Genomic DNA, 124,834 nt, shown 5'->3' with positions numbered 1-124,834 from the left:
CACGAACCGTGAGATCATGCCCTGAGTGGGACACTCAGCTGACTGAGCCACCCAGGTGCCCCAGCACCTTTATCTTTTAAAAAGATGACCATCCATCCCTTAGACATAAGTCTTTGAGAAGGTGGCCCGTGTCAGAGGAGACAGGTACGTACCTCAAGAGCTGGGGAAGCACGCGGACAGACATCCGTGGGTCTCAGGGAGCAGGCACTTTCGGGGAGGCAGGGGGGGTGGTGGGGGGCACTGATTTCCTTCCCTATCCATGGGTGCCTGAGTGGCGGTTTCCCTTCCTTGTCTCAGTGGAGAGCCAGTCCGTGTCCCATCACCCTGGTCGTCCACACCCTGCCTCACCTGTGGGGCCACGCCCCGGCTGCCCCCCAAACCTGCCTGCAGTGCGGGGGTCCCCGTGCATCCTGGGAGCTTCCTCTGCCCGCTCTCTGCTCCTGCTTACTCCTGGTTTCTCTGCTTATTCCTCAGCGGCTCTTCCTTTTCCTGTATAGAAGACCAGCAGGTGGCGCACTATTCAGTAAGCCACGAAGACTAATTGGCTAAGACCGCTTTTCCAATGATGGGATACTTTTCAATAAAGGTTCCCCACCGTCCCCGGGTGAGGACCCGAACCCCGGGGTGGGTTCTGTTGCAAAAGCAGTGCAAACTTCTGACGAGGCGGCGTCAGACATTCCCTGAGCGATTCAGTGTGCTCCTAGGGGCCGGGGAGCTGTCCCCGTCCACGCGTGGGTGGGCTGGCCGTGGAGGACTCGTCTGCTGTCAGGCTGGCCGTGGCAGGTCCTTGCTGGTTCTAGACGTCGGTTCCCTGGAGCTGGGCTCCCACGGGATCCATTCACGGGCCCAGCCTGGGCCGCACTGAGGCATTGTATCCTCAGTACAAGGGGTTCACAGGGGCTCCCACCTGGCCACGGCTCAGGTCCCAGGAGGGCTGGTCACAAGATGCTGGGCTCCCGGCCCAGGTAATTTATAAATTAGGCACAGTGATGATCACAACAACATGCTGTGGGAGGAGTCACGGGAGTGTCGTCTTTCTCAAAACACCCCCACTGTGCTGTGCTGACCCTTTTTTCTGTGACGACCAGACAGGGCAGTCGCAGTGAGGGCAGTGACGCGGCCTCAGGCCACTAATGGCCATCTGGTTGGGAGAACACAGGAGTGAAACTGTCATTTCTTTGCTCCTGGGAGTGTGACCGCAGGGCCGGCTTGGATACCGACTTCCATCGAGGGTCCTTTTAGTAACTGCCGTCAGGTGCCTGTGCCATCGGAGCCCCTCGGTGGGTGTCGGGAGCGCCTGGGCATCCCGGTGTCCCTCTACAGGGCACTTGGCAGGCCCTCCTAAACCCTCAGAGCTCCCCTACCTCCTCACCTCGTGCTGGCAGCTCCACTGTGCTTTGGTCGCACCAGGCTGGCCCTGGGAGCACAGGCTCTGGTTCCAGCACTGTGGTGGCGTCAGCAGCAGCAACGCCTTCCTCCGGCACGTTGTGTCCAGATCAGGGTCTGCACCGCGTGCGGGTGGAACAAAGTCACTGTGCGCACAAGTGGCTGTGACCAGCCAGCTGCCCAGGCCCAGGGGTTGAAGCAGTGACGTTGTGTGCGCTTGTATCTAGAGGTGAAAATATAGGCTCGTCAGGTGCGTCATCTGCCAGTAAGACTTTCAGTTCAAACCCTTTCTCTTCCGAGTATTCTTTGACTTTCTCAATAAAGCATTGGTGGCACCTTTCCGTAAGACGGTTGTCACCCACACGGCCTGGTTATGTCCTTGGTTTTGAAGGCCTGCCCTACACCATCCGCCCCGCTGTGAACGCAATTCCATGCACATCTCCTTCCGGGGGAGCCGGGCTCCACCACAGCCGAGGACCTGCTGGGACGGAATCCGTTCTCCTCAACGGGCACCTTTGGCTCTGCTGCAAGCCTCCCCCACCTCCTGGCCTCTCACCCACGGTCTCTGATTGAACCAGCACCACGTTCCTCCTCCACGGATCGAAGGCCGTTCATGCGGCGATCTCGGGGACTTCCACCCTGGGCTCTTCCCTTTTCATGTAAAAAGGAAGCACTTTCTGTGACAGGCCATCTGACAGCCCAGCCAGCTACCAAGTCACTTTTCAACATTTAGAGAGCGATTCATTTAAGCATTTAGATGTAAACTACAGACATCATGACATTTCAACCCTAAGTGCTATCAGTATACACATCTAAAAATGATATTCCCCTGAACCACCACTGTATCACAGGCACAACTAACAAAATTATTCAAGTAGAGTTTTCCATGTGGCTGAAAAATGTCTTTTTAGCTTCTTTTTCCTCAAAACCAGGATATGGTATATGAATCGTATCTGGCTTGGTAAAAACATAAATGTTAGACATGGTAAGTTAGGGTTAAGTTTCCCCAAGCAGTGGAGGCAGGTCTGCCATGCTGGAGGCTGTGTCCCTTTCCACCATCCTGGGTGGGCACCATCATCAGGACGTACCCACGCAGGGGTCGGACACTCCGAGTCGTTCTCTGGTGTCGGCCAGGCTGCCTCCCACCTGTAGTCTGGTGGCGGGTCTCCAAAGGCTCCGATCATGTCGCCAGGCCCTTATAACCTCCGTCTGTTGGCCCGGATTCTCATGTCCACCTCGGTAGCAGCCGTGCTGTGCAACAAGGATGTCCATTTGGATGGATAAACGTATGCAATTAGAAATGGTCTTAACATGGTTTTCCAGAATTGCAGAGGAGATATTTTCATTTGGTGATAAAGGCTGTGTATAATTTCAGCTTTCCGAACAACTCATTATTACTGATCTCTTTGGGATTACTTCTATTGACTGTGATGTCCTTACTAAGTCAAGATCAGTGTTAGAGTTTTAGGAAAATATTTACAGGATTTTAAAAAGTGCAAAGTTTAACTATTTTCAAGAAAGCTGAACAAGTCTGGAAGTGGAAGGGGAATACCATTCACTCCAATGGAGTTTGGAGAAGTGGGTTCCCCCAACCCCCCAATCACTAGAATTTCAGAATTCTCCTCCCTGGAGACTTCAGAACTGGTCAGTAGGGTACATGGAGAGACACCAAGAATTTCTGTTCTGAAAGAAGTCTCCAAGCTCAACACGTGGAAGCACATGAAGCCAACTTTCCCAGGAACCAGAGGAGAAACCATCCCTCTGGAGACACTCAACTCTGGATGCTCCAGGAGGGCACCACATCCTCCTCTCTCCCTCACTTTATGTTTGGGAGCTTATGTGTCTTCAAAAGTAACATAAAAATATTGGGAAAACGTATCCAAATATGAATAATTACCTCAAGTAGAATTATGGGTAGCATTTAAAATTTTCTGTGGATTGGCTTTTTAAGAAAGCTTTTTACAGTGGACATATACTACTTTTTGAAACACCTGTTACCTGTTTTTTTTATTGCAAAAGTAAAATGGAAAATATCAAACATACTTTTCTATAAGTAATGGGTTGGCAAACTACTGCCTACTAGCTAAATTTGGCCCACCACCTGTTTTTGCATGGCCCACAGGAATTATTTTTACATTTTTAAATGGTGAAAACTCTTAAAAGAATCCTATATCACAACACACGGGAAGTCTATTAAATGCATGTTTCTGTGTCCACAAAGTCTGGCACGTGGCAGAGTCACTCGTGGGGAGGCTGCCTGCATCGCGGTGTCGCAGCCAAGCCCTTGGGGGTAAGGCAGCATGTAGCCCACAAAGCCCAGAATGTCTACACAAGTCTGCTAAGCCTGGGTATAAAGTCATGTGTGTACCCACCCATCTGGCCAGTGATGACCCCATTTTGTTTTATCGAGGTGCCCCTGACTGACCAAAGACATTACAGTCAATCACAGACATCCTATAATTTTATCATCTTCATGTTGTTTAAATAAAGAAAACAGTTGAGAATTCATCAAGAAGATCGATAATCACACCTGCAGCCAACAGTGATAGAAATGAAGGAGGAAATTGGAAACTCCAGGGTACAGTGCAAAAAACATCAATCCCTCCACTTTCAGTAAGGGATAAAATCCACTGAGTGGTAAAACAATTTACCATACACGTTAACAGAGAGAAGGGGAAAACATGATCATTTCAACCAATGGAGAAAAGCCACAAAAAAAAAAAAAAAATACTCAACTAAGATAGGATTCTGCCTGATCTTACAAAGGGACATAAAAAAAGCCCACAACTAACATCCTCCTTATTGACAAAAGACCAAGAGCTTTTCCTCTAAGATCCAGAGTGAGACAAGGACCCTCTCTCACCACTCCTTCTCCACATAGCACTGGAAGTCTTTGCCACAGCACTTAGACAAGAAATAAAAGGCATCCTAATTGGAGGAAGACACAAAATTATGTTTATAGATAACATGATCTTATTTGTAGAAAACCCTAAAGATTCTTCCAAGACAAAAAAAAAAAAAAAAAAAAAGAAGAAGAAGAAAACCAAAAACCACCAAAAAGTGTAATAAACAAGCTCAGGAAAGTTGAAGGATAAAAAATCAGTATCAAAACAACAGATGCATTCATTTATACACGCTAACAATGAGAAATCACAAAAGGCAATTAAGAAAATTTCACTTATAAAAGCAACAAAGAATAAAATACTTAAGAATAAACGCAATGGCAGAGGCTAAGTATTGTACACCGAAAACTACAAAACGTGGCTTAAAGAAACTAGAGGAGACACAGATACATAGACCCCCCGTGCCTGTGGGTGTAAGACTTCATATTAAGACGGTAGCACCACCAGATTGACCTATAGATTAAATGCAATCTCATCAAAATCCCATGGCATTTTTTTGCAGAAACAAAAAAGATGGTAAAATTTACATAGAATCTCAAGGGATCCCAAGTAGCCAAAACAATCCTGAAAAAGAACAAAGTTGGAGGACACACACATCCTGATTTCAAAACGCACTATGAAAGGGCACCTGGGTGGCTCAGTTGGTTGAGTGTCCAACTCCTGATTTCAGCTCAGGTTATGATTCCAGGATCTTGGGTCGTGGGATTGGGCCTCATGTCAGGCTCTGGGCTGAGCACGGAGCCTGCTTGGGATTCTTCCCTCCCTCTTGGGAGGGAGAGAGTGGGAGAGAGAGGGGCTCCCTCTGCCCCTCCCCTACTTGTGTGCACTCTCTCTCTGTAAAATGCTACAGTAATGAAAATAGTTTGGTCCTGGCATAAGAACACATTTAGACCAATAGAGACCAATGAGTAGAACAGAGAGCCTGGGAAGAAACCCTCACACCATGATTTATAGACAAGGGTGCCAACACCATACAGGGACAGAAAGGGCAGTGTTTTCAACAAATCGTGCTCGGAAAACCGGATGTCCACACATGAAAGAATGAAGTCAGGCTCTTACCTTCCACCATACCTTTCACCAAATGCCTAAACATAAAAGCTAAATAAAACTAAAAGCCTTGGACAAAAGCAGGGAGAGAATTTCATGACCTTGGATTTGTCAGTGATCTCTACAGAGATGAAAAGGCCAGCCAACAACAGGAGAAAGAGAGAAATGGGCTCCATTAAATTGCCAGTGTAAGCATCAAAGACATAACCATGAGAAGACAACCCGCACAGTGGGGCAGGATCTTCAAGTCACATACCTGTAAGGAGTATCCAGAATATAGGTAGAACTCCTGCAACTAGACAACGAAAACAACTTCACTAAAACGTGGGCAGAGGACTTGAATAGACCTCTCTCCAAACACAACACACACATGCCAGCGGACACATGGAAAGATGCTCAACGTCACTCTTCATCAGGGACATGCGAATCCAAACCACCAAGACGCCTCATGCCCGTTAGGGTGGTTACTGTACAGGAACGAACAACAACCTCAGAAGGTGACAAGTGTGGGAAGAATATGGAGAAGCCGGACCGCTTTGGCATTGTTGGCAGGGTATGAAATGGTACAGTGTCTGGGGAACACGGTACAGCACTTCCTCAAAACAGGATTAACACAATTAGCAACTGATCCAGCAGTTCTGTTTCTGGGTATTTATCCAAAGGAGTCAAAATAGAATCTTAAACTTTTTTTTAGTATTACATATTTTTGACAGAGACACAGGATGAGCGGGGGAGGGGCAGAGAAAGAGGAAGACACAAAATCCGAAGCAGGAACCAGGCTCTGAGCTGTCAGCACAGAGCCCGACGTGGGGCTTGAACCCACAAACTGTGAGATCATGACCTGAGCAGAAGTCGGACGCTCAACTGAGCCACCCAGGCACCCCGTTCTTTTTCTTTTTTTTTTAATTTACATCCAAATTAGATAGCATATAGTGCAACAATGATTTCAGGAGTAGATTCCTTAGTGCCCCTTACCCATTTAGTCTAGCCCTGCTCCCACAATCCCTCCAGTAACCCTGTTTTCCATATTTAGGAGTCTCTTCTGCTTTGTCCCCCTCCCTGTTTTTATATTATTTTTGTTTCCCTTCCCTTACATTCATCTGTTTTGTCTCTTAAAGTCCTCATATGAGCGAAGTCATATGATTTTTGTCTTTCTCTGACTAATTTCACTTAGCATAATGCCCTCCAGTTCCATCCATGTAGTTGCAAATGGCAAGATTTCATTCTTTTTAATTGCTGAGTAATACTCCACTGTATGTATGTATGTGTGTGTGTGTGTGTGTGTATATATACACACACACACACACACACATACATACACACACATATATATATATCACACATCTTCTTTATCCATTCATCCATCAGTGGATGTTTGGGCTCTTTCCATACTTTGGCTGTTGTTGATAGTGCTGCTATAAACATTAGGGTGAATGTGTCCCTTCGAAACAGCACACCTGTATCCCTTGGATAAATACCTAGTAGTGCAATTGCTGGGTCGTAGGGTAGTTCTATTTTTAGTTTTTTGAGGAACCTCCACACTATATTCCAGAGTGGCTGCACCAGTTTGCATTCCCACCAGCAGTGCAAGAGAGATTCCCTTTCTCCGCATCCTCGCCCATATCTGTTGTGCCTGAGTTGTTCATGTTAGCCATTCTGACAGGTGTCAGATGGTATCTCCTTGTGGTTTTGATTTGTATTTCCCTGATGACGAGTCATGTTGAGCATTTTTTCATGTGTCGGTTGGCCCTCTGGATGTCTTCTTTGGAGAAGTGTCTATTCGTGTCTTTTGCCCATTTCTTCCTTGGATTATTTGTTCTCTGGATGCTGAGTTTGAGAAGTTCTTTGTAGATTTTGGATACTAACCCTTCATCTGATATGCCATTTGCAAATACTCTTCCCATTCTGTCAGTTGCCTTTTAGTTTTGCTGATTGTTTCCTTTGCTGTGCAGAAGCTTTTTATTTTGATGAGGTCCCAGTAGTTCATTTTTGCTTTTGTTTCCCTTGCCTCTGGAGACGTGTTGAGTAAGGAGTTGTTGAGGCCAAGATCAAAGAGGTTTTTGCCTGCTTTCTCCTCGAGGATTTTGATGGCTTCCTGTCAGACATTGAGGTCTTCCATCCACTTTGAGTTTATTCTTGTGTATGGTGTAAGAAAGGGGTCCAGGTTCATTCTTCTGCATGTCGCTGTCCAGTGTTCCCAGCACCACTTGCTGAAGAGACCGTCTTTATTCCATGGAATATTCTTTCCTGCTTTGTCAAAGGTTAGTTGGCCATATGCTTGTGGGTCCATTTCTGGGTTCTCTATTCTGTTCCATTGGTCTGAGTGTCTGTTCTTGTGCCAGTCCCATACTGTCTTGATGATGACGGCTTTGTAGTATAGCTTGAAGTCTGGGATTGTGATGCCTCCTGCTTTGGTTTTCTTTTTCAAGATTGCTTTGGCTAGTCGGGGGCTTTTCTGGTTCCATACAAATTTTAGGATTATTTGTTCTAGCTCTGTGAAGAATGCTGGTGTTACTTTGATGGGATTGCACTGAATATGTAGATTGCTTTGGGTAGTATCGACCCTTTAACAGTATTTGGTCTTCCTATCCAGGAGCATGGAATCTTTTTCCATTTTTTTGCGTCTTCAGTTTCTTTCATAAGCTTTCTATAGTTTTCAGCGTATGGACTTTTCACCTCTTTGGTTGGATTTATTCCTAGGTATTTTATGGTTTTTTGTGCAACTGTAAATGGGATTGATTCCTTGATTTCTCTGTCACTCCATTGTTGGTGTATAGGAATGCAACTGATTTCTGTGCATTGATTTTATATCCTGCAACTTTGCTGAATTCATGAATCAATTTTAGCAGTTTTTTGGTGGAATCTTTTGGGTCTTCCATATACAGTATCATGTCATCTGCAAAGAGTGAAAGTTTGACCTCCTCCTGGCCAATCTGGATGCCCAGGCGCCCCATTCTTGAGGACATATTTACACACCCATGTTCACAGCAGTCAAAAAGTGGAAGCCACCAAGTGTCTGTCCACAGATGAACAAAACAAAACAACAGGATATTATTTAGCCTTAAAGAGTCAGGAAACTCTCACACCTACTACAACACAGATGGACCTTGAGGACATTATTTTAAGTGAAAAAGGCAGTCACAAAGGGACAGATGCTGTGTGAATCCAGGTATTGTATGTATCCAGGGTAGGTCATCCACGGAGACAGTAGATGGCAGTGCCAGGGGCTTGGGACCAGAAGTCAGCGTTTAATGGGGACAGAGTTTCAGTCTGGGAAGGTGGAAAGTTCTGGAAGGGGACAGTGGTGGGGGCTGTTCAATCTGAATGTACTTAATGCCCCTGGACACTTACCAGTGGTTAAGATTATGAATTTTGTGTGTATTTTACCATAATTAAAGTTTTAAAAATGACACTGGAGTTTTCTGCATAAAGAGTAGAAAGGTGGTTGTATTTACGTGCGCAAACTCCTCAAAATGACTACCAAATAAAAGTGATTTTTTTTTATTCCAAAAAAACAAACCACAACGTGACGTGGCAGGGTCGTATCCTAAACAGAAGAGCAGTGTCGGTCGGAGGAGTCCAGGTGCCTGAAGAGCTGCCTCCTGGCTCCTCGCTGGCTGAGGGCCACAAGCCCAGTTTTTGGCTGCAGCACTTGCTGCAGGCCTGACCCTGGGTGAGAGGACAGGACAGCAAGGGACACACGGTGAGTCACCCACCTCTTCCAGCGTGGGTGGTCTGTGGGACAACACCTGCTGCCACGCCACCCTCGGGGCTCCAGAGACACCCACTCAGGTCAGTCACGGGGACACTGGTGTCTACATGCCAGGAACCTGTGCAGGACAACAGACGGGCAAGGCTGCATTGAGAACCGGGTGGAAACGGGGACTGTCAGCCCGGAGGGTGCTGGCAGGCGGGCGCCCAGGGCGGGTAGGTCCTGACGGCCTTCCTCGTGTCTGTGCACACCCTCTGGTGGGTCACTGCGCAGTGTCTGATGGCACGCAAGGTGGGGAGGAGGGAGGAGGACGGGTGGAGCATGATTTGCACACACAGTTCATGAAGGAAGTGATGTGATGTTTCATAAACCATGAGCGCTTTTGTTTTTTTTTTCAAATTTTTAAAATTTATTCATTTTTTGAGAGAGTGCATGAATGGGGAGGGGCAGAAAGAGGAAGACACAGAATCCGAAGGGCTCCAGGCTCCGAGCTGTCAGCACAGAACCCGACGTGGGGCTTGAACTCACGAACTGTAAGATGATGACCTGAGCCGAAGTCAGATGCTCAACCAACTGAGCCACCCAGGCGCCCCGACCTTCTGCCTCTTCAAACTGGTTTTCAGAGGGCAGCACCCGTCACTGGCAGTGACTGTGGAGAAAGCATCCTGGCCGTTGCTGAAGCGCAGGCTCCTCGGGAGAGGAGCTCCAAGCAAACACGCAGAACCGGGCAGCCTTATCCTCTGACAGGGAGCAGGTTTTCCGACAGGGAAGCTTCTCAGTAACCACGACTCACATGGAGTTCTACCCAATGTTTAAAGAAGAATTAACATGAGTCCTCCACACACCCTTCCACCAAAGGGCAGCTGGACCACTTCCAAGGCAAGGTCATTCTCGGAAGCTGTCTTCACCCTGGTGCCCAAACCAGGCAGCATGACGATGCGCAGACTGAGGCCTCTTACAAAAAACCCCACACCTGACGCCGGAAGACCCAAACCCACAACCATGTACTCAGGGCCTCAGCTCACAATGCAAGGGTGGTGCAACCTGCAGAGATCAAGGGATGTGGGCGCCTGGCGGGCTCAGCTGGTGGTTGAGCTGGAGCCCCACATTGAGGGTAGGGATTAAAGATAAAATCTTAAATTAGCCAATGTGATACCCAAATAGGATGAAAGATGAAACCACATGATCTCAACAGATGCAGAAAAAACACTTGACAGAGTCCAATACTCATAATTTAAAAGCTCCCCAAAAAGTAGAACTGGAAGCTTCACCCTCAACCTGACAGAGGCGTCTACAGAAAGCACACAGCTGACCTCGCAGCCGCCCTCACATGAGAGAGACGACAGACGTCTACACCCTGCTGTTAACCTGGCCGTTCCAGTCCGTATTCCCCGCCGCCGAGGATGGGGACTCATGTCGCTGCTCGTAAGGAATCTATACAACTGCTCTGGGCCGAGTCAGGGGTTCAGCAAGGTCAGAGGACACAAGCGAACACATTTTACACAGGTGTCTGCACAGCAAGACAATGGCAGCATTCACGCACGGCACGCGTCAGACGCAGTCAGATCCTCGAATACGGTCTCACAGCAGACCTACTTCTCAGGACCAAGGCCTCAACAGTCAAAAGTGCCACCTGCTGAACTGTGACAGGGACCACCTCGGTCCTCTGGGTCCACACCGGGTGAGAAACATCTTTCTGTGCCTTGAGACGGGCAAAGTGGGGCTGTGTCTGGATGGGCTTCCTGGGCTGGCAGTGCCCACAGGGCTCACCTCATGCACACCCCGTCTCGGGACCAAAGGCACATGAGACTGACCGCAGGGTCTCCAGCTGTCCGTGCCCTCACGTCTCACCGTCCCCTGCTCTGGAAGGCTCTCCACAGACCGGAATTCCCAAGTACCTGCATTCCACGGTGTGGATTTACAACCACTCTGCGTCTCGCCCCATCCTGGAGGATGGATCTGTGCCTCCACGTGGCTGTTGCTGCCTTAGTCCGCGGCCTCAACTCCGTGTCTTCCTGGACACGGCTGAGACTGCCACTAGCTCGGGCCGGGCTCGTGCACGCACCTGGGCCTCGTGCATCCCAGGTCTGGGTCTGACTGCGTCCCCTGTGCAGAGACAGGCTGTGCTCCTGTCCCTGCGACACCATCACCATTGTTTGGGGAAAAGAGCCCAAACTTCAATATCCTCTTAAGAAGAAATTAATACAAAAGGCAACCGGCAAAAGGTACACCTTAGGTAACTGACCAAAAGCAGAAGCGAATGGCCGACAAAGAAAAGGAAATGTCGCCGCGCCTCGTCCTTCCCTTAGGAAAAGCGCCGAGGGAACAGGATGTGGGGGTGGCCGTCCTTAGGGACTCAACACCATTGTCTCCGGTTGTGACAACTTCTGTTCACAGGACAGTCTGAAAACATCCTTCGACACGTTCGTCTTGAGGAGGTACCAGCTGCACAGCCCGCGGGCCCTGACAACAAAGACCGGCCTGGATGGTGCTGAGCAACCAATGAAAACCATGCTTTCAAAATGCTGTTGAGAAAACGGTTGCTCATAAAGTGAAAACGGTAAACGGAGGCTTACGCTCCATGAGAAGCTCTTACACAAGACACAGACGCCCTGGGCTCCACGGCCATTCCGCGGGAAGCGACTGTGCACCGCGTACAAGCTGTGCCCCCAGCATCCGGGCAATACAGGACAGGACACCGAAGGTGCAGAATCTTTACTTACAAGTATGCAAAACTGCAAACCATTCCAATACACTTGGCAGAGACAAACACTAAAGGACAAAGTAGAAATGATTCCACGGGGGGGTGGGCGGGTGGTCCCTGACACTACTAAAAGACCGGAATCCACGATGTGTTTCTCTCCAACAGCGGGTGGGGGTGGCAACATCCTTTCTAGCAAGAGACAGCAGGCCCCTCCAGGGGCAGGATTATGGGGGATTTTTATATTCTTTTTTAACACCTTTATTTTCAAAATTATCTAAAATAGACGTGCATTATTTTAAAAATAAGGCAATCTTTTTTAAAAGTTTAAATAAATGATATCAAAATCACTCACACTTTTCCAGAAAGATGCAAAACAGAAGCTCCATCGGTAGACAGACAAGATTTATTACTCTGTCTGTAAAAGGAGCTCCAGTACAGGGCAGTCGAGGCCAAGGGCTGTCCCTCCTCCTCCTTACCGTGGCGCATGCTCCGTGGCCGGCTGCTGCCCCGTGGTTCACCAGGAGCACCCCACCACCTCTGCCGGCCACCTCTGCAGAGTTCACAGCCCGACCACCGAACACAGAGACACCACACATCTCCCAAGGTTCAATGCGCAGAGGGTTCACTTGGACACAGCCAGTGCAGTTAACACACACGAAGAAAAATAAATACTCTGCACCCGGTATCTACAAGGCTCACTTACTCTGTCCCCTGCCTCTCATGACTACGAAATCAGGAAACTAACACTGGACAGTTAGGAAGAACAGCATTAGCTGTTAGTGTCAGCTCAGCACACAGTGTGGTGCTAAAAATCCAGAATCTGACTGAACCGTACTCATAAATCTGCAAAGTTGCCAATTTTAGTAGACTTGGATGAAAAGGACTTTCTAGAGGAGAGAGTAGAAATGTTTTTGCTTGGGTTCCCTGACCCCCTTTGTAACTGAAACCAGCCCCACAGCCCTGGCCACATGGGGGAGCGTTCTCCACGTCGTCCTCGTCCTCATGTCCCTATCCTCACCGCTGGCTGCTGCCTGGTGTGGGTGCCACCCGGTGTTGACGCCCCTCCCGCAGCGATGGCACCTTCAGAACCGGAACAGGTCGATGAAGTGCTGTGGAGACACAGGCATGAAGCAGCTGTCGGGGTCGGCGGCCGTGCAGGGGTGCCCCGAGTCCTGCAGGGGGAGGGAGAGGCGTCAGCACCCAGCACCTGCCCCGTCACAACACGTGGGAAGTACACGGGCCACGGCAGTTTGTCAGAAGAGATAGGGGCCGGGGGTTTCTGCCTCCCTGGCCTGGCGCCACACACTGTGTTCCCCCACAGCCACTCTGCTCCCACCCTGCCCCGTGGGGTCAGGCCCACGCCCATCAGCTCGCAGGCAGCGTGCAGCTGGGGACCAGGGTCACACCTAACAGGACAGAGGACTAAGGACACAGGCTTTCTGTGGACTGAGAGCCCAGGCCGATGGGAGCCTTCGGCCACGCCAGGGCAGCACCTGCGTGGGAGGTCTAAGGACTAGTCTACGATTTCCCCTCCGGCTGAGCCTGCCGCTCGAGCGCTGGCCTGCAGGGTCTTCCCTGAACCCTGGTGGGGCTGGAGCGAGCAGGAGCCCACCTCTGGCCACAGGCCCCACGCATGCTGGGAGCCCAGGCCAGCCGGTCGGTGGGGAGCATGCATGGGACGCGACACAGGCCTGGTCTAGCACGGAGGTACCTTGAACAACAAAGCAAGGCGGCAGTCCTTCGAGATCGTGGAGAAAGAACCGGGAGGAGTGCGGGCAGGGGCGGGAGAGAAAGGAAAACCAGCATTAGAGTGAGCGAGAGAGTGGGCTGCACTGAACACTGGCTCTGATAGCAGGTGTTTGAGTGTTAACCAGAACCATCGGGTAATTAGACCAGGCCACACACGTGTCATTAAAGCGAGCGTGGGTGGCAGCACCGAGGACCCCTTGACTTGAGGATGGTCCTGTGGCAGCGACAAAGATGCCCGTTTCCACATCCACCTCCACTGACCACTCGGTGCCCAAGCTCTTCGCGACTGTTCACTAGAACACGCAAAGCAGAGCTGGTGTTTCCACATACGTTTTGTACTGAAAGGTTTACAACAGGTTTAGGAAAGCCCTTTGTTCCTTCCCTCACAGCTGAGCGCCTGCTGCTGAATCAAGTGAACTAGATCCCACAGGTGCCAGGAGCCTCGTGGCCACCCGCCCACCACCCACTGGGGTCAAGAGGAAGGAGACCACCACCCGCCCACCACGCGTGGGCCTGGCTGCAGGGACCTGGGGCTGGACACCAGCGTATTGTCACTGCGTCGTGGAGGCAGAGTGCACGAGGCGGCCCGGGAACCTCCTGCACACAGGCATAGCCAGTTGTGATCACTCCCACTCCCACCCAGAGCCCCAGACCTGCAGTGTCATCAACACTGGTCTCTACTCAATCTGATCTCTGGTGGCAGACACCCCAAGACAGGTGACATGTCCCAGGCAGTACCTGGACTCTGTCTGGCTCCCAACACCCCCCCCAACCTGACACCACTCTCCCTGGAGCTGCGGGGGTGGGAGGGGGGGGTCCAGACACTCAGCTGCAGAACAGGCAGGAGGAAGGAGCAGTGCCCCAGTGTAGGCACTGAGCAAGGGACCCTGAGACCAGATCGCATGCGGGGACCCGCTCCAATGGCATCAGGGGACACACCGTGGTGGGTTGGCATCAGTGCTGGGACTGCAGACAGAGGTCAGTCTGGTCCTGTCAGGTGAGGCCCCAACACCTCTCTGTCCACAAGGACCTGCCGTGTGTGAGACGCGGCCCCCATCACACTATCGTCTGTGCCCTTCGACTGGTGACCCAGGCCCCTCTGCCCCCACCTGGGCCCCACTCATCCTCTGACAGACATGAGACCGAGGGAGGGACGAGCCTGCTCACAGACGCTCTGCTCTTGAACTGTGTTCTAGAGAACATGTTCTACAGGACAGCCACTGCAAGACACATGACATGTTCTGTCTTTTCCGTTCTGAGAAGGAAGTCCTGCTAAAGTGCAAGCCAGCGAGTCAGAAACACGATCGCATGTAACTGGCACAAGGAGGCATCAGGAAGGATCCGTGACGCTGCCCACCTTTCACAGAGTAAATAAACCTCCATTAAAATAATACAGCAAACAACATCATTACATTCACTGCCACGGATAACCTGAAATCCCAGAAGTGACACTACTGTAAATATAACGTGAAATGAGAAAAATCTCAAGCAGTCCTCTCTTTTCCGACAACCTAGGGCTTGCTACATGGTCTACCTAACAAATCACAGGTAGAAGTGAACAGATAGGGCTGGATCGGCCAGGTAGACGCGGATGGCGGGAGAGCGCGAGAGGGCCATGCCGCACACGGGACGCGCACCGGGTCACCCTCAGCAGGGTCTGCTCCCCTCTGCCGTGGAAATCTCACAACATAAACACACAGTCCCAGATGCAGAGTATCAGCAGGTGAGGAAGACGAGGCGCTGCCCAGGGCAGGTGTGCACGTGCTCACCTCCGCCTGGAGGGCCAAGGAGAGCCCCGGGTCTGCGTGGCGGGAGGTGACAGGGTGCCGGGCGCCCAGCACACTGGGTACTCGGGTTCAAGTGTGAGTCAGGAAACGCTGGTCCAGTTTCTGTCAGGTAAGTCAGGAAACCCCCTGTGTGTCTGGAAGGCTGTGCCCTCCCTACTGTGGGGGCTGGGCCTGGAGGGGGAGCCTGTGGAGGCACCTCCAAGGGGTCCCAGGACAGCTCCGGACGGGCTCCACCCAGGTGTACAAAGGACAGTTCACCCCTGCCCTCCAGTTGTGGGCTGGTAGGGCATCCAGAACCACAGGCAGGAGATGCGGCAGGAACCCGGCACCAGCCCAGGACCAGGAGCCAGGGCCCCACCAACCCGGGGACACGTCCTGCCCGCGAGTGCCCGGCAAAGGCAGAAACGCGTTCTGACTCAGACTCCAAGTTCTACGTTTTACTTCCGTGACTTGGTCCCCCTGCCGTGACACTGAGGAAACTGCCATCTTCTTACTGTTGGGCCTACAGTGGACAGCCGTGTCCAGGATGCAGCCGCCCAGCTGCCTCACCTTCCAGAAGAGGATGCTGCAGTGCCGGCAGAAGTGCAGGGTGTCGCCGTACTGCTCCCGGGTTGGGTAGTGCTTCTCCAGCACGAAGTACATGAGCTTCCACTCCACGTGGCCCTTCTCCGAAACGATCAGGTGTCTACAAAACTGGACACACACAACTCTGTTCAGCACGTGGCTCTCACAGACGGTATCAGGTGCAGCTTGATTTCACAAGGCAGCAGAGTGCAGGACACAGTTACCTGAAATGCAACTCACCTGGATCAAATCAGATGGGACCAGGACAGGGCAGCATCCCCGCCCAGGAGACCTGTGCCCTCCCGGGGCTCTGCCACCGTCAGAGACAGCGCCCAAGGCAAGTCCCACCTGCCGCCTCCATCCTGGAGAACCTTCTCTGTCCTTCCCTGGCTTCTCCCCCTGCTCCCTCCAAAGAATTCAACACCCCTCATCTATGCTGACCTTAGAGCCCCAGTCTTTCCTCGCAGCTGAAATTCATCCTGACTTCTCTGATTCTCCCACAGCAAATCCACCTTGACCATTTTCTCTGGGGTCACAGAGGCCTCCAACTAAACCCGATGGCCCTTTGCTTAGCTGACGGCCCAGGACCTCCAGCACCAGGTCTGGTGGGTCCCTTACACCCTGGACTCCGTCTGGTCCCCAGGGCAGGTGGCCCGCTCACTTCCCTGTGCCACTCCAGCCCCAGCTCCTCCTCCAGGAGCCGTGCCGCCCTCCTGGCCTCGGAGGCATCCTCACACTCTCCTGAACGTTCTTCCAGAGGACCAACAATCTCACAGAAACTGCACTCTGCTCCCAGTGCTCTCGTGGCTCCTCTCAGCCCGCTGGGGAAACCCCGGGACACGGCGTGGCTGCAGCACCCTCACGCACACCACACCCTGCCCTTTCTCAAGGACACCCGCCGCCCTGTCCTCCGAGAGCGACGGCCTCCCCCGGAGCACACATCCAAGGCTCTGTCTACTGCCCTCATCTGTCCCCACAGCAGCCACACCCTCCTCTGACAGGTGGCCTGGTTCCTGACCGTCCCACCTGCCCCACACGTGTGTGAGACTCCAGCTCTGGTCCCAGAGGCACGACAGCAAACTGGAACGGCCGGCAGGTCGCCGGTTCTCAGAACTGGGTCTGAAGGCACGGGCTGCGGGGAGGGGAGCGCAGAGAGCCGTGTACAGCTGCTGGGCACAGGCTCGGGTTCAGGGGGCACAGCACCTACAGGGCATGCGGCGCGGCGGAGGCCGGCAGGCAAGGAACAGATGCCCTGGTGCCGACCGGGGACCCAAAAGCCCTGCCTCACTCTGCCATCTGTGCTGGGTCACATCTGCTGTCACGGACCCTCCCCAACGTGGAAACTGAACTTCACAAGCTCCCGAGGAGAAATCACGGGGTCCTGCACAAGCTCTGAGGGGCCCCCACACTCACCTGCTTCTCCGCGAAGTGGTACTGACACAGCCGCTTCCATAGCTGCCGGTCCTCACTGAGCGCAGACAGGGTCGGGGTCACCTGGCCCAGCGTCACGATGTCCCAGCCATCGGAGAATCTGTACAGGATGTTGTTGAGCATGTGCAGTGGGAGGTCGCTGAGGGTGAGGCCGTCGTTCACCTGCTGGAAGGGACATGGACGGCGGTTCACTGCGCGCAGAACGAGAGGGCGCCAGGCCATAAGGAAGCCCAGCAGCCGAGCCTGAGCAGAAGCTCCGACCAACGTGCCGCCCAAATGCCACCGTCCCTCCCTCCTGGCAGTGGAGTCCTGTGCTGCCCCAGGCCCCGGGGGGTCACACCCTCCCCCTGCGCAAGATTCACGTCTTCCACGTGGCATGGACGTGGCTGGGGGCCAGGGGGTCCTGAGCAGGGAGGGGGGTGGCGGGGAGTCACTGGCTGATCGCAGAGGCCCCGGTAGCACTGGGTATCCAGTTTCTAATGTAGAAGTTATGCCCTCCCCGCTCCCTCCCGAGGGTGCAGCTCCAGGGGATGGGGTGGAGCCTGTGCACATCCCATGGGGGGAGTGGAGGGGAGGTAGGGGAGGGGACCCGGATGGAGAGAGAGGCGACAGAGGGAGGGAGGCAGGCACCCTGTCACCACCCCCACCTCCCGGCAAGAACCCCTCACTAGCACACGGGGAGCGCAGTGAAGGTTAAACAAGGGTGCAGAGTCCTGTGGGCTCGGGGACGCGTGCACACCCGTGCACACTCCTGATGTGGCTGAGTGGCTGAGAGACTGTCCTCGTCCCTGGCGGTCAGCCCCAGGGACGGCCGGCTCCCTCTGGTTTCTGTTCTCTTGGGCAGCCCAGTTCCCTAGGCACAGTCGGTGCCTGTGGGAGGAGCACTCCTCGAGCTTGGTCCCCAAATCCCCCGGCAGGTGCGGAGAGGGGCCAAGCCGCACACTCTCGGTCCACGCCGTCGCTGTGTCACTGCCCGGCAGCAGTCCCGATACAGGTGCATCGTGGCACTTTGCGGGGGCCGTGAGGAGGATTCCCATGCCTCCGGGCGTGGTGACAGCTCAGGGCACATCTCTGAGGATGTTTCCCCTCGTCGGACCCCTAGCCACCAGCCTGGGAGACGTCACCGGGCAGTGCTGCACAGGCGTGTCCCGTGTTCCTGCCATCGCACTGACAAACGTGTCCCCGCCTCCGCTGGACAGCACGGCGCCCGCAGACACGAGCTGTCAGTGCTGCTGGCACACGGCAGAGGGCGCACGCGCGGGCCCACACACACTTCAGCAGGAATGTGACGGCTCCTGCTGCTCCTGTGCTCCTCCTTCCTCCTCCCCAGAGGAACCTGCGCATCACACCGGAGCTCATGAACACCCGCTGCCCTCACAAGGCGCAGGAAACGCCCTGATTGGCGAGGCCGGACGGTCCAGTGTGACTGAACCAGACGGCACCACAGAAAACACCAGCGTGGTTCATCACGACTTCTGACGGCGCAAACGTGAGGCGGCACAAACCCCGGCTGGACCGTCAGTTGGAAGCCGAAGCTGTGGTGCCTTCCACTCAGCTGCCCCCCCCACCCCCCCCACTGCTGAGCCATTTCCTGTTGAGCTCCACAAGCAGGTCCCCAGGCGGGCAGGAACGTGGCTCCTCCCCTCCTGCCTTGGCCCTCCTGGCACATCGCACGCACCCGTTCCCACTCCTGCGGAAGCACGCCCACCTTCGCTGCAGGCCCTCGAGCTGCCCTGGCTCCCACAGGACCCAGTGAGGACCCGCCTCCGCCCTCGACTTTCTCCCCTCACAGCAGGGCCGCCTGTCGTTGCCCTGGGGGAGTTTCCACCACCTTTCAGCAGCAGCAGCAGCAGCAACAGCAAGGGGTCTGCTCCCCGCAGGCAGGACCCCAGACTCAGGCACCATGACTCTCACACCCACGAGCTGGACTGACCTGCGGTCACGCACTGTCCCCTGCAGTCTCGCCCGGGCTGCCTGGGCTCCCAGCACACAATGACCCCCTGATGCAGATGCCCACAACCTGGCCACACAGTTCTGGGAGGCCAGGAGCCTGCATTTAAGGGTCACCACGCTGACTTCTTTCCTGGAACTTGGAAGAGGAGGCCACCGCTGCCACCAGGGACACGGGACGCGGTGTCCGAGGCCGGCGGGGCTCAGCTCCAGGCGGTGCTCTTGGACCCACACCATCCATGCTCCGGGCGCATGCTCGGCTGCCCTGCTCCACTGGCGTCTACACAAGCATCCTCTGAATAATCGAAGGTGGAGCTCAAGGCTCGCTGGCCTGTGGCCTCAGCCTGACGCCCTGAGGAGCTCCTGCCTCCGAGTTCCTGAAACCTTCCCACCCGTGAGCCTCCCCGCACTGCCCGCTGTGAGGGTACAAAGCCCAGGTCACGCGGGCAGAGAGGGAGTCTATGGCGCGATATATCAGGACCGGTGTGGCCATGACCGTGTCACTTGACACACCAGTCTTTCCGTTTCCTCCCTGGTGCCAGTGACTGCGGGGACCATGCCCCAGGAAAGCCAGCTCCGAGCGCAGAGTGGGGCCCAGGTCAGGAGACAGTCCCCGCCCCTGCCCTCCCTTGGGGCCTCCTCCAAGCTGCTGTAAATGACAGGAGGTCCCACCAGGAGGCGGATGCCTTCTCGGTCCTGCTAGCGGCCAAAGCCTCTGCCTGCCTTCCCCTCGTGATGCAACGTGCGCCAGCCCAACCGTGTGCTTGTCTGCCCTCCCGTGGGGGCTGCTGTCACCGCACGTTTCTCTCTCCATGAGCTCCCTTCATGGGGTCCTGCCCTCAGACCCCTGCTGGCCGCCCACCCCCAGCTCACTAGTTCAGGCGGCACCTCCAGGCTGTCTGGCCACGCACGCGAGAGACAAGTGGGGCACAGGTGTGAGGTCTGGCCACTTGTGCAAGGCTTCCACACGGCATGCGTGTCCCTCTCACAGGCGGACTTTCCAGTCACAGCCCTCAGCCGCAGGGGGGACACCACATCCGCTGCACAGATGATGCTTCTGTCAAGTCTGTTGAGTGCTTACCAACACTGAACGTTAAGAGAATCTGTCGTAACTTCAAGCCATAGTTAGGGAACCTCTACTCTTTCCGTAAATCCCATATTCAGATGGCAAATAAGTGGCCCATAGTTAAGGTTTTCCAGATCACTTCTGAAAGCAGCCGCCTTCGTGTGGAGCCTTAGGCGCACTGACGGGAGGGGACCTCAGCCCCATCAGAAGGGCAATCTGGAGAATCCATCACCTACTGGGCACCGCAGGCCATTCCGTCCACTCTTTCCCTTACAGAATCCTGGACGTGAACAGAATACCACCTGCAACACTGACTTAGTCAACTGGGCGAACACTTTCAGTTCCTGGAATAAGCCCTTTCCGGACAAGGGACGGGATCTGCACCCTCTTCTGCCCAAGCGCGTTCTTGCAGAGCTCCAGGCGGATGCATGTGACAACAGGGACAGCAGGCTCGTGGGGCAAACGCGGACCCTGGAGAAGCAGCACTGTGTGCACAGGAGTCGCTGGCAGTACAAGGCAGATGGACTCACGGGGTGTTATTCTGGCCCCAAACACCTAACTTCCTTTAGAGGCAAGTTAACGCACTGCCTCACGACCCATCCTCTCAGTGATGGCCACCCCCACGGTCTCCTCAAAGGCGATGGAAGCCATCACGGGGCCATCTGGCCCATATCATCTTCAAGCAGTAATTACAAACACACAAAGAAAAAACCCCTCCAAAAGCTGTACCAGCCGCTCAGGCCCTGTGGTCACCGGGAAGCATCCTGTGATGCGGACTCCCCGCACGCGGCTGTCGGGCCCACAAGCCCCTACCTTAGTCATCTGAAGGTTCTGCAGCTGCTGCTGCCAGGCAAGAACGGTCTCCAGACGGCACACCCAGATGTTGCTGTTCCCCACCAGCACGGACTTCCCGACCCCGCGGACAAGGATGCACAGGGTGGAGCTCAGGTCCTGGAGAAGATCCTTGATAAGGCGGGGGTTCTGGTGGTCGTCGAGCACTGGGTAGGACAAAACACAAGACTGCGGATCTGTACAAGTCGACTCCTCGTCCACCGACAGCATTCAGACGCGCCACAGAGCGGAGCACTGCTCTGCCCCAACAGGGGTGAACCCAGGGGGTGGTGTCCCGTAACGGGGAGGGAGGGGGGCATCGCGAAGGGACAGACCCCATGTGGAGCCCGTTCTGAGACAAGGCGGGGTGGGCGCCAGGGAGGGGTCAGAGTCCACGGAGATGTTCCGGAGGCAGATGGAGGGGTGGTCACACAACCATGTGAATGTGCTTGAAAATGATTATGGTGGTGAATTTAGGTCATGTATATTCAACCAAAACAAAACACGATGACCTAATTTCACCACAACTCCAAACTGGCATCACTTCTGAGATACCAGAAACATGATAAAATTTAGAAAAACATGAAAATATTGCCTAATAGTAGAATTTTGGTTGAGTCTATAATTTCGCCTTTAAAATTGGCAGCCTCTACTTCCTTTATACTCATCATAAAGAGAATTGATATTTAAAAAAGCCTTACACATACAATCCTAAATTTACACGGGAGCATAAACTCATGGTGTGAAATTTAAACTCCATTTATTATTAGCCAGTAATTAATCCAGACAAGCGTTAAATTAAAAATAAAGCTCCAGGCTTGTTTGATGCCTAAACGTCTACAACCTTGGTCATGGAAACATAAAGCAAGCACGACATGCACCTGGTTACCTGTGACAAAATGAACTCTCTCTCTAGAAATTGGGGATTCCCTGTGACAAGGTGAACTCTCTCTCTAGAAATCGGGAATCACCCCTGACAAGGTGAACTCTCTCTCTAGAAATTGGGGATCGCCCCTGACAAGGAGAACTCTCTCTCTCTAGAACTCGGGGATTCCCCCTGACAAGGTGAACTCTCTTTCTAGAAATTGGGGATTCCCCCTGACAAGGTGAACTCTCTTTCTAGAAATTGGGGATTCCCCCTGACAAAGTGAACTCTCTCTCTCTCTAGAACTTGGGGATCCCCCCTGACAAGGTGAACTCTCTAGAAATTGGGGATTCCCTGTGACAAGGTGAACTCTCTAGAAATCGGGAATCACCCCTGACAAGGTGAACTCTCTCTCTAGAAATCGGGGATCGCCCCTGACAAGGTGAACTCTCTCTCTCTAGAACTCGGGGATTCCCCCTGACAAGGTGAACACTCTAGAACTCGGGGATTCCCCCTGACAAGGTGAACTCTCTCTCTAGAAATTGGGGATTCCCCTTAACAAGGTGAACTCTCTAAAACTCAGGGATCCCTCCTGACAAGGTGAACACTCTCTCTAGAAATTGGAGATCCCTCCTGACAAGGTCAACTCTCTAGAACTCGGGGACTCCCCCTGACAAGGTGAACTCTCTCTCTCTCTAGTAATTGGGGATTCCCTGTGACAAGGTGAACTCTCTCTCTAAAACTCGGGGATCCCCGTGACTAGATGACCTCTCTCTCTAGAACTCGGGGATTCCCCGTGACAAGGTGACCTCTCTCTCTAGAACTCACGGATTCCCCATGACTAGATGACCTCTCTCTAGAACTTGGGGATTCCCTGTGACAAGGTGAACTCTGCCTCTAGAACTCGGGGATGCCCCGTGACAAGAGGAATTCTCTTTCTAGAACTCGGGGTAACTATCTTCCATATTATGCTCCTTTGTGTGCACAGCAACCTTGAGGAAAGGAAACCACAGGAACAGAAGGGGAGAACCACAGACTGACCTACACTCGGGTCTAGAAACTACCGCATCATTGGACAGTGCGGTTCCTGACCACACTGGCGAGTAATAAAGAGGAATCCCGTCCCCATCTCCTTATCTAGGTTATTAAACACATTGGTCAGCAGCTCACCCTTCCGGACGATTTTGTCCAAAATGTTGAAGTAATTCTTCTGGGCGACGCCACTCAGCGAGGTCAGCTGGGATTTCGCGATGAGCTGCAGGAGCTGGAACGGGAGAGGATGCATCAGCTGATGGGGAGGCAGGAGCCGCGCTGGCCCCTGGCCTGTCACCGTCCTCAGCGCAGTGATTTCCGAGGGTGGACGCGGGCTCGAGGGGCGGACCCAAGGCGATTTTCACCTCAGGCAAGTCTCCTGAATGCCGTCCTTACAGCGTGCTGGGCCGCACCTTTGGCCGCCACCAGCCCTCTCCCCTTTACGCTCTCTCTCCCTTTCGTTCTTCCTCATTTGCCCGCTCCTGTCCCTCCGTCCATACCCGCGTCTCTCTGGCCCCTGGCCCACCCACTGCCACCTCCCATGACAGCCCCGTCCGATTCCGGCACCGCCACCGGGGTCTGCCAGCACACTCTCACTCCCACCGGCGGGGGCGCCACAGGCTCTCCACGCCCCCCTCCCACTCTGTTCTGAGAGACGCGAGCTCCCTCCTGCAGGGCCTGTTCGGCAGGGCCCCCACTCCTGCAGGCCCACAAACGAGATTCTCTGGGGGCCACAGCCAGGCCTCCCCGGCGCCGGCATGAGTGTCTTCTGGTGGCCCCCACACCTGCCCCCCACCCCCGGTCGGAACACGTCTGTTCCCGGCTTCCTGCGCCATCTCTGCCCAATCTCGGCTGCTTTCCGCAAGCGTGAACCCGCCTCAGAGTGCGTGAACACCCGCCTCCTGTCTCCCGGAACGTGGATTTTCCACCCTCCCTCCAGTTCACCGTGCCGGTGTCCAGAGGGAGAAAAGGAATCCAGGGAGGCCGCTAAAGTCCAAACCAGGCGTTACAAGGACGACAAGCACGTGATCATCTTCGGGGGCAAATCATCCTCCCATCGCTAACATGCTTACACACGTGTGCTCCGCTGCCATGATCACAGACACACACACACACACACACACACACACACACACACACACACACGTCAGGGCAGGGCCTACAGGTCCTAGCCGATCAAACCAGACGTGTCTGAGACGATCCAGCCCCTCGGCTCCTGCTCCTGATCTGCTCACTGCGGAGCATCTTCCTAGTTTGAAAGTCCTCACAGCCAGCACCGTGGGGCTGAACAACACCCGCTTTCTCCTGAGTTTAGAACCACATTAGACAGAATTCAGGCCAACTGGGAGGAAGGGATGGGCTCTGTTCCAGGAAGTGCTGCACCAGTGACAGGTCTCCACCCACCGCGGCCTCCCAGACCTCGCGCCATGGCCCTGCAGACAACCTGCCCGCGTGGCATCGCTACTAAACACAGGTTCCCGCTGCCACAACACGGGGCCTCGGAGACACAGACCAGCCATGCAGACACACGTCTCTTCTGCTCCCCAGAGCACAGAGGGAGGAGGAGGGGAGCGCCCCAGCCCAGCAGTCCGTCCATGTCCCCAAATGCCACTGTGAGGTTTCCAAGTCAGCCAGACTCCCGGGGTGCGTGATGAAGGGCTCCAGGGGCAGTTGGATGGGGTGCGGCCACAGACACGAAGGAGGCTCGCAAAGGGAGTGCCGCCCACTCTTCACTTTTACACAGAGAAGTAACAGTTATTTTTATCTCTACACAGTATCAACTGAGACAGCTCCTGTAAGTGAAGTGTCTCCGGGGTCCTCAGCAACCTCAGAGCAGAGAACACGCTGAGGCCAAGCTGGAGGCCTCCTGCCCTCACGAGCGCTCCTTCCCCGTGGGGACCAGGGTCCATGGGGCTGCGTCTTCCCAAGCACCCCCCCCACCACGGTTTTCCACTATCGTGTAAAATATCCACATGAGACAGACCGGGCCATCACTCACAGGGGCTGGAGGATGGACGGACACCTGCCAGAGACCAGCACATGGGCCTGTGCAAACCCAAGGAAAACCAGAGCAGCCCTGGTAACGGGTGACAAGCGACACTTCAGGCTGGAACGGTAATTAGGGGTGTCCGGGGGGCTCAGTCAGTTAAGCGTCCGACCCTTAGTTTGGGCTCAGGTCACGATCTCACGGTGAGTTCGAGCCCCTCGTCACGCTCTACGCTGGCAGGGTGAAGCCTTCTTGGGATTCTCTCTCTCTCTCTGCACTTCTGCTCATGTTCTGCCTCTCAAAATAAAACTTAAAATGGTAATTAAGATAAAGGGGCAAAAGACACAATTTAGAAAGAAAATACAATGAAACATTAGCCTTTATTTAGTTGGATATACGAAGAAAATCTGTTGCAAATTTAATGAAAGTTTGGTGTTTTTCTTTTTAAATGTTTATTATTTTTGAGAGAGAGACAGAGAGACAGACAGCAAGCAGGGGAGGGGCAGAGAGAGAGGGAGACACAGAATCCGAAGCAGGCTCCAGGCTCTGAGCTGTCAGCACAGACCACAACCCACAGACCACAAGATCATGACCTGAGCTGAAGTCGGCCGTCCAACCGACTGAGCCACCCATGAAAGTTTGTTGTTTTTATGTATCTCTTCAAATTTGAAAATTCAAAATGAGAAAGATCTGGAAGGATTAACATAACCACCAAATCTTGTTTAAATACAAGCAGAGAAAAATTACATCCTTCAAACAGAGAATGTGGGTTTTTCTCATGGGTCAAGAGAACCCTTACAAAAATCAATTATGAAAATGGCCACAAAGGAAAATGTAACACATTTCAAAGCCACAGAGCACTTAGGGGTCCAACTCTGTCAGAATGTAACAAAACTAGAACTGAATTCAGCTAAATAAAGCGCCAGGGTGCACTCCTGATTAACCATGGCTCCAAGAGAAAGCTCAAGGCTCCACACATACAGGTATTTCTGAATGATCACACGAGCACAGGGAGGTGCAGAAAGACCAACAAAAAGGGCCAATAAGTTTCCTGTTTAAACGAAGTCTATTACAGACTTTTACATGGGACACTCTTCACGGGCACAGCCACGCCACTGCTCCACCAGCACGTTCACAATCACTGGAAAGCAGAGTGATGACCACAGATACTGTCTGTGGGGCCTGACGTCACTGGCCTCTTACCGCACCCTGGGGCGGGAGGGCATGACTGGGACCGTCCACAGAGCTCAGGAAAGGGACATCACAGCGAGCAGAGCCAGGACCTGTGCACAGGCATCTTTCAAACCCAGGCCGTTGCCCCCAACTGCCAGGTTCAAACAGCCCTCAGTGACTTAGAATTTCATGATCTGATTTTTAGAAGTCTTCTCAATTTCACAGCATTTAACAATATAGGAGCACGGCCGAAACTCTGTGAGAGCAGAGAGTTCTAACCAGATGTCACAGGCAGGAGCAGAACCATTACCCTAACCCTGGATGCGACAGGGCAGTCTGTGCAGAATCCCAGGGAGGGCGTCTGGCAGATGCGGCCAAGGCCTGGGACCCCGTCCCTCTGCTCAAGGGCCAATGGGCATCACAGTTGACACAGGCTGCATTAAAACCAAGCCTCCCATTTGGGAACCGGCTTGAGCAGATGGTTTGTGAGTCAGGATTTCTACTGCTCGCATTATCCCTTTTCTCCACTTTCCTTGGACTAATAGCCCATGGACTCGCATCTTATTCACAGATTTCTCGAACCGGCAGAAAGAAAGACTGCTATTTCATCTATGTTATACTGTTACACAATTTATAATCTTCCTCATTAAAGGGAGCCTTGGCAGCTCTGATTCTCACACAGGTCATCTCACTGACAGGATCAGCGTGTGGACAGTTGAAGATTAAAGCCGAGGCCGCAGCCCATAGACCCAGGAGAACAACATTGTGGATTTCTAGGTGACGTGCATTCACTGGGAGGACTCACTGTCTAAAGAACCAAAGCCTACGTTCCCAGTGCACTACCATGACCATCAGTTTATGCTATATTGCTTTAAAATGTCAGAGCTACAAGGTCGAATTTAATTTTACTGAGAACAAAATGTCAAGCGAGTTGAAGAGCGCTTCCTTCGACTGAAAGCAGGTGTCTCACAGGTGAAAGCAGGTGTCTCACAGAATACCGATATAAAACAGGAGTTTCTCAAAGTTATAGGCTTTCCGATACTGTTTTAGTAATATACAATTTTAAACAAAAGACACAAACAATAAAACTACTTGCCAACAGTAAGAGAAGGATAAACAGGAAGGGCGTTGGGGACACAGCAGTGAGCAAAGCAGACCAAGTCCCCACGCTCCTGGGGCTCCAGATGGGGACCTGGGCGGTGATGACTGAGGCTCAGAGGCTCTGAAGCAATGACCAAACGGGCACACACAGGCTGCCCACGCAGGAGCCAGACGCTGACTGGGGGGCAAGGACCAGCCACACTGAACTGGCCTGGAAATGTGGCTTCACCACCAGAGAGCACAAGTGTTTACCGCACAGTGTGAATGGAATCTGCTTTACAAGAGTCTCTGAAATGCTGGTTTGGTGGGTTTCCAAATGTGTGCTTAACTTTCTTAAGTAGAATTCTCAAAATCCCACTAAATCTAAGTCTTTATCTTAAAGAAGGTAAGCTCATAAAACTGACCAGAAATGCATCTACTTGTACATGATTTACAAATGGGGTAAATGGAAACTGAGCTGGATTATGGACCAGGTATTAAGAACCGTTCACTCACCAGGGGTCACATGTAAGCTGCATCTTGACTTGTCTTTATTTCTTCATCAATAAGGAAACTTCTCAGGCCATATTATGAAATAATAGCTGTGGACAGTCACTTAATGAGAGGAAAATTACTAGTAAGTGAAAACATTTCAGTTTGCATTGATTTTCTGGGAGTGAAGAAATTTAATAGCTCAATAAATTATGGTGAGGCTCTTTAGTAACAGGCCAGGACAATTTTCACAAACTATTAAAACAAGAAGAAGGTGTTTGTGGATTAGAGCCAGGATTTAAGAGCAGTCTGCCATCACCGATAACCAATCAGCCTGACACTGACATACGGCAGCACCCTCATGACGAGAGAGCAGACAGTGGTGACGAAGGACCATGGTTTCTCAAGTATGCAAACAGCTGGGCAGTGCGGGAGGCGTGAGTGCTGGTGCACACGGGTGTCAGCCCAGAGCAGGAAGTGCTGTCCTGCTCCCGAGCTGCGTGGACAGGAAAGTCAAGACCTGCCCTGGTGCAGGAGGAGGGGGCCGACCCCGTCCCGCACTTGGAGCTCTACAATACGCAGCCCATACCCGCTCCCAGGTCTCCCTGGGGGCCCCACCAGCACGCGGGTGCAGAAGTGATGCTCAGCTCAGCCTCTGTTCCACGTCAGCCACAGGTATTGGACACACACGGCACCTAAAGTTAATTTTCCTTCTCCTTCATAAAGTTGAGTGAATGCAGCTCAGATAAACAACATTTACTCCTCAAAATCAGACTGAAATTTTGAAAAATTATTAAAGTAATCTAGATATGAAAACATTTCAATTTTTTAAAAATTTTTTTAATGTTTATTTATTATCGAGAGACAGAGAGAGACAGAGCATGAGCATGGGAGGGGCACAGAGAGGAGGAGACATGGAATCTGAAGCAGGCTCCAGGCTCTGAGCTGTTAGCACAGAGCCCGACGCTGGGCTCAAACTCACAGACCACAAGGTCATGACCTGAGCCGAAGTCGGACGTTTAACCAACTGAACCACCCAGGCACCCCTACATTTCAAATATTTCTTCACAGATAATCCCAAGAATGGCTTACCCCCATTACCTACAGGACTGGAGAGGACAACTTAGTCTGAATTTGTTTTTCAGAGGATACTGAATTTTCATTCCTTCCAAGGTGAGAATGAAGGCTATACCCCCCCTCCAACTGCTTACTTTCACTTTGGCAACAAGAAACAGTCCATAATTGAACACAAAACTTTTATTCAGAAGACGTGTAATAATTATCCATTAGTCTCAGTTTAAATTTGCTAATTTTAGGGAAACAAAGGGATCTCATGGAATATCGAGAAGTACAAACTCTGAATGTCTTTTACAAATTTTCAAGGAAACATCACTGAATGCCACTGGAAACCTAAGGAAACAATGAAGCATTTCACATCTGGTTTATTTTAACAACACTGACGAGGGCGGACTGCTCAGCATCAACTACGGGAGATCACCTGACTGACAACTCCAAGACAATCCTATTAGCTGCCGATGTAGGAAGCATTGCTACAAACATTTAAAGCAGCACAGAAACATCAAGCAGTGGCTCCTGCGGGCAAAGCTGGCTGTTATCAGTGCAGGTCATGAAGCCCCACGAACCCCTCTCTGGGGCACACACACCCCATGAACCCCTTGGGGCACATGCACTCCTTGAGCCCCTCTCTGGGGCGAACACACGCACCCCGCGAGCCCCTCCCTGGGGCGCACGCACCCGCTGGGCAACAAGGAAAGGGCCTCCCGGCCAAGCGTGTGGAGGCCCTGCATCTCCACGGAGAAGGTGGCAGCTAGCGGAATGGAGCTGGTGGTGTTGGTGGGAGCGGGGGGGGGGGGGTCCCAGACCGCAACCGGGAGAGGGCAGGAGAGCTGGCGTGGGCAGAAAAGGTGCCCGAGGGCCAGTTCTGTGCCTTTGCGTTTAGTGGAAGGTGGGCATAAGCGAGGGGTCTTTGGAGGGGGATGTGAAGGGCAGGGGTCAGGTGAGAAGGCAAGGATTCTCGCTGGGCAGTGATGGAGCCGGGAGGCCCTGCGGGCAGGAGGAGTCACTGAGGCTGGGAGCACTGCCCCTGGGGGCCTCCCCCACCACCTCCCCAGGTCACCAGGTCCCTATGACACTGCCCCCAGGGGGCAACAAGGACACGCCCAGTACTGCCAACTGCACAAAACCACGGCAGTTGGCAGTGGACAGTACGTTTTAATTTTATACGTATGCATTTTTTTTATGTGTTAGGGAGAAAATTCGGTTTCACAGGTTTACTGTTTAGGATGAAGCTAAAGTAGGTATTTTCATTTTCAGAAAGATGAAGGACGTGTGAAGAAAGGTTCTTGAGCAGATAAGAGTGCAGCATACAGAGAAAAAAGTTCATGAGGGGTTTGAGCAACGGAAATGCAGGCGTCTGACCGCAGTCCACGGACCCTCCCCCGTCACAGCACCTGGCCCAGTTCTGGAAATGTCTGAGCCTGACCACACAGAGCCCTTTTCCCCCCACCACTCCCCGTCTCTGCCTGGCTGCCAATTTCCAGTACCCCAGCACACGTGAACTCTCTGGTCGGGGGCGGGGGGGGGGGGTGTTAAGAATGCCCAGGACGAAACAACACAGCAGGATCCGAACTTTGGGAGACCACCATGAGGGGATGCCTGGGAGGCTCAGTCGGTTAAGCGTCCGACTTCAGCTCAGGTCATGATCTCGCAGTTTGTGGGTTCGATCCCCACATCTATCTGGCTCTGTGCTGACAGCTCAGAGCCTGGAGTCTGCTTCAGATTCTGTGTCTCCCTCTCTCTGCCCTTCTTCCGCTCATACTCTCTCAAAAATAAATAAATATTAAAAAAAAAAAAAAGGGTGAGAGAGAGAGAGACAAAGAGCACCATGCGGAAATACCTACAGGAAAACAGACCCTTGTGCAGACGTATGGTTTTCCTGGACCCTGGATTCTTGCCACCGTGACGGGGCTGGGTCACATGCCAGCACCTCACCTGGAGAAGAGGTGAGCAGTAGCCACGCCCCGATGGCCAGTGTGTACACCTGGGTGACAACTCAGAACACACTCTGGCCCTGGTGCTGGAACCTCCCGGCCATGGGGCCCCACGGGCTGGTCACTCTCGATGCCCTGGCCAACTGTGACCACGGCCAAACCAAGCAGGTACCATTACCTCAGGTGTCAAGTTATTTAACCCCCAATATTCTTGTCCTTCCGCTCACGCTTTTGACTTCCTAAAAGCTGTTACTAGGGAAATACTTCCAATGTGTCACAGCCCTATTTAAAAACCCAAAATTAACAGCATCGCAAACCATCACTTACACTTTGCCTACAACATTACAGGTGACACGTGCTCCTTTTGAGCCAAGACAGAAACTCCTTCTCCGAGGAGACAATCCACACACTCAAGGCCTCTGTGGAGATCTACTCTGATGAACCCCTTTCTCCTACCAGCTTGCTGCCTGTTGTCACGCTTACGACAAACACCAAGTACAAAACGCATGTGACATCATCAGGTCAGAGTCTCACGGAAGACCTGCTCTTCCCTCTGTCCCTCTGACTGTGATGACCCCAACAGACCAGACCGCCCGGTGCGTGTGGCCGGTGAACCCTCAGTGCAGGGCGGCCCAGAAGAAAGCACGTGGGACACGGGGCACCCAAAACCCCCGTTATTTCTGTTTTCTCCTCAATGTCTCCCCGTGCTCTCTGCTGCCATCTGCACCACTGCCAGACGTGCTCAGACACCTGTACACCCGTCACCTCAAAACCAGGCAATAAAGTGTCATCAAAATGGCTTTTGAAACAGAAGACTTACCTTGACCACGTAATTGAACCTCCGAATATCCTGAATTGCACTGGAGAAGTCTAAGCGATTAAAAGCCTCTCCCAAAGTACAATAGCCGTGCCTCTGGAAACAGACACAGAACAGCTGAAATCCATAATTAGTCAATTAGTCAAAATCCAGTCAGTTAATGTGAATGAGTCAGTGCAAATTTTTTTTGAATTTCGGCAAAGGGCATTTGTTTTTATGATTTATTCCATATTCGGATGAACATGGAGTGAAACAGCAATGCTCAGCGGAAGCCATTTATACTCAAGACGTGACAGGCTGCCATTTTATACCACTGTTGACACAAATACTACATATCTTGTTGATTTCTCCTGTTGGAACACGTGGGGGGCTGAAGTCACAATGCAACGTGTATCATGAAGCGCCTACATCTGCCGGGCTGTCGTGAAGACCGGAGGGTTACAGAGGCCCGGGTTGAGGCGCCCAATCCCCCCGCAGCTCCAGAAGGCATTCAGCCACACAGGACAGAGGACAAGGCCCAGGGCTGAGGGCACTACATGCAATTTCCAAGTGGGGGCAGGGGATATTGGGCACCGAAACCCAGGAGCTGATGATCAGACCCACACGGCCCAGAGTACAAGGAAACAGGTGAAATACGGAATCGTTTTCAGTACTGAAAGCAGTGCCATGTAGCTCAGCTGTTTGTCCTTCACGACGCACCTGACACTCTACAGTCTGTAGAGACCCGTACCGTGGGTTTCAGGAGTCAGTTCCACTCGATCTTCTGTGTCTCAAGTACCGAGAGTATAGATTTTTTCAGTTCGCAGTTGTGGGGTTAGATGAGCTGCTGATAACCCTAGAAACACGAGGTAGCACCCTCTCCCTCTCATCCTAACGAGGCAGGAAGGGGCTGGCAGAGCAGCATCTGATGGAAGATGCCCCGCAAAGGAGGATTTGGTTTTGCACCCGAACCCCAAGCCCACTCCTACTGTGTGCAGAACCCCAAGCCCAGTCCTAATGTGTGCAGAACCCCAAGCACACTCCTACTGTGTGCAGAACCCCAAGCACACTCCTACTGTGTGCAGAACCCCAAGCACAGTCCTACTGTGTGCACAACCCCAAGCCCACTCCTACTGTGTGCAGAACCCCAAGCCCAGTCCTAATGTGTGCAGAACCCCAAGCACAGTCCTGTGTGCAGAACCCCAAGCACAGTCCTACTGTGTGCAGAACCCCAAGCACAGTCCTATTATGTTCACACACAATACTCGTTATTAAGGAACACAATACTCGTTATTGAGGAGTATCTGCTACAGGCACAATATTTTCCCGGGAGTTGTGCAGGAAGCAAAGAGTAATTATAGATTATAATCTGAAATCAATCACTGCTGATACTTCCACGTTAATTCCTTTGTCTTCTCAATCAACACAACTCTAAATGCCCACGGCCACAGACGCCTTTCCAGGTAGCCACCATGTCACAACAGCCTCTTCTATTCTGAGGAATTAAATCTGATTCACAGACTGCAGAACACAGTTTGGACCACGTGAGCCCACCCACCCGTGTGGGGGCCCAGAACCACACGTGGAGCCGCAAACAGGCTGTGGGGCAGCCACAGCTGGCGCTAAATGTACAGATGCACGCCGCTGTGCAGGGAGAGGAGCTGGCTGTGAGTCACGACCCCACACCCTCCTGAGACGGCCTGTGTCCCTGCCACACCTCTGCAGCCTCATGACAAACTCCCCCTGTTGTTTACGTATCCCAAACGGATGTGTGTTCTGTAGTCAGTGCAGCAATACAGAGCAAATGAAAAATTAAACAGTCTTTCAGAAGCTCACGCTACTCAGATTCTGCCACAGGCTCTTCTGATGGTGTCTCACTCAGAGTGGCCGTGAGCTGAGCACTGTCTCAGACCACATGTGACAGTATGAACCAGCACCCGACAGGGCCAATGTATCTTCTGTTTCAGAAGCCAACCTGGAAGCCTATCGGGAGCCAGGCTAGTTTCAGAACATCCACTAATATCATTTAACTGGAACGTTTAATAACTAATAACTGGAACGTTTAACTTAAATATATACTAAACATCTGCTCCCTAAATTATTCTCCCGGCAGCGGCAGGATAAGGCAAATGCGGATTCTGAGAATGCAAAAGGAAGGAGGCTTCCCTGGATACTAAACAGAGAAAACGGAAGCAGAGTTGAAGTCAACTGTTTACGGCTCAAGGAAAAGCTGCAGCCAGCTAGAGGACAGGAGGGGCGTGGCTCACCCTGCTCCCGAAGCTCAGACTTGACCACAATGTCCTGCTCGTACTTGATGGGGCGGCGCGCACCAAGGCTCCCACCAGCCACGGCACACAACAACAAGGATACACATCCCACCAGTACCACAGGTTCTCATCAACAGTTTCTGGGGAGTCATGGGGAAAAAAGTCAAACTGTCTGAAGGTCCACACTTGTTCCAAAACAGCCCTTCTGTCGATTCAGATCTGTACTGGTACTAACCACACACCGCATGTGCACAGGTACGAACATGTGTGCACACACACACGCAAATCACCGCTTCAAAGATCCTATGTTTTCACCTACTAGAATGTGAACTGTAGATTCACACTGGAAAAGAAATCGTTTATTTAATAGGACATTATGTATTCAACAGAAACAATACCAAATATACTCTTACTTAAAACAGAATACTTACTTCTCTCGTGCTTTCTTTATGGACATAGATCCATTTCTCACGATAAAAACCTAGAATAAAAATTAACTTTGTTTTTAAAACCTGGCAAATCATTCAAAGTGAAGATTTTTAAGGAACTTCCAACAATTGCACATGCTAACAAAATTATGTGACTCATCACATAGATAAGAGATGCTTTCACCTGGTCAAACGTAAACAGAACTACTTTGTTTCCTAACATCAGTGTAAGAGGTGCTGAAACACCTTTACATGAACAATTATTTAAGACAGCACCACGTCTTAGTAACTTAGAAGAAAATAGCGTCTGAACAACGGCAGTAATACCAAAACATAAGACTATAAAAATGTGATTGTCAATTCTTATGTCTCCTAATAAAAATTCTTCTTTTCTTGCCTTTTTCATATACCTCAAATCCCAGAGCTTCAAGGACCATGATGATGCTGGTATCTGTAAGACCCTATCTTGGTCAGTAGCCTGATTACCCCCAAACTGTTCTCATGCCTCCCTCTGTGCTGCAGAGCAGAGTGGCGCCTGTCAGCCTGTCACGTAGGCGAGGTACTGCCACCAGGCTCCCAGATCCGTCCCCCCTGCCCCCAGCCTACACACTTCTGGGTGTTCCTAATCCACCTCTGCCTGGGGTCTCCTGGACACAAGCCCACACTCAAGACGTCCTGCGGTCCGGCCTCCTTGTGTGGGAGCGAGCTGGTGCACTGAACCACGAACATGCTCAGGCATTCAGACGTATGAGCTGTTCTGTGGGCTTTGTTATCTTTTGTTGTTGCAAAGCTTACTAAAGAAATGGTTAAGCTGTGAACAGTCTGATGACTAAGTGGGCAACACTGGATATAGTGGCCATTCGCATATCACCTCTTATTTCTTAAGACAGCACTGTCAAAACGATGTAGTAGATCAATAATAGTAAACATGTAAAAAGTCATAAAATTATTAATAAAAGTGATCTTACATTGAGTATTTGTATCGTTTCTAAAATGATCCTTTTTCCTCTTTTTGGATGTGTATTCCTGCTCTTCATTACTGAATATTTCTTCATCGTCACTATTTAAGATACTGAAATAAAGACACATTTTATTAGATACTTTTACAGGGATTATCTTCATTTGACTTTTCTTTTATTAAAAAAAAAGATAATATTGGCTTGCAATTTAGGAGACCAAAATAAAGATTGTGTTAAATTCTGAAAGCAACCAGTAACTTTCAAAAGCAGCATATCACAGGTTTGAAATTACAAGGCTAATGCCTCGTGTATTTTTTGATTTGAGAAATCTGAGATTTCTCCTGGTTCTTTTGAAAATGTGCTACCAGGAAGGACCGAATATGTTTCAGACTCTCTCTGGCTCAACCAAGGTGGTTTCAGACTTCAGAGAACTTTACTACAACACAGAGATCATAAACGCTCTGGAGAAATGGTAATGGGGGAACATGATGGCCAGCACTGACGTGATTTGCCATTTCCCTGCTCTAGTGTTGAGGACACACACTCAACATGTCTGTTGGCCTCCCACATGTTCCAAGACTTCCCCAGAACCACTACCACACAGGAGCATATTCTTAGCATCAACCAAATAACGCTGTTAGGGCACCTAACTGAAGCCAGGGGAATGAAAATGTTCCTTTCTCCACTTTAAATACATCTAATTAAGAGCTTCCCAATTTTTCTTTTCTTTTTGGCTAAAACACGGAAACAAAATTTAAAGAGGTAACCTAACAACCTGAACACACTTTCTTTCAAAAGATAATTTATAGTTATAAAAATAACATAAAATAGCTTAAAACGCCTCAAGAGTAAAGACGCAGACAATTTTTATTTTCAACACACTGGCGTTGGGTTGATTTTGGTCTGCAATCAGGGAAAGGCTGGCTGGCGGAGGTCCCGGCCCAATGCCCGAGCTGAGGACTAGCACCGCTGCTTCCCCAGCTCGCTCAACAAGAAGGCTGCATGAGGCTCCTTTCACTAACCAGCTGCATGTGCCAAGGGAATCTATTCATCACAGTCAAAACAGACTTAAACCTCACTGCGGATAGTTGTAAATCATCAAGATGAGCACAAGCGTGTTTACAAAAACATGTAAAAGCTTTCCATTCAGCGCGGGCGTTAAATAACACCAACTCGTCGAAGCTGGTGGGTCCTTGTGTCGCATCTCTGATCTTACACTGGCTGGTTGTCATTGATTCAGATCCTGAACACAGAAGCTTTCAAAGCTGTGCAGCTTGGCTTTTCTAACTACAATCTCGACCACACCAAGGAAAAGCATACAGCTGCTGTTCTCCACAAAGTATGCCCCAGGGACGACAGAGGCAGCACAGGGGGAGCAGAGGAGGCAGGCCTGGGTGGCACCCCAGACTCTGCCCTGGAGGGTGGCCCCCAGATCCTCCTACACCTGTAGGGAGGAACGGTCCCCTTTCATTCGTGGGACACATGGGCAGGACTGGTTGCATGAGCCATGTCCTTCCAGCAGGTGGACCACAGGTGGTGTGGACTGGGGCCCCTGGGCTCCCCACACTGGAGTACGCGGAACATGGAGTCAACCTGCTTGGCTGTGTGGGCAGCAAAGGAGCCCAGCAGACCTCGGTCAGGACCCTGGGATCTGCACCAGACACGGCACCACCCCGCCACGTCTCACACCTAGTAGGACAGCTACTATAAACCACCCAGAAAATAACAAGTGTTGACAAGGACACAGAGAAACCAGAGCCCCCTGTGCTGGTGGGAATGAAAAAGGGCAGCCTCTTTAGAAAACACATATTCGCAGTGATTCCTCAAGAAAGCAAGCACAGATCCACGGGACGGCCCAGCAGTCCCGCTGCACAGCGTGTGCCTGAACGATGTGAGTCTCCAGGACATGTCTGCAAGCCCACACTCACCACGGCTGGAAGATGAAAGCACCTCACGCCTGTGCACAGGCAGATGCACAAGCCAAACGCAACATGGTCCACACACACAGTGCAGCATTATTCGGCTTAAAGCAGAAGGAAATCCTGGCACACCCTAGATGGTGGGTGAGCCCTAAGGACGTCATAGGAGGTGAAGGAGACTGGTCATAAAAGGACAAACCCCGAGTGATTCCAAGTCTCTGAGGGACACAGGGCCATGGAACCCGCAGAGTCAGAAAGCAGAGTGCACCTGCTGGGCTGGGGAGGGGGTGGGGATTCACTTACTAGGAACCCAGCCTCTATCCTTGAGGGTGAGCAGGGAGGGAGTAGGGACAGCTGCAAAGCCGCAGGAACACGAGGCCACCACACATCGACCCTCTCTTCACCTACTGCTCAGCCCCCTCACCCACCTCCGATTAAACAGTGTAAACCCCAGTGGGACATGATCTCAGGAGCAAGCAGGCCAGGATGATAAACCCAGTCCCACTGTGACTGGTGTCCTCACGGAGGAGCTCCGGCCAGCCACCTGGTATGTCCCAGTGTGCACACCGCTGCTGGCGGCCCCTGATGCTCCCGTCGCCTGGACAAGTCATACATCCAACCCAGAATCCCATCTGGAACTGCATCTGCGTCACCAACTCCCTGCCCCTTCTGATTCACCCAGTCTTCCCCCCACCAGCACGCTACAGACCTACAGCGATCGACCGCGCACACCGCCCCCTTCCCCCCCACCCAATGTGCCGCACATCTCCAGTGTGCACCCATTTTCCTCCCTCCAAGGGTGCTGCAGATCTCCGGTGTTCACCCCATCTTCCCTGATCATGCTACAGGTCTCCTGTGTGCACCGTCTTCCCCCCAGAGCACCACAAATCTCCTGTGAGCACCCTGTCTTCCCTCCAGCGCACCACAGATCTCCGGTGCACACCCCATCTCCCCCCCAGCACACCACGGATCTCCTGTGTGCACCCCGTCTTCCCCCCAGCACACCACAGCACCACAGATGTCCAGCGTGTGCCGTTTCCCTTGAGTACAATATGGACTTACAGAATTCAAGGTAACGTGTACCTTTTCTCATTCCTAGGACTTTCCTTAGGAACTGTAGCACCTGCTCTGATCCCACTGCCTGAAATGAGAACCTTATATAAACCAGGTGTGTCCACTATTGCATTGGGTTGATTAGAGGCCCTCCAGAACATGTCCAAGTGCTGACCCCGACATCTGCGGTTGTGACCCTAACTGTCCTCATGAAGGTTTTGTGCCCCTTGCTCCAGCTCTTCTTCTTCTAGTGAGAACATTCGTTTGCTTGATGTTGTTCAAGAGACCCCTTAACCTAACCTCATTTTTGAAAAACACCTGGGTGTTTTCCATTCCCGTCTTCCATGTCACGGTGTTCTTCTGCAACCACGCCCCTGGTGTGGAGTCCCTCCATTCCTGTACTCTTCAGCTCTGACTGGTTCTTTTTTATATTTTTTGCCTCTGCTGAAGGTCTCACCGAGTTCATCCACCCTTCTCTCCAGCTGAGTGAGCACATTTACGGCTGTTACTTTCAACTCTTCATCAGACACACTGCTTACCACTGTTTCATTTAGTCCTTTCACCAAGGTTTTGTCTTGTTCCTTCTTTTGGAACATATTCCTCACTCTCCCCCTTTTGCTTGACTTTGTGTTTTCCTGAATTAGGCTCATTGTCCTAAACTTGAGGGAAAGGTTCTGCGTATGATCATCCCCTGGGTAGACTATGTGTCTGGTGATGCTGGCTGACTGGACGGAACTCTGGCCGGTGTGAGCTAGGGTCACGGGGCCCTCTAAGCAGGGGCTCCCTGGCAGGATGGCCAGAAATGGCAGTGGGCTGTGACAGCCCTGAGGCTCCCCGTGCAGCAGGGACTCTAGCAGGATGGCTGAAGTGGGTGTCAACCAGGGTGCCCCAGGCTGTGTACAGCCGGCAGGGTACCCCGGCAGAGTGGCCAGGGTCGGGGGAGTGCAGATGGAGGGCCCTGGGGACTGCAAGAGCAGAAGTGGGCACTGGCTGGGGTGGTCCCTGGGCTCTCCACACAGAGGGCATCGTGACAAGACAGCTGAAGGTGCTGTGGGTGCAGGCTGGTGCTTGGTGCAGGGGGTGCCCCAGTAGGGGGTCTGGAGCCAAAGCGAGCATCAGCTGGGGGGCCCTGGAGCAGCCCAGCCAGCATCAGAAGCCAAACTGATGCGGGTCTGGAGCCTCCTGGGGCACACTGTGCAGGAGGAGGGCTGCTGGTGTGGGCTAGTGGCCAGTGAGGACTTCTGGACCCAACCCCCACCCACACTCTCCAGGTCGGGGAAACATAAACCATAGGACTCACAGTTCCTCAGACCCAGAGAGTTCCAGCAGCTCGCCACTGTTGGGTAAAATTTGAAGGATGGCTCTTTTATAAACTAGCTCATCTTTTAAACTGCACCTTTTTTCTGAGCTCAAAACAGACAAATGTGCTACAGGTCCCTCAGCACTGTCCCTGCCCACTGCGGCCCACAGCCTGGGGGTGGGGTCCCTTCCCTGTACAGTCTCTATCTTCCATGGTGCAGAAGTTGTTCAGTCAGCCCTCAGCTCTTCCTCAACAGGAATTGCTGGGTTAATAGCAGTGGGTTTGGGGTGTCCTGGAGGAGGTGAAGTCAGGGTCTCCCTATGTCACCATCGTGGCCCAGGACCAATCCCAATCACAACCTAATTTGGAAAAAGGATCCCTGGTGACGTATTCAAGTGAAGGACCCCGAGATAAAAATCATCCTGGATTAACCACGTGGGCCCTAAATCCAATGGCTGGTGCCCTTATAAGAAGAGGAGAGGCCACAGGGAGACAGACAGGGACAAGGCTGTGTGACAGTGGAGACAGCAGCTGGAGTGATGTGGCCACAAGCCAAGGGATGCCGAGATTGCTGGCAAATGCCACAACCCGGAGACCCCCCCCCCCCAAAGCCTGTAGACACCTGCACTTTGGACTCCTGGCTTCCAAAACCATTAAAATCTCTGCTGTCTTGTCTTGGGCTGCTGATTTCACGGTTATGGCAGCCACAGAAAATGAGGGCAGTTACCAATCTTTTAAAATTAGTTCAGGTTGATATTAACCTTGAAAACACATACGTGCTATCAATTCTACTATTGAATACAGAAGACACTGGGAGAGAAAAACTCTGCAGACACTGCCTCATGAGAAACATTTTATAAACCAAAGCAAACATCACATTCAAAATGTGGCCATTTTTACCCAAACAAAACACAGTGAAGCCCTCGTGCACAGTCACTAATACATGGTCCCCAGGTGGGCTTCCTTTGGCATCTCTTTCAGAATCCCAGCAGGAACTGGACGGCATGTCAGCTCCTGTCCCCGATGCACCACACTCTGCTCTAACAGCTGCTAATTACTGTTTTCCCTTACACATCGATTCATCAGTGGTTGCCTATTAAACTCAGCTTTTTATCCACACATTTTCCAAAACAGATCAAGGGTTACAGCATCTTCTCCTGCTAGCCAAACACCCACATTTACTCATCTATCTATTTAAAGTCACTTTATTACATCAGATTATTAGTCTGTCTTACAAAAAGAGATTTTAAAAGAAAAAGTTGAATTTATTTGCTTCTAAGAAATAATGAAAAGCTGGGGCGCCTGGGTGGCTCAGTCGGTTAAGCCTCTGACTCTTGATTTCAGCTCAGGTCATGATCTCACGGTTTGTGAGTTCAAGCCCCACGTCAGGCTCTGCGCTGACAGCTCAGAGCCTGCTTGGGATTCTCACTTTCTCCCTCTCTCTGCCCCTCCTCTGCTCAGGTGCTCTCTTTCTCTCAAAATAAATAAATAAACATTTAAAAAAATAAAAAGAAATGATGAAAAACTGTTTTCAGTTTTTAGCAACAATATTGCTAAATCTTGTACCCAACACCCTCAAGGACCGTGAGGCAGGCGTGTTCCGTGGAGCACACTGGGCAGGCGGGAGCCTTTCAGTCTCACGGTTCGCCCAGCAAGGAGAAGCCCCAGCCTGCACACACCATGTGCTCTTGCAAAGGAAACACGGTCTGTCAGAGGTTCAGAGTGGAGCTCCCTGAGCAGGGCACTCAGGCGGTCCAGCTCCCGCGGCTGCAATGCGGGTGGGGCAGTGCCCTCTGGCCCTGACACCTGCACACAGTGCTGACCATCACCTCCTGCCTGCTGTCCACCTGACAGACAGACTCACCATCACTGGTGGTGATACCCATGCAGCTACGAACCCGATCAATTCCTCTCCACTTAAGTTCAGAACGTGTGTCCATAACGCATGATGCAGAGATGACAGCAGTTCTGTGCCAAGGGAGCACATCCCTGGAACAGGTTCAGGAGACAAACTCAGTGAGCCACACACCTATTATCTAGGTAAACCGACTCTCAGGGTCAAGGCCACAGTGAAATTTATGAACGTTCACCAACACGGGAAATAGTGGGCCCAGAAGCTTAGTGAGGAATCCACTACAGAATCCAGTACAGAGTGGATTGTTAGAGACCAACAGGACCAGAGAGGCAGAGGCAAACAGCTGTTGAGCAAATTAGATGTATTTATGTGCAGAACTACAGCACAGTGTGTATGGTTATCTCAGTGTAGACAGAGAACCACCACGCAAAGTGTGGCAGAGGGGACAGGGAGCGGGGACAGAGGTCAGTAGCTAACTGCAGTTATCAGTTACCGTAGGAGCCAACAGTCAGCATTCAGAACAGAAGGAACCAAGGGTACAATATAAAGGTGTTACTGTAAAGGTGAAAATGAGGGGGAAAAACCTTCCCCAATACTGAAAGAGTAAAAGGCGACACGAGATGACAGGCTCTTTGTTGTGTGTGTAGGGAAGACTGCACACAGGCACCAAGATACACACACAGTTACATCTGAAACACTGAGAACTTAAACCAGACAGCAGGAAGTGTGCAGGGCGCAGCCATCAGAAGGACAAGAGCTCTGGATCGGCCCACAGAACAAAATCAAATGCAAATACTGAATACGAGAAACACATCTACGAAAAGATGGTGAAAAACAGAATTTATGGGTCCCAAGAAAAACAACTGTCAAGGGAAATTATAGCATTAAATACAGATATTGATAAAAAGAACTTAATGAAAGTAAATAATTTGAACGTACAATTCAAAAAGCTAGGAAAAGAATTACTAAAGATAAAAGCAAATACCAATAAGTAGAAAAAATGGTGGCACTAAAAAATAAATCTAAAGCTAGTTCTCTAGAGAAAACAATCAGCAAGATATACCACAAGATAGCTTATCAGAAAAATAAGAGTACAAATACTTAAATTACAGAATGAGAAGAAAATTACAAATGCAAACAGAAAATTTTAAAACCTGTGAAGGACTATTTTATAAAACACTGTAAATTAGTTACAAGAAATAAAACTGTTATTTTTTTAACGGTGTCTTACTAAACTTATATTTTTAAAAAACTATCAGCTTTTTTTCCCTTAGAAGTAGGGCAGGTAATTATAAAGTCTACTTAAGCAGCAGCAGCAAGGAAGAAAAAGAAGACAATTGTGAACAAGAATAGTAACGAGGGAGAGCATCTCATCCTGATACTAAAACCCATCATAAAACCTCATGAAAACTGCCTCTGGTCTAGTTCAAGATGGCAACACAGGAGGACTCTGAACTCAATGCCTCCCTTGGATATATCGAATCTGTGACACAGGGAACAATTTCCCCTGGGGGTGGGGGGGGGGGGAAGGCTGAGTAACTCTCAACACATGGAATGAACGAGAAAAAACCTATATGGAAGCAGGTGGGCGAGGCTGAGATACGTCACTGTAAACCCCACCCCCAGCACAGGGACATACAATCAGGAGGGAACTCACAACCCTAAGCCTGTCCTGAGGAGCAAAGGATTTGAACCTGACATTGGGAACGCCAATTTTTACAGCCTGCACCTGAGAGACAAGCCCTCAAAATGTCTAGCTTTGAATGCCAACAGGGCTCAATCCATGGACACAAGGTTGTAGCTAACAGAGGAATGGCTCTCAAAGAGCTCCAATGTGCAGACTCTCCCACCCTGGGGCCCAGCACAGGCGCAGCTGGCTAGAAAGTGCCCAGACTTTCTGTGAACGAGGCTCATGTGCTTTTTTATAAGGCACTGGCCTGGGGGGGCAGGGACATAACTTAACACACATCTCGAGGCCTACTGATCCACTCTCCAGAGACAGAAGCTGGCGGGCGACATCTCTGTGCTCTCCTGCCTCACGTTAGGTCTGGAAAGGAGCCTGTACACTCATCAGACATGCTATTTGCTGTGCTCCCGCCCCAGAGGCACCCCTAGATCTTCTGGCTCTGGGTAGCCAACATGGCTCGAGCTGGGGGCTCACAGAACCAGATATACTTGCCTACTCTACAAACTGCTGCCCAAGGGGCTGGCCTCCCATCGATCAGAATCAATGTGCTGGTTGAGATCCTCCCCTTTGGAACAATGACTGGTCTTGACGCACTCAACTACTGGGAGCCATTAAGAATAAAGCAGGCTGCCTGCACAATCACAACGATGTGAGAGGTGATCAAGACTGAGGGCAGGGTTGACCGAGAAGCTGCAACTCCTACATAAGACCAACCCTTCCAGCCTGGGAGAGGTGGTGGTTTCCTCTAATGCATAAAACTCACACGGAGAGTCCAGCAAAATGAAGAAACATATTTATATGTTTGAAACAAAAGAACAAGATAAAACCTAAGGAAATCTTAGTACCACAAAGATAAGTAACTTAACTGATACAAGAGTTCAAAATAATGGTCATAAAGATGCTCCCTGAGCTTGGAGGAAAAATGAAGAAAGAATCTCAAGAAAGAAACAGAAATATACAAAAGTACTTAGAAATCCAGAGCTAAAGAACACAATAACTGAATGGAAAAATACAGCAGACTAAAGGAAAGCAGAAGAAAGAATCAGTGAACTCTGAGACAGGGCAATGGAACTCCCCCCATCAGAGAAGCAAAAAAGGTAAAAGAATGAAAAAGAATTAAGAGAGCTTAAGGGAAGTGGACCAACATTCTCATTACAGGGAGAACAGAGAGAAAAAGGGCAAAAAAGTTAAGGAAACAATGGCTAGGGGTACCAGGTAGCTCAGCTGGTTAAATGTCCAACTCGATCTCAGCTCAGGTCTTGATCTCAGGGTCATGAGTTCAAGCCCCACATTGGGATCCGTGCTAGGTGTGGAGCCTACTTAAAAAAAAAGAAAAAGAAACAATGGCTGAAAACCTCCTTACTCTGGGAACAGAAACAGACATCCAGACCCAGGAAGCCCAGAGAGTTCCAGTAAGATGAATTCAAAGAGATCCATACTAAGACACATTGTAATTCAACTGTCAAAACTTAAGGACAGGGCAAGAATTTTAAAAACAGCAAGAGAGGGGCACCTGGGTGGCGCAGTCGGTTAAGCGTCCGACTTCAGCCAGGTCACGATCTCGCGGTCCGTGAGTTTGAGTCCCGCATCAGGCTCTGGGCTGATGGCTCAGAGCCTGGAGCCTGTTTCCGATTCTGTGTCTCCCTCTCTCTCTGCCCCTCCCCTGTTCATGCTCTGTCTCTCTCTGTCCCAAAAATAAATAAAAAACGTTGAAAAAAAATTTTTTTTTAAAAACAGCAAGAGAAAAACAACTGGTTGTGTATAAGAAAACCCTGTAAGACTCCCACAGACTTTTCAGTGGAAACTTTGCAGGCTGGAAGGAGGGGCATGATGTATTCAAAGTGCTGGAAGAAAAAAACGCCAACTGAGATTACTGTACCCTGCACAGCTGTCCTGTAGAACTGAGGCGAGATGGTTTCCTAGGCAAGCAGGACTTACAGGAGCTCATCACACTAGATGAGCCTTACAAGAAGTGCCTGAGGGACTTCTTCAAAATAGGGGGAGGGGGAGGGGGAGAGGGGGAGAGGGGGAGAGGGGGGAGAGGGAGACATGAAGGAATGATTCCAAACTCAGTTTTAGAGGTCAGCAGTGCTTTCATACCAAATTGGACATGAACAGCATGAGAGAAGAAACTTACAGGTTCATATCCCTGATGAATATAGATGCAAAACCCTTAATCAAATATTAGCAAAGCAAATCAACATAACATTAGAAGCATTATACACTATGATCAAATGGGTTTATTCCAGGGATTCAAAGATGGTTCAACATCTGCACATCAATGTGATATACTACATTAACAAAAGGAAGAATAAAAATCATATGATCAACATAACAGATGCACAAAAATCATTTGACAAAATTCGACAAACATTTAGGACAAAAACTCTCAGGAGGGTACAGATGAACCTACCTCAACATAATAAAGGCCATTTATGACAAGCCCACAGCTAACATCATACTCAATGAAGAGCTGAAAGCTTCTCCTCTAAGACCAGGAGCAAGACAAGGATAGCCACCACTTCTGCCACTTTTAGTCAATATTAGACTGGAAGTCCTTTCTAATTTTACAAGAAAAGAAATAGGAAGCATTCAAATTGTAAAGAAAGAAGTAAAACCATCAATATTTCCTGGTAACATGATCTTATACATAGAAAACCCTGAAGACTCCATCAAAAGACTATTAGAATAAATGAGGTCAGAAAAATGTAGGATACAAATATATAAAAATCTATGTTTTCTAACACTAATAAGGAACTCTCAAGAAGATAAATTTAAAAATTCAGTAAACAGCTTCATTTACAATTAGTTGTGCCAAAAAGAATAAAATACCTAGAAATAAATTTAACCTAGGAGAGTAAAGACTTGTACACAGAAAACCACAAGACATTGATGAAATAAGCTGGAGATGACATATAAATGGAAAGATATTCCATGTTCATGGACAGGTACAATTAATATTGTTAAAATGTCCATACCCGAAAGCAATCTACAGAATTAATGTAATCCCTATAGAAATTCCAATGACATTTCTCAAAGAAATAAACAATCCTAACATTTATATATAACCACAAAAGACCCCAAATATCCAAACTAATCTTGAGAAAGAAGTACAAAGCTGGAAGCATCATGCTCCCTGATTTCATACTATGTTATAAAACTATACTAATCAGAACAAAATAGTACAAGTAAATAAAGATGTTCATGGGTCAATGGAACAGAACAGAGTGTAGAAAAAACCCACACATACATGGTCAATAAATCTAAGACAAAGGAGCCAAGAATATCCAATGGGGAAAGGACAGTCCCTTCAGTAAATGGTGCTGGGAAAACTGGACAGCAACATGCAAGGAGGAGGAAGCTGGACCACTTTCTTACCCCATTCACAAAAATTAACCCAAAACGGATTGAAGAATCAAATGTAAGACCTGAAACTATAAAACTTCTAGAAGAAAACAACAGGCAGTAAACCCCTTGACGGTCATCTTGGAAATGATTTTTTTGGGTTTGACACCAAAAAGCAAAAGTAAACCAGTGGGTCATATCAAAACAAAAAGCTTCTGCAAAGAAAACCATCAACAAAATAAAAAGACAACCTTCCAAATGGGAGAAAATATTTGCAAATCGTGTGTCTGATAAGAGGTTAATATAAAAAAGTGTTTTTAAAAACTCATTCAGTAAAAGAAAAGAAAAAAGAAAAAAAAAGAAAAGAAAAGAAAGAAAGAAAAAGAAAAAAAGGCCGAACAATCCAATTTAAAAAGGAGCAGAGAATGGGGATGGACATTCTTCCAAAGAAGACACACAGATGCCAACAGACATATTACAAGGTGCTCAGTATAGCAGTAATCAGGGAAATCCGCTCAAAACCACAATCAGAGACCACCACACACCTGTCAGATTGTCTAGTATCAAAAAGGCAAATAGCAAGTGTTGGCGAGGACCTGGAGAAAAGAGAGCCTGCATGCACTGTTGGTGGAGGTGCGAATTGGCGCAGCCACTGTGGAAAACAGTGTGGACACTTCTCAAAATATTAAAAATAGATACCCTATGATCCAGCAATTCCACTTCTGGTTTTGTTTCCAAGAAAACACCAATTTGAAGAGACGTGTGCACCCGTATAGTCAGTGCAGCATTACTTACAACAGCCAAGACATGGAAGCAGCCTGAGTGTCCACTGACTGAAGATGATGTGTGCACGTGTACACATATACACGTACATACATGCGCATATGCACATACACAATGGAATATCATTCAGCCATAAAAAAGAAATCCGGCCATTTGTGACAACAAAAAAAAAAATAAAAAATAAAGTCCTGCTCCAACAAAACCAAACTCAGGTATTGTGGAGCCTGAAGCTCATAAAAATTTAGGAATCTTAAGAAAAAGAAAATATTTATGTTAAATTTTAAAAACATAATCACGAAATACACATTCTGAAACGGTCACAAATACTACAAAACAAACACAAAAACAAAACACATTCCAACTACATCCGCTAGATTAAATGATAAAAACCAAACTCCAGCTGGCATTCACCAAAGGGGAACCTTCTTACTGTCAGAAGCAGGAAAACGTAGGCCTGATCCTACTGAGGGCTCACACAAGGTCACAAGGACCTGTCTTTCAGCTCCGCTGCCAGCGGGGACAGCTCTGCTCCCCAACTCCACGGGGTCGCCAACTCCTAGCACCTCGGCTCCCATCATCACAATGCTGAGTCTAGCAAGTGGGGGTTGGGACTTCACCAAGAGCTCAAACAGTCCAGAACCCACACCTTCTGGCTGCGCCTGGCTGAAGCCAGTCACTATGCCAGGACACAGTATGTGCTGGCTGCTCAGCCGTGCTCACCTAATCCACAATATACAAACATCTGTCGTGTTTCCATATATTAATAACAAGATACCAAAAGGAAAAATTAAGACAGCAATCCCAATTATAATTGCACCGAAAAGAATATCTAAGAACAAATTTAATCGAGGAGGTCAAAGACACGTATGCTGAAAACTAAAGGACACTAAAAAAAAAAAAAAAAAAAATACAAAAACTGAAGAAGACACAAATAAATGGAAAGACATGCTGTGTTCACAGACTGAAAGAACTAATATTGTTAGCATGTCCACACTACCCAAAACAATCTACCGATTCAACACAATCCCTATCGAAAGTCCAAAGGCACATTTCACAGAAGCAGAACAAATAACCCTAACATATATGGAACCATAAAAGATTGTGAATAGCCAAAGCTATCCTGAGAAAGAAAAACAAAGCTGGGGGCATCATATACCCCGATTTCAAACTATATCACAAAGCTGTAATACTCAATACAGCATTGGCATAAAAGGCATGCAAATGAACAGAGTGTGCAGAAATGAACCCTCATATACGTGGTCAATTAATTCAGAACGATGGAGTCAAGAGTGAGGAAAGAAGAGGCTCCTTAGTAAATGGTGTTGGGGAAGTGGACACCTTCATGCAAAAGAAGGGTACTGGATCACTACCTTACCCCCGCAAGATTAAGTCACAATGGATTAAAGACTTGAACGTAAGACCCGAAACCATAAAACTCCTGGAAGAAAACATAGGGGTGAGCTCCTGGATATTCACCAGTCTGGGTGACGATTTTTAATCTGACACCAAAAGCACGGGCAACAAAAGCAAAAATAAACAAGTGGAACACATCAAACTAAAAAGCTGTACATAGGGGTGCCCAGGAGGCTCAGTCAGTTGAGCATCTGACTCTTGATTTTGGCTCAAGTCATGATCCCTCAGTCATGGGATCGAGTGTGCAACCTGCTTAAGACTCTTTCCCTGGGGCGCCTGGTGGCTCAGTTGGTTAAGTATGACTTCAAGCACCAGAGGATCTCCTGAATTCTCTATCCATCTTCGTGATCAGAGACCCATTTTGCATTCTCGTAGGGGAACCAAAAATACGGCCTCTTTCCTTTTTCCTTGGCGGGGGACCCACAACTGAACTGGTATTTTCAGTAGAGTTGACAATACTTTCTGTGGAGCCCCAAATTTACGATGCCCGCCACTGCTATGTCCACTGAGAAGCAAATGACCAAAATAAACCTTAAATTATTGAAACTGGGATTTGAAACAACGTTCAATGAGATGTCAATAAAAATAATGCAATGAAAAGGTTTAATAAACTAAACGCAAAGGGAGAAGATGCTAGAAATGTCACTGTTAAGGCAGAGCTAAGCCCCACATAGCTGCCCCCCACCACCACCACCACACTTCAGCCTCACAGGAGCACTGCCTTCTCTCAGCAGCCTCCTCAGAGCCTGCAGCTACTAAGCACGGTGCAGTCTGATGGGAAAGGCTACCAATTCTCAAAAACACAGTATCCGGACCCTCCTCTGCAGTACCTTCCTTTGCAAAAATCCTACAAGATCTGTCACCAAATGTCACACTGAGTAGCAACAACACCCTGATGGGGGGACCGAGCCAGATGAGGACTTAGTATGGTTCTCCCCAAGCCAAAGGCTCACGGTGTATCTGGGGGCTGCTCCCTTTTCTCCTCATCCAGTCTGTTGCCTACTATCTTGTTGACCATGTTCCCCACCATCCGACTGCACGGACACTGCCCCTGGGCACATGCGCTTCCTCCCTCCACTAGAATCCCGAACTGGGTATCCCGTCGTCACTGTGTGGCCCAGCCCACCCACCCTCTCTTGTGCATCTACAGGGGAGTGAAGAAACCTCCCCAGGAGGGTGCAAGATGAAGTACCCACGTATCAAACCGTGCTCTGCCGTACAAGACTCTGTACGCTCCACACATCTTTTAAGGGAAGGATGGGGCATGCAAAATAGAGGTGAATGTTCACTCCATCATCAACCTCCACAGTATCACGAATGTTGCTTGAAAAAGCAGCTTAGTCAGGATTCAAAGTATGAACGGATCAGCCCTACCTGAATTAACCCTGTTGAACCATGTAATTTCTTACCTACATGCTCAACTTTTAATCCTAAAATGAGGCAAAAGAAAGCAAGGGGATATTTAAAGGTCTTGTATTCTCATGCCCATTATAAAACATTTGACAAAGCTGGTTAGAATCTTGAGTGTGTAAATTATTTTTACTAGCTTTAGAAAGGCCATCTTCAACCAAAGAATTGGGAATGCTGTTTCTCACAGACATTCAGAGGAAGAGGTAATTTTCCTCAGCAATTTGAAATGGTGGTTACATATGGTTTTATTTTCTGCACATTTTAGTTCGAAGTTAAATTGCTTTTTCTTCCAGGGTAATTAAAATATCAGACACTGGCTACATAGTTCTGGGTCATCTGTGGCCTCTCTCCATAGGTTAGGATATGCATTTTTTGTGGAAATAGGCAAAAGGAGGAGAACAACAAAGAAAAAAGAGTGGGGAAAAGGGCAACCAGAAGGTGTAAAGGACAGACAGTTAACTCATTCCGCCTTCACTTCACCCAACGAATAAAGCCCTGTCTCAATAAGCACGACTGAATAGGTTTCGATGGCACAGAGAAGCATCGGTCAGCAAAGCTTACTATTTCAAAGGATTTTTAAATGAAGTTTGAAAGGGAGTGGGTGAGGGGAGAGTTTACAGGGAAGAGGGTGAGGGAGACAGGTGGAAACAGAGTTTATCATGTAAAGAAAACATAGCTTGAGTGGATTTTCGCTAATTTTGTGTGTATACAGAAAAATGTGTGGGAATGTGTGGGGAAAAATACACAAGGAAGAAAAGACAAACTCATGCAAATTCCTTAGAGTAGAAGTGGCAGTAACATCGTATTTCACACCTGACAGCTTTTTCAGTCTGACATTTCCCAAACTCTTTATCCATCCTCAAATGGTGACTTCTGGAGTCTCCACGTTTAACAGTAGGTCATGAGGAGTCCATGCAGACATCAACCATTTCCACATGTATTCAACCAACCTTGTATTTAAATAATTTGCTACGAAAACTGGAAGACAAAAAATAACTGAAAATTCACAGCTGTGTGACATTATCTAAGACTGATAGCATGCATAATTACCAATCTTATATAAAATTTACATTCATCAATATTAAATAAAATTCAGAATGGAAGAGAAATGCCACAATATATACATGTTATCTTTACTATAATTATAATCTGAAATATATCCTATAATTTGAATATAGTCAAATACTACAAACCAGTCTCTAATCTAAAGCACTACATTTCTGTCAGAAAATCAGACAGGCTGAAGTAAAAAAAAAACTATTGGGACTACATCAAAATAAAAAGCTTCTCTACGGCAAAGGAAACAATCAGCAAAACTAAAAGACAACATACAGAACAAGAAAAGATAATTGCAAATGACATATCCGATAAAGGGTTAGTATCCAAAATACATAAAGAACTTATACAACTCCCCAAAAAACAATTAAAAAATGGGCAGAAAACGTTTCTCCAAAGAAAGCATACAAATGACCCACAGACACATGAAAAGATGCTCAACATCGCTCATCATCAGAAAAATGCAAATCAAAACCACAATGAGCTATCACCTCACACACCTGTCAGAACAGTTAAAATCAACAACACCAGAAAGAACAAGTGCTGGTTAAGGATGCAGAGAAAGGGGAGCCCTCGTGCACTGCTGCTGGGAAGGAAAACTGGTGCAGCCACTCTGGAAAACGCTATGGAGGTTCCTCAAAAAGTTAAAAATAGAACTACCCTACAACCCAGCAATTGCATTACTGGGTATTTACCCAAAAAATATAAAAGCACTAACTCACAGGGATACACGCACCCTTTGTTTACGGTAGCATTAGTTACGAGAGCCAAGATATGGAAGCAGCCCAAGTGTCCACTGACCAATGGATGGATGGAGAAGTGGTGTATACACAACGGAATATCACTCAGCCATAAAAAGAATGAAATCTTGCCATTTTCAATGACGTGGATGGAGCCAGAGTACATTATGCTGAGCGAAATAAGTCAAAGACAAATACCAAATGACTTCATTCGCATGTGGAATTTAAGAAACAAAGATGAGCAAGGGGAAAAAAAAGTGGCAAAGCTAACAAACAGACTCTTAACTATAAAGAACAAACTCATGGTCACCAGAGGGGGAGAGAGGTGGGCAATGGGTGAAATAGGGGATAGGGATTAATGAGTACACGTCTCATGATGAAAAAAATAATAAAATGATTTCTTAAAAATGAAAATCAGATGTCCTCCCTGTTAAAAATACAGAGTTGGTAATTATGCAAATGCAAAATTAAAATATACAGTGAAACTGAGGTGGCTGGGTGACTCGGTTGGTTGAGTGTCCGAATTCAGCTCAGGTCATGATCTTGCGGTTTATGGGTTCGAGCCCGGCATCGGGCTCTGTGCGGACATCTCAGAGCCTGGAGCCTGCTTTGGATTGTGTCTCCCTCTCTCCCTGCCCCTCCCCCACTCACGCTCTGTCTCTGTCTCTCAAAAACAAACATTAAAAACAATTTTTAAAAAATATATACAGTAAAATCAATTACTAGATCCGTAACACCTTGAAGGAAGAAGCCCTGAGATCTTCCTAATCCTTCGGATGTTCAAATAGCATTTGTGGTAGAGACTGCCAGTCACCATCCCCGCTTCCGTGTTCACACCATCTCTGAGGTTTATCTGAACACACAGCTGTGCATCAGAGAGACCACGCCCCCTATTTCCCATGCATCTCATGCTCCAGCCAAGATGTGAGCAAATGTGACACACGTGTCCTGCTCCTCTCCTGCCCTGCTGACTGGACCGTGGGCGATACGCCCCCTTCGACTGTGCAGAAGGGCCAGCAGAACACCAGCACAGAATGTCTTTCCATCCCTGAGCAGAGTCACTACACCAACTCAGGATTTCCAGGGAGAGAAACAGACTTCCTGTCTTGTGCAAGCCACTGTCATCAGGAGTCTCGGATGCATGCTGCCAAGACCGTATCTTCATTTCCTGAGCTCCTCAGCTATAATGTGGGGTCGATGGTAATCCCGTTTCCTCAGATTACTGTAAAGGTTACCTGTTTTACATAGAAGAGAACAGCACCTGTTGGTGGGCACTACACAGTCTACTGTGTGTCTGGGCAAACTCAGCCAGAGTACAAGTTATGGAGCTTTTCTGGGACTTCAAAAATAGAAACCATAAATGTTAGGCAGGCAGATGGCGTGGTTCTGCTATAACTTACATGCTGTGACTCAGGTTGCGCTGGTTATTCTCTCTCTCAAGTTCCCGACTCCAGGATTCACATCTCTTCCATCCATCTTCTGTTTTAATCCAGCTCCATCCAGGAGATCTCCAGTCCTGACCCAAAAATGGCATAGTTCCCCCTGTAAAAGAATTTATGTTAAGAATTTATGTAATTAGCAAGTTTCCTTTCATTCAGAACATTTGTTTTAATGTTTATTTTTGAGAAAGAGAACGTGTGCACACACACGTGTGCACAAGTGGGGGAGGGGCAGAGAGCAAGAGAGACAGAATCAGAGGCAGGATCCAGGCTCTGAGCTGTCAATGCGGGGCTCGAACCCACGAACTGTGAGATCATGACCTGAAGCTGAAGTCAGATGCTCAACCAACTGAGCCACCCAGGTGCCCCTCATTTTAAAAAAATGTTTATTTTGAAAGAGCAGAGGGGAGGGACAGAGAGAGAGAGAAAGAGAGAATCCCAAGCAGGCTTTGTGCTGTGTAACACAGGGCTTGATGTCACAAATCAAAGATCATGACTTGAGTTGATACGAAGAGTCAGGATGCTTGACTAACTTGAGCCACCCAGGCGCCCTGAGAACATTCATTGATTCTAAAGAATAAAGCTCTTAATATTTAAATGTCTGCATGTGCCTTAAATGCTGGCTAGACACGGGCGAGCAAAGAGGACACAGTACCTCAGTTGCACCAAAATGATAAGAAGGGCTACGTACTGGTGGATGCACTAGCCCAACATTGCATCTGTCAGGAAAGGTTTACCTGAGGGGCCATCTCAGCTGGGACCTGGAGAACAAGTAGGAGTCAAGGAGTGAGGAAGAACGGGAGCATTACAGCAAACAGAAAAACTCTGTCCACCAGAATTAGAAGCAACGTAACACGAGACATATTTGTGTTCAGTGCTGTATGTGCGTCAACCTGGTTGCAGCTCACAGTAGGACAGCAAGCATAGGGAGCTGTGAGAAGGGAGACTGGAGCAGTGCCCAAGTCAGAGGACTGGACTTTCCTGCAAGGGCAGCGAGGGGCCAAGAAAGGAACTTCCGCAGGTACACGATTCGATTAGACCCAAGTGTTACAAAAGCCTCAGGGTCCCACTGTGAGGACAGAGCTCGGGGGACACGTGGCGGGAAGAAGAGTTAGGACTGGCAGCTATGGAATACAAGCCTTTACGAGGTGCAAGAGTAGGGCTGCAGAAGACACAGATGCTAGAAGCACTTAGGAGGCAGGGTCACCAGCAATCAAGGCCTTGTTTGTCTTGCTCTCTGACGCTAAGAGACCAGCTACCACACGCTCAGCTATGCCCGGGAGAGGCCCGTGGGGCACGGAGCAACCCCAGGCTGGCTGCACGTGTGAGGGGAAGTCAGAGAGAGATTTGAGTTTGTTGAACCTGCCTCTGAGATAAGGAATAAAGAAAGAAGAGACGTTAATTTCAGTTTTGGACAGGCCTGTCAGATCTACTGAGTCCGTGGCGACAGGACAGCACTCTACTAGAATCCGCGTATAAGGACCCAGGTATAAAAATCATGACCTTCAGGGCACCTCGGTGGCTCAGTCGGTTAAGTGTCCGACTCCTGGTTTCGGCTCAAGTCATGATTCCACAGTTCATAAGTTTGAGTCCCACACTGGGCTCTATGCTGACAGCATGGAGCCTGCTTGGGATTCTCTCTCTTTCTGCCCCTCCCCTGCTGGCTCTCTCAAAATAAATAACTTTATAACTTGGTGACAAAAAGAGCTCAAATACTAGCTCTTCCATTGCCCGGACTTGCCTTCCTGTGGCTCAGTGCTTCTCAACCCTCACTGTGCATTAACCTGACAGTCTTAGAAGCTTTATAGAAAATACAAGTGCTTGGCTTCATTCCAGACAATTAAATACAAGTATTTGTGCGTGACAGGTAAGTGCATTTTTTTTTAACAATGCCAGGCACGCAAGGGAGCTCAACAAACACTGAATGGACGCATATACAGATCCATCGCTCAGAAGAGACAATAAGGCTGGAGAACACAATAGGAAAACCGTCAGCATTCAGGTAGTCATCAAAGCCATAGGAATAATACCTATGGAATGATACCTAGGGATGTTTCCCCCACAGAGAGTAACAGTGGGAAAAAAACAGAGGCAAGGGAAAAACTCTAAGGGACAGTGACATTTAAGAGACAAGCAGATAAAGATGAGCCAAGAAAGGAAATTGAAAAGGAAGAGCCTAAGAGGTAGGCGGTAGGGAGCAGGAAGTCAAGAGAAGAATGTATTTCAAATGACTGGCAGAAAGGAAAACATTATTAACAAGCTAGTATGGTAAATATTCAAAAGTGTATATTGAATTTAGCTACAAAAACATAACTGAGAGATCAACCAAAAATAGTTTCAATAGAATAATGTATTATACTAATCTCAGGTCCAAAGTAGACTTGGAGCATTTCTCTAATGTACAGTATTTCTAACACAGAGTACCTGAGTGATAAAAGTTTTTCAAATATAATCTCCCAACTATATTATAACTAACAAAAAACAGGCTACTAGATAGACTTTGATACTGCCTTAGAAGAGACAAAAAAGGAAAGTCCAAGTCTTCAGCAACATTGCTGGGTCAATTCTACATGCTCATTTCCCTAAATGGCATATGAAATGTTCTTGTATACCAAGAGGATCTCAAAACCCCACTCAACTTGAGTTTCCAGCAAGAACACATCTTTTATAGTCACACATTCATTCACTTAAATTCTTACTTTAGACTTAAATATCCCTATTTAAATACCAGCACTATTTTGGTAAGCATCATCTTGCAGACTTGTTTCAAGCTACCAACTACCCTAAAATGCAAAAGCTACCACCCATGTCTAGTCAATTCAGTTAACTAGAATCATCTCCAATAGTATACAATGATTTTCTAAATTTTCATGAAGCTTCAGATATAGTCCAGAGAACACTCCTAACCCAAGAAGGCAAGATGCTCTGAAACAGTTTAGTCTCATAAGACACACACGAGGGAACAATGTGTACGAGGACCATCTCTGAGATCTCTCGTTATCACAGATTTGGAAAAAATCCGTGTTTAAAAAAACTGGCAACCATACAGAATACTGCTAAACAGACCAAATATAGGGGTGCCTGGGTGGCTCAGTCGGCTCAGGTCATGATCTCACAGTTTGTGAGTTCAAGCCCCACATCAGGCTCTGTGCACAGAGCCTGCTTCAGATCCTCTGTCCCCCACCCCCTCTCTGCCCTTACCCCACTCTTTCTTTCAAAAGTAAACATTTAAAAAAATAAATAAATGGGAGCATCTGGGTCCTGCTTCAGATTCTGGGTCCTGCTTCAGATCCTGTGTCTCCCTCTCTCTTGCCCCTTCCCCACTCACACGCACACGCTCTCTCTCTTAAAAACAAATAAACATTAAAAAATAAATTAAAAAGACAATGCAAGTGAGAAAACACACAATGTATGGAAATATATTTTAAAAACATAAAAAAATGTGTATGTATGTACTGAGTGAGAGAATAACTAAAAGAAATTCAAAGTAAAGAGGTCCATCTAGGACCTCTGAAGAAAAACTAGGACATGATCTTGGCCTAAAGCCCATGGTTAGATCTTAAGTGGAGAGACTAGGGAAAAATACCAATCCCAGAAATGGTGGGCAAAAAGAAACGAAGATGGGAATACAAGTGACACCTTTCAGAATAGTGAACAGAACAGGTCGGCTAGGAGAGAAATCTTCGGGAAGGCTGGTAGGTAGGGTGGAAGGTGTTCAGAAGCCTTGAATATCAAAGGTGTTTAGGCTTTATTCTCCAAATAAAAGTTTTTGGGCAATGTGGTGATGTGAGCAGTGTTGTTCTGAGAATGATCTGCCTGGGTCTGTGGAGAAGACGGAACGGGAGGGTGGAGGCGGAAAGCACAAGTAATCAAGCAAGAGACAGCTCTGCCGACACCTCCACTAACACACTTTCTTAAAAGATGATGACGCACGTTGTACTTGTCTAGTCAGGCACTAGGCCCACTCACCACTTAATACACTTCTATTCAGGCCTCAAAAGCAACTTCTATGACGTTTAACCAAAATTTTCAGTGTAAAGAGTCAGCTTAGTATTTCAAGTAAGATAATCAACTCTTTTGCAACTACCTCTGTGAGCAATGAATGGTTAGCCTGAATATTTCACATGTAGGTGTTTGTACTTACAGGGATTGGAAGGAATGAAATGCAGCTACATAAAAAACAGTACATTTCTGGGGCGCCTGGGTGGCTCAGTCGGTTGAGCGGCAGACTTCGGCTCACATCATGATCTCGTGGTTCATGAGTTCAAGCCCTACATCGGGCTCACTGCTGACAGTGTGGAGCCTGCTTCAGATTCCCTGTCCCTCTCTCTGCCCCTCCTCCACTGGTGCTTTCTCAAAAATAAAACATTTTTAAAAAATAGTACATTTCCAAGGTTTTTATTTTCAACACCGAGGAAAAGATTTGTTCTGCTGTAGACATGAGGATTCCAGAGATTTGACATATTATCTTCTTTGGGTCACAATGAAGCTTCATTTTAAGGTGTAATCCTATACAGTTCATGAACTAAAGCAGACTCTGGAAGAAGACTTATTAGAAACAAAAAGCCATCAGGGAAAAGCAAGAAGCAAAATGGACAAGAAGCAATGTGAAAGGTCTGGTGCCAAATTTTCAAAAATACTCCCAACCTGAGCCATCTAAATTTGCAGATCAGAACTACTACTAAACTTCTGGAATGATGAACCCATCACTTTTGACGGAAATATATTTATCTGTCTTGCTAAAGACCTGAATTGCTACACCTTAATAAATTTTAACTACAATCACATTTGTTTTGAAAAATTTCAAACACAAAAATAAAAGCAAAACTTACTCCTGAAAATTATTAAGCACGTAAGAGCAGCTACTCAGAGGCGGCTACTCTGTCGTGAAGTAGCTGGTACAATTTGAAATTTTATGCACAGGTCATGCTAACGGATGTCAGAGAGCATAGGGGCTGAACCCTCAAAAATCTTCACTTCATCCCTATTGCACACAGCAGGGCGTGCGGGTGGAAACTCCCAACATGGGAGGCAGGTCAAACCCAGAAAGGTCTTCCTCCAAGCATTTTCCTTTTCTTAACTAATGATACAATAGCAATGTGTATTAGATCTTAGTGTGAGTTAGGCATTCCTATGGATCAACTTACCTGTATTATCTCAGCCCTCACACTGCCCTAAAAGATAGAAAATGTTGCCATCCCCCCTTTTACAGGCTTAATTCTCCATTTTACAGATGAAGAAACTGAGGCACAACATCTGGCAGAGCTGGGAGTTACATTCCTACAGTTTCATTCCACGGTCTATGCTCTATGCCTGCATGTTTATAAAAAAGTTTTTTTTAATGTTTATTTTTTTTTTTATTTTTTTTTTCAACGTTTATTTATTTTTGGGACAGAGAGAGACAGAGCATGAACGGGGGAGGGGCAGAGAGAGAGGGAGACACAGAATCGGAAACAGGCTCCAGGCTCTGAGCCATCAGCCCAGAGCCTGACTCGGGGCTCGAACTCACAGACCACGAGATCGTGACCTGGCTGAAGTCGGACGCTTAACCGACTGCGCCACCCAGGCGCCCCTAATGTTTATTTATTTTTGAGAGAGAGAGAGAGAGAGAGAGAGAGAGCGCGCGCGCGCATGCACGCGCGCGAGCAGGGGAGGGGCAGAGAGAGAGGAAGACACAGAATCCAAAGCAGGCTTCAGGCTCTGAGCTGTCAGCACACAGCCCAACGCAGGGCTCAAACTCACAAACCATGAGATCATGACCTGAGCTGAAGCCGGACGCTCAACCGACTGAGCCACCAAGCACCCCATATCCCTGCACATTTGTAACAGCAATTCATGAGCACCCTGTGAAAACAAAGGTCATAAAACTGTGTTTTTTCCTTTGGTTTTTTTTTTTGTTTTTTTTTTTTACTGTTACCTTATATAGATCATATCTGATGCTGTATGCAAAAGTAATGACTGATCTAAATATAAAAACACTCAGGAAAACATACCAGCCTTGTAAAAGGCTACATGTACTTCACTGTTTGCCTTAAGTTAGGTGAAAAGGAACCACAGGAATGGGTACTCACAGCCCTTATTAAGTTCATCCCCCAGACAGTGAAAGCTGTTCTGTGCAGAGCTCAAGGCAATGCTACACATACTATACTCAGATAAGAAAATCACAGATAATAGCAAGGCAGTTCCACAGTCAAGGAAAACAGCTGGCAAACGAGTTTCTTTTCCCCTTATTTCTTATGTCTTAACATAAATTTTGAGTAACTTCCATTGTTCTGCGTCAAGAAAGACTGGTCCTCAACTTCACAAGCACTTTATCTCTTTCACTACTTTCTTATTCTTACAAGATTTCCAAGTAATTTAGAGCCAAACATGAACACAGCTTATAAGCATGGAAGAACTTGATGCCGAAAGAACCTCAAGAGATGGTGAGTGGTGGATTGAGAATCAGATATGGGATTTACTGTAACAAGGCCTGAGTGAGGATCACAGAGGCTTCCAAGAAACAGAGACCAGGAAATAAAGAGGGAAACTAAAAAGGAAGAGGAGTATGAATTCTTAGGAAAGAATGCGAAAATGTGTATTCTGATTAGGGATGGAGGTTACAGATTTGGAAAAGGCAAGAAATGAGGGTTTCCAGAGAAAAGAACAGATTCTTAAGAACATCCGACTAAAGAATGAATGGGTGAACCAAGAAGTTAAAGAGGAAATTAAAAAGCATATGGAAGTCAATGAAACAACACCACAACCCAAAACCTCTGGGACACAGCAAAGGCGGTCATAAGAGGAAAGTATAGAGCAATCCAGGCCTTCCTAAAGAAGGAAGAAAGATCTCAGATACACAAACTAACCTTATGCCTTAAGGAGCTAGAAAAAGAATAGCAAATAAAACCCAAAACCAGCAGAAGACAGGAAATAATAAAGATTAGAGCAAAAATTAATGCTATCAAAGCCAAAAAAAAAAACAAAACAAAACAAAAAAAAAAACCAGTAGAACAGATCAATGAAACCAGAAGCTGGTTCTTTGAAAGAATTAACAAAATTGATAAACCACTAGCCACTTTGATCAAGAAGAAAAAGGAAAGGACCCAAATAAATAAAATCAAGAATGAAAGAGGAGAGATCACAACCAACACAGCAGAAATAAAAACAATAAGAGAATATTATGAGCAATTATATGCCAATAAAATGGGCAATCTGGAAGAAACAAATTCCCAGAAACATATACACTACCAAAACTGAAACAGGAAGAAATAGAAAATTTGAACAGACCCATAACCAGTAAGGAAATCAAATTAGTAAATCAACAATCTGCCAAAAAACAAGAGTCCAGGGCCGGATGGCTTTCCAGGGGAATTCTACCAAACATTTAAGGAAGAGTTAACATCTATTCTCTTGAAGGTGTTCCAAAAAATAGAAATGGAAGGAAAACTTCCAAACTCTTTCTATGAAGCCAACATTACCTTGATTCCAAAACCAGACAGAGACCCCACTAAAAAGACAATAGACCAATTTCCCTGATGAACATGGATGCAAAAATCCTCAACAAGATATTAGCCAACCAGATCCAACAATACATTAAAAAAATTATTCACCACAACCAAGTGGGATTTCTACCTGGGATGCAGGGCTGGTTCAATATCTGCAAAACAACGCAATTCATCACATCAATAAAAGAAAAGACAAGAACCATATGATCCTCTCAATAGATGCAAAGAAAGCATTTGACAAAATACAGCATCCTTTCTTGATAAAAACCCTCAAGAAAGTAGGGATAGAAGGAGCATACCTTCAGATCACAAAAGCCATGAACAACCCAACACTAATATCATCCTCAATGGGGAAAAACAGAGCTTTCCCCCTAAGGTCAGGAACAAGACAGGGATGTCCACTCTCGCCACTGTTATTCAACATAGTATTGGAAGTCTTAGCCTCTGCAATCAGACAACACAAAGAAATAAAAGGCATCCAAATCAGCCAGAAGGAAGTCAAACTTGCACTCTTCACAGGTGACATGGTACTCTATATGGAAGACGTAAAAGATTCCACCAAAAAACTGCTAGAATTGATTCACGAATTCAGCAAAGTTGCAGGATATAAAATCAACACACAGAAATCAGTTGCATTCCTATACACCAACAATGAAACGACAGAAAGAGAAATGAAGGAATGGATCCCATTTACAGTTGCACAAAAAACCATAAAATACCTAGGAATAAATCCAACCAAAGAGGTGAAAAGTCCATATGCTGAGAACTATAGAAAGCATATGAAAGAAATTAAAGAAGACACAAAAAAATGGAAAAAGATTCCATGCTCCTGGATAGAACAAATATTGTTAAAAGGTCGATACTATCCAAGGCAACCTACATATTCAATGCAATCCCTATCAAAATAACACCAGCATTCTTCATAGAGCTAGAACAAATAATCCTAAAATTTGTATGGAACCAGAAAAGCCCCCGAATAGCCAAAGCAATCTTGAAAAAGAAAACCAAAGCAGGAGGCATCACAATCCCAGACTTCAAGCTATACTACAAAGCCGTCATCATCAAGACAGTATGGGACTGGCACAAGAACAGACACTCAGATCAATGGAACAGAATAGAGAACCCAGAAATGGACCCACAAGCATATGGCCAACTAACCTTTGACAAAGCAGGAAAGAATATTCCATGGAATAAAGACGGTCTCTTCAGCAAGTGGTGCTGGGAACACTGGACAGCGACATGCAGAAGAATGAACCTGGACCACTTCCTTACACCACACACAAAAATAAACTCAAAATGGATGAAAGACCTCAATGTCAGACAGGAAGCCATCAAAATCCTCAAGGAGAAAGCAGGCAAAAACCTCTTTGATCTTGGCCACAGCAACTCCTTACTCAACACGTCTCCAGAGGCAAGGGAAACAAAAGCAAAAATGAACTACTGGAACCTCATCAAAATAAAAAGCTTCTGCACAGTGAAGGAAACAATCAGCAAAACTAAAAGGCAACCGACAGAATGGGAAGAGATTTTGCAAATGACATATCAGATAAAGGGTTAGTATCCAAAATCTACAAAGAACTTCTCAAACTCAGCATCCAGAGAACAAACAATCCTGGGAAGAAACGGGCAAAAGACATGAATAGACACTTCTCCAAAGAAGACATCCAGATGGCCAACCGACACATGAAAAAAATGCTCAACATCACTCATCATCAGGGAAATACAAATCAAAACCACAAGGAGATACCAGCTGACACCTGTCAGAATGGCTAACATTAACAACTCAGGCAACAACACATGTTGGTGAGGATGTGGAAAGAGGATCTCTTTTGCATTGCTGGTGGGAATGCAAGCTGGTGCAGCCACTCTGGAAAACAGTATGGAGGTTTCTCAAAAAACTAAAAATAGAACTACCCTACAACCCAGCAATTGCACTACTAGGCATTTATCCAAGGGATCCAGGTGTGCTGTTTCAAAGGGACACATGCACCCCCATGTTCAGAGCAGCACTATCAACAATAGCCAAAGTATGGAAAGAGCCCAGATGTCCATTGATAGATGAATGGATAAAGAAGATGTGGTAGATATATACAATGGAGTATTACCCGACAATCAAAAAGAATGAAATCTTGCCATTTGCAACTATGTGGATGGAACTGGAAGGTATTATGCTAAGTTAGAGAAAGACAAAAATCATATGACTTCACTCATATGGACTTTAAGAGACAAAACAGATGAACACAAGGGAAAGGAAAAAAATAAAACAGGGAAGGGGACAAAACAGAAGAGACTCATAAATATGGAGAACAAATTGAGGGCTGCTGGAAGGTTCGTGGGAGGGGGGATGGGCTAAATGGGTAAGGGGCACTACAGAATCTACTCCTGAAATCATTGTTGCACTATATGCTAACTCATTTAGATGTAGTTTTTAAAAAATAAAAAAATAAAACAATTTAAAAAAAAAAAGGAAAGAACGGATTCTTCAGATGCGTGAGTTTTCAGAGTGAGTCTGAATAGGCCCACAGAGAGCAGTGGAATCCAGCAGGAAGGGTCCAAACGGAGTTCACAGTGAAGAGGAGGACGCAAAGCCCAGGCGTCAGCTGAGAGCGCAGGGGGTCAGGCACTGGGAGGATGCCAGAGCCACGGAAGAGGACAGGGGACCGAGGACCGCGCAGCAGGTGCGGCGCGGTGTAGACGAGGGCAGGGGACCCAAGACCGCGCAGCAGGTGCGGTGCGGATAACGAGAGCAGGGAGCAGGGGGTATCTCTGGGAGGAGAGGCTCGGGGCACTGGGCCACCGGCTCCAAGACACGGAGGAGCCCCGGGAACAGCTGAGAAGGCGGGGACGCGGCAGGGGACGCGCAGACCCCGAGGGAGGCGCCCCCAGCGGGGGAGCGCTGGGCGCGGCGGAATCGCGGGTGTGCGGGGTGGGCGGCGGGCAAGGGAGGCCGCGCCGCGCAACGGAGGACCGCCTCTGTTCCCCACCCGGCGCGCCGAGGGTCCCCAACCCTACCTGGCGCGGGGCGGGCTGGGGGGAGGGGGGGATCGCCGTCCCCACCTGGAGCGCAGACGTCCTCGGTCCCCACCTGACGGCCGAGCGGAGGTTTATTGCCGGAAGTCGTCCACCGCCTACTGGGGAGCGCTGACAAGAAGCCCCGCCCCGGGCCGCGCTGATTGGCAGGTGCGGCTCCGCGTGGCCGTGTTGCTACCCGGCTCCCCGAGGCCGAGCCGCGAGCGTGCGCAGTGGGCACCGCCGCCGCCTTTCTGCGCGTGCTCAGTGGGTGCAGCTGGGCTGCAGACCTCCGCGGGCGTGGCGCGGCGTCCCCGCGTGGGAGGGCGCGCGTGCTTCCTGTGCGCGCTCCTGAGGGTGCAGCGGAGAGGGGTTGGGAGGACCGGCTCGCGGAGGGTACCCGGGACCTACCCGCTGTCTGCTCCAGTTTCCAATCGCTGCTCTCCCGGAAACGCCTCAATGTCAGAAATGCACTTTACATTTGCCCCCAGCCTCTGGCGCGCCAGTTACCTTTTGTACTTAAGCTTAAGGCTCAAGCATTTTCCGTTTATAGACGATTTACGGTATTGAGATCTTTCAGGAAGGGTGGAGACGCCCCGGAGGGTCTTCTTGCACCTGTGGGCTTTTCCAATCACTAAACAAGAACGTTGGTGTTGGTGGAAGGGGAGGAAAGAGAAAGGCCGGCGAGTCAGGTGGCTGAGCTGAGTCCCAGCCAGACTTCGGAGGCTTGCAGGCGGCAATGGCTAGTGATGAGCTGTGGCAATGAGTAAGGCTTCACCACCCTGTGCCTCATTTTCCCAGAAGTAAAACAAGAATTAAATGACTTAATAGAAAACACTTGAAACCATGCCTGGCATACAGTGAGCAATAAATAGGTACTTGATTTTAGTATTTGTCTTTATAAAATGTTTTTATATTTGGAACACATTGCAGCAAGCATATACTAGGTATTCAGATCTTGGAAAAATACTTTTGTAAATTATTTGATGTGCTTGTTACAGTAGCATTCTTTGACTATGCAGTTTTAAAATAATGTAAAAGTGATTATGGCCCTGGGCACCTGGGTGACTCAGTCAGTTAAGCTTTGGACTCTTGGTTTCTACTCAGTTCCTGAGTTCCAGACCCGCATCAGGCTCTGGACCGATAGTGTGGACCCTGCTTGGGATTCTCTCTCCCTCTCTCTCCCCACCCCCCCCCCCCAAAAACAAACTTTAAAAAGTGAGTATGGACCGAAGACAGCAATATTGCCCACATGTCCATGGTTCAGAACTGTCACCCTCCTTCCCGTTTCCCTCTCCTGACCCCTCACTCCCTCCCTTTCACAGCTGCAAGTTATTCCATTACCTGGGTATAGCATAGTTTAAAATCTTCTACATGGATGGGCATTAGGTTCTTTCCAATATTTTGCCATTAGAAATAATACCCAATTAATAACTGTATGGTTTTTCTGTTTAAAACTTGTAGAGGCATATTTGCAAGTAAATTACTGTAATTAGGATTGTTGCATCAGGGATAACTGGATATAAAATTTTGGTAGATATTGCCAGGCCAAAACCCATTACCACCATGGAGGCCATAAGAACAGTATTAAGTTTAGCCTAATTTGCCAACACCCACGTAACTCCTTGTGAAGGAATCCCACTGGTGGGCTGACAGAAGGCAAAGTAACTGGAATCCACGGAGTACAAGGTGGAGTCCCCACACAGTAACAGCAGGAGAGGCCACAGAGAAGTTCAGATTCATTCTGGTCCACAGATATCTCTGACAGCACACTTTGCTCCCATCATTTACTCTATGCTCACAGAAGATAAACGTGCACTGCCCTCTGGAAAGTCCACCAGTGGAGAAGAAAACAGGAGAAGGGCAAGGAATATTGCTTCTAGGAAGTTGAGGTGTGGCTGGGGATCGTGGAAGAGTCACCCAGGGGGTGGAAGCTCAGTGTGGGGAAATCATACCCTGAGAAGAGGTGCCTACTTCCCCAAGACTGCACAGGCATTCAATTTATCCAACAAGTTTATCTATTTGGGTGAGGGAAAACATCAAATTTCTCTTCTTTAAAATAACCCAATTCTGATAACATGTAAGGATTTGGGAACATTTAAGCTCATTGCAGTTTCTCCCCGAAGTTGGGGTCTCTCCTAGCAGAGAGCTGGGGCAGCCACTGGTCACAGGCAGTGCTGGGTGCCTCCATACCTCACTGGGCAGTGGGGTGATGGGCCAACACACTGACGCCCCTGCTTCTGGAAGTACACTACACAGCCATCTCCCTGACCTCCCCAAATGCTGCTCAGAACAGGGTGAGCATCCCTGATCCTCTTGGCACAAGCTTGACTTAGTCCCCGCAAGACTCAGGGAATGGTCTTTCTTCTTGTTCTACCCTCTCGGGAACACTCATTTTGTGGAGTCTTCATGCAACATTTAGAGACTAATTCAGCTTTCTACAGTATACCGAGGGAAGGTACACCAAACCAAATCACCAAAACAAAACCCTCTAACCTTGATAGAGAACCAGTAGGGGAAAATATAAATTAGTGTCTCCAGTGTGTGGTTGTGCAGGCTACATGCTAGGTGCCGTGAGAGATGCTGCGAATACAAATGAACTCAGTTGTCAAGAGTTCACAACTTAATGCAGATATAGGGGTGGCAAATACACAGAAAATGGAGGATGAGGGCTACAAGGAGGTACAAAATGACAAGGACACCCAGGGGCAAGAACAACCCCCTCTGACAGAGATGCCTCCAGGAAGGCACTGGAAGGTCACACGGACTGTGAACTTCAGAAGCCAATGGGCAGCAGCAGTGAGGCGGGAGACAGGGTGGGGCAATCTTTTTGTTTGCGTATTTGTTTCAAATTTCCTCTTGGTGTTGAGTCTCCCTATACTTCAGATAGGGGTTAGAGTAGAATTTTAGGGTTGTAAACTACGTTGGTGGCCAGGAATGCATGGGACAGGTGAGACATCAGAACAGGGAGGCTCATGTGAAGAAAACAGCCGCTCACGGGGGTCTCCTCCACTGACTTCTGAAACTCTACTTGACCAACAAAACGTATCTCCAGCAGGATTCATCCTGGAAGTAGCCAGCTTGCAGCCCCACAACACAGTGTTCAGGTCTGAAAACTTTTCTGTTCAGCCCAGCACAAAGCCACAGCCGGGCTGACCCCACTGCCCAACTGAGCATCATAGCAGAACTGGAACACACACTTTGGAGTTCAACAGACTTGGGACAATCGTGTGGACGCCTAGATATGCAATTTGGGGCAAGCAACTTAACCTCCGGAGCCTTGGTTTCTCACCTGGAAATGAAGGTACTGGTATCTACCTCTCAGGCTATTAGGAATGTTAAATGTATTAATATTCGTCTCCACTCATCCAGCAAACTTTACTTCCCTCTACCTTTCCTGCACGTGTTAGGCAGTGAACCAATCTACATGTAAAAGGTCAGGCTACCAAGACCGTATATTTATCCATATATTTACATTAATACATATGGCCCAGCACATCCTACTCCTAGACATTTATCAAAGATAAAACAGGTTCACAAGAAGCACATGTAGTGTTAGCACCATAGTCATAGCCGTAGTCAGTGGAACATCCTAGAGATCTATCCACAGGAGAGTGTATTAACTGTGGTGTATTCAAACAATGGAATACTACACCCCAATATAAAAAACAATGTAGTACTGATAGATGCAACAAAACAGGTGATTAGCAAGAATATTATCTTAGTGAAAAGAATACAGACACAAAAAAGTATATACTGTATGCTTTACAGGATTCATTCACATGAAATTCTAGAATAGGCAGAAGTAACCTGTGAGGATAGAAACCCCATCAGCAGTGACTTTGGGACTAAGGGAAGTGACAGAGGCAGCTTTCTGGGACTATGGAAATGTTTGGTGTCGTTTGGGGCAAGAATATGAATATGTTAAATCTGATTTCCCATTTCACTCTGGTATACCTCAACAGACCAGTATGTATTTTTTTACTTTGGGAAGAACATTTCTAACATATTCCTAGTCAAATCTTACCCAACATATTGAATAATAAAAAAAAAAAAATCAAACCAACAACTGCATTGAGTGCTTACCCCATACCCAGAATCATATTAAGAGTTGTGGGAAATGCAGAAAATGTGGAGACCTTCCGTGACCTCTGGGAGCTTATGTTCTGTGATTTGTGAGGCAGGAAGTATATTTGAGAACGATTACAGAGCAATACCAAGATGTCAAACCCAAGGAGGGGTCAAAGCAGTTGCACAAATAGGGAAAAATGTTGATAGGGGGTCATATGTACAAAGAAATCCTGGTAACCGAGGAGAGTCCAAAGAGGATACTAAAATTCACTTCGGTAGGTGAGAGATGAAAAACCATTTCATAGCTGAGTAAGGAATCCAACAGGGCAATGTTTTTTGTAACGTCTCTTGGAGACACCCACTTTCCTCTAATGGTAAATCCTGGAGAGCAGTTACTCCAACCTAGAAATAAGAATGCAGATCTCTAAGTACCTCCCAGTTCTGGGAACTTGAAACTTTATCCACAGCTTGAAGGGCACATCTGCACGGGGTCCCACATGGTTCTTGGCTTGTTTACGTGACCCTGTTCCAAGAGACTTGGATGTAGCAACAACACTGATAATGACGCTATTAGTGGTTAACATTTACTTAGCACTCACTACACACCGGGCTCTGTGCCAAATGCTCTGCTTGACGTAGGCTCAAAATAACCTGCAAGGTCAATCCTATTACTATCATGTCTTGGAGAGGAGACTACTGAAGCTCCCAGAAAGCTAAGCACGTTGTCAGGACCCTACAGGGAGGCTGAAGTGGATCCAGGGTTGGATTCTGGCTCGTCTAATCTAGTAACTGCTTTTCCACCATCCCTGGGAAGGACCTTCCTGAGCAGGCCCCGGGTATAGATTATCCTTACCATTCACTAGACAACCATAGTATCTTGTAACTTCCTTCAGTTACTTAAGTCCCAAGCCAGCCCTGCCTCAGACTTAAAAAACAACAAAAAACCTCAGTTCTTCATCAAGACCATAAGCTCTCTGAAGACAAGGACTCAAGTCTCCCACGCTTGTTGGAAGCCTGCAAATCTCACCTTCTGCAGAGAGGGGAGACAGAAGAGTAACAGACTGGCTACCAGTCACAGCTGGAATTCTTCAATCTAAACAAGGCCACCATTGCTGAAACACTAGAACAGTCCAGCCTTCAGAGTCACTCCAAACGTTGTAGTGATGTTCCCTGGTCATCTTTATTTCCACAGCAGCCTGTGCTGGTTTTGGCTCCATATTGCTCTACATGAGATCCAAACGATGAAATAAATGAACAACACATTGCTAAAATGGAGAGACACCTTGGCCAGGGAGCCGAGTCCCTCCTGACAGACAAGGCCCATGTCTTTAGGACTCACATGCAGCTGGTGTAGCGGCTGCAGCCTGCGCACCGGAATCAAGCATCCCACTGCAAAAATGGCTTCTTTCCCCGACACAACAGATGGGTCTCTGTGTCTGTTGTCAGCTGAGCCTGAAATTCCTAGATCCTTCTTCCTATGTCCAAATGCTAGACCACCGTGGGTTGATCTTGGTGGCTGAGGTGCCTGCACCCTTATAACATCATCATATTTGGGCTGGATCCCCAACTGCTACAGATTTCCAGTCTCCTTAGGTCACCTTGTTCTCTTGCCTGTTATTACTCTGTCCCTCCGCCTAATAAGGGGAAGCGATGACTGACCATATCCTCCCGGAATGGCACAGCCCCAGAGTAATGGACAAGCAAACTGTATTAAGGGGAGCCTTCCCTAAGGAGAGAGACAGGAGCAGAGCAACACTGGTGGCCCAGCAGGAAGCTATGGGAAATGGGAGTTCACCTGTCAACAGAGAGGAGCTGAGCACTGCTGGCTATTTGTACAGAGGGTTGGTGAGGGAACTGTGCAACTGGTGAGACACTGGAAGGGGTGGGGGTCAGGGAAGCCAAGAAAAAAAAAAAATCAACCACATGGGATAATGTGAGTGAACTCCTCGGCCCTACGGGAAGAGGAGCTCCAAGGACTATCACAAAAGAATCGGGTGAAGTTGTCACTATGAACAGCACAGACTGTGAAGATTATAGAGTTCTGAAAAATCATGACCCTTGTAGCCGAACGGGAGAGGTCCTCTGGTGTGCGGGCAAACCAGCTTTTCAGAGAAGTGGGGATAGAAGCTCTGGTTGGTAGTGTTTGCTGATTTTTACGGGGTGAACACTCACTCTCACTATGACAAATTTCAAGCTACCAGTGTGAGGTCACTGAATAATGAGGGAAGAGAGGCACTTGGTCAAGTCCGACAAGCAATGTCAGCCAGCTCCAGCACACCTCTCACCTCTGGGTCTATGCCTATTGAAAACTGGTAGCTATTGCTATTTCCCATTTCTTAATGAGACCTCATTCCAGCACATTCTGATAAGAGTGTTTATAAGTGCCAGATTGTCCAGTCATTGCGACTTTTCCAAGTTTCTGGTGAGGGTCACTAGTTGTACCCTCAAATTTCCAAGAAATTTTGTCAGAAGTTTACTGCTCTTTTGATTGAATTAAAAACAATGTTAGGGAAGCAGTATTTTTAATGCACCTGGGCTTTACTAAGTCATTATGATAATGTGTTACATAATTTTGAAAAATTAATTCTAGTGTGATTATAAGCAATAAAATGATGAAGTGATTGATGGCTACATCAATCGTTCTACCAATAATGTCTGGGAGAAAATGAAGTTAAAGCAAATCCAACTAACGTAGAAAAAGAAAGTGGAATTGAATGGGGGAAAGGTCATCCCAAGTGATTCCTGTCTTTCAGGAGAAAATGTCTAGGACACACGGAAAAGAGAAGGGAACGCAGAAATTTAGCTTCTATGTTCTGATAGAGACCTCAGCTTCATCTGAAGTGAGGATGGAAAGACAGGAAGGAAAAAAGATTCATGTCAATAGTGGCTCTGTGTCCTTAGGACCAAGTTGGTGAAAGCCAACGGCGGCCTGGACAGTCGGTCTGTAGAAGGTACAGAATTGGTTTCTGTATACACCAGGACACATGTTTAAAGACAACCAAGTTCAGTGCACCCTGGCTAATTGTAAACAAGGGAGGCACCTCCTGGTGTGGTGACAGCCTTATGTTTTACCTCTGCTCCATGTGCTGACCCAGAGAGCAGAAGTGCCAAACCACCCCCAAGGATAGGTGAAGTAAAACACAGCAAAACATACCAACATTTTTTCCTCAATTTCCCTACAAATGCTCTTTACTTTTACTCCAACATAAAACCTGGGGTGATACAAGTGGTACAAGCCACTGGTGGGTGTAGAACCACTGAAAGCCTAATAGGTTAGGACTATGTTAAGTACAACATGCAACTACTTGTAACCCCATTCTTGAAAACATTCTTCCTAGGAGAAATTCTCTACTACGTCTGGATGGACTAAAGTAAAGAAAGGCAAATGCCGAAACCAGGAACACATTCAGGCAGGGTACCCAGTCCCAATTGTGTATTTTATACAAATCATGAAAAAAGTTTGAGACATATCCAAACTAAAGAGAAGAACTTGGAAAGTTGACTTATACAAAATTAGAGACGCTAACTAGCTCAGTTAAGCAAGTACAAAGGGAATGTGATGATTAACTGCATCTCTGAAGAGTGTTTATACCCCACCCCATTGACGGGGAGATTTGCATGGAGTAATAGAGGGGACAATCTCATATTACTACAAGTGTAGAGAATCCACAGGAGAGTTTTTTTTAAAAGCCAGGTGGCTCAGTCAGTTAAGAATCAGACTTCAGGTCATGATCTCACCGTTCATGGGTTCAAGCCCCAAATCAGGCTCTGTGCAGACAGCTCAGAGCCTGGAGCCTGTTTCAGATTCTGTGTCTCCCTCTCTCTCTCTCTCTCTCTCTCTCTCTCTCTGCCCCTCCCTCACTCGTGTTCTGTCTCCCTCTGTCCCAAAGATAAACGAACTTTAAAAAAATAAAATAGGGGTGCCTGGGTGGCTCAGTCGGTTAAGCGTCCGACTTCAGCTCAGGTCATGATCTCTCAGTCTGTGAGTTCGAGCCCCGCGTCGGGCTCTGTGCTGACAGCTCAGAGCCTGGAGCCTGTTTCCGATTCTGTGTCTCCTTCTCTCTGACCCTCCCCCATTCATGCTGTGTCTCTGTCTCAAAAATAAATAAACTTTAAAAAAAATTTTTTTAAATAAAATAAAATCTTCTAAAGGCCACCTTAAAAGAAGATAAAGGACAATTAAAATGTCAGTGTTTCAACCTGAATCTAAAAGAATTATCTGTGAACTTGCCTGCGAGGATTTTAAAAGGCAGAGAAATTTCAGGCCCAAAATCATGTGTTGTCTTCAACCGAATTCCAGATGGGTATTTTCTAGTCCCACCCAAGCCTGGGGGTTGGGAGCATTTTTCTTCTAAATTAGTGTTACCCACCAGATTGTAAAATGCTTTGCCCTCTCTTATTGGAGACGATACTTCCACATGTCCTAGGCCATGGTAGTTGGAGGTCACAGGTGTGGTCATTTGGTTGGACCTTGGTGAGACTTAAGCATAGGCAGGGTCTTTCTGCTCTATGATCCATGAGTAACATGTAGACAGTTACTCATGGCAATTCCAAAGGATCGGTATGGCCACTCTGCTAAAGTGACTCAATAAAGTTGCTCAAGTGATATGTCAAAGTCTAAAGACCTTCATTTTTGTGTGTTGATTACATGGACTCATGTTGAGTGGCTGCAGCAAAAGAAATTGAACATGTAAACTTTGTTCTGCCTTTCAGTTCTGCATATTTTTAAGGCAATGTGGATATTCTATCCTAGTAGCGCCAAGTCACGTACAAGGAAGTGAGTAAATGCAGGTCAGGAAGATTACTATTTCAAGATACTATCTCTCCGTACCAGGAGAAAAATTGCACAGATAGAAAATATTCTGTTAGCATGATCAGCCAGACAGCCTCAGTGTTTCCATGGAAAATGGCATGTGTTTTAAAGAAAAATCTTGAGAGGAAAAAATTTATTTTGTACAGATGTCTCTTCTTTGACTGAAGGACAATCATGCAAACATATGTCTACACCAATCAAACTCTAAAAGAAGGAAACACAGATTCACAGCAATTTCTGCTTTTACAAGTGAAGTGCCCTCTTGTTTTACTTTTTATGATCCTGGGATGGAAAGAAAATTGCCCTGTAGACCGTGTCCACACCATGTCTTACAAAAACTGCAGCTTAGCGGAAAAGTCCGGAGAACAGGTACTTCGCAGCTGGAGGGCACTGTACCCTGTGAGTGTCCTACATTTACAAATAATGGCTCCCTCCCCTTATCACATCTTAGTTCAAATGTCACCTCCTCATTGGACCTACCCTTAGTATTTCAGTTACAAGCACAACCTCCCCTTACTCAGAACCACCCCCACTGCCCTATTTTTTCACCGTTTAATATACTGTGTGTTCTACTTCCTGACTGCCCCTAAGATAAAAGCTTTACCGGGGCAGAAATGCTGGTCTCTTTTGTTCATGGATGCATCCCAAGCTCTTAGGACAGTGGCTGGTAAGGAGTAGACACCTAAGAGATACTTGTTGAATGAATGAATGAGTGAATAAATGAATGGAACACATTTCTCATATAAACAATGTTAAATATACAGGTTTTCATTCCAGGCCAAAAGATTCTATTGATCTGACAATAGAACTGAAAGAACACATCAGGAGTGTGGATAAAAGAAGATATTTACAGATGCTGTTCCTTATTTACTTGATAAAGTTAGACATCCCTATAGTCTGAATGTCTGTGTCCCCTCAAATTCCGGTGTTGAAGTCCTAATGCTCAATGTAATGGGACTTCCAAAGGTGAGGCCTTTGGAATGTGCTTAAGCCATGAGGGTAGGGCTCTCAGGAACGGACTTAGTGTCTTATAAAATAGGCTCCAGAGATCTCCCTTCTACCATGTGAGGACAGAGAAAGAAGGTGCTGGCCATGGACCAGGAAGAGGGCACCAGATGACCATGCTGGCACTTTGATCTTGGACTGCCCAGCCTCTGGAACTAGAAGAAGTAAATTTCTGTTGTTGATAAGCCACTTAGTCTGTGGCATTTTGTTATAGTAGCCTCCATGGACTAAGACAGTGTTCTCCTGACTTCTTATATAGAACTGTAGAACGTTAATTTCCCAAAGCAATCCTGAGGAAGAGGAACAAAGCTGGAGGCATCATGCTTCCTGATTTCAAACTATATTGCAAAGCTACAGTAATCCTAACGGTAGGATAGGGGTGCCTGGGTGTCACAGTCAGTTGAGCATCCAACTCCTGATCTCAGCTCAGGTCATGATCTCACAGTTCATCAGTTCAAGCCCCACATTGGGTTCTGTGCTGACAGTGTGAAGTCTGCTTGGAATTCTGTCTCTCCCTCTCTTTTCCCCTCCTCGTGTTCTCTCTCTCTTGCTGTCTCCCCCTCTTAAAAAAATAAACTTAAAAAAAATAAATAGTAGGATATTGGCATAAACACAGACATGTAGGTCAGTGGAACAGAAAACCTAGAAATAAAAGCCACATATACAAGGTTGATTAGTTTAAGACAAAGAAGCCAAGAGTACAAAATGGAGAAAGGACAGTCTCTTTAACAAATGGTACTGAAAACTGGACCATTCTCTTACACCATACACAAAAATTAACTTAGTGGATTAAAGAGGTGAACATTGGACCTGAAACCACAAAACCCCTAGATGAAACCATAGGCAGAAAGCCAAATTCAACAAACGGAACTACATCAAACTAAAGAACTTCTGCACAGCAAAGGAAAACATCAATAAAATCAAAAGCGATTTACCAAACAGGAAAAAATGTTCATAAATCATCTAATTGATAAGGGGTTAGGAACCAAAATATATAAAGAACTCACACAACTCAAAAAAAAAAAAGTCTGAGTTAAAAAATATGGGTGAAGGATCTGAATAGACATTTTTCCAAAGAAGACATACAGATAGCCAACAGACACTTGAAAAGATGCTCAACATCACTCATCAGGGAAATGCCAATCAAAACCACAGATACAACCTCACACCTTTGGAACGGCTATTACCAAAAAGACAAGAAATAACAGTTGGCGAGGATGTGGAGAAAGAGGAACCGTCTTGCACTGCTGGTGGGAACGTACACTGGTACGGCCACCATGGAAAACAGTATGGAGGCTCCTCAAAAAATTAACAATAGAACTACCCTGCGATCCAGCAACTCCACTCCTGAGCACCGATCCAAAGGATGCAAAAACACTAACGCAAGAAGGTAATATGCACCTCCACATTCATCGCTACATTATTTAAATAGCCAAGACACAAGAGCAAGCTCGTTGTATGTTGACAAATGGATAAAGGGGATACGAAGCATGTGCAGACACAACGGAATATTATTTGGCAAGAAGAACGAGATCTTGCTATTTGCTAAAATGCGAATGGACCTTAAGGGCGTTATGCTAAGTGAAGTAAGTCACACAAAGACACATACATGGAATCTAGAAAACAAAATAAACTTACAGAAACAGAACAGATTGGTGGTTGCCAGATGCACATGGGTGAGGTGAGGGGGGGTCAAGAACTGCAAACTTTGTTATAAAATAAGTCTTGGGGTGTCATGTGCAGCACAGGGCCTCTAGGCAATCACACCATGCTCCACGTGTGAAAGTTGCTGAGAGAGTAGATCTTAAAAGTACTCATCACAGGAAAAAAAGAATTTGTGTGTATGTGGTGATGGACAGAACTACACTATGGTGCTGATTGCTTCACGATAGGCGCAAACACCGAATCACCGTGCGGCGCACCTGAAACACACATTGTCAGGTAAGTCTCAAAAAATAAGTAAAATACACTTAATCCCATCAAAGTAAGGCAGTAATTTGCTACCACGGTAGCATGAAGCTTTCCCTGGATTCACCTGAAATTCCAGGTGAGCAAAGGATGGGGAAGGAGAAGCATGAACACTAAGAGGTGATGGAGAAGACGACTGGAGGGGGACAGGAGGCAAAGCAGAAAGACATGCCTTGTGGGCTCACGAAAGATATAGTGCATCTGAAAAGATTAATGTCTCAGCTTGCTCTTGGGAAGTGGACATAACATACAGTGTTAAGCTCTGTGGAGAAGCTGAAAGCCAAACTCTACAAAACAGGCAAGAATTCCTTTCCAAAACTGTTGCTTAGAAAGGAAGCACGTTTTTCTGTTCTATTCCTGTTTAATTTTCATATTTTAAAATTATCACTATTATTATACTGAAACAATAGATAGATTATAGGCTTAATATTTATTGAAACAACAAATGGATGAAAATAGGGGAAAAAAAGCTTATGAGCATCAAGAAACATTTCAGGCCACTCATAATTCCACCACTCAACTACTGTTTTTATTTTCTTTAATGTTGATTTTGAGAGAGAGAGAGAGAGAGAGAGAGAGAGAATCCCAAGCAGACTCAGCACTGTCAGTGCAGAGCCCAACGCAGGGCTCAATCCCACGAACTGTGAGATCATGACCTGAGCCAAAAATCAAGAGTTGGACACTCAGGACTCAGTCAGTAAAGCCTCTGGCTCTTGATTTCGGCTCATGACATCATCTTACAATTTGTGAGTTCAACTCCCACATCTGGCTCTGTGCTGGCATGGGCAGAGCCTGCTTAGAATTCTCTCTCTTTCTCTCTCTCTCTGCCCCTGCCCCACTCGCACTCATCTCTTTCAAAATAAACACTTAAAAAGAGAGAGAGAGAGAGAGAGAGAGAGAGACACTCAACCAACTGAGCCACCCAAGCGCCCCACCACTTTTGTTTGTAAACAAAGCCCTATCTTTAAGCCTCAGATAATTCTGAGGGAAACAGTCACCTTCGGAAGTAGGAAGCCATGACTCCCAAAGCCCCAGGCAGGCGGCACGAAAGCCACTAACCGTGTTCCCATGCTATGGGGATCCTCTGCATCAGTGTTTCTCTACATGCGGCCCTTAGACTGCCTACATTATTCATCGGTTGTGCTTATTTAAAATGCAGATTCCCACGGGGCACCTGGGTGGCTCAATCAGTTGAGTGTCTGACTCTTGATTTCAGCTCAGTCATGATCTCAAGGTCATGGGATCAATCCTGTGATATTCTCTCTCTCTTTCTCTCTGTGCCCCTCTCCCCTGCTCGAGTACTCTAAAATAAAAAATAAAATAAAATAAAATGCAGATTCCAAGGCACCACCGTGGCTACTCAATTTCTGAGGCTGAGGTGTGGGCATTTGCTTATGAGCAAGCCACTTAGGAAATTCTAATACACAGTATGGTTTTGGTTGCTGGTGTGGATAGATGGTTCCCACATATGCTAGGCTGTATCCATGATGATTACCCAGAATTCAGTAAAGCTGCTAATCCCATCCCCATAAAATTATCTTTACTTTGTGCTCAAACCTGCCTTCTTGTACGGTGAGAAGTCTTCCCAGTTGATTCTGGGTGGCCAGATTTGGAAACCCCCGCCTAGATCTGTTATTTCCTTAAGCCTCCAAACTCTGAGCGACTGGGCTTTCAATCAGTACGTAAAACCACTGAAAGCAGTTGATGGGTTTGAATCAGAAAAATCTGGGCAAAGCTCATGCTTCCCCACATTCCCAAAGGGATGGTGCAGCTTGAAGAGCAGTGCTGGTGCCATCTGACCTGGAGGCTCTCTGAAGCCTGGACAAGTTGTATTCACTTATCTGACCATCTACAGGGACACAGCAGAGTCTGGTGTAGGCCACTGAGCCATGAACATTCATGGAGCGGAGGAGGTGAAGGAGGAACCAAGTTTGCTGACTCAGATGGTCACCACATCCTGGAACGAGGCCCAGTGTGGGTACCAAATTGTGCACACAAGAAAAATACCACCAGGGGCACCTGGGTGGCTCAGTCAGTTAAGCGTCCGACTTCGGCTCAGGTCATGATCTCACAGCTCGTGGGTTCGAGCCCCGCGTGGGGCTCTGGGCTGACAGCTCAGAGCCTGGAGCCTGCTTCACATTCTGTGTCTCCCTCTCTCTGCCCCTCTCCTGCTCGCACTCGGTATCTCTCAAAAATGAACAAACATTAAAACATTTTTTTAAACAAGAACAACACCCAAATGCCGCTGGGTCTGCTCTGTAGACACTGCCGTGGGCGTGCACAGCGTTTGCCCCATACCAGCAGTGCTGGTTTCTGAGAGCAAACAGGAGGACTTTTCCAGCAAATGGGGTCACACATACAATGAATCCAGCTTCTGAGAGAAAACTATGAAATGACCCCTGTGCTCTGGACCCCTTGTCCATCTCCAGAGTCCTTCCCACCGCGGTAATAGGAAAATGGTAGAAGCTTTTCAGACAGCATTTTGGTTAAGAGAAGTGCAAAAATAAGAAAAAAATCAAATTCAATGGCAGGGCTATGCCAGGAGCGTGGCAAACAAGAATTCTCGGTGGCCTGCCACCTTCTAGAGGTCCTAATTACCGTAGCCCATGGCTTTGACTTTTGTGCTCTATTCTCCCAAGAAGAGGACAGAGAGGGAGAGAGCACAGCAAAACTTCTCGGATTTACGCCATCCGGGTTAAGATACAGAACACCACATGTGTATCTGGGCAACTACAAGGCATGTTGATTTTGCCAGGGGGAATGGGGAGAGATCAATGTTACATGTCTGATCTCTACCTTTTCAAGTGTGTCAATCAGGATCCCAATAGGAAACCGACAGAACATTCAAATTACGGTAATTTAAAGAGGTCTTTTTTTTTTTAATGTTTACTTATTTTTGAAACAGAGAGAGACAGCATGAACGGGGGAGGGTCAGAGAGAGAGGGAGACACAGAATCTGAAACAGGCTCCAGGCTCTGAGCTGTCAGCACAGAGCCCGACGCGGGGCTCGAACTCACGGACCGCGAGATCATGACCTGAGCCGAAGTCGGACGCTCAACCGACTGAGCCACCCAGGCGCCCCTTAAAGAGGTCTTAATAAGGGGACTATACACACAGGTGTGGGCAGGCTTTTGGAAACCCAGGGGGCAGTGTGGTCCCCTGGGCTGGGAACAGTGAGAGCAGAGGTGAGACAGCCTGAATAACACATTCGTTAGCTGTAAGACAAAGACCTGCCGATCCAGGACAACAGGTTCATGAATATTATGGAAGGACAGTGAGTCTCCTTATTGATGATGTGCGGACACACAGGGGGCTTGCTTACTGTTTCCACACTAATCCTACCGGAGCCCTCCCGATGCGGCCATAGGTGTGGGAGGCAGGGAATGTTCTGTGGCTTTACGACCAGGTCCTAGGTTTCCAGTGAGTCCGTGACCTTCATAAGACCTTCTGGGTTTTGTTTTCTCCCCACCCAGGGTTAGACCAAGTGTGGTAAGAGGAGCTGCAGGGAGCCTGGGGTAAATGCCGGCGGGTCAGGCTCTGGCTCTCCTGCCTCCACCGAGGAGGCCTTGTTAAGAAGAAGGAAAAGGTGTGGCCTGTCTCAGAATGGCTCCTCTTCCCCTCCCCAAACGGTCTTCACTGTGAGGACCTGCCTTAGAGGGAGAGGCATAGCCCCAGGCCCTCGCCCCAGGCCTGCATCCCCACTGAGCCTCCAGCAGTTTGTCAGAACACGCAGGTCCCCACCACTGTTGGTTCCCGCGAAGCCTCCTGTCCCTGAAATGTGAGTCTGACCTACCTGTATCTCCACCGTTGGGGCTGTGATTCATCCCGTGACCTCAATGCCCTGATGCAGAAGAGCAGGAATGAGGACATTCAGCCTCCTTACCTGCCAGGACGGAAGCCAGACAGGCAGCGCCTCGCGAAGTCAGGTGCGTCTTAGCTCCTGTAGCCCCAGGACTCTATATATTTGCCCCCAGGCCTGCGCAGTTCACGCCTGTTGTGGCCTTGGTGGCCCCACCCCTGCACAGCTGTTGGGCCTGAGCTAAAGAAGTTAGTGGGAACGATGGGCTTTCGGAGGCAAACCTCCCTCACCTGTCCCCGAGGAATGGCAGCCCACACAGGGCAAGCCCCAAGGAGACCGTACCCCATCAGCACACCTCTGCTTCTGTGATGCAAGACAAACTAGCAGGTGGTTTAAGCAGACGATGTTTGACTCAGGGTTTCTTTCAGGGCGCTGACCGGTTCACCAGTGGAAGATGGTTTTCTTTTCAATCGTGGCAGAAACTATTACTGAGGAGAAAACCTTGGGCCAGCGTGGGCTGACGTTGACGCCTGGTGGGTGTCAGCCGAGACCAAGGTCTTCCCGAGGCGGGTTCCTGCCATTTTCCTTACCACAGTGAGCTGTGCTTCTCGCTGGGCCTCTGCGAGCTCCCCAGGGGCCAGAACCACACTGTTCATCCCTGCAGGCCCGACGCCTGGTCAGCAACAGGTGCTTAACAATGAGCTCTGACTGAGCGAGTGCCGGCCTACAGGCTTCTCCCCCTCTTCCAGGGTGAGCTCCGTGCTAGGTGGGGGTCGTTTTCCAGGGCCGCTGGAGGACCAGGGCGGAGGCCCGGAAGACGGCAGCTCCTGGCTGTTCCACTTACCCAGACACAAACCACGATGGAAACATCACTGCTCTTTGTTCTTTCTGGGATTCTGAGATCAGTTGGGACTAAACGAAGCTTAATGGAGCAGTGACTCTGATGTCAAATTTGGTTAAACTCAAACGTGCTCACGCTCCTCACACACTGACACTTGCACGTGCCACACTTGTGCTCACACACCATGCACACAGTTGCACGCTCACACACACACAATCTTAAGGCCAGCCCAGGTCCCTCGTGCAGACGCCGGCAAAGTTCAGCATGCCCTGAATTGCCCCTCGGAGTTGCTGCTTTAGGCAAGTTGCTTCACCGGGGCCTCTGATTCCTCATCCCTAAAATCAAGCATTCAGGGCTTTCCTGTAAGTGTGTTTGCACTAGACTAAGAGCTCCAGGAGGAGGATGGGAGCCTGGGAGGCCAGGAGCTGCCCTGATGCTGCTTTGCAGACAGAGAAAGGGGCCGTGATGGGGACTGAGTCTGGACGCTGGGAGACCAAAGGAAGCAGATTCTCCTTGAGGGGTGCTACGAGGAACCCCTGTCATCACCTTAGTTTTCGGACCCTGACCTGCAGAGCCGTGAGGTAATGGAGCCATGCTGTCGAAAGCCACTCAGCATGTGGTAGTTTCCTGCAGCAGAACACGAGACGAACATGGGTGTGCAGAGGGGCTTGTTGGTCCCGAAAGGATTAGAGCTATCATAGCTGCATTTTTAAAACTATTGCTTCACGTAAAAATCAATGCCATGAGTGAACATTCAGGATGAAAAATCCACCGAATGGTGGTATTGGTTTCTTATTGCGGCTGAAACAAAATTATCATAAACTAACGACTTGAAACAATACACATTTGTTGTTGGATCGTTCTGGAGCTCAGAGGCTGAAAGGGGCCTTGCTGAGCTGTGTTCCTTTGAGGAGAATTTAATTCCCTGCCTTTTCCAGCTTCTGGAGCTGTTTGTGTTCCTCGGCTCCTGGAACCCTTTCCCCACAGGGCCAGCAGTGACTAGCCATGCCTCTCTCACCTTCTGCTCAGAGGACCCTGTGGTTCTTTCAGGCCCACCTGGATAACCCAGGCTAACCCTCCACCTCCGGTCAGCTGACTAGCAGCCAGAATGTCTTGAATTTCTTTTGCAGTATGACCCAACATATCACCGTTTCCAGGGATTAGGATTTGGACATCTTTGGGGCCCATATCCTGCCGACCACAGCTGGGTTGCTGCCCTTCATGAGAACAGTGGTCCCGCACAGGTGGACGTGTCCTGGGCCATTTCTAGCATGATGATTTTTTTAATTTATTTTATTTTTTTGTTTATTTATTTTGGGAGAGAGCAAGAGAGGGACAGAGAGACAGGGAGAGAGAGAATCCCAAGTAGGCTCCACACTGTCATCGCAGAGCCCAATACAGGGCTCAAATTCACAAGCTGTGAGATCGTGACCTGAGCCGAAACCAAGAGTTGGACACTTAAAGAGTTGGACTGAGGGGTGCCTGGGTGGCTCAGTCGGTTAGGTGTCTGACTTCAGCTCAGGTCATGATCTCACAGTTCGTGAGTTTGAGCCCCACATCGGGCTCTGTGCTGACAGCTCAGAGCCTGCAGCCTGCTTCGGATTCTGTGTCTCCCTCTCTCTCTGCTCCTCCCCCGCTCATGCTCTGTCTGTCTCTCCTTCAAAAATAAATAAAAACATTAAAAAAAAAAAAAAGAGTTGGACTGAGCCACCCAGGCACCCCTCTAGTGTAATGATTTCTGCCGTGACGGACCTGCACCTCCCCTGCAGATTCGCTGGCCAGACTTTGCTGGGCTCCCACCCTGCCCCACCTGCACTGTCTGCTCCACATCTGCAAGCTTCTCTGTTTCCTGTTGGTGCCACACGGCTCTCAAATAAGGCCCGGGGCTGCAGCACAAGAACACTGTAGAAGCTCACCCCCAGAGCAGGCTGGCCACAGACACTTCGCTTTCCATGGTTGTCTTACCTATGACCTTTTGTTTCTGAGTGCTGCCCCGTGGTCACAGTCCACGTCTCCCAGGTGGACCACAACCTCTGTGGGGAAGTACAACTCTGTTTTGTTCCCAATGGGCTCCTGTTCTCTAAGCCCGAGGGACTGAAACCACAGGTCACCGGTGCACGAAGGCTTGACTGAGCGGAGATTTACAGCGGACGATGGGCAGCAGGAGGCCCGACTGTTGGGTGAGCCTGCCTCCAGTTCGATGTCTAACCGCTGCCCTGTTGAATTGCGGGATCACCCTATAGCTTCTAACTTCCCGTCAGCAGATATCACCTGTGACGAGGGCAGTCGTTCAGGCTGCCGAGGTTCAAGTCACAGCTGTTGTTGCCCCGGTCCCAAAACACCTGTGCCTCGGTTTCCTCTTCTGTAAAACAGGGGTAATGGTGGAGCCCCCCGCAGCAATCTTGTGGGCTGCAGTCCCTTGTCTTCAGACTTAGAGCAGAGTCTGGTGCGTGCTGAGCTCCTGGACGTCACGCTTCTCCTTCCTGTCACCACCGTCCTCGGGCAATACCCATGCTGATGCCACGCACAAATGTCACCAGAGGATCTCAGTCAGGAAGTGCAACTTTCCAGGGGAGGGAGGGAAGCTGATTTTGGAAAAGCATGTCAGTGTGGTTTGCATGTCATTTAGTTAGTCCTCTGAAGAAGAAAATACATACATACGGTGAGTAGAGATTGAGCAACAAGTTATCCTGAGCAGGTGGACCAGGCGTCTTCTGTCCAGACCACACCGGGTGCACACAGATCAGGTGTGATGTCCCCACTCCTTAAACCTCCCTTTTGCTCACTGGAGACCAGCAGATCTCACCTTAGGGATTCCTGACCCTAATTTGAGGTCCATTTCAGTAGTAACAAGTAGTCAGGAGCAAACAATCTGTTACTTGGAGAGAAATATTAGTAAGTTCGCGGACCTCAAAACAAATTAATTAAATCATCAGCCTCTGGGAGGACATGGGAGCGGTGGCGTGGGGCTCCCCACACCTGGGGCAGATCGCAGGGACCTCTGGGATAGGAGCAAGGAACTCCGAACGCTTTCTCCATTCTCCAGGAAAGGTGTGGGGAGAGATGATCCTGGCAAGAACAAAACGTTGAGGGTTGAGCAGGATACAAGACACTGAAAGGGAGGCTAATTAGCACGTCAGAGAACAAGTCGACTGTAGAAGTAGAGGACAGTGATTGCAGACTGCATATGCATCGTGCGGGCTCCAATTGGAGGCTCCCCTGTGGAAGCAGAGAGAAGCTCTGAGAAGCTCAGAGCAACGATCTGCAGAGAACACGGAAAGACATCTAATCGTATGTCTTCCTATTTGAAAAGGTTAGCCTGCTGTGTTGCCATGTAGTCATTAATCTGCCAGGGGAAAGAGAAAACAGCCTTGCCCACCGTTTCTTCTCATTTAAAAATAGTTTTGGGGGGCGCCTGCGTGGCTTAGTGGGCTGAGCGTCCAACTCTGGATTTCAGTTCAGGTCATGATCTCATGGTTATGGGATCGAGTCCTGCATCGGCTCTGTACTGAGCATGGACTGGGATTCTCTCTCTCTCTCTCTCTCTCTCTCTCTCTCTCTCTCTCTCTCCCCCCCCCTTCCCTCCCTCCCTCTGTCTCTCTCTGCTCCCCCTCTCAAAAACAAATATGGTTTTTCTCTGATTGCTTGTTTTCTAACTGGAAAACTTACTGTTTATGCGGTGGCTTATTTCCCTGCTGCTAGACAGTATTACAGGAGGGTGGGAGAGACGCTGATCCTTGCCTCACGGAGCTGAAGAATGAATCTCGCAGACAGCAGAGAGTGAGCAAAGTGATAGAGTTCATTGAGAGAAAGTACAAAGTTCTCAAGAGTGTGGGATCCCTACTGGGTAGCTGCTGAGGGATTTTGTCCCTGACTTTTTATTGGGACCTTATCAGAAAGTTTGTGAGTCTCCATGCATGGCGTCTGGCCCAGTTGGGTCTGGAATACATTTATCCTTTTTTTTTCCCCCCAAACCCCACCACTTCTTCAGCCTCCCACTTGCAGCTGCCATCTGTCTCCCTGAGAGTCCCTTATCTCTCCCTGCCTAATGTTAACCCTTTGCCCACTCATTAATTGTTTAAATATCCTGGTGTGATAGCAAGGAAAAGCAGACCACCGGGGGTTTCTCAGTATAACTGTACAGACAGCTAAATTTTGCAGTCGGGTGAATTTGAGGCTTTCTCATACCTAGAAGTTCGTGGTGACAGGTGCAGGGAGGGAAGATGCTAATGGAGCATGAACCACCCAGGGTTTCCAACACCCCAGGGCCACCTGCCCCTCCCCAACTGAGCTTCCTGTCCACACGCAGGGCCAAGAGCAAGAGCAAGAAAGAAAAAGGGGCAGATTTCTTGGGGACACTCCAGAGGTGGGGTTTGGGGAAAACCCACACATCACTCCTCCTGCATCGCCCCACCCCCCTCTGACCTGCTCACAGAAGGCTCAACTTTACCCCAGAGCCAGGCTGTGTCCCTGTGGTGGGGGTGCAGGTGGGTACCCAGGCCAATGGGAGAAGGGAGGGGCACACCCATCTCCAATGGTGGGAAGTAAAAATGAACATGAATCTTTGTGCTATTTCTGTTATCTGAGATCCAGCATTTCGGCTGAGAGAGTCAGCCCGAAGGCAAGTGGAGAGTGGGGGAAAGAGGCTGCCACTCACTGGGTGTGATGTAGGGGAGCAAAGGACAATGCACTTGAAGACAGTGACAACGCCAGCAGTGAATGTGGTCTTTCTGCAGTAGAGATCCTGCAAACATATTAAACAGTGAGGCAGGAAAAACACTGGGCAAACGGAGAGTCTCCATGACCCGTGACAATTAGGAAAAACACCACGCGGCCGTTAGTGCTGCTCTTGTCTGACTGGGGTTCCAAGCCACTGCAGCAAAGTAAAAGATAAAAACAGAGCTGTAGGGAATGAAAATGCAGAGCACAACTATCACTTTCATGCAGATGATGTGATTGTCTACATATAAAATCCAAGAGAATCTATGAACAAACTACTGAGATTATTAAACATTCAGCAAGATTTGGAGAGAACAAGGGGCACCTGGGTGGCTCAGTCAGTTGAGTGACTGACTTCGGCTCAGGTCATGATCTCATGGTTTGTGAGTTCAAGCCCTGCGTCAGGCTCTGTGCTGACAGCTCAGAGCCTGGAGCCTGCTTCGGATTCTGTGTCTCCCTCTCTCTCTGCCCCTCCCCCACTCATGCTCTGTCTCTCTCTGTCTCAGAAATAAATAAACATTAAAAAAAAAAAGATTTGCAGAGAACAAGATCAATGCAAAAATTCATAGCATTTCTTTACAACTGCAATACAATAGCCAGATGGGAAATCGGACTGAAAACTGTGTCATTCATTCATAGTTACAGCAAAATCTAACAAAAAGGGGCAAAACCCTTATGGAGAAAACTATCACATATTATTGAAAGATATAAAGGAAAAATTAAATAAAAGGTGAGAAATGCAGATTGCATGGATGGGAAGATTCAACATTTTAAGGGAATTCTCCAAAATCTTTAAATTCAATGAAAATTCAATCAAAATCCCAGTGAAACATAAGGGGAACATAAACTGGTTCTGAAGCATATATGGAAAAATATGTGTGAAGAAATAGCTTCAGAAATGTTTGGAATGATAGCGTGCCCAGAATTTGCTTCAGAAGGATCTGGGGTGGGGGTGGGAACTGAGAGGTAGGCTTGAACTAATCATCATTGAACCCAGGGAATAGGCACATGGGGTGTTCACTGTCCTATAGAGTCTACTTTGGTGTGTTTAAAACATTCTATAATATAAGGTTTTTAAAAAGTTTATGAAATAAAAATAGCTAAAGCTTTTTCTTACAAAAAGCCAAATTAACTTAGGAGAAAGCAAGTATGTGACAAAGGTCCAGTAATATAGAGTGTGACATCAGCACAGCAGTAGAGAAGTGGACCCACGGAAACAGACGAGCCCAGAAACACACTTCCACATTTTGGGAATGTGGTGATATGATGGAGGTGGCCTTACGAGTCAGTGAGGGAACCAGGGGACTTTCAGGATAGAGGCAGAGACATTGGATTTCATATGGGGAAAATCATTAAACAAGACTCCTGTTCATGATAAGATGAATAAAAGCCTGAATATGATCAACCAGTAACTAGTGGGATGAAAGACAGGCAATCTAGGACTTTCTAAATCATTAACGTTGTGTGAAAAGAGGGCAGAATCGTAAATACAGCATGCAGCCATTTATGGAAAGTAACACTTTCAAAAAACAATTTTATATAATGGATACATGTGAGCGCTAACATTTTTTTAAAAAAAGAATAAAAATATGCGAAGAAAACATACCAAACCAATTACCACTGGGTGAATAAGGATGAGACTATATTTTGTTGTTGTTTGTTTATTTTTTAAGTAAGCTCTACCCTCAACATGGGGCTCGAACTCACAACTCTGAGATCAAGAGTCACATGCTCTAGCCACTGAGCCAGCCAGGTGCCCCCTATTATTTTCTTTCAAAAAGACTAGAAACACATCTGACAAGTTAAATCTGGGTTCTGGGAACATGACTGTGTTTTGTAAAAATTCTTTGTACTTTTCCTGTATCTTAAAATTTTTTTCAAAATTGCAAAAAGGCAAAGAAATAAGAAGTCATTCAAAGGAACAAGAGAATCACTAAACAAAATCAAGGTCAAGATAAGCTCTCTGAGGAAACACAAACACTGAAAGAAGAGGTACAGGTGTGTAGGGGGAAGGCAGGGCAAGGCAACAAAGACCCAGCTCAGGAACAAGTGGACAAGAATCATGGTCACGTCAGCCACAGCAGAAGCTTCCAGAAGTAGGATAAACTGACAGGAAGCACAGTCCTTGGTGCCGGGAGAGATCAGAGGCCATCACGCTGGATGACGTGCAGAATGGTGAGTGGCTGCAGAGAAAGCGGCCGGGAAAAGCGACAAGGACCATGGAGAAACTGCACCTCCCTGGTGGCTCTCTTAAAGACAAGGACAGGAAACAAGGGGGGAAAAGTGAAGACATGAGAGCATGAAGCTATCTTTAAAAAATGAAAAATTTTTATATGTCGATCTTATGTTCCAGTAAAAAAAGTGATACAGAGTGACGTCATAAAACATCTTGATTAAGTCACTGAACTTCAAGGATGGGGAAGGATGTCTGGTGTCTAAAAAGAAAATTTTCCACAGGGGCAGGAAGAGGATCCCTGAAGAGCTTTCTTTCCAGCATGCTCCAGTGGTTGACTTTTGACTCTGGTGACACATGTATTCTTACTCCATAACGCGGGACTTTGTTTAGCTGCAGTTGGATTGGGGTGAATTTTAGTCTTCTAGGTGATTCTTTTTTTTTTTTTAAGTTTATTTATTTTAGAAATAGAGACAGAGATAGAGTATGAGTGGGGGAGGGGCAGAGAGAGAGAGAGAGAGAGAGAGAATCCCAAGCAGGCTCTGCACTGTCAGCATGGAGACCGACGCGGGGCTCAGACCCACAAACTGTGAGATCATGACCTGAGCCGAAGTCAGACGCTTAACCGACTGAGCCACCCAGCCACCCCAAGTCTCCTCGGTAATTCTTTAGGCAAGAATCTGTATTTCTGTCATTAAATAACAGAACTCAAACAGGTGGGTCTGATGATCTCACTGGCCTTACTAAAGGATTTGTGATTCGAGCACCCCATCCAGCAAGGAGCTGGGCCAGGGAACGGTGTTACAGAAGTGGGGGGGTGGGGCAAGAGACGAAAGGATGGTTGCAGACAGGGCTGTTTAGGGTGGGGGAGGGGGCGAAAGCAAGGGGTGTTCTCATGCAGATGACCTCATCTTTCTTTGGGGCTGAGACAGAAAGAAACAGTCCCGGCTGACGGCTGACGGCTGACCGGTTGAGGCCACAGCTCTGGGGAGGTCGACACTGGAGTTGCACTGGGTGTTAAGAAGCCCTGATTGGGGAACTCCGTCTAAGTTCCACCACCGTGGGCCTGCGGTCTCCTTCAGCACTGTCTAGACGTGTTCTATATTGCTGGCTCTTCCACTCTCTGCAAACAGAATGGCCCTGAATAGCCTCCCCGTGTATGTGGATCGTAGTTGATCTTGTTTAGACTGAAACATACCGGAAAAGCTTTCGGACCTTGTGTCTTTCACACGCAGTTCGTTTTCCTGTCAGATAGCCTCCTCATTATTGTGTTCTTCATGGACAACTGTTTTGCTTTGGATGACTTTTACTGTTTGGGTGTGTACCTTTGTTTGAGAAGGAGTATGATAAAACCAAATGTATTTTTTACTAGGGATCACGGCTGATCATAGTCTTTCTTTCCCTCTTCCCTTTTCCTCCTCCTCCTCCCTGCCCCTCCTGTTACAGCAGAAAAAAATGTGTTTTGATTCACTTTCTCTGGTTTCTTCATAAACTGTGCTCAAAGTATACAACTTATTGTCAGTCCAGCAGGTTTGACTCAGGGGCCAGATTCAGGAAAGCAGAAACCTGAACCACAGTCTGGGCTTTGGGCTCAAGGATGGAGGGGCATCTATTTCCCTGCAGATGTTTGAAACCAGGGGCTGAGCGAGGGTCTGCAGCAGGTGCACAGGGTGGGGAGAACACTTCTCCAGAAGCCAGAGCCAAGGGAGGCTCCTGGGGATGCGGGCCAGAGAGGACAGGGTCTCTCTCAGCTTCCTGGGGTCTCACTCCTAGAAGGCAGGAGTCGTGGTTAGGAAGCAGGGGTGATTCACTCAAAAGGAGCCGACTGAAGGTGGCTGACTCAGCCAGCCAGGCAAATTTGCTTCCTTCATCCATCCTCAGTCTGCACTCTGTCCACTGGGTTACAATTGGCAGGAAAGCTCTGGAAAGACCTCCAGAAGTGGTTCCACCTGGTGGCTCATTCACTGTCCAGACTGGACCAGGTAGCTTAACTGATTTTCCAACACTTCACAGCCAATTAGAGAACACCAAAACTCACTTGTAGTTTTTTTTTTTTCTTTTTTTTCCAACGTTTATTTATTTATTTTTTTTTTGGGACAGAGAGAGACAGAGCATGAACGGGGGAGGGGCAGAGAGAGAGGGAGACACAGAATCGGAAACAGGCTCCAGTCTCCGAGCCATCAGCCCAGAGCCTGACGCGGGGCTCGAACTCCCGGACCGCGAGATCGTGACCTGGCTGAAGTCGGACGCTTAACCGACTGCGCCACCCCGGCGCCCCAACACTTGTAGTTTTTATTGGATTCTTCTTTCACTATTCTTTATTGAAAAGATCAAGTATCTATTATTTATGTTTTCTCCCTTTAATTTCTTTAAATGCTTACAAATATTTTGTTTTCATGCATTTATATTTACATTTATATTCTATATATTATATACTATTATACTATGTACTAGATACTATATAGTAATACTATATATAATAGCCGCATATCATAGTTATAATATATGTAACTATACTACATACCATATTTATACTATACATATTTTGTATACGTACAATGTATGATATTAGCACATAATGTATACAGTATAATATATATTATACATAGCATGTATTATATAGTATATTTAGTATCTTACAATGGCATTTATTACATATCATGTCATTTATTATTAGTAATATAGTGATAACAGTATAATCATATATAATCATATTATAAAATGATATAATTATATATTATATGTAAGTATGTAATACATAGATATATAATATAGGATCATATAATATGTAATATATATGTGTTTGTGTATATCTCCATCCAAAAGCAATGTACAGAATTATATACAATATATAATGATGTATGATAATGTAGGATCAGGGGCGCCTGGGTGGCTCAGTCGGTTAAGCGGCCGACTTCGGCTCAGGTCATGATCTCACGGTCCATGGGTTCGAGCGCCGCATCGGGCTCTGTGCTGACAGCTCAGAGCCTGGAGCCTGCTTCAGATTCTGTGTCTCCCTCTCTCTCTGCCCCTCCCCTGTTCATGCTCTGTCTCTCTCTGTCTCAAAAATAAATAAATGTTAAAAAAAAATTTAATAATGTAGGATCATATATAATATGTAATATATATGTGTGGGTGTATATCTCCATCCAAAAGCAATGTCACTGGGCTCATTCGATGGCCCTCATTGCTGAGCTCATATGGAGGACACTTTCTTGCAAATCCCCGAGGAGACTCTTCTGCAGCCTCCTGCGTCCCAGGGTCACAATATCTTCTTTGGGGACAAGCCTCGGTTTGTGTTTTCTCATTTATGGCATTTCTTTCTCCTACACACAATGTTGCAACAAAGCTACTTTTTCTCTCTGAAACTCCCAGTTATGTTTTCCATGGACAGTATTATTAATCCCCATGGATCCCGGGAGTGGTGCTATCTGTAGGAACCCCCTGCAGCACAGCTCATGGGGAATGAACTGGCCACACACAACTGTGGGTGACAAGCAAGTGTTACTTTTCTGCAGACATTCAGAATGATGCTTCGTAGGCTGAGAAAACATCTTATGTAAATAAACTGTGAGGCTGGGATTGAAAAGCAGGAAGCAGCTGGCAGCCGAAACTGCCTTTGGACCCTCATCTGCTTAAACACACAGGAAAGGTCTTGTGAGCCGTAAAGTCAACACAAAGGTGCATTTGGGCGATATATAAAAGAGACTTAAAGCAAACCCTGCTTAATCCTTTCAAATGGTGTGTCCCCCCCCCCCCCCCCCCCCGCTGAAACACAACACGCCAGTTAGATGAACATCCTGACCAACGAAGTGTCTCAGCGCTGCCCCGTGAGGGGAGGGAGGTGTGTTTATTTAAGGAGACCTCTTAGGGGGACGCCAGCTGCATTCCCGACCCAGCGCACAGGCGGGCAAGATGCAGGCAGCACGCTAGGAAGGGGGCTGGTGCCAGTGAGTGCTGCAACAGTTACGCAGATGGTAATGGAGAAAGGTAACAGCGGACTTTCCCAGCTCGTATCGTGGAAGGAAACCCGCTGGATCTCTCGGTATAACCAACACACACCGCTTGGCACGGCTGCTGATGCAGGTGGTGTTAGGCGCGAAGTACCGGCCTCACCGGCAAGTGCCGGAGTCCGAAGTTCACGTGCCCTGTTGAGTACAGGCTCGGTGTCAAACAGCCCATCCTTCGTGACCTAAACTGATTAGTAACTCCCCACTCCCCCCTCCGCAGGCCGACCACCACCACCACGCCACCCGGATTCTGGAAACGCAACCATTGCAGGTGCTTCGTGTACGCAGAGTCGTGCGGCATTCATCCACCTGTGACTGCTCTTTTCACTGAGCATCGTGTCCTCCAGTGTCACCCATACTGTCACACACTGAGGAATTTCCTTCTTTCTCAGTCAGACATAACTTCCCCTTGCCCCTTGGCACTACTCAGCCTCGATTTTTCCTCAGTCGTGTTGACCCAGGACGCATCGTTTGCTGTAAGTGGCGACCAAGTGATATTCTGGAATGTGGCAAGAGCAAGGCAAGAGGAAGTGAGGTCTTGAATTAGAGAAGCGGCCTGGGGCCCCAGGAGAGAGCATGGATCTGACGCAAGGAAATCCAGAGGAAGCGGCTTTGTTCTCGCCAGCAATCACCAGGGCAGAGCTCCTGGCAGGGCTGATAAAGTCCAGTGGCTGCAATCGCCTTTGAGATCCCAGCTTGGCAATTTGCTCAAAGTTGGTGAACATGCCACGCAGTTAATTTTCCTATTTATGTAACTTTGTCAACATGTCAACAGAAGCATTCTGGAAAGTCACTTAAAGTGAGCATATGGGTCATGATGTGTCACTTATGAACTTCATCAGTGGAAGAGGCCTACCTTCGTTTACTGACATGCTGTTTGATTAAGTTTAACCATATTGAGTTATTATCACAATTAGACATCCAAAGTCACCAAAAACCACTTTCCTGAACTCATTAGCAGATGTGCAAAGTCACTGAAGAACTTTTTTTTTTATTTTTATTTTTTTAACATTTATTTTTGAGACAGAGAGAGACAGAGCATGAACAGGGGAGGGGCAGAGAGACGGAGACACAGAATCTGAAACAGGCTCCAGGCTCTGAGCTGTCAGTACAGAGCCCGACGCGGGGCTCGAACTCATGGACCATGAGATCATGACCTGAGCCGAAGTTGGCCGCTTAACCGACTGAGCCACCCAGGCGCCCCTAGGAACATTTAATCTTATAATGCTCTCAGCAAATCAGCAAAGAAAATGCCAGAGAGACTTGCATGTAAATTGCTCTTTGGACCTGAAAAATATACTGTGTTCTCTGCCATAGGCCCCAGTTTCTTCTCATGGTCTTAGCAGGATATCCCATTGTTCCAGGGGCTGCAGGCAGAAGCTGGTTCAAGAGCCACCAACCTGCTGTGTGAGCTGAGCAGGTCACGAACCTCAGTGTGCCATGATCCCTCACCTATGAGATGGTGGTAGGAACAGTCACAATAACATTGTTGTAAGGAGGAAGTTAGTGAATATACGTAAAATGTTCAGAATGGCACTGGGGGCACAGGAGTAATACAGGAATTGGCTGTTACTCATGGTCATTGTGCGTACCTTCTCTGTCAATATTTTTGTGTGACTGAAAATGTTTTTGTGGTTGTTGTCTTCATAGTCTTATCAGAACATGCCAAAAGCTAACGCTGCAGATGTGGAAGCTTTCACACAAAAAATTGGTAGTGATGCACGGTACAATATTTTAGAGTATGAGTCAAGGCAGGCTAGACTATGCAATGGTGACACACTGGGAAATCTCAGTCACTGGAGAGAGAGATCACTATTTCTCGGTCTTGCCATGTGTACATCTTTTCTGAACTGGGGGGCTCTGCTCTGTGTGCTCCCAGGAAGTGCTGGGATTCCAGATTCTTTCTAGCAGAGACGGGACCAGAGGGACAGGGCCCATCTCTCCTGACTTTGATGTTTTCACTTGTAAGTGACGCACGGGATTTCTGTTTCCATTTCATCGGTTAAAGGAAGTCCCACAGACAGATATAGGGCAGGGAAGGGAGGAGAGCTGGAAACTTTTGGGGAGCAGCCCATTCCAAGCTGAGGTGTGGATCTCCCCTACCACATGCAGAAACAAATGGACAACGTGGCTCAGCAACAGGGTTAAGGGGCTCCCCATCCCAGCGTGTCTTTTGCAGAACTGTAAAGATTGCATCCTTTCCCTCTCTTGGAGCCTTTCAATATGTGCTCAATATTTTGAAATTCTCAAATCTTTCCCTGTTACTTTCCTCATTAGTAGGCTACTATCAACTGCTGGAAACACAAAGAGAAGGGGTATTTCTTTGATGGTGATGGGTGCCGGGGGGAGTGTGATGTCTGGGAGAATGCAGAAGAAAGAGAATCAGAGGTTTTCCTGCTTTCCATCCTGGGAATTAGCAGTTTTTAGCCCAGAGCTGTGGTAGGGGTGTATGTTGCTATACACACAGAATGGCCATTTGTACAGTGTCTGTTACACACTTTTCCCATTTTTTTAGTTCTGAGAAGGTACATAAAGCATATAAGTTAATAAAGTATTCTTTGAGTTTCTTGTTCCATTCAGTGGCGTATAGTAAATTATGATTACTGTAAGTAAGGCATTGAAGAATGGGTTAGGATGGCCTGTATTTTAGCTGTATATTGTATACCATTTAGAGTCTGATATATAAAGTAAAATCCCAACTCTGCCAATAGTAGACCTTGGCCACCTCAATTTCCTCATTTGAAAAATGTGCAGGAAATACTGTTTTTTTAATCAATTCAAAGCCACAGTGAAAAGCCACAGCCATATCATAGTTTCTTTCTGTGATACAAAATAATGCTGAGGGGCGCCTGGGTGGCTCAGTCGGTTAAGCGGCCGACTTCGGCTCCGGTCATGATCTTGCGGTCCGTGAGGTCGAGCCCCGCGTCGGGCTCTGTGCCGACAGCCCAGAGCCTGGAGCCTGTTTCAGATTCTGTGTCTCCCTCTCGCTGACCCTCCCCTGTTCATGCTCTGTCTCTCTCTGTCTCAAAAATAAATAACAACGTTAAAAAAAAGAATTAAAAAAAATAATGCTGAGTATTTTCTAAAGATGGTCTTAGGTTCAGTGAAATCCAGAAATAACTGTTTTGGAGGGCCATTGGGACAGATCAAGATGATATGAATGTCAAATATTTTGTAAAGTTGAAGTACTACAAAAATGCTAGCTATTATCTTACAACAGGATTTTCTCAAAATGTCTTTTTTCTCAAATATGTAAAAAATACTAAAAAACAGTTTGAGAAAATCAAAATGATTTTGGTCAGAGCAACTCATATATATGATAGCAATTATAATGTGCACCAGAGATTTTGTGGGCCGCACTGGCATATCAGGAGGAGGAAATGAGGTGCTGAGGCCAGTGATTTTAAAGAATGTCTCCTGTATCCACTCTGTGTACAGTTTCAGCAGCTAATGGAACCACTGAACGTCTTGCACTCCACTCACTCACACTCTAAGCCTTGAAGCGTCCCATGCTCTTGTGTGCTGAAGCCAAAGCTTATCCCACATTCACATACCCCTCCCAGTTTATATCTTTGCGGGTTGCCCATGTTTAAGATTCAGAAAGTGGGGTGAGTGTGGCTTTCTAGCTATAATGACATTCTAGATAGTGAGGTTCAGAATGCAGACAGAGATGATAGACCCATGAGCCTCAGAGAATCTGAGGGTTAGAAGGAAACTGCATGATCATAGTGTTTTCTCCGGGTGAAGAAACTAAAACTCAGGAAACACAGTAATTTCAAATATTCTCTGGTTCTGTATCACTGAGACCGAGAGCCAGCCACTCGTTTTATTTTCAGTCAGCCTATTTTACTAACGTGCTTAACATGCTGTGCTAACTGTTAGCACGATAGGATTCAGAGAGAGGGAAGTTTCAACCCAAGCTGATAGTCAAGAAGGAAGAGTTCCAATTTGGCCTGGGACTGAAGAGCCGGCTCAAGTGGGGATGATTTGAAAGAGAGTAGGAAGCTAAAAGAGAAAGAATACAAATGTCTAGATTGTTCCAGAACCAAGAGTTGGGGGAAGGCCTGTCTCAGAGCCAGTATAGCTTTACATGGCTTCAAACAGAATCTAGTGATACCAAAGTTCAAGTCACAAGCAACACACAGGGCTCCCGCTTGCTGTGCAATTCTGTCTATACCTAGAACTCAGGGACATTACTTGCCACTGAACAAGTATATTTTTCTTCAGAAATTGAGTTCTCTTTTCCCAGGATTTGAGTCACTTCCTGCCCATTGATTCTTTCAGCCTTGGGAAATACTTACCATGCAATAAGTGGAAAAGGAAAAAGAGTACTGGGATACTCTCTGGGGACAGATACTGGCAATCACCATCTTCGTGCTGCCTAGCCTCCAGCTGGTGGGCACAATCTTTTCCCCTCCCAGTGGGTACCTTGTATGTTCCTGCTCTGCCTTGATCCAGCTGGCAGGTGCCATTTTTGTGCCCCTGTCTGCTGCATTCCAGAGTGCTAGCATCTCCTGGAAGGGAGCTTTTCCTCGCACCTGGTGCCCTGGGTTTGTGGCTGCCACTCAGGGCATTCCCCTTGACTGCCCACTTCTGAAGACCAGGGGGCCTTGCATTCTGTGGTCCCACGGGAATGTACAAATCAGATACAACTTCTGGCAGGCTACCACCCAAGCCACTAAAGAGGTAGCAAACGAAACACATGATGTCTTTCTGTGAAAGAGTGCTTATTTGCTTGACCCGGAACTTCAGGCTGAGGCACAAGCTTCAGGTTCAGCACACACCTGTGCAGGTGCACCCAGGGAAGGTAGGCTGGTGGGTGCCATGTTTGCATTCTCGGTCTACCTCATGACAGCTCACTGGTATCTCCCAAAAAGGAGCCAATACACTCATCTGGAACTCTGCCACCCAGGGACACCTCCAGATTGCCTGATTCCAGTGCTCCATGGGGCTCATTCTTTTAGTCCCACAAGACTGTATATATCTGCATACTTTAAAAGCTTTGGTCTGAGGGTCTGGCTTCCAATCAACCTGCATTAAGGTGCTGAATGAGATCCTCCCCTTGGGAACACTAATAAGTCTTGGCACACCCTTATGTACTCAGAGCTGATAAAAATAAAATAGGCAGCTTAGACAATCATGAAGGTTTGAGAGAAAACCAAGAACTAGGATAGGTTGAATGCGAACGTTTATTTCCCACACGAGGCCACTCCTCACAACTGGGAGAGGTGGCTGTTTCATCTAATGCAGAGAAACCAACAAAGAGTCCATCAAAATGAATAAACAAAAGGATATGTTCCAAATGTAAGAACAAGATAAAAGCTCAGAAAAAAAAAACTTAATAAAATAGAAATAAGTAATTTACCTGATAAAGAGTTTAAAGTAATGGTCATAAAAATAAACAGGAGAAAAATAGACGAACATGGTAAGAACTGTAGCAAAGAGATACTAATATAAGAAAGTACCAAATAGAGGCCACAGAGCTGAAGAATATAATAACTGAACTGGAGAATATGATCAATGGCGCTCCACAGCAAACTGGATGAAGCAGAATAGACCAGCACACTTTGAAGACAAGGCAGTGGACTCATCCACTCACAGGAGCAAAGAGAAAAAAGAGAATGGAAAACCAACGTACAAAACTTATGGGATTTGTGAGACCATCTCAGGTGGGCCAACGTTCGCGTTACAGAGTCCCAGAAGAAGAAGAAGAGAGAGAAAGGAGCAACACACTCACTTGAACAAATAATGGCTGAAAACGTCCTTAACCTGAAGAAGGAAACAGACGTCCAGTTCCAAGAAGCCCAGAAAACAAGTAACAAAATGGCAATAAGAACATAACTATCAGTAATTACGTCAAATGTACATGGATGACATCCTCCAATCAAAAGGCATAGAGTGTTTGAATGGATAAAAAAAACAAGACCCAACTATATGCCGCCTACAAGAGACTCACATCACAGAAACAGGGGGAGATCAGGGAGAGCACATGCAGTTTTTTTACTGCTCTAGGTAATTATGCTGGTACCGATAGTATTTCCTTGTTATTCTGAGGCTGTTGTGTATATAAAGTATGATAAAGTACATGAGTGATTGTGGGATATTTTCATCCTGTCAACTCCATGAGCTTCAAAACTGGCATTCTTTTTATTTTTATATTTTATTTTAGAGAGAGAGTGTGTGAGTCAGGGGGAGAGAGAGAGAGAGAGAGAGAGAGAGAGAGAAGAGAGAGAATCCCAAGCAGGCTCCACACTCAGGGCAGAGCCCAACTCCAGGCTTGATTCCATGACCTGAGGATCATGACCCGAGCCAAAATCAAGAGTCAGACGCTAAACTGACTAAACTACCCAGGCGCCCAGAGAACTGGAATTCTTTGAGCGGAAGAAGGGGGATATGAATGTGGTACACAAGACATTATGTAAAAACCCCTGTGTTCCTGAATTGGATTGGGAAGTAGCAGTGTGAACTCATGACTAACCAGAGCAGTGGGCACCCCTAGTGCACATATCTGTGACCTGAAATACCAAGGTGACCTGCATTATTGGATAGGAAGGAAGCAAGGAAGCAACCAAAGTCTACTTGGACTTAAAAGGGTTAAAAGAATTCATGACCAAAATTTAAGAGGCTCCCACTGGCCAAACACGGAATCATTGGAGATTTCAAAAGAATATTGGGGCACCTGGGTGGCTCAGTTGGTTGAGCATCCGACTTCAGCTCAGGCTGTGATCTTGCAGTTCGTGGGATCAAGCCCTGCGTCTAGCTCTTTGCTGACAGTGTGGAGCCTGCTTTGGATTCTGTCTCCCTCTCCCTCTCTGCCCCTCTCCTGCTCACTCTCTCTCAAAAATAAACATTAAAAAAGTGTTTTTAAATAAAAAAAGAAAAAGAATAGCAAATTGCAATTGATTGAAACCCATGCATTATATTTTTTATTTAACTTTTTTACTTGTTAAAATTTACATCCAAATTAGTTAGCATATAGTGAAGCAATGATTTCAGTAGATTCCTTAATGCCCCTTACCCATTTAACCCATTCCCCCCTCCCACAACCCCTCCAGCAACCCTCAGTTCATTCTCCATATTTATGAGTCTCTTTTGTCCCCCTCCCTGTTTTTATTTTTGTTTCCCTTCCCTTATGTTCATCTGTTTTGTCTCTTCAAGTCTTCATATGAGTGAAGTCATATGATTTTTGTCTTTCTCTGACTAATTTCACTTAGCATAATACCCTCCAGTTCCATCCACATAGTTGCAAATGGCAAGATTTCATTCTTTTTGATTGCCGAGTAATACTCCATTGCATGTATCTACCACATCTTCCTTATCCATTCATCCATCGATGGACGTTCAGGTTCTTTCCATACTTTGGCTATTGTTGATAGTGCTGCTATGAACATGGGGGTGCATGTGTCCCTTTGAAACAGCACACCTGGATCCCTTGGATAAATGCCTAGTAGTGCAATTGCTGGGTTGTAGTGTAGTTCTATTTTTAGTTTTTTGAGAAACCTCCATACTGTTTTCCAGAGTGGCTGCACCAGCTTGCATTCCCACCAGCAATGCAAAAGAGATCCTCTTTCCACATCCTCACCAACATGTGTTGTTGCCTGAGTTGTTAATGTTAGCCATTCTGACATGTGTCAGGTGGTATCTCCTTGTGGTTTTGATTTGTATTTCCCTGATGATGAGTGATGTTGAGCATTTTTTTCATGTGTCGGTTGGTCATCTGGATGTCTTCTTTGGAGAAGTGTCTATTCATGTCTTTTGCCCATTTCTTCCCTGGATTATTTGTTCTTTGGGTGTTGAGTTTGATAACATCTTTGTAGATTTTGGATACTAACCCTTTATCTGATATGTCATTTGCAAATATCTTTTCCCATTCTGTCAGTTGCCTTTTAGTTTTGCTGATTGTTTCCTTCGCTGTGCAGAAGCTTTTTATTTTGATGAGGTTCCAGTAGTTCATTTTTGCTTTTGTTTCCCTTGCCTCTGGAGACGTGTTGAGTAAGAAATTGCTGCAGGAAAGGTCAAAGAGGTTTTTGCCTGCTTTCTCCTTGAGGATTTTGATGGATTCCTGTCTGACATTGAGGTCTTTCATCCATTTTGAATTTATTCTTGTGTATGGTGTAAGAAAGTGGTCCAGGTTCATTCTTCTGCATGTCGCTGTCCAGTTTTCCCAGCACCACTTGCTGAAGAGACTGTCTTTATTCAATTAGATATTCTTTCCTGCTTTGTCAAATTTAGTTGCCCATACGTTTGTGGGTCCATTTCTGGGTTCTCTATTCTATTCCATTGATCTGAGTGTCTGTTCCTGTGCCACCATGCATTATATTTAAAACCATAACTTCATGATAATGAAAATGGTCATTAGTCACCTTCAGAGAATGATAGCAAATCAATTTTTATCTTGAAAACTGATAAATAAAGGGACATAATCATTTATTTTCCCTTTTCTATATGTACTATACCACTGAGTAATCAAATAGATGAAAGTATCTGTTTTTAAAGGTGTGCCAACTAATAAGTAATATAAATGAGTTGAGCATTTTAATGAACTAATGGATCTATAAATTGAGACTCAACAGCAGGCAACATCCCCCAAAGAGACAAAGGCGCCTTCCTTGCCGCCTGGTAAAAGAAAACGGTCTTGCAGGACAGATGGTGCCTGAGTCTAAGGGAGCCACTGGACTCAGCTGCCAGTCTGAGCTGCACCAGAATCCACCATCTGCAAACCTGGGCTGTAGGAAACCCTGCAGAAGTGGCCTAGGTTCTCTGTTCTCCCAACTCCCATGGAGGCAAGTGAGAAAGAGAAAGGAACAGAGGTGGGCCCTGTGGGGACGAAGCTTTAGAGTAAGACCAGCCACGGGCTGGGGACCGGGAGGAGGCAGAGCACGGGGCTCTAGGGCAGGGAGGCTGCTCCGTGTGACTGCAGCGATGAACACATATCATCCTACCTCCGTCCAAACCCATAGAACATCCAATGCCAGGAGCAACCTGTGGGCCCTGGGTGATGGCAGTGTGTCCATGTGGGCTCATCACTTGGAACAAAAGTGCCCTCTGTCAGGAGTATTGATGATGGGAGGCGGGGCCTACACAGGAGATCTCTGCACCTTTCCTTTAGTTTTGCTGTAAACCCTACACTACTCTAAAGAAAAAGTAAACATTTAAAAAAGGAGTAGGTAGAATTAAAGTGTACTGCCTGGGCCTGTACTGTTGGGTAACGAATCTTTCACAAGCACAAGGGAGCCCTTCATTGAGGGGTCAGGACCCTGGTTGGCACCAGGGGAGAAGGAGTGGAGAACAAGACAGGGCGCAAGGATGGGCCTCTATTGTCATTCCAAAGGTGCTATCCTTGTAGTAAATCACCGAGCTAAACACGTGTGTTGTACTCTTTTTGGTATCTGTGATCTATTAAAAATAAAAGAGTTACAAATGGTTGAATTCCAGAGAAGGTGAACCCTCTAATGGACTCAGTAACTGGCAGATGAAAGGTGCGAGGTTTGGGACCAGTGTCAGGTCTACAAGCAAGAAGTTGGGTTAATTCAGATCCACCCATCCTTCATCTGTTAGGATGTGAAATACATTTGTCTTCAGGTTTTGTCTCACTTCTAAAAGCTACTGTGTCGTCCTCCATGAGTTAGGACTTGGCTGGAGCACAGATCTGGTGGGGGTCCACAGGAAGAGGCAGGCAGTGGGAGGTGGGGTGTGGGGGCCACTGGGGGGCTGCAGACCATGGGCAAAGCCAGGCTGAGAGTGACATGTGGAGGAACTTCAAGGGGGCCAGGGGGTGCCAGCAGGAGGTCTTTTCACCTAACCCTGTTGCTCCTGGCCACCTCTACAGGCAACCTCTTCCAAGCAGACATATGTGAGACCCCGGTGTCCCCACACTGGGCTCCCCTTCACAGGATCTTTGAGACTAGAATGCTCTCAAGAACTCTACTTTCCAGTGGCTTATGGTGTCGGATATTATGCTTGTCAAACATACAGTGACTTTTCCTTTGCATTTTGATCAGAACCTTTCCAAATATGTTCATCCTTTTACAGTTACTGAGTGGCCTTGAAGACTTCTCTATATTCAACAGGCAGCCCCGGCCTTTGCCTGATAGGAGTACTGATTTGTAAATTTGCAAATTCAGGCTGCTCTATAAATGTTCCGGTGCCTTCTAAAGGTTGCCTTGAAAAGCGAACACAGTTTCCACAATTGTTCTTCTCAAGGCCCCATCACCTGGCCAAAGCACACTTGCCCACTTGGAGGCCTTTGCTGCCATGAAAGACCCGCCCAGCCTGCAAATGCCCTGAGGTAGTGTGCCTGCCCCTGGCTGGGACCAATTCAGCCTCCACCACCGTAAAAATACAAAGTGACTCCCTTGCTTTCCATGTGTTCTCACTGGTTTTCAGTTGATTTGCTGTTCTCCAAATTGGAAAGTCCATGGACACTTTCCTTTCAATCATGTAACTGGAATGGAGGTCCCCTCTTCTCCCCTGTCCTGCGCCCCCACACTGACCCACATGGTGACTGAAGCTTCAATAGCTTGGCCTGAAGAAAGCAAGATATTATATGGCCCTTGAGAATCACACAGGGGGGCAAGGGTTTTGGCAACAACCGTGAATAATTCTGCAGGTTTCTCCTGACTCTTTTTTTATTAATTTGCTGACTTTCCTAATTTACACAGTGACTCGTGTTTCATATGGAGTTCTTCCTAGGACAAAATTATGCTGACAATGAACACACTGTGCAGGAGAGGTGATCTGGACTTGAAAACAGTGTTTCTTCTGAAAGCCTACCTGTGTTTCAGCAGAAATAGAAAAGCTACTGAACCAAACAGACAAGGGTCACGGTCTCTGCTTTGACCTCAGGCAAGGGGCTCAATGGGAAGGGAGGGAGAGCAGGACCTGAGTTTTTTGAGTAGCAATTCTAAAAAGCCACCTGTGCTTTATTTCCTAGATTTGAAACACTTTATCCAAAGTTTGACCAATTTGTTCGATTGCTGGAGAGGCTTTTTAGGAAAGCACTTTCTAAGCTTTGTAGGAGCACATAGAAGCCAATGGTAATGTCTTAACCACCTTTTGGAAATACACATTTACTCTCTTTTCTGTGGGAGACTGAAAATACCTTTCCAGCTATTTAAAATTTTTTTAATTTTTTTTTTTCAGAGAGAGAGAGAGAAACAGAATGTGAGCAAGGGAGGGGCAGAGAGAGAGGGAGACACAGAATCCAAAGCAGGCTCCAGGCTCCTAGCTGTCAGCACAGAGCCTGATGCAGGGCTCAGACCCACAAACCATGAGATCATGACCTGAGCCAAAGTCGGCACTTAACTGACTGAGCCACCCAGGCACCCCTTCCTGGCTGTCTAAAGATATGATGGGTATAAGTCCTACTTGGTCCACTAAATAAGATGCTCAAAAGTATAGGAGCCATGAGGATTTCAGAAAACTAGTCAAATTAGGCATCCCAGGTGACATTCTGACCAAATCTATGTTAAAAGCAATCATAAAAACTGCAATTTTGAACAAAGATTCTCTCTGATGTGGTGTGGACCCCAGAAACACACAGGGCACCAATTTCCAAGCCAGGCTACACAGACTAATTACTCAGAAGCAGATTGGACTGCAGGTCTCAACTCTGCCCGGGACAGCAGTGGCTCCACAGGGGGTGAGCTACTGATGGAACAGGTGGTGGTGGTGGTGGCTGCGATGAGGCCCTGGGTGGTGGTGGTGAGGCCCTGGAGGTGGAGTCCCATAGGCTTGTTGTTGAGAGGAGGTCCCTGTGCAGCCAGTCCCTCCCCTCGGAGGGCCTGCCTTTGGGAATCACAAGTGCACTAGGACCGCGGTGCGGGAAGTGTTCATAGTCCAGGCAGTGCATCTGCAGCCCAGGGTCCTGTGTCTTCTCACACCCGGGATCCTCTGAGTCACACCACAGCCCCACTGTGTGTGTTCACTGACGTGGTTTGTCTCTGGTGCTTTGTTTCCTTCTCACTTTTTTTCTTTTCCCCCTTCCCATATGTTCATCTATTTTCTATAAGTTTGATCATGTGAGTTTTTGTGGATACTGGCTATTGACCACTTTTATTATATACTACTTGCAGGGATATCAGCCCTTCCAAGAACATCTATGCTTGTATTTCCATTAAATATATATGTATCTGTTTTTTAAAAATAAAAATGGTATCATTCTATACAAAGTTTTTGATTAAAAAATTTAACGATACTGGAAATCTTCCATACAATTCATTAAAATCGACCTCAAGTTTCACTGTATTCCATTTTATGGCAGTATGTTCGTTTATTTGACCAAAGTCTTTTTCATGAGTATTTCTATTATTTCCAACAGATGTGAGGGGTTATTTTTCTATGACTTCAGTTATATTATTTATTGAAAAGTTAATTTTTTATTTCAATACATTTATTACCATTTAAATTTATCTTTTCATATGCTCACTGATCATTTAATTATTTTCAGTGAAATTACTTTTGTCCTTTGTCCATCCTGATTTGCCTTTCCTTTTGTTTGTTGATTTATAAAAAGCCCTTTGCATATTAATGTAATTGGTCATTTTTCTGTCATATTTCTTGAAAACACTTTTTGTCAGTTTTACATTATATTCTAGCTTTGTTTATGATATTTTAAAAAATAATGTAGAAATTTAAAATTTTTATGTGGTCAAATCTGTCATATTTTTCTTTATAGTTTTCATAGTTTGGATTGTTTATAATTTTTCTGCTCCAAGATTATAACATCAATTCTCTCATGTTTTCTTAATGTACTTTTACTATTTCATTTGTTTAAATCATTTGTCAAACTGGAATTTATTTTGGTATAAAGAGTGAAATGGAATTCAGCACAAACTACTGAACAGTCCGCTTCTTCCCAGTGATCTGAAGTGATGTTTTATGATACCAAGTCTCATATGTACTTGGATGTCTGTCTGGCAGAGAAACTACTTTAGTGGTATGTCATTTCTACAATAACAGGGAAAATTTTCCTGGGGATTTTCCTTGCTTAGAGGACTCAGCAGTCCCTCCCACCTCCTGCCAGCCAGCCTTCCTTTCCTCAGTTTCCTGGGGACCATAAAGCAGCCACCCCTGCGAGGCTGAGGTGGCTCCTAAGGGACTCTGCATGCATGACCCTTTCTCAGGGCACTACAGAGCCCACCTTACCTCATGCCTCTCCAGGTTTCAATGTTTAGGGTGAAGGGCAGAGGGCCTCCCAGGTAGGGGCACATGGCTGGTGATGAGGCACATTTATGCACCTAGAGCGGTCAGCTGTGAGGGGATGCTCCCTAAGCCTTCTCCACCCAGTCACATCTAAGAGCAACAAAGGGACACCTCAGGCCCACACATACAGCCACCTTGTCCTCCTCTCCTTTCTTAGCATCTCCCCGTGATGTCTGTCCCAAGGATGCTGTCACACCCCTTCCTGGCCACAGAGGTCACCTCCTCCAGGGACATCACCTCTGGACACGCCCAAAGCTGCCATGGCGGCCTTCTTCAGCTGGGCACTGCCCTATCCTTGAGGCTGGCATTTTTGGCTCCTCATCTGGTGCTGTCTTACCCAGGGTGGGTGGACGCCCTGCGGGATGCATCCTCCAGTCAACGCATCACCTGGTTGTCCTAATCCATTTTGGAAATGAACGGGAAGAAGGCAGGCCCTCTCAACGCCCCTTCCCGAAGACAATTTCTTCACTCCAAAGACTAACTTTGGTTTCTTCTGCAAGAAGACTGCACAAACCCAAAAACGTCTTAAATTCTCAGAGAGCACACCTTCCGATTCCAGCTGGACTTCCCTTTCGGCACTGCCTGCACACATACGTTATGAAAGGAACAATCTCACAGACAATATAACAAATACACTTGGACACAACTGACTCCTCCAAAATAGTACCAAAAGTTTAATGATATAAATTTGGCACCACGATTATTGGCAACATTCAAAGTGAATGCTTCATTTTCAGAGTGACTAAAAGGCTTTCCTTCAATGCAACGGTAGGAATGGGCTAAAACAAATGATAGTTACCACAGAATATGTACCGAAATTGAAACCGTTATGAAGATCAAATGTAACATGACATGGTTCAAGAATTGTGGAGTTCTTGAAAATGCAACATACACAAGCTTTTAATAAAATTATATTTAAGTGATTAATAAATTGTTAAATTAAGAAATCATTAAAACATTGTTTTGATTGTATTTAAAATATTTGAAGTTTCTCATGGCTAGACTCTAATGTAGCTAAGACCGTAATTCAGATTTCCTCAGTTCTGCCCAGTGTTTTGTCCTGGCACTAGATTGTCTCCCATTCACCTAGTAATAATAATAACTGGAATTATTTCATGAGAGATTAGGGTGTAGGAGTCTAGTAAATTAACGAGAACATCTCTAATAAATTTGAAATAATGATTTTGTTCTTAGGACGCTATACTGAGAAAATGTTTAATACAGAATTTCTGCAGAACACCAGTCCCACGAAATGTATTGGGGGAAAATGGCCTTCCAGGTCAAGGACACTTGATGATGCCTACTGCTATGTTCACATGTGTTACAGCACACATGAACACATTAGATGTTTCCAGAAATCCTGCAATAATGTTATTTAATGCTAGTTTATCCAAACTTGATTCACTGTAGAAGATTTTGCCTTAATACCTGTTACGATCCCATGAATCAATAGTTCACAAAAATCCTTATTTATAAACTCTGCTTTAAATTAACCTTTTAGCGGCACCTGGGTGGCTCAGTCAGGTAAGCATCTGACTCTTGGTTTTGGCTCAGGTCATGATCTCACAGTTTCATCAGTTCAAGCCCTGGGTCAGGCTCTGTGCTAACAGCATGGAGCCTACTTGGGATTCTCATTCTCTCTCTCTCTCTCTCTCTCTCTCTCTCTCTCTCTCTCTCTCCTTCTCTCACTGCCCCTCCCCTGCTCACACTGTCTCTGTCTTTCTCAAAATAAATAAATAAGCTTAAAAATTTTTTAACAAAATAAAATAAAGTCTGTTTTAAAAAAATGCACTGAGGGGTTCCTGGGGGGCTCAGTCAGTTGAGCATCTGACTTCAACTCAGGTCATGATCTTGTGGTTTGAGCCCATGTCGGGCTCTGTGCTGACAGCTCAGAGCCTGGAGCCTGCTTCAGATTCTGTGTCTCCCTCTTTCTCTGCCCCTCCCCTACTAGTGTTGTGTAACTATCTGAAAAATAAACAAACATTAAAAAACATTTTTAAAAATTAAAAATGCACCAAAGAGGCCAGAAATCTACAGAGCCAACGCAAAGTGATGCTCACATAAGACCCAGGTATAATCGAGATGTGAAACATGATTGTCCTAGAGAAGCTGAGCTTCCAGAAGACACTTCTTATTGAGCACCTATTATATGCTTACCTGCTGCTCAGTCATATGCATTAGCTGCTATAACTACTAAGTAATCTAACAACAAAGTCACTGCTCTCAGGGTAGCATCAGTCTTATGGCAGTAAAGCTAAAAAATTAATGTCAACAGAATGATGATATAAATAGGAGCATCTCCCAGAACAGGTACCGTGGAACACCTATTCTGGTGATTATGCACAGCTGTTATTTGTGAAAGGGTCTGTGTAAGTTTGGGAAATGCCAGCTTGGCAAACATTAATGGGCATCTTTACTGAAAGATTTCTCTGAGTCCACGTGCATTTTAAATGTCTAAGAGGGTGACATAGTGAGCAATGTTTACCATCATGTTTGACCACAGGAAGAGTTCCTTGGGGAGACACTAGGGCAGATGCTTGTGTCCAGAATCAGCGCTAAGTTGGTGGTAGAGATTAATCAATTATTTGCATTCTAGCCAGGCTCCAGAGTGTAGGAGGTCTGGAGGAATGGACTGTGTCACTGAGAGGGTGTAGGTGGAGAAGGGAGCGAGCACAAGGTAGTAGGGTCTCTGCTGCCAGCTGCAGAGCAAGGACAAGAAATCCCAGCACAGATGCTAACTCTGTATGAGGCTGGAAGACAGTGGGGTGAGTAGACAGAAAAAAGAGACTGAGAGATTTTCAAAAGAACCAATCAATCTCACTGATGGATTTCCAGCATCAGTGGCAGCGTCTATGGCAGCATCTGGCACAAAGTAGGAATCTGAGTGAGTGGGTATAGGATTGAACTGAGCTCTGGAATAGTGGGGACCAACTGTGTAGACATGAGGAATATGGCCAGGGTCTCCTGGGATCTGGATGGCTGGAAAGAAGAAATGGTGGTCCATGTGGAAGAGGACATCATGAATATTTCCATTTCTTCTAAGGTAACATTTCCCTTCTATCAAGATCCACAATCATCTTACAAGAAGTTAGCTATTTCTGTGTCTTTCTGCCTTGAATAGGTTACCTTTCATTGAGTCCCAACCATGAAGTAGCACTGGCAGCCGCATTACACATGCTTGAGATAACACTCTGAGGTTTACACTGTCTGATGGATCAGGACATTGAGGTTCAGGTGTTGTTAAGTCATCTTCCTGACCCTTAGTTAAGAGATAGAACTAGGATTTGGTGGTTGTTTTTTTGTTTTTTGTTTGTTTGGGTTTTTTTGTTTGTTTAGGATTTGAATTCATACAAATTAGATTCCAAAGCCTGTGGTGTCATCTTAGCCAATGAGCCCTTTGGGGAAGGTTAAGGGCAGGGTCTGGCACCATGTAGAACTCTGTTGGATTTTCCTATGAACCCTATGACATGGCTGGCACCGTGCCCTATGAGATTTGAATGCAGCCAGCGGTTACTGAAGAAATGAAGAAACCAAGCACATACATGGAACTATGTGCTCACAGGGTTTCCTTAAGGCTTTGGCACCAGTGGGTCTAGAGCACAGGGTAGGAACTGGGAATTACTAGGAAATATTTCTGAATAATTATGAAAGCCCAATCTCAGAGTTTAGGTTTGATTCTTATTGCAGTTAAGCTAACAAATAATGTCAACAGAATGATATAGATATGAAAGAGGGAGTCATGAAAGAAAATGAAAAAGGGTGTGTCCAAGGTGGATCAGCTTGGGAAAGCTATGAAATAGGACTAGAGCTCAGAAAATATTCCCTGAAAGAAATGGTACATTAATGAATGGAGGTAGAACTTTTGGAGAGAAATGAACCTGTATATAAGAGTAACCACGTGAAGGTAATGCTCGCTTCGGCAGCACATATTCTAAAATTGGAATGATACAGAGAAGATTAGCATGGCCCCTGCAAAAGGATGACACGCAAATTCATGAAGCTTCCACATTTTTTTGCTCTTCACAGATGACATGATGTTCTATATGGAAAACCCAAAAGATTCCACCAAAAAACTGCTAGGACTGATCCATGAATTTGACAAAGTTGCAGGATATAAAATCAATGCACAGAAATCGGTTGCATTGTTATTCACCAACAATGAAGCAACAGAAAGAGAAATCAAGGAATGGATCCCATTTGCAGTTGCACCAAAAACCATAAAATACCTAGGAATAAATCTAGCCAAAGAGGTGAAAAATGTACACGCTGAAAACTACAGAAAGCTTATGAAAGAAATTAAAGAAGACACAAAAAAATGGAAAAAGATTCCATGCTCCTGGATAGGAAGAACAAATATGGTTAAAAGGTCAATACTGGGGCACCTGGGTGGCTCAGTCGGTTGAGCATCTGACTTTGGCTCAGGTCATGATCTCGCAGTTTGTGAGTTCAAGCCCCGCGTTGAGCTCTGTGCTGACAGCTTGGAGCCTGGAGCCTGCTTCGGATTCTGTGTCTCCTCCTCTCTCTGTCCCTTCCCCACTCATGCCCTGTCTCTCTCTGTCTCTCAAAAATGAATAAACGTTAAAAAAAAATTTTAAAAAAAGGTCGATACTATCCAAAGCAATCTACATGTTCAATGCAATCCCTATCAAAATAATAACAGCATTCTTCACAGAGCTAGAACAAATAATCCTAAAATTTGTATGGAAACAGAAAAGCCCCCGAATAGCCAAAGCAATCTTGAAAAAGAAAACCAAAGCAGGAGGCATCACAATCCCAGACTTCAAGCTATACTACAAAGCCGTCATCATCAAGACAGTATGGGACTGGCACAAGAACAGACACTCAGATCAATGGAACAGAATAGAGAACCCAGAAATGGACCCACAAACGTATGGCCAACTCATCTTTGACAAAGCAGGAAAGAATATTCCATGGAATAAAGACGGTCTCTTCAGCAAGTGGTGATGGGAACACTGGACAGAGACATGCAGAAGAATGAACCTGGACCACTTCCTTACACCATACACAAAAATAAACTCAAAATGGATGAAAGACCTTAATGTCAGACAGGAAGCCATCAAAATCCTGAAGGAGAAAGCAGGCAAAAACCTCTTTGATCTTGGCCTCAGCAACTCCTTACTCAACACATCTCCAGAGGCAAGGGAAACAAAAGCAAAAATGAACTACTGGAACCTCATCAAAATAAAAAGCTTCTGCACAGCAAAGGAAACAATCAGCAAAACTAAAAGGCAACTGACAGAATGGGAAAAGATATTTCCAAATGGCATATCAGATAAAGGGTTAGTATCCAAAATCTACAAAGATGTTATCAAACTCAACACCCAAAGAACAAATAATCCAGGGAAGAAATGGGCAAAAGACATGAATAGACACTTCTCCAAAGAAGACATCCAGATGACCAACCGACACATGAAAAAAATGCTCAACATCACTCATCATCAGGGAAATACAAATCAAAACCACAAGGAGATACCACGTCACACCTGTCAGAATGGCTAACATTAACAACTCAGGCAACAACACATGTTGGCGAGGATGCGGAGAAAGAGGATCTCGTTTGCATTGTTGGTGGGAATGCAAGCTGGTGCGGCCACTCTGGAAAACAGTATGGAGGTTCCTCAAAAAGCTAAAAATAGAACTACCCTACAACCCAGCAATTGCACTACTAGGCATTTATCCAAGGGATACAGGTGTGCTCTTTCGAAGGGACACATGCACCCCCATGTTCATAGCAGCACTATCAACAATAGCCAAAGTATGGAAAGAGCCCAGATGTCCATTGATGGATGAATGGATAAAGAAGATGTGGTATATATATATACACACACACACACAAAATGCAGCATTACTTGGCAATCAAAAAGAAGGAAGTTTTGCCATTTGCAACTACATGGATGGAACTAGAGGGTATTATGCTAAGCAAAATTAGTCAGAGAAAGACAAAAATCATACGACTTCACTCATACGAGGACTTTAAGACACAGAACAGATGAACACAAGGGAAGGGAAGCAAAAATAATATAAAAACATGGAGGAGGACAAAACATAAGAGACTCATAAATATGAAAAACAAACAGGGTTGCTGGAGAGGGTGTGGGAGGGGGGATGGGCTAAATGGGTAAGGGGCATTAAGGAATCTACTCCTGAATCATTATTGCCCTATATGCTAACTAACTTGCATATAAATTTTTAAAATTAAATTTAAAAAAAAGTAACCATTTTAGAGTACATTGCTTAAATGGGGTCTTCAGAATCCATGAAGTCCTTTGATACCTGCTCTGGGATCTCTACCTGCTTGAGAAACACATTTCTAGTGGAAAGATGAGGATTATCCCACATCTCTTAACTCATGCTCATGATGAGTTGTTGTTTTTTTTTTTTTTAACATTTATTTATTACTGAGAGACAGACACAGAGCATGAGCAGGGGAGGGGGCAAGAGATGGAGAGACACAGAATCTGAAGCAGGCTCCAGGCTCTGAGCAGTCAGCACAGAGCCCGACGAGGGGCTCAAACTCACATACCACGAGATCATGACCTGAGCCGAAGCTGGATGCTCAACCGACTGAGCTACCCAGGCACCCACCGCATGATGAGTTATTTTTAAGTTGAATGCTAGGAAGAAAATACCTCTCCTCTGTGGTGTTATTTCACAATTAAAAGGTGTTTTCTTGAACTAGATGTTGGTCTCTCAGGTAAGAACTGCTCGGGGCCCTGGAATCTTTGAGGACTCTGACTTCTCAATTTGATGGCACTGGTCTAAGTGGCTGTCATAGCAATTCAGGCACCAGGGAGATAGAGCTGGAGAAACTACAGTCAAAACAGCTCCTGAAGGAAGATGTCAAAAAACACGTTGCTTTGCACTGAGTAGCCTGTGGGCCTGAGCACAACTAGCTCTCACTGGGAACCGCCCTCGCCAGAAACACGCCCTCTCAGGGAGCCGCCCTCACCGGGAACCGCCCTTCCCAGGAACCGCCCTTGCCGGGAACAGGAACCGCCCACACCGGGAACCTGCCCTCCCCAGAAACACGCCCTCGCCAGGAACCGTCCTCGCCAGAAACACCCTTCACCGGGAACTGCCGTCGCCAGAAACAAGCCCTCACAGGGAACCTCCCTCTACGAACCGCCCTCATGAGAAACACGCCATCACCAGGAACACGCCCTCGCCAGGAACACCCTTCACCGGGAACAGCACGCACCAGAAACACGCCCTCACAGGGAACCGCCTTTATCGGGAACCGCCCTTGCCAGGAACCACCCTCACCGGGAACCGCCCTCACCGGGAACCGCCCTGGCCAGGAACCGCCCTCGCCAGAAACACGCCCTCTCAGGGAGCCGCCCTCACCGGGAACCGCCCTCACAGGGAACGGCCCTCACCGGGAACCGCCCTCACGAGAAACACACCTTCACGCGGAACTGCCCTCGCCAGGAACACGCCCTTGCCAAAAACGCGTCCTCGCCAGGAACAGCCCTCAGGAGAAACACGCCTCCACCGAAAACCACCCTCGCCAGAAACACGCCCTCTCAGGGAGCCGCCCTCACCGGGAACCGCCCTTCCCAGGAACCGCCCTTGCGGGGAACAGGAACCGCCCACACCGGGAACCTGCCCTCCCCAGAAACACGCCCTCGCCAGGAACCGTTCTCGCCAGAAACACCCTTCACCGGGAACTGCCCGCACCAGAAACACGCCCTCACAGGGAACCGCCCTCACCGGGAACCGCCGTCGCCAGAAACCGCCCTCGCCAGAAACACGCCCTCTTTGGGAACAGCCCCACCAGAAATGCGCACTCACCAGGAACCGCCCTTATCGGGAACCGCCCTTGCCAGGAACCACCCTCACTGGGAACCCGCCCTCACCGGGTACCGCCCAGCCCTCTGCTCTGCTGGGACTATTTTGCCAGAAGAGAGATATGGGTAGTCTCTCTCCACTGCTCCATTGTCTTCTGAACCCACAACAGGAACAAAGCCCTTAACTTGTCTATGACATATACAGTTCAAGAGGGAAAGGCTTACACGGAAACAGAAAAGACTGAGCTTTGACATCATTCTCCTCCTTTTCAGCCTCACAATGTATCTCTAGTGGATTGAAGTTGTTCACCTTCTTTGACATTAGCTAAGGATGTGGTGAGACCCTGCTGTAAAACGAATGTAGTCTCATTCAAAAGCAAAGGTATATGATGATTTTGGTGGGTCTCACCCCGTATCGCAATTCAATAGTTGGTCAACACAAGAGGGACGCAAGGAGAAAAATTATACTTGTAACTCTAGCATTAGGAAGGAAACTTCTGAATAGAAGACCCCTGTTCTACAGATGTGTGTGTCTACTCTTTTTATAGGCAGTTTTAAGAAGAATGCATTGATTCTGGGACATGGTCTTATAAACCATCCAAGACTATTTATTCCTTCATTTAAGACAGGTGCATTTTCCCATTTGGGGTGTGACAAACTGTGGTGTTCACTCATTGTATTTTCCCTCTGGTCTCTCTTTCCCTTGTTTTTGAAGACTCTCCAAAGATGAAACGGCCTGATATGTAAAAGGTCTCCTCTCTGAGAAGACTAGCTGTGAGAAACACATATCCATTTCCAATGACTTCAAAATGGCTCATAAAGATGGAGTGATGAATGGGAGCAGCAAGGAAGGGGCTGATACAAAGCAGTGTTAGTGTGTCCACTCGGAGAAACACATGCATTTTTTACTGATGGCCATTTTTGTACAGCCTCATTCGTGGTAGTGATTCATCACATACCCAAACCAGTCTGCAATCACTCATCACGGGCCATCTTCCCTGAAAAGTGATTATCTGGAGATTTAAAACCGAGTGTTCTGTGCCAAATGGGCTGAAAAACCTTTAGATGAGGATCCTGATTTGGAGACTCTTCTGAAGCAGTGGTTTGTGGCAGTGGTGCCCAGAGGCTGGGCCTTGAGGCCACCCTCACTCTGGGGCCAGTGGGCACTCCCACTCCTGGGAGGGCTGGCCGTGATAGTCCATTCATGTGTGGCATCTTTAACCTAAGGCAACCCCCACCCTTATTCCTTAATAGTCTTTTCAAGTATCAGTCAGCAGACAGCTCTGCTGTGCACTCAGCTTGGGCTGTCAGCAAATAATAAACAGTGTAGATCTAAACATAGAAGGAACAGGGTTTCTTCTCCATGGAGATCCAGATCTATGCGTGTGTCTGTCACCTGCTTCTTCAAGAGCTGTTACTGCACCCTGCTGGCTCCTCACTCTATCTGTGCCTGGGACAGCCGGGTCCCTCTGGCTGTCAAAGTCCTCATGCTACACTGATAAGATTTTTTTCTTAAACATTTAAAGAGTAGAAGTCAGAGAATGCAGGACATAAATGACCATCTGAGAAACAGCATTTTCTCTCCTGTGTGCCTTTCTGCTTTTCCCTTTGGTCCTAGAACATTCAGGAATTCAGGAGGATCCAGGAAGGCTCAGAGTCACAGGCAACAGGGACACCCTGCTGCTCTTCATCACGTCATGAACAAGAGATGAGTCAGACTGTGGGCTATTCTAGGTCTGCTCATCTTGGACTGTAGGTGGTTCTAAATCTGTCCCAGGTTCTCATCCCAGCCTTGGAATTCCACCCTTCAGAAGCGGGACAGGGGCTGCACCTCTGTAAACAGAGGTGGTCCCATCCTTTATTTTTTCAAAAAATTTTAACGTTTATTTATTTTTGAAAGAGAGAGAGAGACAGAGCACAAGTGGGGGAGGGACAGAGGGAGAGAGGGAGACACACAATCCAAAGCAGGCTCCAGGCTCTGAGCTGTCAGCACTGAGCCCGACACAGGGCTTGAACCCATGAACTGTGAGATCACAACCTGAGAGGTTGGACGTTCAACCGACTGAGCCACCAAGGCGCCCCAAGATGGCCCCATCCTTGACAGTGAGTCTGTGCTTAGTGAATCCGAGACTCTGAGAGACTGAAATTTTATGAGATTTTCACAGTTAAAGATGCTGAGAAGTGCCTTGCTCAGTGACTACACAGTTGGAAACAAGAAATTACATCCTTTAGAATGACAATATTTGTCCAAATAAAGCACCACAACTTCAATGGAATAAAGACACAGAAATACTTTTAGAATAATGGTTTATCCATGGAGAAATTCCTTGAATGAGACAAAGTATCCAACACAATTACTTACCAGAGATTTCTTACAAAGAAGAGGTATAGGAGGGGTAAATATGGTAGAACAGCATGGAAGGGTTTTTTTTGCATCTTATGTCCATGAAATACAGCCAGATCAATAGTAAACTATCCTGCACACCTAGAAAACTGATGTGAAGATTAACACAATCTGCCCAACAGTTCTGAACCACAGAACTTGCCAGGTATGCAGCATGGAGAAGTAAAGAGAGGGAGAGAGAAGCTATGGAGGGCAGGGAGCTGTTTTTGCTTGCAGAGAGAGGATGGAGACTGGGATGGGGGGAGAGTATGGGAAAAGCACCCCCTCCCCCAAAAGGAGCTGGAGAGAAGGTGTGAAAGAGGAAACAGCCACAGGGACTGAACAAAAAAAAAGGAGAAAGGAGAAGGTTTCAATTCCATTAAGACTCTATAAACAGGGGGAGTGAAGAGTCTGAAACATCACAGCTCAATACCTGGCGATGCTCTGGTGGGAAGGGCGAATCCCCAGGAGCAGAGTGAGGTCTGAGGGTCCTTGGGTCACACAGGGAGAGGTGGTTCCCCTGATGGAAGTACACTTGGTAGAGGCTGTGCAGTCACCCCACAGGCAAAGGTCCCAGCAGACCCTGGAGAACAGCCACATTTGCTGGTGCTGGAACAAGGATGTTAAGGGGGAAGCCTGGTGCCAGGTGTGTGTTGATAGTCCATAATCCCTGAAATGCTGCTGCTACACAATCACGTGAACTTTTTCTGGGGCTGGCTGGCACCCATCTACAAGCTCTCAGCATCAGCAGCAGCACGGCCCTACAAATGTTCCCCAGTATGGCTGGCACCTGGCCATTGCTTGGTGAGACCCTCACACAGAGGGGCAGAATGGGTCAAAGCTGTAGTCCCTCTGAAATAGGGGGTCGGGAAAAACAGCTCCATCTGAGATAAAACTAAGGAGGGAGATTGCCACCTGATGGCTTTGTCACACACAGTGTAAAAGCAGGAAGTGGATGGAAGCCAGAGACAAAGGATGGGTGCACGATTGCTGATCTGGGAAAACAGAGTTCCAGTACTAGAAACTGGGTAGTTGGGTGACGCCATTTTCACCACTCCTGGGCATGCGCATACACACCTACAAGTGCCACAACCATCACTCCAGTAAGCTAAGCAGCACCATCTAGTGGAGAACAGAGTCGATGCACTAAGCCCCGCCCAAGTGGGCCAACCTTGCTCTTCAGGAACACAAGTCTTTCTGCATCTTTAGTTTATGGACTATAAAGTGCTTCATAGTTTGACTTCTAGGAGAAAACAATGTAATTTTATCATATTTCAGTCTGTCGCTGGTTCATCTATTCACTTTTTTCTCTTTTTTGTTTCTTTTTCTTGAATACAGAAAAGAGAAAAAATTTATTTTTATTATCAATTTTTATTAAAAATATTTTTCTGTAATTTTCTTCTACTGTATTTTTTACTTTTTCGTAAATTTTTCAAATTCTATTTTACTTCCATTATTTCATTTTATTCTATTTTATTGCATTCATTTTATCAAAATTTCAAATGTTTACCTTTTGTTCTTGTTTTTTTTTCTTATTTTTCCCTTTTTTGTCTAATCTGTCAAGCTCCTTTCAACAACCAGACCAAAACACACCTAGGATCTAGCATCCTTTATTTGATTTTGTGTGTGTGTGTGTTGTTTTTTAACTTTTTACTTTTACCTTTTTTTTTACCTTATTAATTCCTTTTCTTCCTTCAAAATAATGAAACAAAGGAGTTCACCCCAAAAGAAAGAGCAGGAAGAAACAACAGCCAGGACTTAATCAACACAGATATAAGCAAGACGTCTGAACCAGAATTCAGAATACAATAATAAGAATACTAACTGGGGTTGAAAATAGATTAGAATCCCTTTCTGCGGAGATAAAAGAAGTAAAAGCTAGTCAGGATGAAATAAAAAATGCTATAACTGATTGCAATCTTGAATGGATGCCATGGTGGCAGGAAGGATGAGACTGAGCAGCAAATAAGTGATATAGAGGACAAACTTATAGAGAATAATGAAGCAGAAAAAAAGAGGGAGACTAAAAGAGCACGATTTAAGAATTAGAGGAATCAGTGATTCATTACAAAGGAACATCAAAACCATAGGGGTCCCAGAAAATGAAGAGAGAGAAAAAGGGGTAGAAGGGTTGTGTGAGCAAACATAGTGGAAAACTTTCCTAACCTAGGGAAAGACACAGACATCAAAATCCAAGAAACACAGAGGACTCCCATCAGATTCAACAAAAACTGAACATCAACCAGGCATATCACAGTCAAATTCACAAAATACACAGGCAAGGAAAGAATCATGAAAGCAGCAAGGGAAAAAAAGTCCTTAACCTACAAGGGAAGATAGATCAGGTTTGCAGCAGGCCTATCCACAGAAGCCTGGCATGCCAGAAAGGAGTGGCAGGATATATTCACTGTGCTAAATCAGAAAAATATGCAGCCAAGAATTCTTTATCCAGCAAGGCTGTGATTCAAAATAGAAGGAGAGAGAAAAAGTTTCCCAGACAAACAAAAATTAAAGGAGTTTGTGACCACTACACGAGCCCTGCAAGAAATTTTAAGGGGTACTCTCTGAGGGGAGAAAAGTTAAAAAAAAAAAAAAGACCAAAAACAACAAAGACTAGAAAGGCCCAGAGAACACCACCAGAAACTCCAACTCTACAGGCAACATAATGGCAATAAATTCATATCTTTCAGTACTCACTCCCAATGTCAATGGACTAAACACTCCAATCAAAACACATAGGGTAACAGAATGCATAAGAAAACAAGATCCATCTATATTCTGTTTACAAGATACCCACTTTAGACCTAAAGACATATTCACATTGAAAGTAAGGGGATGGGGAATCATCTACCATGTTAATGGTCAACAAAAGAAAGCCAAAGTAGCCATACTTATATCAGACAATCAAGACTTTAAATAAACACTGTAACAAAAGACAAAGAATGGTATTATATAATAAATAAGGAGTCTATCCACCAAGAAGACCTAACAATTGTAAACATTTATGCTCCAAATGTTCAAGCACCCAAATATATAAATCAATTAATAACAAACATAAAGAACCTCATTGATAATAATATCACAATAGTAGCGGACTTCAAAACCCCACTCACAGCAATAGACAGAACACCTAAACAGAAAATCAGCAAGGAAACAATATCTTTGAATGTCACATTGGACCAGATGTACTTAACAGATATATTCAGAACATTTCATCTAAAGCAGCAGAATACACATTCTTCTCCAGTGCATTTGGAACATTCTCCAGAATAGATCACATACTAGGACACAAATCAGCCCTCAACAAGTACAAAAAGATCGAGATAATTGCTTATAATATTTTCATATTTTCAGACCACAAAGATACGAAACTCAAAATCAACCACAAAAAAAAAAAAATTGGAAAGATAACAAATAGTTGGAGACTAAAGACCATCTACTAAAGAATGAATGGGTTAACCAGGAACTTAAAGAGGAAATTAAAAAGTACATGGAAAACAATGAAAATGGTAACACCACAACCCAAACCATCTGGGACACAGCAAAGCTGGTCAGAAGACAGATGTATATCCAGGCCTTTCTAAAGAAGGGAGAAAGGTCTCAGATACACAACCTAACCTTACACCTTAAATAGCTGGAAAAAGAATAGCAGATAAAACCCCAAACCAGCAGAAGACAGGAAATAATAATGATTAGAGCAGAAATCAATGCTATCGAAACCAAAAAAAAAACAAAAACAAAAACACAAAACAAAACAAAACAAAAAACAGATCAATGAAAACAAGAAGCTGGTTCTTTGAAAGAATTAACAAAATTCATTAACCCCTAGCCAGTTTGATCAAAAAGAAAAAGGAAAGGACCCAAATAAATAAAATCAAGAATGAAAGAGGAGAGATCACAACCAACACAACAGAAATACAAACAATAAAAAGAGAATGTTATGAGCAATTATACACCAATAAAACGGGCAATCTGGAAGAAACGGACAAATTCCCAGAAACATATGAACTACTGAAACTAAAGCCAGAAGAAAGAGAAAATTTGAACAGACCTATAACCAGTAAGGAAATCAAATTAGTAATCAAAAATCTCCCAAAAACAAGAGTCCAGGGCCAGATGGCTTTCGGGGAATTCTACCAAACATTTAAGGAAGAGTTAACACCTATTCTCATGAAGCTTTTCCAAAAAATAGAAATGGAAGGAAAACTTCCAAACTCTTTCTATGAAGCCAGCATTACCTTGATTCCAAAACCAAACAGAGACCCCACTAAAAAGGAGAACTACAGACCAATTTCCCTGATGAACATGGATGTAAAAATCCTCAACAAGATACTAGCCAACCAGATCCAACAATACATTAAAAAAAAGTATTCACCATGACCAAGTGGGATTTATACCTGGGATGCAGGCCTGGTTCGATATCTGCAAAACAATTAATGCGATTCATCAGATCAATAAAAGAAAGGACAAGAACCATATGATCCTCTCAATAGATGCAGAGAAAGCATTTGACAAAATACATCATCCTTTCTTCATAAAAACCATCAAGAAAGTATCTTGATACTTGATACAAGTATCCCTTCTATCAAGGGATAGAAGGATCATACCTCAAGGTCATAAAAGCCATATATGAAAGACTCACCGATAATATCCTCAATGGGGAAAAACAGAGAGCTTTCCTCCTAAGGTCAGGAACATGGCAGAGATGTCCACTCTCTCCACTGTTATTCAACATAGTATTGGAAGACTTAGCCTCAGCAATCAGACAACACATAGGAATAAAAGGCATCCAAATCGGCCAGGAGGAGGTGAAACTTTCACTCTTCGCAGATGACATGATACTCTATATGGAAAACCCAAAAGATTCCAACCAAAAACTGCTAGAATTGATTTATGAATTCAGCAAAGTTGCAGGACATAAAATCAATGTACAGAAGTCAGTTGCATTCCTATTCACCAACAATGAAGCAACAGAAAGAGAAATCAAGGAATGGATCCCATTTACAGTTGCACCAAAAACCATAAAATACCTAGGAATAAATCTAACCGAGGAGGTGAAAAATCTATTCACTGAAAAGTATAGAAAGCTTATGAAAGAAATTGAAGAAGACACAAAAATATGGAAAAAGATTCCATGCTCCTGGATAGGAAGAACAAATATTGTTAAAATGTCCACACCACCCAAAGCAATCTACATATTCAATGCAATACCTATCAAAATAATAACAGCATTCTTCACAGAGCTAGAACAAATAATCCTAAAATTTGTATGGATCCAGAAAAGACCCTGAAGAGCCAAAGCAATCCTGAAAAAAAAAAAAACACAAAAGCAGGAGGCATCACAATCCTGGACTTCAGGCTGTATTACAAAGCTGTAATCATCAAGACAGTATGGGACTGGCACAAAAACAGACACTGAGATCAGTGGAACAGAATAGAGAACCCAGAAATGGACCCACAAACTTATGGTCAACTGATCTTTGACAAAGCAGGAAAGAATATCCAATGGAATAAAGATGGTCTCTTCAGCAAGTGGTGCTGGGAAAACTGGACAGCAACACGCAGAAGAATGGACATGGACCACTTTCTTACACCACACACAAAAATAAACTCAAAATGGATGAAAGACAGGGAGCCATCAAAATCCTAGAGGAGAAAGCAGGCAAAAACCTCTTTGATCTTGGCCACAGCAACTCCTTACTCAACACGTCTCCAGAGGCAAGGGAAACAAAAGCAAAAATGAACTACTGGAACCTCATCAAAATAAAAAGCTTCTGCAGAGCAAAGGAAACAATCGGCAAAACTAAAAGGCAACTGACAGAATGGGAGAAGATATTTGCAAATGACATATCAGATAAAGGATTAGTACCCAAAATCTATAAAGAACTTATCAAACTCAACACCCAAAGAACAAATAACCCAGGGAAGAAATGGGCAAAAGACATGAATAGACACTTCTCCAAAGAAGACATCCAGATGGCCAACCGACACATGACAAAATGCTCAATATTGCTCATCATCAGGGAAATACAAATCAAAACCACAAAGAGATACCACGTCACACCTGTCAGAATGGCTAACATTAACAACTCAGGCAACAACACATGTTGGCAAGGATGTGGAAAGAGGATCTCTTTTGCACTGCTGGTGGGAATGCAAACTGGTGTGGCCACTCTGGAAAACAGTGTGGAGGTTCCTCAAAAAATTAAAAATAGAACTACCCTATGACCCAGCAATTGTATCACTAGGTATTTATCCAAGGGATACAGGTATGCTGTTTTGAAGGGGCACATGCACCCCAATGTTTATAGCAGCACTATCAACAATAGCCAAAGTATGGAAAGAGCCCAAATGTCCATAGATGGATGAATGGATAAAGAAGATGTGGTAGAGGAGAAGCCAAGATGGCAGAACAGCATGGAAGTTTTTTTGTGTGTCTTGCGTCCATGAAATACAGCCACACCAACACTAAACCATCATACACACCTAGAAAACTGATTGGAGGATTAACACAACAATCTGCACAACCTGAACCACAGAATTCAGCAGGTACGTGGAGAGGTGAACTTGGGGAGCGAGAAGGTGCAGGAAGGGATGTGCTTTTGCGAGCAGAGAGAGGACAGACATGGGGGGTTGGGGGGGAGAATATGGGAAAAGCACCCCTTCCCAAAAGCAGCTGGAGAGAAAGTGGAAAATTGGAAACGGCTGCAGGGACTGAACTAAAAAGGGAGGAAGGAGAGGGTTTAAATTCCATTAAGACTGTAAACAAGGGGAGTGCAAAGGCTGCAACTCCACAGCTCCATACCTGGCAGTGCTTTGGTGGGAAGGGCAAATCCCCAGGAACAGAGTGGGGTCTAAGATGTTTTCGGGACCCACAGGGAAAAGCAATTCCACTGCTGCAAGGACATTTGGTAGAGGCTATTGAAGCCACCTGGTCCCAGCAGACCCCAGAAAACGGCTACATTCGCTGGTGCTGGAACAAGGTCATTAAGGGTGAAGCCTGGTGCCAGATGTGTGTTGTGATTTTCCATAATCCCTAAAGAGCTGCTGCTACACTATCTCGCGAACTTTTTCTGGGGTGGGCTGGCACCTGGCCATAGTCTCGGGGCACTGGCAGCAGCAGGGTCCAGCAAGCATTCCTGGGTGCAGCCAACATTTGGCCATTGCTCATTTGGCCATTGCTCGGTGAGACCCTCCCGCAGAGGGGTAGAAGGGGTCAAAGCCACAGTCCTTCGGAAGTAAGGGGCCAGGGAAAACAGCTGCATCTGGGACAAAACTCGGGAGAGAGGTACTGCCTGCAGCCTGGTCATGGAGAGTGAAAAAGCGGGGAGTAGACGAGAGCTGAAGACAGAGGATGGGTGTGCAATTGCTGACCCGGGAGAACAGACTGGATAGCTGGGTGGAGCCATTTTCACCGCTCCCACGCATGCGCATACGCACCTACAAGCACAGCAACAACCCACCCCAGTAGGCTAGCAGCGCCACCTAGTAGAGAGTGGAGCTGTTACACTGAGCCCCGCCCAACTGGGCCAACTTCGCTCTTCAAGAACAGGAATCTCACTGTGGGCTTAGTTTATGGACTATAAAGTGCCACATAGACTGACTTTTAGAGAAAACGAAGTAATTTCAGTCCTACTTCAATCTGTTAGCAGATCCATCTATTCAATTTTCTTTTTTTTCTCTTTTACACTTCTTTTTCTTGAATACAGAAAGAGAAAAAATTTTTTTATTTTCAAATTTTATTAAATATATTTTTATTTAATTTTTACTACTATACCTTTTGCTTTTATGTAACTTTTTTCAAATTCTATTTTACTTGCATCACTTTATTTTAGTCTACTGCAGTGTATTCACTGCTTCGAATTTTCAAACGATTTCCTTTTTTTCTTTTTTCTCTTTCTTCTCTTTTTCATTTATTTTCTTTTTCTTGAATATAGAAAAAGAAAAAATTCATCATTTTTAATTTTTATTAAAAATGTTTTTATTTAATTTTCTACTATGTTCTTTACTTTTGTGTATATTTTTTCCAATTCTATTTTACTTCCATCATTTCATTTTAGTCTACTTCAGTGTATTCATCTTTTCAAATTCTCAGACGATTTCCTTTTTTTTTATCCCCCCCCCCTTTTTTCTCTAATCTATCAAACCACTTTCAACACCCAGACCAAAACACACCTAGGATCTAGCATCATTTATTCGATTGCTGTGTGTGTGTGTGTATGTGTGTTTAATTTTTTAATTTTAATATTTTTTAATTTTAATTTTTTTAATTTTACTTTTTCTACCTCATTAATTCCTTTTCTCCCTTCAAAAATGACAAAATGAAAGAATTCACCCCAAAAGAAAGAGCACGAAGAAACGACAGCCAGGGATTTAACCAACACAGATACAAGCAAGATGTCTGAAACAGAATTTAGAATCACAATAATAAGAATACTAGCTGGAGTCTAAAATAGATTAGAATCCCTTTCTGCAGGGATAAAATAAGTAAAAAATAGCCAGAATGAAATTAATAACTGAGCTGCAATCATGGATGGATGCAGCAGTGGCAAGGATGGATGAGGAAGAACAGAGAATCAGCGATATAGAGGAGAAACTTATAGAGAATAATTAAGCAGAAAAAAGAAGGAGATTAAGGCAAAAGAGCACGATTTAAGAATTAGAGAAATCAGGGGCACCTGGGTGGCTCAGTTGGTTGAGCATCCCACTTTGGCTCAGGTCATGATCTCGCAGTTCGTGAGTTCAAGCCCCACGTTGGGCTCTGTGCTGACAGCTCAGAGCCTGGAGCCTGCTTCCGATTCTGTGTCTCCCTCTCTCTGCCCCTTCCCCGCTCATGCTCTGTCTCTCTCTGTCTCTCAAAGATGAATAAACGTCAATAAAAAATTAAGAATTAGAGAAATCAGTGGCTCATTAAAAAGGAACAACATCAGAATCATAGGGGTCCCAGAAGAGGCAGAGAGAGAAATAGGAGTAGAAGGGTATGTGAGCAAATCGTAGCGGAAAACGTTCCTAACGTGGGGAAAGACACAGACATCAAAATCCAGGAAGCACAGAGGACCTCCATTAGATTCACTAAAACCGACCATCAACAAGGCATATCATAGTCAAATTCACAAAATACTCAGGCAAGGAGAGAATCATGAGAGCAACAAGGGAAAAAAAAAAAGTCTTTACCCTACAAGGGAAGACAGATCAGGTTTGCAGCAGACCTATCCACAGAAACTTGGCAGCCAGAAAGGAGTGGCAGGATATATTCAGTGTGCTGAATCAGGAAAATATGCAGCCAAGAATTCTATCCAGCAAAATAGAAGTAGAGATAAAAAGTTTCCCACACAAACAAAAATTAAAGGAGTTTGTGACCACTAAACCAGCCCTGTAAGAAATTTTAAGGGGGACTCTCTGAGGGGAGAAAAGATAAAAAAAAAAAAATATATATATATATATATATATGTGTGTGTGTGTGTGTGTGTGTGTGTATATATATATATATATATATATATATATATATATATATATATTGAAAGCAACAAAGATTAGAAAGGACCAGAGAACCCAAACAGAAACACCAACTCTACAAGCATCATAATGGCAATAAATTCATATCTTTCAGTACTCACTCTAAATGTCAATGGACTCAATGCTCCAATCAAAAGACATAGGGTAACAGAATGCATAAGAAAACAAGACCCATCTATATGCTGTTTACAAGAGACCCACTTTAGACCTAAGACACCTTCAGATTGAAAATAAGGAGATGGAGAACCATCTATCATGCTAATGGTCAACAAAAGAAAGCCAGAGTAGCCATACTTATATCAGACAATCTAGACTTTAAAATAAAGACTGTATCAAGAGATGCAGAAGGGCATTATATCATAATCAAGGGGTCTATCCACCAGGAAGACCTAACAATTGTAAACATTTACGTGCCAAATGTGAAGGCACCCAAATATATAAATCAATTAATCACAAACATAAAGAAACTCATTGATAGTAATACCATAATTGTAGGAGTCTTCAACACCCCACTCACAGCAATGGACATATCATCTAATCAAAAAATCAACAAGGAAACAATGGCTTTGAATGACACACTGGACCAGATGGACTTAACAGATATATTCAGAACATTTCATCGAAAGCAGCAGAATACACATTCTTCTCCAGTGCACATGGAACATTCTCCAGAATAGACCAAATACTGGGACACAAATCAGCCCTCAGCAAGTACAAAAAGATTGAGATTATACTGTGCATATTTTCAGACCACAACTCTATGAAACTCGAAATCAACCACAAGAAAAAATTTGGAAAGGTAACAAACA

At 46.5% G+C, this 124,834-nt stretch overlaps 1 protein-coding gene, 1 long non-coding RNA gene and 1 other non-coding gene across 12 annotated transcripts; 1 reads left to right on the top strand and 2 right to left on the bottom strand.

Moving 5' to 3' along the window:
• Positions 1-12,133: 12,133 nt before the first annotated feature.
• FBXO25 (F-box protein 25) lies at positions 12,134-63,853 on the bottom strand. Of its 9 annotated transcripts, none has more exons than XM_053216199.1 (11): positions 63,721-63,853; positions 53,182-53,323; positions 35,230-35,333; positions 34,265-34,314; positions 31,591-31,683; positions 23,166-23,259; positions 21,113-21,297; positions 17,266-17,448; positions 15,838-15,981; positions 13,464-13,490; positions 12,134-12,924 (listed from the first exon to the last, which is right to left on the bottom strand). In XM_053216199.1, exons 2-11 carry the CDS (start codon positions 53,313-53,315, stop codon positions 12,835-12,837), a joined length of 1,104 nt encoding a protein of 367 aa, XP_053072174.1. In that variant the 5' UTR covers positions 53,316-53,323; positions 63,721-63,853; the 3' UTR covers positions 12,134-12,834. The 9 variants fall into 9 exon arrangements, with proteins under 9 accessions (XP_053072174.1, XP_053072173.1, XP_053072172.1 ...); XM_053216198.1 differs by having other exon boundaries at positions 17,266-17,445; positions 31,591-31,704; positions 63,721-63,850; XM_053216197.1 differs by having other exon boundaries at positions 31,591-31,704; positions 63,721-63,848.
• On the bottom strand, positions 21,313-22,986 carry LOC128314292 (uncharacterized). Of its 2 annotated transcripts, none has more exons than XR_008295764.1 (3): positions 22,846-22,986; positions 22,102-22,806; positions 21,313-22,019 (listed from the first exon to the last, which is right to left on the bottom strand). It is a non-coding gene; the product is annotated as an uncharacterized LOC128314292 (long non-coding RNA). The 2 variants fall into 2 exon arrangements; XR_008295765.1 differs by having other exon boundaries at positions 22,102-22,763; positions 22,805-22,920.
• A 44,372-nt stretch (positions 63,854-108,225) lies between the features above and the next one.
• Positions 108,226-108,332, top strand: LOC113596548 (U6 spliceosomal RNA). The gene has a single exon (XR_003417306.1). It is a non-coding gene; the product is annotated as a U6 spliceosomal RNA (small nuclear RNA).
• The last annotated feature ends 16,502 nt before the right edge of the window (positions 108,333-124,834 follow it).

This window comes from Acinonyx jubatus, chromosome B1 (genome assembly GCF_027475565.1).
Source record: "Acinonyx jubatus isolate Ajub_Pintada_27869175 chromosome B1, VMU_Ajub_asm_v1.0, whole genome shotgun sequence".
Taxonomy (NCBI): domain Eukaryota; kingdom Metazoa; phylum Chordata; class Mammalia; order Carnivora; family Felidae; genus Acinonyx; species Acinonyx jubatus.
The sequence above is the reverse complement of the archived record's forward strand: the minus strand, read 5'-3'. Positions and strand labels throughout refer to the sequence as shown.

Bases quoted from the DNA above. Each gene is read 5' to 3' on its own strand.
- FBXO25 (XM_053216197.1), bottom strand. From the start codon at position 53,315: ATGCCATTTTTGGGTCAGGACTGGAGATCTCCTGGATGGAGCTGGATT. The intron at 23,260-31,590 runs GTAAGTCTTCTG...CTCCCGTTCCAG, and splicing joins GGTTCAATTACGTGGTCAAG to CTCCTGCAGCTCATCGCGAA. The intron at 13,491-15,837 runs GTGAGGCAGCTG...ACGATCTCGAAG, and splicing joins GCAGCATCCTCTTCTGGAAG to GACTGCCGCCTTGCTTTGTT.